General features: G+C 43.7%; 1 long non-coding RNA gene across 1 annotated transcript; it reads left to right on the top strand.

Moving 5' to 3' along the window:
- Positions 1-51,890: 51,890 nt before the first annotated feature.
- Positions 51,891-110,433, top strand: 1700024I08Rik (RIKEN cDNA 1700024I08 gene). The gene is made up of 5 exons (NR_126476.1): positions 51,891-51,987; positions 52,614-52,734; positions 58,582-58,733; positions 61,906-62,077; positions 110,217-110,433. It is a non-coding gene; the product is annotated as an RIKEN cDNA 1700024I08 gene (long non-coding RNA).
- Positions 110,434-137,066: the final 26,633 nt, after the last annotated feature.

Genomic DNA, 137,066 nt, shown 5'->3' with positions numbered 1-137,066 from the left:
TCTGAAAGACCCAACAAGCAGCTGAAAGAGTCAGATGCAGATATTTATACCCAATCAATGGACAGAAGCAGCTGACCCCTGTTGTTGAATTAGGGAAGGCAGAAAGAACCTGAGGAGAAGGGCGATCCTATAGGAGGACCAGCAGTCTCAATTAATCTGGACCCCTGAGATCTCTCAAACACTGAACCACAAAACAGACGGCATACACTAGCTGATATGAGGCCCCCAACACACAAACAGTAAAGAACTTTCAGGTCTATGTTCATTCAGAGATGATGTACCTAAACCTCAGGAGACTGGAGGCCCCAGGGTGTTTAGAGGTCAGGTGGGGTAGAGGATGGGGGCATCCATGTGGAGACTGAGTGAGGTGGGGAGGAGGTGTGGGATGTGGAGCAGTTGGAGGGTGGGAGGGGAGGGGCAGGGAATGAAATATGGAGTGTAAAAATGAATTATAAATAAAATTAAATTTTAAACAAAAAAGAAAAAAAAAAAGAAATGCTACTGTGACCAACCTAGAGATCATACCAAGGACTCATGAGTCTTTGTGAGCCTCATTTTTTTGATGAAAACACAGCTGAAAATGGCAAGGAAGGCAATGCTTAGCAACAAAAGAACAATGACCTCATAGCCAAAGACAGATGTTCTCTGGCCACAAGACTCTGAATGAGCCCTGAATGAATTCAATGAGTCTGAGCTTCCATCTCCTCAGCTATTGGTGTGTGTCACCTGCCTCTTCTACTCAAGATACAGTGGGATTTAATCTAAGTTGGAGTTTAGAGTTAATGCAGGTGTAAGGCAGGCATGTATGTCTCTGGTAAATGTGTATGTATATGCTTAGAAGTGCCTTTGACTGTCCCACTAGGGATGCGATCTCAGAAGGTCCAGCATGGGTAGATAGAGGGTTTGCATTCTGGTTTGTTAGCCCGCCTTTCAGTTCCAGGAAAGTTCAGGTTCTTTTCTAGCACCAAGAACATGAGGACAGGCCAGTAATCTTTGACATCACTCAGAAATCTGCCTCCTGATCTTCAGAAACGCTGGAATGACTTCAAATCAACTCTCAAATACATTTGTGTAAATGTGTATCCTTGTACAGAAAGAACAATCTGCAGCATGCACTTAGAAATGGGAACTTAAATTGTAGCAGATGTTTCTCTTTTTGAATGGGTTCTTGAATTCATTGGCAGACCCTTGGCAAACTGATGGATTAATTTGTTCAGGCCAGGCTTTATAAACCCTCTAATAATTCTTCCCTTTAAACATATTGACTTGATTGCTGAGATCTACAGCATATGGCTTAAGCGTTTTAACCTTTCCTACTTTAATCAGCTAACATTTACTTGAGAGTTGGATGATGACTGACCATTGAAAGATACAGTTAACTAAGAAACCAAGTACAATTTGTCAGCTAAATAAGCCTGGGTCTCTAAGAGCAGGGAGAAATCAGTCTGCCATGGAATTTTGTGCTACTTGACAGCTTTAGGATAACTCTGTCTTCTAGGCCTGTGATGAATACACAGTTATGGGAACCACTAAATCTTGGTGACAGCTTTAGCTGCCATGCTTAGATGTGGCTGAGTTAGTCCTCCTGTGACCTCTGTGACTCCAAGCTGCTCACACTCCTGTAAGCAACCCCTCACCCATGCTTCTTTAAGTAACCTTAGTAAATTCCTTGGTTCACCAAGTTGGACTTCAGTGGTATCCTTACTTTGGTCTGTTATCAGTGAATAGGCATTAGTTCATGTCTCCCCAGTAGTGTCAAACAACACCAAGAATCCAGATGATATAAGGATGCCAAAGCCATCTGCTGCTAAAAACCCTTTCCAGAGGAAGACATAAGCAAAGGTTACTCTCCTCATAAGGTTCCAAAAACAAACCAAGGCGCAGTTCTGAAAAAGTCCTGTCTGAGGAATGAATGAGTGCATTGGGCTTCCTTACAGAGCATAGGTGAGGGTCAATTACAGGGATGTGGGCGTTCCTCCCCCCAACAGGCTGTGCCCAGAAACCCTTTACCCAGCAGGAATGAACTGCATAGATGGAGTCCCCTTTTCCATTGTCTTCCCCTACTTACACACTCTAGCTCTTCCTCAAGGCCACAGCAATTAAGGCAGAGTTGTATACATAGGTTGTAGGGAGCCACCAGATATTCAGAAGAGCATCCCATGACACTCTCCAACCCTACATGAGAGGCTGTGAACAGTCAACAAGCACATCTGGGATGGACCTTTTGCAAGGGGCACAGCTGTACTCTACAATATAGTAGTTGCTTGACTTGAAGGAAGGACATTAACAACACCATTCAATGGAGAAAGGACAGTCTCTTCAACAAATATAGAAAAACCAAATATCCATATGCAAAAGAATGAAGCTGACCCTCTACTTAGTAACACGTACATAAAAACTAGTTCACAATGGATCAAGGACCTACATGGAAATCCTTAGAAGAAAATACAGGGGGACAGTATCATGATGTTGCATTTGGCAATGATTTCTTGGATACAGTACCCCAGAAGTCAGATTTTGATAAAAAGAAAAGCACATAAATTGCACTTCTTCAAGATTTAGAACTTCTGTACATAAAAAAATCAGAAATAATAGAGTGGGAGATTATATAAAAGGCAGAAAATATTTGTAGATCATGCTTGGTATCTAGATATATAAAGAACACCTATGACTCAACAATGAAAAAGAGGCAAAGGACTTTATAGATACTGCTTCAAAGAACACATACAAACATGCTGAAGCGCATGAAAAGATGCTTATGCCGGGCGTGGTGGCACACGCCTTTAATCCCAGCACTTGGGAGGCAGAGGCAGGCGAATTTCTGAGTTCAAGGCCAGCCTGGTCTACAGAGTGAGTTCCAGGACAGCCAGGACTACACAGAGAAACCCTGTCTCAAAAAATTAAAAAAAAAAAAAAAAGAAAGAAAGGAAGAAAGAAAGAAAGAAAGAAAGAAAGAAAGAAAGAAAGAAAAGAAAAAAAGATGCTTATAAGGTTTTCACTAGAAACTAGGCAAATACAGATCAAAACTATGACAAGAGCACTGGCTCTTTTTCCATATTTTCCTATGGAATGCTATCTTCAAAATATGGAAAATGGGGCTGGTGAGGTGCCTGTGGCTAAAAGCACTCACCACCAAGCCTGGTGGCCTGAGTTCCATCTGCATAATCAAAGGAGAGATCCTATTCCCTTGGGTTGTCCTCTGACCTTCCTCTGACCTTCATACCTTCATATGCATGTGTATGCATACACACACACACACACTAAATAAAATGACTATAAAAACACTTATGAAAACAATAAATGGCAGAGCTATAGATAAATAGGAACACAGTGTCTTGGTGATGGATATGTGAATGGTGTTATCACCATGGAAAGAGATGAGCAGCTTACCCATACATACAATTGAGCAGTTCCAAAGAATTGAAGGCAAGGACTCAAATCACACAGTACAACAGTGCTTACAGCAGAAACCCTAATGTCCATCAACAGACAGATAAAATGTACTATATATACATAGAGAAATTTTTTGAGCCTGGAAGAAGAAGGCAGTTCAGTACCGCATGGCACACAACAGGGCATATGTTTTAGGATCCCACTTACAGGAGATGCCATTCCAACGACACACTGATGAAGACAGGAAGGTAGGGTACCTAGGATCTCACGAATGGGGTATGATAAGCTGTTGCTTAATGAATATTGCCTTCCTTCCTTCCTTCCTTCCTTCCTTCCTTCCTTCCTTCCTTCCTTTCTTTTTTTCCTTCTCTCTTTTTTTTGTTTTGTTTGTTTTGTTTTGTTTTTTTGAGACAGGGTTTCTCTGTGTAGCCCTGGCTGTCCTGGAACTCACTCTGTAGACCAGGCTGGCCTCAAACTCAGAAATTCGCCTACCTCTGCCTCCTAAGTGCTGGGATTAAAGGTGTGCACCACCATACCCGGCCCCTTTCTTTCTTTTTTTTTAAGGTTAATTTATTACATATACAAATCTCTCCCTGAATGGCATAGTTGCAGGCCAGAAGAGGGCACCAAATCTCATTATGGATGGTTATGAGCCACAATATGGTTGCTGGGAATTGAACTCAGGACCTCTGGAAGAAGAGCCAGTGCTCTTAACCTCTGAACCATCTCTCCAGCCCAAATATTGGCTTTCTATTTGAGACAATTCTGATAGTCCTAGAAATGGATAGTGATGGTGTCTTAGTCAGTGTTCTATAGCTATAAAGAGATACCATAATCTCAGCCACTCTTATAAAGCAAAACACTTCATTGGAACTGGCTTACAGTTCAAAGGTTTAGTCCATTATCATGGTGTGAAGCATGGCAGCATGCAGGCAGACATGGTGCTGGAGAAGTAGGTGAGAGTTCTACATATTGGTCCACAGGCAGCAGGAAGAGATACTAGGCCTGGCCTGAGCATTTGAAACCCCAAAGCCCACTCCGCAGTAGCACACTTCCTTCAACAAGGCCACACTTCCCAATCCCCGTCAAGTAGCACCAGTCCCTAATGACCAAGCATTCAAATATAAACCTATGGGGCCATTCTTAGTCAAACCTCCACAGATGGTGTCTGGCATTGTAGGTAAATATATATAGTCACACCCACAAATGGTTCAAAGTAAATTGTATAATGTGTATACTTTGCCCCAACAATAAACACACACAGGTTGCTAGGCTCTGGTTCCAGTTTCTGACTCTATAGTCAGAACTGGAGCCTGAGAATTAATCTTTCTGACAACTAACCAGGCGATGCCTATGCTGCTGACTTGGAGCCTACATGAAGAACCCTGTCCTTTAGATGCTCAATTTCTTCCCACAAGAGAAGACTAAAGAGACCTTTGAACTAAAGATTCCAAATAGTGATCAGCTACAAGGGATGGGGGAGGTCTCTGACACTGTGTAGGGAAGGGTCCTGTAGTGCTGCCCAGGCTGAATGGAACTTCAGGGTAGGAACGATGGGTCTGAGGAACACCCGGTCACGGTGGAGCATGGGGCTCGATGAGGTTATTAGATGGAGTACATAGAAGGAGAGAAAAGGGAGGATCAGAATCAAGTGATGAAGGGGCAGGGAGAAAACTGGCTCATCTAATCGGGTTGGAGCAAAGAGTGGGAGATGGGAAAGTGTGTATAAAGTTGCCCTGAGAGTTTCTCAGTGCTCAATTGAAAGCAGACCCAAACAGCCAGTAGGCATGCCAAGGAAGGCAGTTCATTTCCAAGGCCCAGCCCAGCACTGGCTTAGAATCTCCCAGGGATGGCTTTTCTCAGGCCAACTGTCCTGGAAGCCTAAGTGGCATCTGGAATTCAAGAAGCCTCCACATTTCCAGTACAGCCCGGAGGACACATGTGGTCCACAGGCCGTGCTTTCCACCACCCACAACTTTGGGCCACACTTAGAGGAGACGGTGACAGATTCAATCTGCTGAGGCAGAGTAAAGTTCAACACTTTGAAAGTGTCATCCAAAGAGGCATTCATATGTGTCGCCATTTTAAACCCACAAGCTATTCCGTTAATAGTAAACCATTTAGACACAAAAGGCTCGCATGCCAGAAATTATGCTTTAAGTTATAAACAGAGGGTAAAGAAAACAGAAACGTGGAGTAGTGAGTCCAAAGTTCTATAGCTAGCTCAAGCCCAGATCTGAAAAGAGACATTCACCTTTCAGTTTGCTTAGTTTAATTATATTCCTCATGCGGAGAGCCAAGCATGGTAGAGCACACCTGTAATCCCAGCACTTGGGAGAAGGAGGCAGGAGGATTAGGAGTTCAAGCTACATAGAGAGTTCCAGGCCACCTTGGAATGCATGAGACTCTGTCTCAAAAAAAAAAAAAATATATATATATATATAACATTTCTCTGAGCAAGGTAGCACTTGGGTGAATGATATATATAAGACCAAGTCCTTGTCTTGAAAGTGCTCATCATCAAAGAAAAAGTAAGATAAACAAATCTATAAATGTAGCCTGAGCTGTTCAAGGTGTAATGAGAGCAAAACCAGCAAAACATGGACCAGGGTTAAACAGAACAAAGCAGGAGATGTGACTTGCTCATTTCTCCATATGCCAGTACTTTTGAGTATTCCTGGCATGTTCACAGTGTACACTTAATGGCTTTGTAAGAGAACTAATTGGCTAGACCTAACAGCCTGCCAGTGACCTACTCTACAATGTATTTACCTTTTAATTTGCATAATTAGACCAAATATCTGACTCTATGCCACAAAAATCATACATCAAGTACTGTACCCACATTTACAAAATGCCAGCTAGCTAGGGCTCCTTGGGCAGATGATAGCAATTTTGGTACACTCTGTAAATTGAAAAGAAACTTGAGGAATGGGAGAGTTCTTGCCTGTAGCATGCAAGAGAATCTGGATTCAACCCCACTGGGAAAGAGTCTTAAAGACAGGATTTAAATAGATGAGGCTATTAATGGAGACATAAATACAAAATGTAAAAGACAAAGATGAGTAGACACAGGGGACATGACTTATCTCTGAAACCCATGTTTACTTTTACCAGAGAAGTGAAGCAAACTCTCGTTAAGATGGCTACTAGAAGTCTAGAGAACTGTGTGAGGCAGCAAGCCAAGTTGCTCTTAAGCATTCAACTCACATCCCATATACTTGGCACACTAACCCAGTTGTTGTAGGAGTCCAAGATGGAATGTTCCTGAGAATTGAAATCCTTTCATTCCGCACACTGGAGGGTAATTCCTGCAGCTTGGGCTGCATGCACTTGGCAAGACAAAGGTATTTAAAAAAAAAAAAAAAAGACAGCAAAAAAGAAGATGAGCTGCCTTGAAATTTTTGGCAGTAGAAAAAATAGTTTTAAGAAGAAGCAACTTCCAGGCAGTGTTCTCAAAAGTTACGAGGTTCTAAATGTATTATAACAACCCTTTCCGAAAGGACAAATCCCAAGACCGATTAGTTCATTTCTGTTCTACTGAAGAATGCTATAAATACGGTTCTCATCTGAAGGTGCAAAGTCAATCTTGCTAATTACATAAGCAAACATGAGAACAGGTCTAGTGAAACTGTCATGGCAAAGAATAATGGATGGAGTAAAATCAGGCCTTTTGGCAGGACACTATGATACAATGTTGCAATATAGGATTTTATGATCTGCTTGGGCTTTTATAAGACCAGAATTCCTTTCACTGTGCTGGATAAGGCATCAGCATCTAATGCATTACCATGGACAAACTCTGAAAATCTAAATAATTCACATGCACACTGTGCCTGACACGATGTCACAGCTTATCATGTTACTAATGAAGTAATAATAAGCCATTCTTTCAGCTCCTGACCAAGTGTCCACATCTAAGAAAACTAGCCCATTTCTCTGGACTTTGGTTTCCATATTTCTTTTTATTGTCCCCAAAGTGGGCTCCAAAATAAAGATTTGAGGGTATGATGTTTACTTGAGAGGTTTGGGGAGTGGTGTGCTATAGGCAGCTTGCACTGGCTGAGAAGGCAAACTATAGGTCCTCTTCCCACTTCCATTACAGGGTTACCCCATTAGGAGATTAAAATAGGCAGTGGAGAAAGTACTTACACTATGGAAATCAGCATCTACTAATCTAGTCTGCTTTTGCTTTGTTGTTTTTCTTTGTTTGCCTGTTCACTAGCACAATATCTGTATAGAAAACCTAACAGGTATCAAAGAGAAAGATCATGTGTTGGTTTGAATGAGAAATGTCCCTCATAGGCTCCTCCTGTATTTGAACATTTAGTCCCCAGTTGATGGTGCTGTTTGAGAAAGTCATGGAACCTGTGGAGGTACAGCCTTACTAGAGGAAGTACATTGCTGGGGGTGGACTTTAAGCATTTATAGCTATGGTCGTCTGCATGGCAATGGCTCCCATGGGTTCATATGTCTGAATGCTTGGTTCCCAGCTGGTAGAACTGTTTGGTAGGGAGTGGGAGGTATGGTCTTGCCGGATAATGTCATTCCAGTTAGCTCTCTCATTGCCACATGCGTGTGGCTCAGATGCAAGTGCTCCTGCACTGTGCCTGCCTTCCACCTAGCTGCCCACCATGGTGGTCATGGACTATTCTTCTAAAACTGTAAGCAAGCCCCCAAATTAAATCCTCTCTTTTGTAAGTTGCCTTGACCATGGTGCCTCTTCACAGCAACAAAAAAAATGTATCTAAGACAATAGTCTTGTCCCACTTCCGGTCCATTATCTTTTTTAGTATTTGAAGTTGAATGTTTGATCTCTTAGCTTCTTGCTCCAGCTGGCCCCTGTCACACTTCCCCCCATATCGCCCTCATAATGGACTCTGAAACAGTAAGCCAAAATGAACTCTCTCTTTTATCAGTTGCTTTTGGCCATGGGCTCTATCACAGTAACAGAGAAATAGCTAATACAGACAGAGAAGGAATGGTGCACAGTTGGTAAGGGATGTTATTAAGCTTGCAGCCTGTAAAATTAAACTGGGCATTACTGCTGTGAAGGAAGTAAGAGGCTGTTAGAGGACATATTGCAGTTAGCAGTGTAAGTGTAGAGGCTGACAGTCTCAGCCAGTTATCTCAAAGAATGCTGGGTCAGGTGGGGGGAGTGATACTCCTGGCCCTTCTGCAGTACAGAAGTGGCGCTGCCTGTTCTTAGATGCAAGTCCTGACACCCATCCCATGTCAGGCTAGCACCAGAGTGATGAAGACCCAGGAATTTCCAGCAGCGTCTACTACAGTTTCTTTGCATATGTGTGTATTTGCAATTTCATCTGAGTGTTTTTATTTAATCTTTGACAATCTCATACATATAAACTATGTGTCTTAGTCATATGCACCTCCTCCCCCTTAATGTCCTTTTATTTATTTTGGCTTTGGGTTGGTTTTTATTATTGTTGTTTTCTTTTTTCTTTTTCTTCTTTTTCTTTTTCTTTTTTGCTAATAACGCACTGGGTCCAATTACTGCTGCTTGCTGGATGACCTTTGGGCTTGATTCTGCGCAGGTACCACAGCTGTCGTGAGTGCATGAACGCAATGCCATCCATGTCATCCTCAGAAGTTAGCATTCCCAACCACTCCTTTCTATCCTCTGCCTTTTAAAATGTTCCCTTCCTCTTTCTTGATGTTACATGAGTCTTGAGTCTCCAGTACCCACATAAAAAGCTGGGGACATGGTTGCACATCTATATCATACCGTAGCTGAGGAAGCAGAGACAACAGAATCCCTGGAGTTCATTGGCCAGTCTGGTAAAATGGATGAGCCCCAGATTCAGTGTGGCAAAATCCAAGATGGAAGCTCAGTGTGCTGATGCCCGCCTTTATTCCCAGCACTCAGGAGGCAGAGGCAGGTGGATCTATGTCAGTTTGAAGCCAACTTGTTTTACATCATGAGTTACAGGCCAGCCACAGCTTGGTCTCTCTTTGTAAAACAAAACAAAACAAAACAAAACAAAACAAAACAAAACAAAACAAACAAAAATAACAGTAAAAAATAAGTTAGAGAGTTACTGAGAAAGACATCTGAGATTAATCTCTGGCCTCTACACACACACACACACATTAATAAACTTGTACACACATGTACCACACATATGCAAATAATAATGACTGTCAATAACTTACCAATGTAGAAAGTAAGAAAGATAAACAACCAATTCCTGTGCAGCCATCACTATGATCTAGCTTTGTTTTTATTCCTGCATAAAACATCCTGATACTAAAGCAATTCAGGGGAGTAAATACTCATCTTATCTCATAATTCCAGGTTACAGTCCATCAGCTGCATACAGCTGATCATATACATCCATAATCAAGGACAGAGAGAAATGTATGCATGCTCAATTACCTGCCTGCTTATGCTCACCTCAGTTTCTCTACTCTTACACAGTTCAGGGTCCCCTACCTAGGGAATACTACCACCCATAGTGGGTTAGTCTTCCCACTGAATTAACTTAATTAAGATAATGCCCCATAGACATATCCACAGGCCAACCCAGTTTCATTGAGACTTTCTTTCCAGGTGATTCTAGATTATGTCAATTTAACAATTAAAGCTAACTACACACACTATAATAAATACTGAGTACAACTGTCTTATATATAGAGAAAGTATGTTTCTGCTTACTATAAATTGATAGGCCCTATCGCTTTAGGCCTTTGGCACAGTAAAAACCTATGAGGAACAAAACTACCGCACATGCAAAAAGCAGAAAGATGAAGCAACCTGGGGCTAGGGCACACTACCAGTAACCTGAAGATTTTGCCCCAGACTCCATCTTTTAAAAAAAAAAATATTTATTTATTAATTATATGTAAATACACTGTAGCTGTCTTCAGATGCTCCAGAAGAGGGAGTCAGATCTCATTACAGATGGTTGTGAGCCACCATGTGGTTGCTGGGATTTGAACTCTGGACCTTTGGAAGAGCAGTCGGGTGCTCTTACCCACTGAGCCATCTCACCAGCCCCAGACTCCATCTTTTAATTGTCCTACCATCCCTGGGTTCTAGACTCTCAGTCTGACAAAGATCTACTATGTGCACTTGTGGGAAAGATTCCAGATCAAACAATAGGATGGCACCAATATGCACCTGCAGCCTGTGAGGCTGAAGCTGACAGTGATACAGTATACATTTGGAGGGAGGAGCGAAATCCTTTACTTAAAATTGCCTTTCCTTTGCAACATCCTGATCCCTAAGATTTTCCTCCATTGAGTCCCTGCTGCATGTGGAGCATGAAAACTCTAGATGATGAGGTGTGTCACTCTGAAATATTGTCATCACAGGAGCTTCATGGGTGGGAGGCTCTGGAGGCTCACTGGTCACGCTGCATACACACTCAGGAAGGAGAGTATAGGTTACTGAGTAGAATGATGTACACCTTCTACATAAGTGCCAGAGCAAATCAACACTTTTCCCTTTAGAAGTTGATTATCTCAGGTGTTTGTTTTAGAAGATGGAGAGACGTTGAGGGAGGTGGTCTGGGTTAAGGATGCTGATGTGACTGACTGAGGGAGACTTTACTGTACTTCTGTAAAGTCTGCTGTGCTGTTTGCATCCATTCTGAAGAGTGGTACTTGACCTTTCATTATAGTAGAGCATTACCAGATCCATGTCCATAGCTGAGTTCACACAACGCAGGACACAAGGTTTTTATCTTCATGAGCACATGCGCTCACACACACACACACACACACACACACACACACACACACACACACACACACACACAATTAAAAGTTAAAAGTGAAGCCTAAAAGAGAGAGAAGGCTGAGTCGTTACAAGCACAAGCTGCTTTTCTAGAAGATCCTGTTCTAATTCCCAGGATCTGCATGGTGGCTCACTACCATCTAACTGCAGTTTCAAAGGATCTGCCACACTCTTCTGGCCTCTGCAGGCCCCAGGCACAAAATGGTGCACAGGTGTACATGCAGGCAAAACACTCGTACACATAAAATAAATTAAAATAATCTAATCATAAAAGAAAACTCTTCATAAATCCAGTAATTGTTTTAAACGCAAGGTAACAAATTTTAATTACTGAGATTGCTAAGAATTGCTAATAAAAAAAGCAGGCCAACTAAGGCTGTATGATTACAGTTCTTTAATTTTCTGTGCCCAACACATCCAAGCGCTGACCACTCTCATCCATCTGCCTTTGGAAGGTCAGTGCTAGCAAGGGAGGCAGAGAGTGAGGTGGTAGGAGCGAGGGAAGTTGCCATTAGGAATCTATGCTGAAGACTTGGGATCTTGTTTTCTTTTAATTTTAGGTGCAATGTAAACTCAGTAGAAGGCAGGAACCAGGGGAGTAATATGACCTGAAATTTTTAATAAAATCATTCTGGCAGATGTGGAAGCAGGAAGTCTAGAGACTGATGCAAGAGTCCAGGTGAGCTATGATTGAGGCTGGGTTCTTGGCAGAAGCACGCACAGAGGACATGAGCAGAGTTAAGATGATTTATCTTCTAAGTAAGATTGGCAAAAGGAAGCACAAATCTGGAGTTCAGTATAGAGGCTCACTTTGCAGCCATTGGCACAGAAGTTGAGGCAAATGGGTAAAGGTTCGATGGATTAAAAATTCAGATTATATTACTCCACCATATTTAGAAGCCCAGCAGAGAGTGGGGAACAGTAAAGAGAAAAGAGGCAGCAGAAGCTGGCCAGGTATGGGTGAAGCAAGCCCATACTTGTGAAGGATGCAACAAGTACCAGGTCAGCCTCTGAGGGGCTGAGGACAAGGACAGACTGGAGACCTGCTTTGTATTTTGGTAGTCAAAAATTTTTCAATGACCAAGGAGAGGTGCTGTCCCTGGTGTGACAGGACAGAATCATACCTGGAAAATAATAAAAGTAGAATGTGACAATAGAAAATTCCTGTGAGAGACTAGAGAGGTGGTTTAATGGTTTAGAGCACTTACTGTTTGGTTCCCAGCACCCACATCAGGTGGCTCACAACCACTCGTAACTTCAGCTTTAGAGGACCTGACACCTTCTGCTGGCCTTGCACATGTTCATACATACACACATACACATAAGTAAATAATAAAATAAATCTTCTTAAAAAAAAGAAAATTCCTTTGAGATATTTTGCTATGATAGGGGAAGCAAAGGAAGGGGACAGTTGGAAGGAACTGTATCTTATTTCCCTTTTCTCTAGAAATACCCTGAAGTGATTTCCAAAACTTCTCCTCCCTCTTGCTTAGAGCATAAATACCAGAAGGGCTAAGCCTCTAGCTTCATGGATGCAACAAATGGCAACCAACTGGAGCATCCTGGTTCATTATCATGTGATCAGCTAGGTGGTAAAAGAGAAAGGCCTGAGTGTGTATCAGTGACTAACATGTGAGGATCTATGTTCTATTCCCAGCACACACAAGGGCCAGCCTCACAGAAGCTATGAGGATTTAAGAAGAGGCCAAGGAAAGTAGATAACAGACAGAAAAGAACACAGTAAGCTGTGTTCTGTGCAGTCCATGCTTTCAAGGAAAGGTTTGCAAGACATTTTTGATTTGGAGCTCCTGGATACATCTCTGCATATCACAGAATGGAGTCCAGAGGAATTAGGTTGCTGGTAATATTTCATGACCCTGGGTGAGACGACTCATGAAATTTCATTGACTTTAGGACAATCTTCCAGAAGGTTCCTGGTATAGCTCTTGCTTACTTTCCTCATCTCTTTCTCTAAACTCCGACTGTGCTCTGAAGATGTGAAGACGTTCACAGACCTTATTGCTGCCCTGTGTCTCCAAGACTGAACACAGTGTTCAGAACACAAAAACACACCATAGGTGTCCATCATGTAAATAGCTAGATTCATGAAAACTTGAACATTCGATACAAACTGACTCCAAATGATTTTCTCTTATTTATACCATAAAGGAGAACATTACAGTGACGGAAAGGAATTCTAACAGCTAAAATATATCATGATTTCCTTGAATAATTTAGACATACCCATCTTTCTCAGTCTTCTTATGTAGAACACTCAACTTGGAGGTTGAGGAGAGAGGGACATCGGAGGGATTGGGTATCCAGAAGCATTTGTTCCCAATGGGAGCTGGGAGATTCACCTACACTCTGCTATAATATTTGAACAGCTGCCTAATAGATGGCAGTACATAAACTCACAAATCCTTTGCCAAGACTTGAATAACCCCTGGATTATATTCATAGTAGAGCTCACAGGGGCTTTATTCACACATTAAACGAGAGCCCAGTTCATTTGCTGCTTCACAGCACATGGCCTAATACAGCATGTTAGCTTGGTGTATCAGCTAGCTTTCTGTGACCACGACAAAAGGCCTGAGATAATCAACCTTAAAATGAGAAAGGGTTTTTGTCTGTGGTTCGTAGTTTCAGAGATTTCAGCTTATGGTCTTTTAGCCCTGCTGCTTTGGGCCTACGACAGCAGAGTCCATCATGGTTCAAGGGTCTGAAAGTGAAGTAAAAAGAAAACAGGAGGGACCAGGGTCCCAGTGGTCTCTTAAAGGACATGCCCCCAAATGATCTCACTCTCTTTCACTAGAGTCTGCGTCTTTAAAGATTCCAGCACCTCCAAAACGAACCACAGGTTGATGACCAAGCCTTTAAAACATGGAACTTTGGAGGACATTTCAACCAGCTAACCACTTTCTTTCATTCGAGCTTGGCTGGGCTCCCCTCCCCTGGAGGAGGATCTTTAATCAATTAAACTCACACACAGTCCTTTTCTCTAAGCACTGTTCCTAAGGAACCCAGTTTTGCACAAATTCTGACTGATAAAATTGGCATGGAATCTAGTAACAAGTTTCAAAGACCTTTTTAAAAATTATTTATTCTTTGAGAACATTAGGCATGCTTATAATGTATTTTGGTCACATCTACCTCTGCTTCTCCCTCCAACTTTCCCTAGACCTCCTTCCTTCGTGTCTCTCTTCCAATTTCATCTCTTCCTTCTACTCCTTTTCCTCTTCCTCCTCTTCTGTTGCCTCCTCCTCTTTCCTAACTGGTGGAGTACAGTTACTGATGCCTGCACGTGCATGAGTGTGGGGCTAGCCATCCACAGGAACATGGGCAACTCACCAGGGTTCACACCCCTATCAAAGAGCTTTTAACCAAGTTAACCTTGACCTGAATGACACTCCCATTCTTCATCGGAAGGTTATCCCTTTTGAGTCTAAAAACTGCATTATTTCACAGGTGTTCTTGGGATTTTGAGGGGAATGCTGCTATTTTTATAAGAAGCCGCCCAGCTCTGGCATGGCAATAAGCTTGACTGGTTGATCTCACATTACCCACTAAATGAAGCCAAAACAAGCATTATCAAATGTTTAGATTTACTGGAGCCTCTGGCTTCAAGTAGCCCGATGATTCATTCCCGAACAGCTCCAAAGCAGGCCTCTGACTATTACTACAGGCTGTGAGCTTTGTGGCAGTGGGAAGGGTTTCCCTGTTTTATTTTTAATCTAACGACACAAGCAACACTAGCCACAACCAATTAAAATGAGTAAAGAGTTAACTTTCAAAATGGCTACAGTCCAGATGGTGGCATGCAAGTCATCAGAGCCATTTCATCTTTCAGAAGATTTATCACTAGCTAACCCAAGCCTTTCATGTGGGTTTCTGCCACAATCCTTACTGCACACTCACAGAAGGAATCTGGAGTTTGTGGGAATGACATAGCACCATGAACATGGACTTGTACAATACAAAGGGTGGTTGAGGCAAAAGGGTTGGCTGCAGCATCTTGCTTTGCCACAGGGTCTGAGAAGACCGGCATGGTTGGCGGCAGGAGCTCTGCACGGTCATGACTGATTTGCACTCAGTGCTCAGTGTTTTCCTTCTTTCTTTTGGAGTCTTGGCTTTTATCTCTTTCTTAAGCATCACACCGTCTACTTTCTTCTGGTTTTGCCCCCAGTATTTCCCCAAGCTCTATCTAGATTCCTTAAGAACCACCCCCCCACACACACACACACACCCTGCTATGCATCCTCCCCTCCTGCTGAAACCTCAAGTTGGTGTCTTACCCTGTGTGCTGAAAGCCTGGGGACAGTCCTGCATAGTCAGCCTAGCCTACCCAGAGGGTAGCAGCCTCACTATTTGATGCTTTAGTTTCTTTTTAGATTCCCTGATAGCATGCAAACGAACACATTCTCTATGTTCATGAACTCTGTATGTATGTGTAGGGGTCAGAGGTCACCTTTGGGTGTCTTCCTCCATTGCTCTCCACTTTACTTTCTGAGACAGAATCCCTTACTGGACCTAGATCTCACTATTTCAGCTAAACTGGTCAGCCAAAAAGACCCTTATATCCATTTGTGAGCCGCCTTCCCAGTTCACCAGTGCTGGGATCACAGGTGTGTACTCCCACACCAGGATTTTTATGCTCCTGAACTTTTGAAACACTATGGAGAGCTGAATCTAGTTGCTGCAAGCATCTCATTTTTAGTGCAATGCATTTTTAGTTGAAGGAGGCTTCAGAAGAAAGACATATCTTTATTTAGGTTTACAGGGAGTCATGCTTGTCCAAAGCAATTGAATACTACACAATGCCCTCAAAGAAACATTCAAGAGCAATCTGGGCATGGTTTAGGTTCCTGAATAAATATCAACTTAACCTCTATAATAAATACATCCCAAAACATTACTTTTGAAAAAAAATGAAGTTTTTCAGTGCTCTGACTTAAAATTACTTCCACCAGCTATAGATTTAGAAATGCCATTAGCCATGTAACTCCAAATATCTTTACAGGCTACAGAGCATGGAATTATTGTATCAAACACAGTCTTTAATGATCTATACAAGCCGAAAAGACTGGCTTAGCTTTATAACTTTATATAAGACTATGCATTAGTTGTGTGACCCACAAAGCTTATTGAATTGATGGGATTTAAGAGACTACATGACATTTCTATAGGGAACAGGCTTGATAACAAGTGAGGGATTAATCTGTCATTCTTGCAGTTAATCCATCCCATGGCATACATTGCTTGTTCCTATTGGACATGCAGGCTTAGATCTGTTTATACCACCAAGGCAGATTGCTGACATTACTGTCTGCTGCTGCCTGGCCATGCCAAATGCAGTGGCATAAGGTTATACTCGTGGATTCAGTGGGTTGAAGATTTGGATGATCCCTGCTACGTGGCATCTGGGGACTTATCTGAGAAGACTGAATAACTGGGCTAGGAAGATTACATTCAAGATGGCTTCTTCACCCACATGGCTGGTGCTTGGTCTGGGCTGCTCAATCACATCTGAGACGTACAAATTATGTGGCCTTTCCTTGTGGCTCAGGCTTCTCAAGACTGGCAGGTTCCTAAAGGAAGCATCCTCAAAGAAAACATTCTAACAGTGAACCCTCCAAGAGAACCAGATGGAAGCTATGTGGTTTGCTCTGACACAGCCTCAAAAACAATATCGAACCCCTTCTATGAGACTGATGGGTCCAGTCAGTCATCAGCCCAGGGGAATTGAAGGGAGGAGCCACTGTCACACTTTGAAACTACCCTTATTATGTTTTTTTGTAAGACAGAAAAACATATGAACTTGATTTTGAATCCTGATTCCTCCATTTCTAAGTGTCGGACCTTAGGCAAGTTAACAACCTCTTCTGTTGCTATACAAATGCAAGTGATCACATTTGCCACAAATGGCACAAACCCATGTTTGAGCACATGGAGTTCATAAGCAGTTGGTTAATTCTAATCTCCTTCTTTTTCTTTTAAAAAATATGGCTTCAGAAAATATAATTGGTATAATAAAATACATGTGTGTAGGGCTGGAGAGATAGCTCCCCAGTTCAGAGCACTTACTACTCTTCAGACAACCAAAGATCAGTTCCCAGCACCCATATCAAGTGGCTCATAATTGCCTATAACTTGAGCTCCAGGGGATCTGATGCCCTCTTCTGGTCTCCATGAACTCCTTGTGCACATAGCACACACAGAGTGATGCTTGCATATGCATACACTCAGATGCATAATACACATAACTAAAAACAAAACAAACATAAAAGAGGGTGTGTGTGTGTGTGTGTGTGTGTGTGTGTGTGTGTGAGAGAGAGAGAGAGAGAGAGAGAGAGAGAGAGAGAGAGAGAGAGAGAGAGAGAAAGAGAGAGAGAGATGCTGAGTTTCAAACCCAGAGCCTTGTGCACACTAGGAAAGCACTCTACTGTATATATTTTATCTCCAGCCTAAAGTATATATGTGTTTAAATAGTACAGTTAGATAAAGTTGACATAAGTATATGCCTGTGAAAGTGGTACAAGCATCCCTCAATTGCCTTCAAGTTTCATTGTGTCCCTTCCTCAGTCCCTCCTCTTCGTTCCTCCAAACTTTCCTTATTCACAGAAAACCAGTAAATAGTATGCTTCCTCTCACTAAAAATTAGTTTTCCTCTTCTAAGGTGGTATAGGGATGAATAACCTGTCAAGTGCTCCCTCTGCCTGATTTTCTTCTCTCTATGTAACATGGTAAGTCCTCCATGTTGATTCTTTAAACTGTTTCTTACTCTTGTTAAGTGTTATTTTGGCATATCCATATACCAAGTCATTTTTACCTGTTCACTCTCTTTTCCCTCTTCCTCTTGGGGCCTAATCACCTTTATGAATGTGTAGTCTTCTTGGTTCTTCCCATCATGGCTGAGTCAGAAGCAGTGAAGTGTCCACTAAGGTCCCTACCTCTCTGAGGCCACCTACTGTATAAGGCTCTTGGGCCAGCCTTCCTTCCTGACTCACCTAGAATTCTCAATCTTCCATTTTGGGACACCTGTAGACAGTATCAACAGGAGTCTCTTGCTCTTTAGAGAGCACGTAATGGAATTATAGATCATGGAACTCACACATATCATGAGTTTTGTTCTTTCTATGGATTGTCTCCACATGGTATCAAATTAGTTGAAAGGACTCTTTCAGCCCTGGCTTTCCCCTCATCTATCTCAGCCATATCTACATCATCCATATCTACAATAGCCCAATAACAGTTCATTCATCACCCAACTAGTGCGGGGATGGTAAGGACCCAGTTGGGCCTAGGCATGACTAAAGGTGTTGCGTAAAACTTTCTTACAAATGTTGCTATTCTTCAACTACCTACAGTGGATTTCCCACTGGCCTTCTTACATTCCCCATATAAGAGTCAGAGAACTTTCCAGAAGCACATTGTGCTCTACTGTTTTTCTCCTTCGGACCTCCAATGGCCTCTATTGCATACAGAGTGAAATGTAAGGTCCCCATGGTAGCTTAGACTACATAATCTGCCTCAGTCTTCTCTGAGCTCTTCAGTGTTTTTGCTTCTCCTTAGAGCAAACCACACCTATGATGGCTCTTGCAATAGTCCAGAGACCTGAGCTTGGGGGACAAAGGCTTCTCTTTTTCCTCTTGCATTAAGTCTTTCAAATTATGTGATGAGTTTTAACTCTAGCTACCCAGCCCCCTGGTCTGCAAATGGCTGGTTACATAGCCATTTCTACTTTAGGACCCTTTGAGGTCCCTACTCTTTATCCCAGACCCCCCAAAAAACAAAACAAAACAAAAAAAAACCTGTTAGATGGTTGCATGGCCACTTCTCTCCTTTATTTGGAGCATGGGTCAAGGTCAAGTGTTCTCCTAGCAGTGAACTATTTTTGACCACCATGTGGATAGAATCAATGGCCTGCACTCCCCCAGCCCCCCAGTCATCAGCTGCTTGTCAATAGTTGAAGCATTCCTTTGTCAAAACACCTGTCTCTGCCTGGTTTTATGTTCTGCACATGCGCCCTAACCTCAGATGGGGCTATGTCCCAAAGCACTCATTTTAAGTTGAGAACATTGTGCCAAAAATGCAGTTAGTGCATCTAACTCAAGTCCGTCACAGCCTCACCTCCCAAAATGTGCTTGGAACACGTACATTCACCTACAGTTGGGCAAAAATCACCTCACACAACTCAGAAACTAGAATGCATTCAACATTAACATTGTGCCTCTATCCCCATCATCCTTAAGACTTACATCATGGCCTCGAAAACCCTAAACCTGAGGGAGGCACCACTATGGATGTTTCGTACTTTATTCTCTGTACTTTAAAAAAACACACACACATAAATACATATAAACACATCATAATATATCATATATAACATTTGTTGTTTAATACTTTAAAGGATATATTTAATATTTATTATTTATATTTTTGTTTTAAATATATGTAATTTGTTTATGGGTTTATCCTTTTTGTGTTTTCAAGGTTTGGGTAACTTTCAGCGGGTTACAAAGGTTTATGACACTGGCGATGATTTTTCTGTATTTGTTTAGAACTGGAAACTGAGCTTGTACCAGAACCAAAACCTTCTGCGTCAATTGGTACAGATTTACTGAATCTAGCCCTGACATGACCCAGCAACATAGAGAAAGCCTCCTTCTACTCCTCCCTCGCACAGGGAGCAGTGAGCACTCGGCCTCTTCCTGGACTGCCTTTTCCTCACACGCCCCACCTGTGCTCCCAGCAGAGCTTCTAGCCACCCACCTCGCAAGGCTGCTTGCTCCCGCACCTGTACAAACACAGGGCTTCCTGTCACCACGTGGCCAACAGTGCAAGGCTGCGGATGGGGAGCTTCGAGTTTTTAATTTCCTAATGAGGATTGTAGACCTGGAAAACAGCTGTTATCCCAAGGGCCACGACACAACGTAATTCAATTGCACTTTTATGATTTCTGTCTTGTCCTCTGCAATTTCCCACAAACCTGAAACATGTTGTGACTCTGCCCAACTTACCACCATAAGACTGAGCACACAGGCTTTGCACGGGAGGCTTCTGCTCCAAATCCCAGTAGAAGATACTAGACTATGGAGTTACTTACACAATGGTGGTATGGTTTGACTGGGATCTTGAGATGCAAAGATAACCCAGCCTACGTAGAGTCTCCTTCTACATTCTCTGCCTCTGCGGTTATTAACATTTTTTTTTTAAATGCCAAGGTGTCACAGTGAACATGGGCCTTAAAACAGGGAGTAAAATTTAGCTTAAACTTCACCTGTCATTCACCCATTGTATGACACTGAATCTCTCCATAGACAGTCAGGCAGCTTCTTCATAAAAAATGGTGAGAATTAACCAATGTAAAATGGAATGGCAGAGTTCACATAGTCTAACTGGAGTACAGCTGGGATAGCTGACAGTCTTGAGTTGGGCTGTCATGTCCTCACCCTGGCCTACTGCAGTCCCTAGATCCCTAACTACCTCTGTTTTTCTCTCCACTCTGATCCATTACCCACTAAGGCTGAGTCATCTTGTATCTGTATACAACATCATACCTCCTTCCCTCTCTAACGACACCCACATCCCTAAACACAACAGAAACCGTCTATGGTTTCCCAACATCTTCAAGCCGTTCAGATCCTTGAAGTTGGCATTGGAGCTTGGCTACAGTGTGGAACCATTTTGCCCCTCACAGTGGCCTTTCCCCACTCCTACACCCAGATTCTGTACTACAGAGCACCTTGTTACCTGAGTGTCCCCACTTCATGCTAGGTCTTCCCCTCTGTCCCCATGCTTGCATTGTTCCTCTTTGGATCCTGCTGACTCCCACCTCTGCATTGGTACACATTCCATCTTTGATTTAAGAGATTCACAGTCCCGCTCTCTACTCCCCCTTCCCTTTTCCACCTTGTTTTGTTACTGCTTGCTGTATATGTGGCAGCTGGTACCCAGGAGAGATCCTAGAGAATATATTCAGCAATATGTGGCAGCAACTACAGTTACTAAAGTATACATTTCAGAAACATTATTTCAGAACAATTACAGTTCAACTAAGATCACTTCTGTGCACACAATTTTGAAATATCAGTGTGGGGGGAGTCGGTTAGGGATCTGTAATCACTAGTTTTGTTTTCTTTAGCCCCTAAGTGGGACAGTTGCCTTAATTCCCTTTTCTTTGGCTCCCCTCAGCTGATAACTCCTCATCAAACCACTTTGTTTACTCAAGCATCCAAAAGAATAGCAGAATCTAGGGAAGGTGACTAACAGTTTTCTCCCATTAAGTTTCCCCCAGACTTTCTGCACAGTCTAATCATGTAACAAGATATAACAAGGGAAGTGCCCATAATTCCCTGTCAGTAGCAGGAGGGCACCCTGGCTGTTAGCAATGAATGATATTGGGATGGAGGCTCTGTTTAAACTCTAAGCATGCCTGTTTAGATTCCAGGCATTCCTGTTAAGAGTTATACCTAGCCCTGTCCTTGTTCAAAGACCAAAAGATTATGCATTAGAACCACACACAAAATATTTGGGGATTCTGCTGTTAAGCTGAAAGCTGGCCAGTATCCACGTGGAATGGTAGTACCTGAATAGTATTGAATTTGAAGCAATTAAATGGTACTACTTTGAGTTTATGTGCTTGAGGACAGTGTTAATTAGTAATCATTGTTCCTAGTCGGAAGAACTTGTTAAAGTCTGAACTTAGAAGGAAAAGAAACACCCAGCTTGGAAATTTTCAGTCTCGTGTCTGCCAGTGTTCTCAGAAGAAAGCGCCACCAATATGAACATTTACATATGGACTCTCTTGCACAGGAGTAAAAGACGCATGCGATGCCATAGAGCTAGAGAAGTTCCAGTAGCCATGGGGCAAACAAACCTGTGTAGCACTCTCAGGACACAAGGATGCTGTGGTGTCCACTTGAAGATGAATTAAGCAAGCACCCATCCCTGCTGGATGTGGTCAGAAAGAGCATGGAAGAATTCTTTGTGCAGATAATGCTGATTGCCTCCCAAATGTGCAGCAACATATGGCGAGGAGCTCACACAACGGGAAGAGGGTTTAAGATTGAATTATCTAGTCAAGGGGATGCTAAACAACTGGAAATAAACCCAGAGCTCAGCATCATTAAGAGAGGATGCACACCCTGGGACACCGGACAGATCCACTCCCTATGCCACTTCATTGTCTTTGTTATAGGGATGCCATTGTCTACCCCAAATTACAAGGTAACTATTATTTTGGAGGACGAGTAGCAGCTATGTGTCAGAGCAGCCATCTGAGTTGGAAGTCATCTTTATATCCACCAAGATGTGGATGCATTTCTGTTTTGTCATTTCAGGTCAGGGGAAGGGGACTGGGTGAGAGAAGCTTCTGTGTCTTCCAGACAAATATGCCCAGAGGTGGAAGAGCTATTGGCCAGATACACAATCTCCAAGCCACAGGGAGGCTAAAAAATGTGCATCTGGGTGTTGGTCATGTGCCATTAAGATACTGGAGTCCCACTACTAAAGATGAAAATGTATGCCAATATTTAACCAGCAGTTTGGAAAAAGAAACTTGGCAGAATTATTTGGTTCTTTCAACACAGTGCACATATAATATAAATTTAAAAATTAAATATATGACACAAGACTCTACAAGATCATGCAATCAAAACCTACATACAAGGGTCCTGAAACAGAATGTGGCCATCATCAGGAAAGACGCAGCAAATGGAATGCAGGCATAGCCAGTGCCTGTTGGTTCCACAGCATGTGTCCCATGATTTCAGGATTCTTACAGAGTGACTTTGCAGACAAGGACCTGTGACGACATGTTCTGCAAGGATGCATAGGCATCCCTGAAAGCTCAAATTTGTAAAGTAAGTGATTCCAGAAACGTATGTCACTGTACATGGCTGCAGCTGGCTCTTCCTGGATCTCTGGGATTTTAGCAGACCTAGGTTTTCATGATTCTCTTTTGGAGAAAATCAGTGAGAGAGATCTCAATGGGATAGTAGAGGAGAGAGATCTCAATGGGACAGTAGAGGAGAGAGATCTCAATGGGACAGTAGAGGAGAGAGATCTCAATGGGACAGTAGAGGAGAGAGATCTCAATGGGACAGTAGAGGAGAGAGATCTCAATGGGACAGTAGAGGAGAGAGATCTCAATGGGACAGTAGAGGAGAGAGATCTCAATGGGACAGTAGAGGAGAGAGAGATCTCAATGGGACAGTAGAGGAGAGAGATCTCAATGGGACAGTAGAGGAGAGAGAGATCTCAATGGGACAGTAGAGGAGAGAGAGATCTCAATGGGACAGTAGAGGAGAGAGAGATCTCAATGGGACAGTAGAGGAGAGAGATCTCAATGGGACAGTAGAGGAGAGAGATCTCAATGGGACAGTAGAGGAGAGAGATCTCAATGGGACAGTAGAGGAGAGAGATCTCAATGGGACAGTAGAGGAGAGAGATCTCAATGGGACAGTAGAGGAGAGAGATCTCAATGGGACAGTAGAGGAGAGAGATCTCAATGGGACAGTAGAGGAGAGAGATCTCAATGGGACAGTAGAGGAGAGAGAGATCTCAATGGGACAGTAGAGGAGAGAGATCTCAATGGGACAGTAGAGGAGAGAGAGATCTCAATGGGACAGTAGAGGAGAGAGAGATCTCAATGGGACAGTAGAGGAGAGAGAGATCTCAATGGGACAGTAGAGGAGAGAGATCTCAATGGGACAGTAGAGGAGAGAGATCTCAATGGGACAGTAGAGGAGAGTGATCTCAATGGGACAGTAGAGGAGAGAGATCTCAATGGGACAGTAGAGGAGAGAGATCTCAATGGGACAGTAGAGGAGAGAGATCTCAATGGGACAGTAGAGGAGAGAGATCTCAATGGGACAGTAGAGGAGCTGGGGGAAGCTAAAGATTGTGCTGAAACGGCATGCATGCTTTAGGCTTGCTACTTGGTAAATTTGTATTTTTATTTAAGGAGGCTTTGAAGTAGTTGCTGGAGACCTAGAAACTAGCAAAATGAATGAGAACTGATACTTGACTTTCATTGTTGTACAGTGATAACCTTGTACTGCAGTGGTTCTCAACCTGGGGATCACAAGTCCTTCCTGGGGTTGAATGACCCTTTCAACAGGGTTGCCTAAAACCATCAGAAAACATAGATATTTACAGAACAATTAATTCATAACAGTTGCAGAAATATAGTTATGAAGTAGCTATGAAAGTAGTTTTAGGGTTGGGGGGGTTTCCACAACATGAGGAAGGCTGAGAACTACTGTTTGCTGAGTCATTCCTTGTTGCCTATCATGGAAAGTATCTGTTCTAGCTATATCTCTGCAGTTGTGACAACACCATGGCTAAAAGCTTCCTGGGGAGAAAAGGGTTTGGAATAAACCTTTCATCTCTTAGACCATCTTCAATGGAAACCCAGGCAGGAGCCACAGAGGAACACTGCTCTCTGGCTTGCTATAAGGCTCACATTCACTAACTTTCTTATACAAATCAAACCCACCTACCTACGAATGGGCCCACTGCAGTATACCCATTACACAGACATGTCCATAGGCCCATCTAAAAGAGGCAATTATTTAATTGACGTTCTCTCTTCCTAGGTGTATTGATAGCTGGGATCAGCCATAACAGGATTTTAATAAGGAACCTGGGCTTCAGCAGGGACTAAAGTGGCATTTCCAGTGGCTCCATCTCCATCTCTAATATCCCAGGTTTATTGGACCCCATAGGTAGTACAATAGTCATTCTTCACCTGAGGAATAGATGGGTCTAATGGATGTGGTTGGCTAATGGGATCTCCACTGTCATTGCCTCCCTTAATCTGGCAAACTCAGCTGAACACCTCCCGAGTGATACCTGCTGCAAGGGAAGAATTCCTCCCTGGGGTCCCCACTCAATAAAGAGCAAGCTTATACCATATCTTTAAGCATTTCCAAGTTAAAATTTTGTTATGACTTCAAAATGAGCACCCAGGAAGACCACAGGATGGGGAGAGAAGGTCATCTGACTATTTTTGTGACTGACCGTGAAAAAGTATTTGTGAGAATGTGGAAAAATTTTGGCTGAGACTTTTTCATTTAAACACAGGTCCTGGTAGCAAGGTTATGAGGGAAAGAGGACACAGGCAGCCACCTATCCCTAACTGCTAGAATATGCCAATATTTGTCTAAAGACCCTGAAATTATCCCAGGAAGGTTCAGAAAGTAAACGAAGCCCCAACTTACTGCTATTTAAATTTTCCAACAATTAATGAAATATAATATTGCTTTAAAAATAATTATCAACACATTGATTGATTGCAATAATTACTAATAAAAATAAACTACCCTGAAATCAAAATCCAGCATGAGATATGATACTGATACAACATTAAACCATTCTGGTTATTCGGAACATCTTTCATTTTCATGGAGTCTATGACTGGAGCTAGCCTTTGATATTCTCAGTCTGTGGCTTAGATGAATGGTTTTGTAGATCCACAAGCTTAACTCCTAGGTATGAAGATCTAGAAGATTCTAGACAGAAAATCAAAAACAATGTCTTGCCATAGTTGATGGGATCAAAGGAGCAGCATCTTGACTAATATAGTTAGGCAAAAATCATGCTATCTAAATATGAAAAGACTATGGGAGATAAAGGAAAACTACTGGAACAGAGTGAGTTCCCAGAGAGCCAAGGCTACACAGGACTTAGTTTCTAAGTGGTTTAAGAGCATCTGGCCCCCTTCCTTGGGAAAACAATCTTGTTGCTGAAACAACAAAGAAGCATTACTGGCTTTACTCTAGACTTGCTCCCTCAACCCAGTTTGGCTTCTGAGCCACCACTGTGGGCCTGCTTTATGAATGTGCAGTCCCTTCCCCTTCTGCAATCCATGCCAGAGCAGTGCTCAGATGCAGACTGCCTCATAGCCATGGGGCTGAAGAGCAGCAGGTGAAGGATAGAAACCAGGGGTCTCTGTTTCTTCCACAATGTGCTGTTTCGAGGCAGAAACAAGCCTCCCAGCTTTCCAAAGACATAAGCATGGGGATGGATGTCAGGGGTATAGGAAGTAGGAGGGTCCAGGTCAAAAGACAATTAAATAAAAAAACAGAAATCATTCTGTTCTGAAAGGAAACTAAACATAGAGACACACCCCCAAAGGATAGAAAATTGGGGGGGGGCTCTTTATAACTCAGTGAAAGAATTAAAATTGAAAGATGAGTACAAATTATCTCTTAGTTTGCTGGTGTGTGTGTGTGTGTGTGTGTGTGTGTGTGTGTGTGTGTGTGTGTGTGTGTGTGTGTGTGTGTGTGTTGTGAAGACCAGAGGTCGATGTTAGGAATCTTCCTTTATCAAACTCTGCCTTACTGGGGTTTTGTTGTTTGTTTCTTTGTTTTAATATTTATTTTATTTTCATTGTATTATATGTGTGTGCATGTGAGTGTAGGTGCCTCACATTAGTGAAAGGAACTGAGCTTGGGTCCTCTGCAAGAACAGCAATCAATCTGAATCACTGAGCCACCTCTCCAGCCTCTCCACCTTACTTTGTTTTACAGACGAGCTCTCTGTGTAGCCCTGGCTGTCCTGGAACTCACGATGTAGACCAGGCTGGTCTTGAACTCACAGAGATCCTTCTGCTTCTGCTCTTAAATGCTGGGATTAAAGGTGTGGACCTCTTCTGCTTTACTTCTGGGGTCAAGGTTTCTCACTGATTTGGCTGCACTGACTGGCCATCAAGCTCCAGGAGGCTGCCTGTCTCTGCCTCCTGGCAGTGAGATGCAAGCACAGGCTACCACAGTGGGTTTTATGTGGGGATGGGACACAGGTCCTCATGCTTGTATGGGTTTACTGTGCTGAGCCATTTCCTTAGTCCCCAGTTTGTGGTTTTAAAAACGCTTATCCCCACATGAAGTCCAACAGTGTCAACTAACCAGGACTTCTGGGAGCTCCCAGAGACTGAGACACCAACCAAAGAATACACATGTGCTGTGGACCAGCCTCAGTCGGGCCCCCTCAATCCATGAGAGAAATCAGGGTCCCAGTCAGGTGGGCAGGAATTGGCAGCGAGAAATGACAAACAAATACGGACACAAGGGAGTGTGCTGTATCTGAATGTAATTTGTCAAATCAAGCATCAAACTTTTAATACAGAAGAAAATAAGGAAGTTAGGTGACACATCAACAAGGTACAATGAGGTTACCGGCTGCTTAATGACTCTTACACAAAACAGAGGAATGCAAACGTAAAGACTGGCAGGAACTGGGCAATAAAACAACTAAGACAAAGTCAGCTCTATCTAAAGTCAGCTATAGTCATAGAAGCCAGGTGTGAGGTCTTAGCGCAAGGGCTTTCACGCCCAAGCCATGGTTCTAATTAGGGAGTTCCGCTCTAGCTAAGCTTCTCATGAATGATGCAATATTCTAGTTCCCCCTCAAATCACAGCCTGATCTACTTCCTAAACCATTGTACATTCCTGTATGTGGGAGCGACTTGGCTTTTATTCTAAGTGATAGTGTGGGGGGACTTTTCTACTAATAAGTAATGTAGTCTGCCATACATAACTATAATAAGAATTCTAAACTTACTTTGTTAAGCTTGCCCTGAGATTTCTACCTCTATGTAGTAGATAGTAATGCCTGTTTTCTTTCACTATCTCTCTTACAATACTAGAGGCAATTCTGAATGTCACTGAATAGGTAACATTCTTACTGAATTCCAAGCCCAGGGTCGGCTCAAGAACTACCTAGGGCATTGGTGAAGGCCAAGAAGCAAAGTTCAATTTTGCTTAGGTATTTGGCAAGTCATTGCTTGGAAGCACCTATAATAAAACAATATTGGAAGAAAGCACACAGATCCATTTGCAAGGACAAGTTTGGAGCATTCGTTATATGGGATGCTGCTATTCCAGGAGACTAAGTTTCCGTGAACTTTTCGCCTAGGGACTGCATCCAAGTTTCTAGGCCTGTCACACGTGTCACTACTGGAGTGGGTGTAGCATTCATGGGCAGGTTCAAGGCCCTTGGTACATATAGCCTCAGTGAGAGAGGATGTACCTAATCCTCTAGGGACTTATGACCCAGGGTGGGGGCGATACCCAAGGGGAGACTGCCCTCTCAAAGGCAAAGGGAAGGGGGTATGGGGGTAAGAATTCTGTGTGGGGAGGGGGACCCAGGGGAGGCAACAATTGAGATGTAAATAAAATAATTAATTTAAACACAATTTGGGGAGGAAAAAAAGATGCTTATCTTGAGTGAGATCATGTGTAGGAGCAAAGACTACCTGAGCTGACAACCTTTCCTGAGCCAGGAGATTCAGAGTAAAATGTGGTCAAAAGGAAACATTCCCTTAGAAATCATTTTCCCTTCCCTGCTGTGATCTTGTGGAGCTGGAGTACTGAGAGAGACTGTTTATATTCGAGGATACATAGGGACAAAGGGTCATGGAAGGCACTCAGTCTTGAAGTCTCCAAATTCAGAACACACAACTTACAACACATCAACATAGCAATAACCACATCAACTGCCAGAGCTTTGGAAAAAGTACACGTCAGTTCAAGCAAGGTCTCTATTCAGGATGCAGCTTCCCTGCATCCTGTCCCAGGTAGATAAGGTCCAGTTGGAATACTACTAAGCTTATCACAAACCAAAACAAGCCAGGGGGTTAAAATATAAAACACGCTTCAAGTGCATTGCCATGGGGTAAGTCTTCAGCTGACACTGCCAGGAGTGAATTCAAGGTCAAATTCAAGGTCACAAACTTTCAGACGTGGCAGTTTCTACAAAGGATCTCTGGAATCATTAACCAAAGCTGTGTCCCGTCAAGTCATCCTCAGAAAACTCGGCAATACTTGGCACACCCTCCTGAGACAACGTCTACTAAACAGGATGCTCATAAAGGTCTCAGAATTCAGAAAGTGCACAGATCCAGAGCTCTTGACCTGGAGGGAGCCTGGTGGTCCTATCCAAAGCAACCTTCAAAGCCTCTTTTCTTCCTGCCACTAAACAGTAAAACTCATTATAAGTTACACATGAAGCCTGGCACATTTCTCACTGAGGAGTTATATTAATAGGCACAGGAACATAGCCTCCTCCCCTGCACTGAGATTATAAGCACATGTACTGTTCTAACTTTTTACATGGGTGCTATGAATTAAACTCAGGACTTCATGTTTGCATGTCAAATACACACACATACACACACACACACACACACACACACACTCATACATCCCCACATGCACACATAGATCCTTAAATTTTCACAAATGAGGAGTTCTTCTGTCTTGTCTTGAGGAATCTCCAGCCTCATTCTTCTTTAATAGTTGTATAGCATTCAACTCCTTTGCATGTATACATCTATTTCCACACATATGTGCAGTATACACCTCCAATATATGCAACACTACATTGCATTGCCTTTATTAATTTTTCATGTAAGTACTTTCCACGCCCCAATTTAAAAAGTGGGGCTGACTGAAGACCCTTCTACAGCTTGGCTGTTTTTTGTTTTGTTTTGTTTTTTTTTCCCCTGTCTTAGTTAGGGTTTTACTGCTGTGAACAGACACCATGACCAAGGCAAGTCTTATTTTAAAAAACAAACAAACAAACAAACAAACAAAAAAAAACCATTTACTTGGGGCTGGCTTACAGATTCAGAGGTTCAGTCCATTATCATCAAGGTGGGAGCATGGCAGTATCCAGACAGGCATGGTGCAGGCAGAGCTGAGAGTTCTATGTCTTCATCCAAAGGCTGCTAGTGGAAGACTGACTTCCAGGCAACTGGGGTGAGTGTCTTAAGCCCACACCCACAATGACACACCTATTCCAACCAGGCCACACCTCCAGATGGTGCCACTCCCTGGTCCAAGAATATATAAACCATCACATTCCACTCCCTGGCCCTCATAGACTTGTTCAAAAACATGAGTCTATGGGGGCCATACTTAAACATAGCATAATGCAAAATGCATTTAGTCCAACTTTCAAAGTCCTCATAGTCTATAGCAGTCTCAACAATGTTAAAAGTCCAAAGTTCAAGGTCTCTTCTGAGAACTTCATCCAACTAATTAACTGTAATCCCCAAAGCAAGACAGGAAACCAGCTGGGCAAACTCCAAACTCTGCATCTCCATGGCTGATGTCAGAGCAGTCTTCAGATCTCCACTCCTTTTTCATCTTTGTTGACTGCAACAAACTGCTTTCTCCTGGGCTGGTTCCACTCCCGGTTACAGCTTTCCTCAGCATGTATCCCATGGCTCTGGCATCTTTAACATCTTTGAGTCTCCAAGGCAATTTCAATGTTACAGCTTCTTCTTTCAGTGTCTGGGATTCCACTTGATCTTTTGGGCTCCTCCTAAGAGCTGGCATCACTTCTCCAGCTCTGCCCTCTGTAGCACTCTAAGCTCAGGTTGATCCATTCCACTACGGCTGCTGTTCTTGGTGATCATTCCATGGTACTGACATCTCCAATACACTGGGGTGTTCCACTCCAACTAGGCTTCACCAATAACCTCTCATAGGCTCTCTTCACAGTGCCAAGCCTCAAATTCTTTGCATGACCCCCTCAGTCCTGGGCCATCAACTACAACTGAGGCTACACCTTCTCCAGTGGCCTTCCATGACCTCTCACAAGCCTCAGCTGTTCTTCATGACACCTTCATGCCTTCAAACCAGTACTACCTGGGTGACTCTTACACATTACCAAGTCCAGCAACAGCACGAGGTACAACCTTGGCTGTCTCTGGAACACAGCTTCTTTGTGCTCCCAGAAAACAATTCCCAGAAGATTTCAACTCAGTGATGCTGGTCTCTTCTTAATAACCACTAATTTCTTAGCTCTAGCTAACCAGCATTGATTGTGCAAGTAGTCCCTTCTATTATTCACTCTAAAGCCAGAGCCACATGGCTGAAACTACAGAGTTCTGCTGCTTGCAGGAGCTGGAACATGGCCCCCTTATTCTATTATATTATCACCAGCTTTCTCTTCTCCAACTCCTTCACTACCTAAGATTTGCTGTTCTGTATCTTGCTCTGTAGATTGACCTTAAACACAGAGATCAGCATGCCTGTCTCCTGGGATTAAAGGTGTGTACCACCATGCCTGGATCTAAATTTAGCTGGGTATGATCTTGTCCCAAGGTCCCACTCCCTTAATCTGTTATCTCCTAGAACACAGGATTTTGCTCCATTTCACTTCCTGGTACCCCTTTAATACTCGAACCATATATGTTATATTTTTCCTTTCTAAGCTTGCTATGCTTGTTCAAACTTCTCTTCATAAGACTTAACCAGAGAATAAAGTCTCTGCTGAGCTTTTTTGAAACTTCCTTTGTCAATGCAATTAATCTGAGTCTCTTCACCTTAGCTTCAGGCAGACTTTTCAGACAAGGGCAAAAAGTAGCCACATTCTTCACCAAAATACCACAAAAACAGTCTTTATGCCACATTCTGAAATTCTTCTCCTTTGAAATCTCTTGGGCCAGGTCAACACAGTTCAAATTACTCCCAGCAACAAAGTCTTCCATATTCCTACTAGGATGACCCATTAAGCCCCATTTAAAGCATTTCACTGCTTTCCAAATCCAAAGTCCCAAAATCCACATTCTTTCGAATAAAAGCATGATCAGGCCTATCACAGCAATACCCCACTCCCAGTACCAATTTCTGTCTTAGTGTTTTACTGCTGTGAACAGACACCATGACCAAGGCAAGTCAAACAACATTTGCTTGGGGCTGGCTTACAGGTTCAGAGGTTCAGTCCATTATCACCAAGGTGGGAGCATGGCAGTATCCAGGCAGACATGGCACAGGCAGAGCTGAGAGTTCTATGTCTTCATCCAAAGGCTGCTAGTAGAAGACTGACTTCCAGGCAACTGGGGTGAGAGTCTTAAGCCCACACTCACAGTGACACACCTATTCCAACCAGGCCACACCTCCAGATGGGTGCCACTCTCTGGTCCAAGAATATACAAACCATCACAATATATTAGTCAAGAAATACTGAAAGGGAGGAATTCTATTAAAAACCACAATTTTTCCAATTTACTCTAATCTTTTATGTAGATAGGGTAAAAGGTTTCTGATTTGGCTGAAAAGGAAAGTCTCAGAAAACATGAATGACACCCAGTGTTCTGGCCCAGCTGCCTTGCTTCAGCCCAGATTCACGATTGAAACCTTCACCTGCAGGAGGTTCACAGCAATGTCCTTCTCAGGCCAGGATGAAACAAAACAAACTGCACAAGGGGTAGTACTGGCCACACAATGGGCCAGAAAGAGTTCCTTAAGAAATAGCTTTGAGACTGGGGATGGAGCTTGGTGGCTAAGAGTGTTTGCTGTGAAAGCAAGAGGGCCTGAGTTCAAATCCCCAGCACCCACAAACAGCCAAACTTAACCATGAGCACCTGTAACCGCAAAGTTAGGAGTTGGGATGGGGGTGGGGAAGCTGGACTCCAAGAACTCATTGGCCAGCCAGACTAACAACACAAAAAGAGCTTCAGATACAGTGAGATACCATGTCTCAAAAACTAAGGTGGAGAACAAGAGAGGAATACAGCTGGCATCCTCCACATGCACACACACATGCACACGCACACGCACACACACACGCACACATGCGCCACACCGAGAGGAAAAGGAAGAGCATTTAGAGATTGATGACTGTTCAGATCTATGTGATGAGGTCACTGTCAATGGTGCTATTAGCTTCTCTGAGCACCCAAATGCCAACACAAGGAAATTTCTAGCCTGTTTCCTTCTCAAGGAAGACTTATATGACATCAAGAAGAATCACTAAAGATTTCTCTGGACAAAAGTAACTCCCCCCTAAATATTATCAAAGTGGTTTCTAAACCATGTATAATTTTACTAGACCTCAGTGTTGTAAACTAGAAACCATTTTTTACAATATGCTTTCATGCAAAGTGTTCATTCTTTTGGGAAAAATTCAACTTCTTTTGTCAGAATTATCAGCCAGATTGGACCTCCTTCCCATCTGTACCACTTGACAGACTCAAATGATACCATAAGTCACATGGAATGGGGAGAAGTTGAGGAGGCCTTACAAAGAAGAGAATGACTGATGTGAGTTTGAATAGAGGTTAATGATTTTAGGGAAACTAACTCCCGGGCATTCTCCTGGAAGTTGTCCTGAATGCCAGCTGCACCACAAATTGTGGTGGAACTCACCTATAATCCCAGCACCCTAGAGACTAAGACAGAAAGATTGCTGTAAGTTTGATGTTGGTCTGGGCCACATGAGGTTTCAGAAGTGAACTGGCAAAAGGTCTAGACACACCTGGATGTTAAGTACTTTCAATATAGAAAAAGCTTAAATTGACTTGCAGGAAAAATCTGTCAAGCCCACTCATGGATGGCTTGCCACCATCCTTTCAATAGTGGATATGCTAGGCATGAGAATGCAGGCCTGTGACCTAGTAATCAGGAGGCTGAAGTAGAGAGATCTCAAGTTCAAGTCCAACCTATGATATATAGTGAGACCCCATGTTGAAAAGCCAGAGGTCAGTGCTGGAGCTCAGGGACCATGAGTAAGTCACTCTCACTTAAAACCACTCAACATGGTATTCCAAGCTTCTATGCTTTGCCACACATCACTACCTCATTTATTTATATTGCCAAATAACTTCCCACTGTATGGATGTGTTACATCATTCTTATGTGTCATTTGATGGACATTAGGGTTGTTTTCACCTTTTTGGCCATTTTAAGAGAATTTTTAAAATTATATGTCTTTGTGTGTGCCTGCTTCAGTTTGTGTGCACCACATATATGCAGGTACCCATGGAGTCCAGAAGAGGGCATCAGATTTCCTGGAGCTGAAGTTGCAGGTGCTTGTGAGCCTCTCAGTATGGGTGCTGGGAACTGAACCTGGGTCCTCTGCAAGAGCAGCAAGTCCCGTTAACTGCTGAATTTTTGAGAAAGGTTTTATGCAGAAATGTGTTCTGACTTCCTTTAGGTAAACAATGGGGGAATGTGCTAAATGAGATTAAAATTTTATAGTTGGGGCTCTTACATTTAGATTTTTTTTTTCCGTGTTTGGGATAGAGCTCAAGGCTTCATGTACATTAGGTAAATATTCCACTAATGCGCTACATCCATCTATTCTGAATTAACTTTTGATCTAGCGTGATGTGAACCACCATGCTTTTACCATATCTGTCAAGTTATCTGGAGAAAGGTGTCTTTCCTCACTAAGTGGCCCTGGCATTCTGGTTGAAGGGAGTTGGGCGTGGATGTATGGATTCATTTCTAGACTCTCAATTCTGGTCTATTCATCCTCAAGTCTGCCTTTGTGCTAGTTCTATACCACCATGGTTACTCTAGATCTGTGCTTCCTGAGATCAGTTGTCGGGGAGGAAGCATGCTCCAGCTTTGTTCTTCTCAGGATTGCTGCAGCTGTTCTAAGCCTCTTCTGTGTCTATATAACTTTAGGACCAGTCTGTTGGACCAAGGAGCCAACCACAACACCAATAGATACTTCCAAGTCATGCTGGGGAATAATTACCATTTTACCACAGTGTGATGTTTTCCTGCCCATGAGTATGTGCTGCCAACCAGTGACTTAAATATTTTAACGTTTTAAGAATTGCACTATGTCTATGAGTGTTTTGTCTGTGCATGTGTACCACAGGCATACAGTTCCCAAGGAAGCCAGAAGAGGGCGTCTGAACTAGAGTTTCAGACAGTTGTGACCTAACATGTGTCTGGGAATCAAATCTGGGTCCTGTATAAGCACAGCCAGTGCTTTAATCTGTGAAACATCTTCCTAGACCCAAGTTTGCTATAAGCATATTTTTCAGTTTTTAGAGTATAAATTTTAGTTTGTTAAATTCATCCCTAATGAGTAAATGGAACTTATAAAAGGGAACTACCCTCTTAATTTCCTTTTCTAATTTAGTGTTGGAAGAAGGCACCCTGTGTCCACCTCTGGCTTCCATCTGTACATTTGTACATGTACCTGTACACACATGTCCACACACATAGAAGCATGCTTACACACACACAAAAAAGAAAACACTATGCTAAATGAAATAAACCAAATACAAATACTGTGTGATTCTACCTCCTGAACATTCTAGAATCAGTCAATTTATATATAGAGAGAGTTTTAGGGCCTAGCAATGTCCAGGGTAGGATAGAATGAGCAATCACTGCTTAATAGACAGTGTACTTTGGGTGGAGAGAAAGGTTTGACAAAAGAAGTGGTAATGACTACATAATAGCTTAAATATAATTACTGCCAATTATACACATAGAATGGCTAGGGAGAAGATTTATGCTTATGTACTTTATTACAGCAAAGCTTAAAGAGTACCAGAAAAAAAATTAGCAGTGGTAGGTCAGACTGGTTGTCACTGCTGTGAAGAAATACCTGAGACAATCAATTTGATTTCAGCTTTGATCGGGAGAATTCAGTTCATAGTATCTTGGCTTCACTGTGTTTAGAATTGTGGGTACACAAGACATCATGGTGGGTACATCATGGTGGGAGACGGCACTTTTTGAAGGGGAACACATGGTGGAAAAAAAAGCTGATTACCTCCTGAAGGCCAGGAAACAAAGAGGAAGACCCACTGGGTGCAGACTGTAAGGCTTGGCAGCAGGCATTTTACTTTCAGGGCCATCTCACAGGCCCCAAGACATATGTTTAAATAAACAACTAGAACATTTTTTTTAAACTACACAGTTACTGGCCATGTGTGTTTTAATTTTTATCTTTTTTGCAACCCTCTTTTCACTGGGCCCTCTTTCCTTGGACGTGTTTGTTTTCATTGGCCCACCAGCAGCAAATTCTTGCAGTCTTATAAGCATGCGGAATTGCTGTCATTGAGTTAGCAAGCGCTGCTCCATCTGTGAGTAAGGAGACCCACGGTATTCTCTCATGAGTCACTACAATATGGTTGCCAAAACCAATCAAACCAGTGCCAAATTCAAGAAGTCACCAGAGGACTTTCAGCAATTCACAGGGTTTTTATGGGGGAAAGGAAAATGGGGTGGGGAGAAGGTACATTTGCATAATTTTCTTCTTCTTTTTCTCATCTGCTGGTGACTTTCAGAAATTATAATCATCATTGGCCTGAAGAGATGGCTCTGCAGGTGTACTGTTCTTGCAGAAGACCTAGCTCAGTCCCCAGCACTCATGTCATAATGGCTTATAATCCCAGATCCAGGAGACCCCATGCCCACTGCTGAATTCCCTCATCCTCCTTCCATCCCCCCTTTAGCTTCTCTTAGTAGGTAACTTGTTGTCTTTTCTTACAGCTTTTGACACTGTTTCTTTTTTCTCTTCTTTTCTTTTCTTTTCTTTTCTTTTCTTTTCTTTTCTTTTCTTTTCTTTTCTTTTCTTTTCTTTTCTTTTCTTTCCTTTCCTTTCCTTTCCTTTCCCTTCCCTTCCCTTCCCTTCCCTTCCCTTCCCTTCCCTTCCCTTCCCTTCCCTTCCCTTCCCTTCCCTTCCCTTCCCTTTCTCTTCTCTTCTCTTCTCTTCTCTTCTCTTCTCTTCTCTTCTCTTCTCTTCTTTTCTTTTCTTTTCTTTTCTTTTCTCTCTGGGCAGGAGGGACTTACTGGTTAACTTTGTGTCTTACAAAGGGAGAAAAGTGTTGGGACTCCCTGCACAGGTGGAGGTAGGTGTGTCAGATGAGGGGTTCCCAATAGAGCAGGACAGCCAGGAAGAGGATGAGGAGCCCTGGATTCTTGTTCGTGACTCGCAGTCCAAGGATGACTGCCTTACACCCCTAGTCAGGCCTTGGTGGATGCCCTCTGCCTGTCTCCATACTTCTAATGACTAATTCTGCAGAAGGACTCCAGACATTTGGGAAATCCCACAGCTAGAGAGGGGCTTTACTGGTAGATCAAGATCTTGCTGTCCTAGAAGGTTCCAGACATCAATGTCACCGTGTGTGATGACTGAGGAAGGAGTCAAGGACCCTGGGCCCTCTGGGAAGGCAGATCTGCCCCTCCTGACCCATCCTGCCTCACAGTCACTCCCAGTGGCCTCAGAGGCTTGCAGGCTAAGACAGGCACTGCCAACAAGGAACTGAAAGTCCTGCCTCCAGGATGCCAGGCCTGCCCACTGTCCCTCACCTCCAAGCATTTTAGAGCTCTGTCAGCCCTGTCAGGGTCTGAGAAGCAGCCAGCCCAGCCAGAGTGAGGTGAGGTTGGAGGGATAAAACTCCAGGTTCTTCTTCCCTTTTTTCAAGACACAGTGGAACCTGGCAGCCTTCTGCTTGTCTCACAGGATGGCCTCCATGGCGGCCAAACGCTGGGCCCGCAGGTTCCTGTTCATCTGGCTTTGGTACGCTTCTGTATGGTTCTGCCTTTAATCTCTCTTTGTCTTTTTAGTACTGTTTTTGACACTTTTTTTTCTTCTCTCCTACAATGCCTTTCAGAGAGTTTCTCTACTTGTGTCTATTTGAAGAGCTAAGTTCATCTTGTCTTTAGGTGTCTACTTTCACTAAATTTTTAAAATAAATAAATCTATTTTAAAAATAGTACTATATAATTTTTACCACACCAAAAAAAACAAAAACAAAACATTGTTATGAACTGGCTGGTGAGTTCAGCTGGCTCAGTGTTCAGGATTAGTTATTACACAAGGAGACCAGGTAACATCCTGGAGTCTTACATGGATGATGTCCATGTCCCCAAATTTGAACACAAACCTCCAAAGAGACATGCTACAAATAAACTATTTATCTGGGGGGAGATGCTTTTTAACTCTAAATGGCAAAGAAGCGTTGATGAGTCAGGACAGAAGAAAGTCTAAACTGACTGACTTCTTATTTTTATATTAAATTAATAAAGTTTATTTTAAAAATACAACTCAGTATTGATATTTTTAAGTCATCAAAATAATTTATAATAATTTAATACCTCTTAAATATACTTGATATCTTCTGAAGCTAAAAGTAATATGCCCTCAATCAGTGTTTAAAATCTATTAGGAACATTAAAAAAATCTCATATGAAGTCCTCTATGAAAGGAAATTGTGACAAGTTCCTGATTAGACAGAAAATGCTCCATCTCCTTGGAAGAATATACAGCCTAACTGTGGCTTCATAGACTGAATTGGGAAGTGTTCCTTCTGTTTCTATTTTGTGGACTAGTTTGAAGAGTATTGATATTAAGTATTCTTTGAAGGTCTGATAGAACTCTGCACTAAATCCATCTGGTCCTGTGCTTTTTTTGGTTGGGAGACTATTAATGACTGCTTATATTTCTTTAGGAGTCATGGGACTGTTTAGATGGTTTATCTGATCCTGATTTAACATTGGTATTTTGTATCTGTCTAGAAAACTGTCCATTTCATTCAGATTTTCCAGTTTTGTTGAATATAGGCTTTTGTAGTAGGATCTGATGATTTTTTAAAATTTCCTCAGTTTCTGTTGTTATATCTCCCTTTTCATTTCTGATTTTGTTAATTTGGATACTGTCTCTGTGCCCTCTGGTTAGTCTGGCTAAGGGTTTATCTATCTTGCTGATTTTCTCAAAGAACCAGCTCCTGCTTTTGTTGATTCTTTGTATAGCTCTTTTGTTTCTACTTGGTTGATTTCAGCCCTGAGTTTGATTATTTCCTGCTGTCTACTCCTCTTGGGTGTATTTGCTTCTTTTTGTCCTAGAGCTTTCAGGTATACTGTTAAGCTGCTAGTGTATGCTCTCTCCAGTTTCTATTTGGAGGCACTCAGAGCTCTGAGTTTTCCTCTTATCACTACTTTCATTGTGTCCCATAAGTTTGGGTATGGTGTACCTTCATTTTCATTAAATTCTAAAAAGTCTTAATTTCTTTATTTCTTTCTTGACCAAATTATCATTGAGTAGAGTGTTGTTCAGCTTCCATGTGTATGTGGGCTTTCTGTTGTTTTTGTTGCTATTGAAGACCAGCCTTAATCCATAGTGATCTGAGTATGGGATTATTTCAATCTTCTTATATCTTTTGAAATCTGTTTTGTGACCAATTATATGGTCAGTTTTGAAGAAGGTACCATGAGGTGCTGAGAAGAAGGTATATTCTTTTGATTTAAGATGAAATGTTCTATAAATATCTGTTAGATCCATTTGGTTCATAACTTGAGTTAGTTTCACTGTGTCTCTGTTTAGTTTGTGTTTCCATGATCTGCCCATTGATGAGAGTGGGGTGTTGAAGTCTCCCACTATTATCATGTGAGGTGCTATGTGTGCTTTGAGCTTTAGTAAAGTTTCTTTAATGAATGTGGATGCCCTTGCATTTGAAGCATAGATGTTCAGAATTGAGAGTTCTTCTTGATAGATTTTTTTTCCTTTGATGAGTATGAAGTGTCCTTCTTTATCCTTTTTTATAGCTTTTGGTTGAAAGTCGATTTTATCCAATATTAGAATGGCTACTCCAGCTTGTTTCTTGGGACTGTTTGTTTGCAAAATTGTTTTCCAGCCCTTTACTCTGAGGTAGTGTCTTTCTTTGACATTGAGGTGCATTTCCTATGTGCAGCAAGATCCTGTTTTCATATCCAGTCTGTTAGTCTATGTCTTTTTATTGGGGAGTTGACTCAATTGATGTTAAGAAATATTAGGGAATAGTGATTGTTGTTTCCTGTTATTTTTTATGTTATTTTTGTTTGTGAGGCTATCTTCTGTTGGGTTTGTTGAAAGATTACTTCCGTGCTTTTTCTAGGGTATAGTTTCCCTCCTTGTGTTGGTGTTTTCCAGCTATTATCCTTTGTAGGGCTGGATTTGTGGAAAGATATTGTGTAAATTTGGTTTTGTCATGGAGTATCTTGGTTTCTCCATCTATGGTAATTGAGAGTTTTGCTGGTTATAGTAGTCTGGGATGGCATTTGTCTTCTCTTAGGATCTGTATGAGATCTGCTCAGGATTTTCTAGCTTTCATAGTCTCTGGTGAAAAGTCAGGTATAATTCTGATAGATCTGCCTTTATGTGTTATTTGACATTTTCCCAACTGCTTTTAATATTCTTCCTTTGTTTTGTGCATTTGATGTTTTGACTATTATGTGAGAGGAGGAATTTCTTTTCTGGTCCAATCTATTTGGTGTTCTGTAGGCTTATTGTATGTTTATGGGCATCTCTTTCTTTAGGTTAGGGAAGTTTTCTTCTATAATTTTGTTGAAGATATTTACTGGCCCTTTAAGTTGAAAATCTTCACTGTCTTCTATACCTATTATTCTTAGGTTTGGTCTTCTTATTGTGTCCTGTATTTCCTGGATGTTTTGGGTTAGGAGCTTTCTGCATTTTGCATTTTCCTGTCTGCACTCATGAGGTGACCCCATGCCACAGCTCTCCATACCCAAATTCTTCCCAGAGAGAACTCCCAGGAGTAATACCACACAGGCTTTCAGGAGGGATGAGCCACACTGTTGTGTCAATGTTTTCTATGGTATCTTCTGCCCCTGAGCTTCTTTCTTCTATCTCTTGTATTCTGTTGGTGATTCTTGTATCTGTGACTCCTGATCTCCTTCCTAGGTTTTCTCTCGCCAGGCTTATCTCCCTTTGTGATTTCTTTATTGTTTCTATTTCCATTTTTAGATCCTGAATGGTTTTGTTCAATTCCTTCACCTGTTTGGTTGTATTTCCCTGTAATTCTTTAAGGGATTTTTGTGTTTCCCCTTTAAGAGCTTCTAGCTGTTTACCTGTGTTCTCCTGTATTTTTTTAAGAGAGTTATTTATGACCTTCTTAAAGTCCTCTATCATCATCCTGAGATATGATTTTAAATCACAGTCTTGCTTTTTCCCGTGTGTTGGGGTATCCAGGGCTCAATGTGGTGGGAGAAATGGGTTCTGATAATGCCAAGTAGCCTTGGTTTCTATTGCTTATGTTCTTGCCCTTGACTCTCACAATCTGGTTATCTTTGGTGTTAGCTGGTCTTGCTGTCTCTAACTGTGGTGTGTCCCTCCTGAAAGCCTGTGTGTTATTACTCCTGAGAGACCAGTTCTCTCTGGGAAGAATTTGGGTATGGAGAGCTGTGGCACAGGGTCAGCTCCTGGGTGCAGACAGAAACCAAAAGGATCCTGTCCCTGGCTGTTCCTTGGTTCCAGTGTCCTGATGGCTCTGGGAAGATCCCTCTTGGGCTAGGAATTTGAGCAGAAGTGGTGGTCTTACCTGTGTTTACAGGTGTGTCTGAACTCCTGGGAGACTAGCTCTCTCCCGACAGTATTTGGGTATGTCTGGGCACTCTGGCACAGATCAGCTCCCAGTACATATGGAAACTGGAAAGCTACGTTCACTAAATTTAAGAACTTTTCATGATTTCTTTTAAGAGATTCTATATCCCTTTATCTCAATTCCTTCTCTTATTCTGTAGATTCTTGATCATCTCCCAAAATTCTTAGACATTCTGGTAATGTTCATTATTCTTTTTTCCTTATTGATATTTGAATGTAGTGTTTTTAACAATGTCTTCTACCTGATATTATTTCCATTGTTGGGCTGAGTCTATTAATATGCTTGTAGTTTTTACTTGAATCATTGAGGTTTTTTGCATTGATTTATTTCCATTTCTTTTTTGTTTGTTTGTTTGTTTTTACTTTTTGTTGTTTTGGTTTGGTTTTTTGGTTGGTTTTTGAGACAGGGTCTCTCTATGTAGCTCTCTAGCTGGCCCGGAACTTGCTATGTAGATCAAGCTGGACTTGAACTTACAGTGTCTTAGTTAGGGGATTTATTGCAACAAAAACCACTATGACTAAAAAGCAATCTGGGAAGGAAAGAGTTTATTTGGCTTAATCTTCCATATTTCTGTTCATCATAGAAGGAAGTCAGGGCAGGAACTCGGAGGCAGGAGCTGATGCAGAGGCCATGGAGGGGTACTGATTACTGGCTTGTTCCATATGGCTTGCTTGCTCAGCCTGTTTTTGTTTGTTTGTTTGTTTGTTGTTTTTGTTTGTTTGTTTTTTGTTTTTATATAGAACTCAGGATCGTCTGCCCAGGGATGACTTCACCCAAAATGGGCTGAGCTCTCCCACATCAATCACTAATTTTGATCTTATGAATCATATTTTTAACTGATGCTCCCTCCTCTCAGATGACTCTAGCTTGTGTCAAGTGAACATAAAACTAGCCAGGACACACAGAGATCCTCCTGTCTCTGCTTCCAAAGTACAGGGATTGAAGGCATTCACTTCCATGATCAGCCATTTTTAAACCTCAAATTCCTTGCTGAATTTCTCTTCCATGTTGTTGACTTCCCTGTGTGCTCCTGACTTTCTTCTTTGGGTTCTGCCTTGATTTTCTTACTTCTATCTTTAGCTTGTTTGAATCTTCTTCTGTGCTAAGTGACATACACAAGCCAGATGGAGAAAGAGTGATCTCTCTCACATGTGAAATCAATATATATCTCTAACATTCTTTATAACAAGCTATTCTCTAATGTCATGGACAAGAGGAAGGGAAGCATCAGGAAGTGAAGTGATTGAATGTTCAGGGAGTGGTAGAAGTATTTGGGAGAATTCTGTTGAGTCTGACCAACAGACATTCCTTAGTAAAACTCACAGAGGCAGGAGGTGGAATGCAGGCTACACATAGCCAACGGGATGAGGCAATGGGAAGCATTGATCAAAGTTACAAAGTTTCAGCTATGAAATTGCCTCCTGTACCAATGAGGCCAAGAGTATTTCCCACTTTCTCTTCTATGAGATTTAGTGTATCCTGTTATATGTTGAGGTCCTTGATCTACTTGTTCTTGAGTTCTGTGCAGGGTGATAAATATGATCTGTTTTCATTCTTTTACATGTAGACATCCAGTTAGTCCAGTGCCATTTGTTGAAGATGCTTTCATTTTTCCATTGTACAGTTTTGGCTTTTTTTTTAATCAAAAATCATAGGTGTGTGGATTTATTTTGGGGTCTTCTATTTTATTCCATTGATCAACATACCTGCTTCTGTACCAATGCCATGCAGTTTTTAATCACTATTGCTCTGTAGTACAGATTGAAGTCAGGGATGTTGATTTCTTCTGAAGTTCTTTTATTATTAAGGGTTGTTTGGGCTATCCTGGGATTTTTTTGTTTTGCTTTTTCATATGAAGTTGAGAATTGCCCTTTCATGGTCTATAAAACATCGTGTTAGAATTTTGATGGGAATTGTATTGAATCTGTAGGCTATCCCAAAAGCTGTTTGCTGTATGCAGAATGTAAAGTGAATACGTTTTAAAAAATTAAATTTAAAAATAAAGGTTAAGTCAAAATGGTGATAATAAAGAACTACTGACACCCCATCCCAAAGTTTCAGCTATGAAATGTGAATAACTTTTGGAGCAGATGACTACACTTAATACAGTGCTGAATACTTGATCTAAGTATGCTAAGACACTAAGATCTTTATTCTCAACACACACATACACATGCACAATAAGAAAATAACAGTGTGACAGTAGGAACATGTATGTTGTTTAGTGGAGTGATTATTTGAAAATATGTTGCATATCTAATCACTAGATTATACTTAATATATAAATTTATAATTAATTTATAAAATAGGATTTTAATATGTAAGTTAGGGTTTTAAAACTCCTTATTTAAAACTAAACATGTGTACTTGCTCTGGTTCTGTAATATCCTTCCACAGGATGAGAGGAGGAGGTACAAGTAAAAGAAAGATGGAAATCTGTTGGTCCAGACTGCACACGGGAATATCACAGCCCTCAAAGCTGTAAGGCCGATTCAGTACATGTGTAATGGCCAGACCAGGCATTACCCCTAGTGCCAAGGACATGAGGGGCACTTCTTCCCACAAGCAGGGAGCACACAGATAGCCACTGACAAAAAAAAAAAAAAAAAAAAAAAAAGGATCTTTCTCCTCAAATGAGAGCATTTCACATGCTGACCTGAATTGGCTCTGCCCTTTGTTCTGCAGCAGACAGAAGCCGTTGATCCTGGCTGAACTGAGGCTCATTATGTAGTGACCTTGCATTGGGACCTTTTGTCCAGCAGAAGAGGGAAAGTGGGCACTCTGGCCAGAGCATTAACTGTCCACCTATCTCTCTATGGAAGCCTTTTGAGCATTTTTGGCTCCAGCTAACTCCTGGCAGCAGTTCAAGCCTGGCAGAACTGTATCCACTCACAAGGGTCTGGCTCCAGGGTCTTGTCCCAGACACCCCATGCTGCATTTATTTCACACACAGTGAATCCCACAGCTGACTTCAGTAGACCCGGTGCTCATTATCAACCACTTTTTGGGTTTTGTTTTTTGTTTTTTTTGTTTTTTGCTTTTTTTGTTTTGGTCTTGTTTTGTTTTGGTTTGGTTTTGGTTTTTGGTTTTTATTTGAGCCAGTTCTCCAAGAGTAATGTATTCAGTTCTCATGAGCATACCATGACCTAAGAACCTCACCCTTGTAAGTGGGAATTCTCCAGCATAACTCACTCCACAAAGATTTTAGATCTGGCTTCAATGTATATCTCAAAGTCCTTCATAGCAGAAAACACCAGGAAATAAAGAGATTGAACATTCAGAGAAAGTTAGGAGCATTTGGGAGAGTTCTGTTGTGTGACCATCCAAGACCATCCATAAGCGATGGTGCTCTTGTAGGCTTTCAGTTTCTCCAATCATTGTCCAGTTCAAGAAGATGCTTTACAGCAAACTGAGCCCTCATTATATGCCTACTGCATTTCTAGGTGCCAGCAACAGACTAAGCAATCTCCTAAGTGTACACCCCTCACAAGGCTGGAGAACTGTGAAATGTCAGTTATAGGTAATTCACTAGTCAATTATCATTTTAGAAGGACAGTTTGATTTCAGACTAAGAAAACATTTCTCTGAGGATGATTTTAATGTTAATGTCTATTTTTATCAAAAGAAAATATTTTCCATAAAAGTGAAAATAAGAAGCTATCTTTTAACTAATCATCTTTACGTTTCATGCCTTAAAATAAATAACATTTTGTAATGAATCTTACTTTAGCCATGTAGCAAGCCAACAGATTAGATACTATATTATCCTTGTTGAACAGTGAGGAATAATATTGAGGTACAGTAAACAGTGAATTTGTAGCTCCCGTGAGGGGAGACATAAAGCATATATATGAGCAGTGCTTGTTAAAGAGCCACTTTCAGGGTCTGTAAGGTGGCTCAGTGTGGAAAGGCACAACCCTCACAAGGTTTGCTCTTAGCGTCAACATGCATGCCCCTCATATATACAAAAACACATAAATGCTTGCTTGTTTGTTTGTTTGTTTGTTTGTTTGTTTTTTAAAGAAACAGTCCATAAGGATGAAGGAAAGGAACTTGAGGGTCTTCGCTTCAGGGGTCTTGGCAAGAAACTTAGCCATGTTGAAACTAGAAACTCTATTGGGGCAGAGTCTGTGGGTCAAGCTCTATTATTCTTTATATGTCTCTTGGTGTAATAAAATACCCTAGCAAAATCATCTTAAGGAAGGAAGGGAAATTTTGGTTCATATTTAATGTTTATCATGGTGAGGAAGTCAAGACAACAAGGAGTTTGAAGCAGCTGGTCATTTCCCTTAGGGGCGATCAATTACCTAATCAAGGTCATCCCCTACAAGCAAACCCAGAGATCTAGACTAAAGGAAATAATCTTACAGGTGTTCCCAGGGACTCGTCTGTTAGATGGTTCTAGATCCTGCGATATTAACTGTCATAGCAAGGTAGAGACCAAGATGGTGAGGGAAGAAGTCAGGCTATAGGAACTTGAGGAACTGGTCAGGTTGTATCTTTCTAGAAGCAGCTCATCACATTGTATTGCTCTTGAAGCAGAGAGAGATTGATGTTTTTTCTCAGCTAGCTTTAGACTGTCAAGTCAGTGCCTCCCACAGCCCAGGGAATGGTACCACCTACAGTGATTGTATTTTCCCACCTCTATGAACCCAAACTAGATAATCTTTTGTAGGCTTGCCCAGAGGCTAGTTAATTCTAGATCCTGTCCAGTTGATAATATTAACCCTCACAAGTCACTCTAGGATAAAAAAAATTGAAAGAGAGAGCCTATTTTTCAGTGACCACAGTGTTTCTGGAGTCCACCCTACCCTTGGATTTCTCATCTATAAGATAATAAATTTTTCCCTAACTTCACATAGTGTAAATTGAAGTTTTGTCTTTACTCAAAGTTCCAAAACCCGCAGAAAGTGGTTCTACTTTCAGGATTGTCGAGTGGAGTGTCCTAGCTAGACTTCAGTAGGAAGGCAAGGCCTAAAAGATTCTAGAGTCGCAGAGCTGAAAAAAGACCAAGTGGAGAGCTCCAGAGAGTCTTTTCCGAGTTGTGAGAAACTTAACAGGCAGGACAGCTTGAGAAATGTGGGGCCAGAAGACAGAATCCAGGAGTCCCAGATCCCAACCTGAGGTTCCCTCCTTAGTCACAATGCTGTGAATATTCCTACCATCACTTTTTGCAGATTCACAGGTTGCAGCATTCCATCCTGGAGGGAGGCTCCTTAAAGCTTGTGAAGTTCTACCATGAGCCAGATGCTGCCACCTCTGTTTGGGGACAAGTGTGGCACAGACCACTGAGTGATCCTTGTTAGCCTATGTGAGCCTCAGAAACCTTCTGAACACAGTCTACACTTAGCAGGGCTGGAAAATTAGTGGGAATCATGCAATGCTAGAGAAAAAGCACATGGAACTTGGAGCTATGCTTAAAGAAAACTTGGGTTTTCATGCTGGCTTCTTTTATCCAAACAACAGACAGACCTCTTATTCCTCCTTCCACCTTGTTCCCAAGCATCATAAAATGCACACACTCTTTCTCAAGATGCCTCAGCATCCCAGAACTGTCAGTCACACCACTGTTTTTGAGACCTCACAGCAACCAAAAGGGAAGCCAAAGGGAAGGCATTCCTCTACTTCCTGGTAGTTGAGCATCTGACAACCATTTGGTGGGATAAACGAAGGGATTAGATGAGGTAACACAACCTTTTGTTGACTTTTTGCTGATCCACTGGAAATTCAGCTGGGCCTGCAAAAGCTGGTGGGCCTTCATTGAATGTTAGAAATATCCATTCCATAAAAAGCCTTTCCCAGCCAGTTGTAGTGGCAGAGGCAGGTGGACCTCTGTGAGTATGAAGCCAGCCTAGTCTACAAATCAAGTCTAACACAGCCAGGGCTACCCAGAGAAACCCTGTCTTGAAAATAAAAAAAAAATAATAAAATAAAATAAAAACAAAAACAAAAACAAACAAAAAAACCATTTCCCATCTTGGGGGTCACAAAGAGGTATCACCACAAGATTCCTAAAAGGGGTTTTGTTTCTGTCTCATCTTCCTTTATTCCTGAGAAGACTAGAGAAATAGTTCCAGTCAACCATGTTATTATTGCTAAGGGCTTACACATCTCTGTGACATGGCCTGCGAAGACACCTTCCCTGAGGGAGCATCCCAGTATGGAAGGCTGATTCTGCCAGGCTTGACTGAGCCTATGATCTTACTCCGTGGCAGACAACAAACAAGAAACTCTTCCTCACACAAGCTGGGAAATGAGACCAACAAACACTCAAGGTTGACCTCTGATCTCCAAATGCATGCTTTGGCGCACACCCTCACACAGATATTTACAGCCATATACACACATATTAAAGTTTTAATCTACTTTTTTTTAAATATAAGTTAACCTATAAAGAGAAAAGGTTTATTTGGGCTCAGAGTCTGGAGGTTTCAGTTTGGGGCCCTGTTGCTTTGAGTCTGGAGCAAGGTAGCACATCATAGTTGGGATATACAGCAGATAAAAACTGCTTACCTCGCAGTTTGGGAACAAAAGAGAAGCACATATTGTCTGGGATTCACCACCTCCTCCAAGGGCACACTCCCAGTAGGATCTCACACTGGTCCCTGCTTCTTAGAGTTTCTGCTGTGTCCCAGACCACTGAGCACTAAAGCTCTAACCAAGTCCTAAGGGTCTTACGGGTCATCCTAGATCCAATTCTAACTTCCAGAAGTGAATTCTGCAAACTACACTACCCAGGAAGGGTGTCATCAGGAGTGCGGTCCTCAGACTTCCCATTACCTGGAAAGGGTGTTAGCAGGGGTTCTGATGTTACACTGCTGTCCAATTACTCAAACCTGGAGGGAGAGGTCCATCCCTTTGTGTGGTGTCCCATCTCCAATGATCCAAGGTTCCAACTGTGAGGACATTTAGTCATCAGCAATGTTTCCACATTATGGAGAATGGCAGAGGAGGGTGAGATAAGTAAGCTCAGCTCGGTGGCTCTATTGTCTGGGTATTAGATGGGCATCTCCTTATCTCCATTCTCATTGCCTTCTTCTCATGGTCACAGGGTGGCAGCCACAGCTCCAGACACCATAACTTTTCATACAGCCTCATGCTAATCCAGAAAGTAAACACGTTTTTTCCTGCATATGTCTCTTAATCCCCAGAAATCACAAAATACCCCCATGTGTGTTACCAACCCACAACCCTGAGTCACACATTCCTTCTGTATCACCTCTGAACTATGAAGATTCATGCCCTCTCAAACAAAGTCATATTTGTCACAGCAAACTTGAGATGGGGTACTATGTATCAGATGTCTGTTGTTTATACATTTTGTGTAAGAGGGGCTGAAGAGATAGCTCAGCTGCTAAGAGATTATACTGCTTGTAGTGGTTTGAATCTGGTTTGCCCAGGGAGTGGCACTATTAGGAGGTGTGACTTTGTTGGAGGAAGTGTGTCACTTTGGGGGTGGCCTTGGAGACCCTTCTCCTAACTGCCTGGAAGACAGTCTTCTCCTGATGGTCTTCAGGACAAGATGTAGAACTCTCAGCTCCTCCAGTGCCATGCCTCCCTGGATACTTACATGCTTCTGCACTGATGATTGGCTTAGTCAGGGTTTTACCACTGTGAACAGACACCATGACCGAGGCTCTTATAAGAACAACATTTAATTGGAGCTGGCTTACAGGCTTGGAGGTTCAATCTATTATCATCAAGGTAGGAGAATGGCAGCATCCAGGCAGGCACAGTGCAGGAGGAACTGAGAGTTCTACATCTTTATCTGAAGGCTGCTAGCAGAAGACTGACTTCCAGGCAGCTAGGAGGAGGATCTTAAAGCCCATGCCCACAATGATGCACCTACTCCAACAAGGCCATACCTCCTAATAGTGCCACTTCCTTGGCCAAGCATATTCAAACCACTACACTGATAATGGACTGAACCTTAGAACCTGTAAGCCAGCCCCAATTAACTGTTGCCCTTTATAAGAGTTGCCTTGGTCATGGTGTCTCTTCACAGCAAGGGAAATCCTTACTAAGACACTGTTCTTACAAAGGACTTGAGTTCAGTTCCCAGCACCAACAGCAGGCAGCTCACAACTGCTTGTAACTCCAGCTCTCAGGGGTTGGGTGCCCTCTTCTGGCCTTCAAGGACACTGCATTCACACACACACATACACACACACACACACACACACACAGAGGGGGGTGCAAATATACATACATATATTTTAAAAATAAAAATAAATCTTTAAAAGAAAAAAATAAAAATTCCCAACAAGTGGTCACTATTTAGTGAGGTGGATATGCTAATTACCTTAATTTAATCATTATATATTATATAATTGAATATGTTATATACATCAGATTGTCATAATGTACTAAAGAGAGAAAGAGAGAGAGAAAGAAATCTGAAAGGAGCCATTGTTTGGAAATGATGGAGTCAACCATGAAAGATTTGCTTCAGGGTTTCTGAAAGCTTATCTCGAGGACTGTGAGGGTCCCAAAGACACCTGCCAGAGAACCCCTCTGCCAATAAGCTCCTGTGAGACTTGGGTTCTATGAAACACACATTGGGGAACACAAACTGAGGACACTCAGTATTTCCCCCTCTTCATATGACATCACTTTCAGGCTAGACAGAAAGCTTCCCTTCAGCCCTAAGTAAATACGATTTTCATAAATTTCTGCCTTCCTGGTGTTTTTTTAAGTCTCTCCTTGTCCAAGTCAAACCTGGATTCAGAATGACAATTTTTTTTCCTACTCTGCCAAAAAGCTCACACTCATACATTTATCCTCAAATATTTTCAGCCTTCAAAGTTTTAAAAAGAAAATAAAAAGCAAGATAAAATCCTGAAATTCCATCAGTTGTTCTGAAAAGCTTTAGCAATTCCATCCACCCCTGCATTCCATAGTCACCCTTAGACTATGCCCCATGTGTTTCTGGTTTCTCTCTAATTAGATGTTTAAGCTTCTTTTCTCCCGGGAGCCTGAACATGGTGTACACTCAAAAATCGCTGCTGTGGCTTCTGTAGCTCAGACGTAGGGAAAACTTTGGCCAGGACCAAGTCTGCAAAATGCTCCCATCCCAGGCACAATCGCTACAAACTACTGCAAGCCACACGTACATATCTTGGCCCAGGAAATGTAGGACATATTCAGCCCAAGCCTTCCACGTTGATGGGAAACATGGCAGGTGTTCCCGCTACTCTTTATCCCCAACCTGATAAGTGAGACCACAGAATGTAGGAGCTTGAGCCAGGACTATGAATCCGATCCCCTGACATGGTCTCACTAAAGAACTACTATTTGCTGAAGAAGACTGGGGTAGGGAGGCATCTCAGGGGGTAACCTGGGTTCCCAGTTCCTTCAGGCCTTTCTCACCACATAATCTCTCAAGTTTATACAATATTTAATTAAATTAAACAATTTCTAATTGTTTTTAACATTTGATACAAATTACAGAAATGTAAACCAACCTCTTCCCTTGGATTCTCTCTCCCTCTCCCTCTCCCTCTCCCTCTCCCTCTCCCTCTCCCTCTCCCTCTCCCTCTCCCTCTCCCTCTCCCTCTCCCTCTCCCTCTCCCTCTCCCTCTCCCTCTCCCTCTCCCTCTCCCTCCTCTCTCTCCCTCTCCCTCTCCCTCTCCCTCTATGTGTGCATGCACATATGTGTGCACACATAAAGCTATGGAATTTTTATAAATTAAAGGGACTTGATTATAAACCACATTTATGTATCTATTTGTTTGGTTGTTTGTTTGTTTGGTTGTTTTGTTTTTTTGAGACAGGATTTCTCTGTATAGCCCTGGCTGTCCTGGAACTCAGTCTGTAAACCAGGCTGGCCTCGAACTCAGAAATCTGCCTGCCTCTGCCTCCCAAGTGCTGGGACTAAAGGTGTGCACCACCACTGCCCGGTATATAAACCACATTTTTTTTCTTTTTTACTTAAAAATCAGCTTAACTCACATTTAGAGCATTCTTTAAAGGAGAAAGCCTTTCTAAAAGGGGTAGTTTGGCTTATGTTGATAGAACAGGAGAAGTTGGGCATAGTGGCACATACCTTTAATCCCAGCACTTGGAAGGTAGAAGCAGGTGAATTGCCGGGAGTTTGAGGACAGCCTGTTCTACATAATGAGTTCCAGAACAGCCAGAGCTATATACAGGGAGACCCTCTCTCAAAAACAAAACAAAAAACAGGAGGGTACCACCCCCACTTATTAATAAAATAAGAATATATACATGCAACAACTTTGAGTATTTATTGTTCTGTGCCTTGTGTGTGTGTGTTTTAAGTTCTTGCAACCAGCATGGAAAGTGAGTGTTACAACTTAATAAAGTTGTAACTTAAACTCAAGAAACTAAAGTTTCAAGAGGTTGATTAGGGAGGTGAAATTTTTCAAGGTAGATTCTGTAGAAAATGCAAAGCTGAGAAGAACCATGATTGCAGGCAGGCAGAGGGGTCCTGACCTGGACTGACCTGGTCACAGCAAAGCAAAGGACTGGTGAGGCACAGAACATCATCCATCCTTTATTACCCGTTTCTTTTATGACCAGGCTGCGACGTAGAGAGTTCAGCAGCCCTTGGGATCTTGTTTGCCCTTCTGCAAAGACATGTGACTAGGGCTACTTGCTCCGCCAGCCATAAGAAGTTTGTCTGGTAAAGTAAAGAGAAACTAAGTTATTGTCATTCAAGCAGAGATCCATGGTAAATGTATCCTTTAACATGTTTTGATCTAGAGGAGTCTCCAGTCTCATCATCACAACATCTCATCTTTCACACACACACACACACACACACACACACACACACACACACAGAGAGAGAGAGAGAGAGAGAGAGAGAGAGAGAGAGAGAGAGAGAGAGAGAGAGAGATTCACAAAGGCAACTGGAAGTGATGACATGAGCTGGAATGTCCCTCAAGTCACTGAGTTTAGGCTGGGCTGCCCTAGGGAGTCTTCAGGATTTTCTTTCATTCTTTATTTTCCTGCTCCCCAAACTACTTCTTTGTCTGTGGATCCCTCTTTGCCCTTCCTGTCTTCTACAGTGTCACTCAATGCTTTGCCTGAGATGTAAATGAATCCAAGGACACAAAGGGACAATGAGACTCGGTTACCTGAGGCAGGACGCCACCTGCACTCATTGCCCAATGCTGTTCTCATGTGTCCTGCCAATTTCTACCATGGGCATTAACCACAATGACCATCCCCCAGCTCCCTTATTCTGTGGCCCCTCTGTGTTCTCAAACTGGTGGCTTCTGAGGAGGGCTAAGGGGAGAGGCACCTGCATTCTTGTTGCCATCCATAGTAACTCAGTCCTTTCACTACCAACAGATCAGGGAGAAACAGCAGGGAAACAGAGCCATCCCAAGTCCTGCTCCTCATCATGACATATTAAGTACATTGTGGGTACATTGTGGATACATAAGGATACATATGGATGCATAGAGCAGAGGTAAGCATTCTTACAATTCATTAGCAACTATCCTAATGATTATATCTAACCTAAAAGACAGGACATTATGAACCACACACTATTTGTTCCAAATAGGCAGTGTGAGTTAAGAGTTAGCAAAAACCCTCTGCCAAACATTTGGATTTGTTTTATTTCCTCTCTGGTGCTGGTTCAATACAGCTGAATATTAGACAGAGATTTCTGCACACTGGCCATGTATTACATGCTTCAGAGGTAAGACGAAGGGAAGGTGGCATATAGTGTTATCATATAGGGACACAGCTGTGGCATGAGTTCTCATGACTTCTGCCATTAATTATAGCAAGGTAAATATAGCCAGATGGCTACCTGTCCTATAACACATATTTTCTCCATGGTAACAGAATTTAATGAATATGTGGACATTTATTATGCAAACTACATTTCCCAGACTCTGTTGCAGCAAGTATAGTCATGGGACTAAGTTCTGATGAATAAGCTGCAAAAGCAGGTATCATGTAACTGTTTCCAGACTCTTTAAGAAGTAGCAAGCCTTGCTTTCTCTGTCATCCCGTCCTCCACTCTGCTTTCTAGAACACAGAAGCCATTGTCTTGGACCACAAGAACAGGGACCACAAGCCCAGGAAGGGTACTGTGGAGCCATGAATAGGAGGGAGTCAAGAGACCTCCCTCTCAGAGTTGATGCCTTTGGCTCCTTTGGGCCACCCTTTCTTTTTGTCAATAAAAGTGCATCACAGCTGTGGTTTAGTGATGGCTTCTCTGTGCCACTTCCACCCTTATTACTTTGCTGCATCAATTTAGCATTCACTGTAGTCTCCCTGCCTTGTGGGATGACCTCCATTGTCAACGCTAGCTAAGGTTCAGCAAGTCTACCCAATGGCAAATCTTTCCCACTTCCATTCCTCTCCCAATACTATGCCTTTCACATTCACATGGTCATCATGGGTCCCATTGGTATCCTTTTGACTGACAGCCTCGCTTTAAAGGTGGAGCTAGGCTGGAGGTGGTTTGTCTTTTTCTCTTAGGCTCTGAAATGCCAGAATTAGAGCTTTTGCTCTGCAGCAGCAGATGCCACCTTAGATGCCCCGATTTGTAACCTTATCATACTCATTAAGTATCATACCACCACCTTCAGGCCTTTTATCCTTAAGCACATCTAGGTGCCTGCCACCATGGTGGTATAACAACTCACAACATATTTAGAATGATACATCTGAACTAGAACCTAGTGCCTTCTTCATATCCATTGCTTCTGGAAATCTCCCTTTGGCTGTATCTAATTTGTTTGGGGGTAGAGTCTCAATATGTAACCCCAGCTGACCTCAGAGTCACAATCTTCTTGCTTTAGACCCACAAGGGTTGAGATTACAATGTGTACCACCACAAACTGAGTGTTCAAAGGCTGAGAACGAATACTGTGGGCTTACATGTTCCTGAAGTAAACAAAACAAATTTCACCTCGACAGGTCAAAGTTGAGTTTATATAAACATAGCTGGGACTGTTTCTCTTCTTCCAGGTCTTGAGGACTCCAACAACCCTAGGAAGTACCCAGAAAATACCAGCCCTGTCTAAACCGAATAACATGTCTCTGAAAAGCTCAGCTCCAGTTCAGAGTACAGGCCACCCACGGTGACTGTTTGTTTAGTGGCTCACATAGGGAAGCTGCTGAAATCCTCAGAGTTCTAATATGCTATTGGTCCAATATCATAGAGAAGCGAACACAAACGAACGAACTCATGTTGGGATGCATTTGGTTAGGAAGATGGCAGCCCACTGTGTGTGTATCCTTGGTACCAAAGTCTCACCATAACAATCACAAAACCCACATATTTCTAAGGGTTATTTTAGCTTTGAGCCATCAGGTGGCCAAAAATGAGGGTGGAGATGGGAATGTTTATGGTTTTTACCAAGTAGACAGGCACACCTTCTTCCCCTCTTGGTGTCTCACTGGTTCAGAGCTGCCTGGTTCCTGGACAGCAGCTTTCAAAGCAATCCCAGGATTGCAAATCTGGAGATTTCGTCATTTGTTTTATTTTATTTTTTATTTTTTTAAACCAAGGTGGGATTTTGTGTATCCCAGACTGGCTTTGAAGTTATTACTCTGTAGCTGAGAATGGCTTTGAACTGGTCCTGGAGCTGGGATTTCAGTCTCTTGAACCACCACATCTTGCTAAATCTGGAGACCCTGAAAGATATTACAGCCATCTCTTCTACAAAGGCAAGAGGAGATCTAAATTATTTCAAAAAAACTACCAGTTTGGAGTTAGAGATGTAGCTCAGTGACAGAGCATTTGCCTAATGTACCTAGGAACAGGTGCAAATGCACACGTGTGCTTGAACACACACACACACACACACACACACCTTGCTCAAATAGAACCTCTGTCTTTGACCCTGTTACATCCAGACCACAAGTGTAGGACATTAATGGGACAGATTCATGTAAGGAAACTAATAGGTGCATAAAGTAAAGGGATCCCAAAATGAGTGCAGCAGAAAAAAATGACCTGTACTATTTTTATCACTGTCTTCTTGACTATTCCCCAAAGGCTGTGCTGCCCCCGACATTCTCTCCTTTCTTTAATAATAAAATTCCCATTTTATAACTGGTTACATAGCAACTTACCACCAATACTACATTTCCCAGTCCTCATGTGTAAGCTATGGCAGGAATGTGTATCAATTCCAGGTCATGTTCTTTATGTGGATGCATGTGTTTACTATAAGAATGTGCATGCAGATACCTGCGCACATGTGTGCGCATGGGAACAAGCACAGAGGTCAAAGTTGGATGTTGTCTTCAATTGCTCTCTACGTTATCTCTTGAGTCTCCCACTGAACCCAGCACTCAACAGTTGACTAGACTATAGACTAGCCAGCCAGATAACTCCAGGAATCTGCCTGTTGCCACCCAACCCTGCACTGGGGTTTTGTGTTTTTAATATGGGTGCTGGGGATTGGATCTGGCTGGAAGGCCACAGTATCTTTCCTGTCAGGAAGAGAAGGACCAGAGGGACACAAAGGAGAAGAAACACCAAGGTGAAGAGCCAGACTCCCTGACACAAACTGTCACCCTAGACCAGATCACCTACCCAGTCCTGAAGGAGCCTCTGCTGTGTCTCAGCTCCCACATCTGAAATGTTTGCTACTTTGGTGTGTCCCACGCTCCATTTCATCTTTGACAATGTTTATTACAGAGTCCTAATGTAGATGGGATCTGGTCACGCTGCAGGCTCTTCATTTAAGACAACCAAAAGTTATTTAGAGGCTGTGGAACTCTGAATGCATTCTTTATGAAAATGAGCCCTGGTTACAAAAGAGATTAACAAAGGAAAAACAAACCTCTTACCAACAGCACTCTGGGAATGAAGTAAACAGAGCTGGCATGGAGAGTCAGCTTTAACAAAGCAGGTGTGAGGCCAGGGTAGAATTCTTAGAGACATCCCCTACCCCCAACTACCCATACCACCACCCCCACTGCCTAAAGAAAGAGAGAAAAGGACAAAAGGACAAAAGACAGGATAGATGGACCAGTCTTTATGTCTCTCTGGGTGGCAAGTGGGAAGACAAACAGAGGCTAGGAAGTAAAGTTGTTTGCATAGGTTTCTCTTACCTCCTCCTATAGGCCAACCGGAGTTATAGTGGGTCACAGGATGACCTTTGTTCTTCTGAAGTGTGTGTGTGTGTGTGTGTGTGTGTGTGTGTGTGTGTGTGTGTGTGTAGGTGGAGGGTAGGATCCGGTGGGGGGTTGGGGGCTATCTTTTGTCTTTGTAAGTTTTTGTCCAGCTATTAGGCACAGAAGTCCCCTGCACCAGTCCTTAGTTTGCCTTTGGATCAACAACCTTACTTAGGAGTGGCTCAAGCTATTTTCTCAGATGCACAGCAGATCTGATAAAAGCCTGTCAAATGCTGGGTGACCAATACTCTGTACAGAGGGTTCTTTGATGGGGATTGTCTCAGAGCAAGGCACACAGTTCTCTTTAAATCACACAAGAATCTTGAGGTGGATGTTCTTACTATGATTGCTTCTAAGATGAAGAAATGGGGTTCCCAGAAGCGTAGCAATATGCCCAAAGTTAGGAAGCAGAGTGGGAGCTCAAAGCTCTGTCGATCTGGCTACAGTGCTACTTGGCTCCTTAATCCTTGTGCTTAGTTACGACCAACCCCAGTGGTTTTATCTAAGACAAGCCGGTTGCTGTAGCATTTGCTAGTCATGCTTGTGGTGCTGAGAAATACCCCAAATGCAAGATCCTGAGGGGCTGATCATTCATTGACCTCTGTTTGCCATCTGAGAACAAGCATCCAGGTTTCCAGGAACACTCGAAACGTCTTAGAAATTACTTTTTAAGGGGCAGTAACTCACATCTGTGCAGCACTTTATGGTGAATAAAGTGACCTTATAAACATTAGTCCACTGGTCCGCAAACTATCCTGTAAAGTAGCAAGGCCTGGAATACTACTGTCCTTCCCAGTCCCTCGAGGAGTATGCTGAGAAGTGGCTGGCTAGAGCCCTGGACATCTCACAGTTTTTAAACTATGTGGATGTGGATGTACACATGTGTGCAGGAAGGAGCCTGAGGACAGAGGATGTCATGTCCTCTGCAGCTGGAGTCACTAGCTATAGTGAGCTTCTCCTAGATGGGTGCTCAGAGCTTCGAGATGCTGAGTCACCTCTCTCTCTCTTTCCTCTCTCTCTCTCTCTCCTTTAGCCAGAAGTTTTTCTTTCTGTACATACCCATTTACTTCCCAAGAGCAATCTATACAGGTTGTGCAATGTTTGATGGTATGGCGGGGGGGGGGGGGGAGGGACATGGTTGGCGTGGTGGTGGAAACAATCCTAGACTGTAAACTATTACTTTTCATTTAAAAAAACACTACATTTTAATTTATTTAGTGCAGTGTGTGGAGATCAGAGGACAACTTATAGAAATCACTTCCCTCCTTTTCTGTTGTGCTGGTTCTGGGATTGAACTCAGAGAGTGCCCTTATACCCATTAAGCCTTCCCATTGGCCTCCATTTTGAAGGTTTTTGTTTGTTTGTTTGCTTGGTTTTGTTTTTAAGTATCTAGTCATGTTAGCCAGGAAAGCAGGGGTCCAAAGATGTACCACTCCCTTCCCAAGTGGTTTGTATTCAGCTGAGACTTGAAAATGGCTAGACTGCCTACATGTTTCCTATTGACTTTGGAGATTGGTCAATATTCATATCTGAAAAAAAAAAAACACGAGGGTCTGAGAAAAGTTGCCTGTCTAACTATCAGAGAAAGACAGTGAGGGGACCAAGGTGACAGAGCCTAACAGCAGGCCCTGGCACCAGTGTTGTGCCACCAATGGGGCAGACAGTATATATACCACCATGGGGCCAAGTGTACATAAAACGGCCTGTCTGTTAATATTCTGTAGTCAAAGAGCTTGGACCCAGAGCCCACTCACATGGATACCAACCTTATAGACTGAAAGTGGACGGCTAGGAACAGGGAGGTTGTATCCTGGGTTCCCCAAACGCATCTGAGGATGTTAAAGGAGGCTCACTACACAGCATCAGAAATGCTTTATCTGAGGACACAAGAGCTCAGAAAGCAGTGCACTGAGTCTCCAATCCACACATGTAACATTAGGAGGGGCAAGAAAACCTGGCCTGCTGGGGCTGCTGGAGCCAGGGTTGTGCCCTAAAGTGCTGGTTCTCTATGGCCTCTCTATGATTTTAGTGGTCAGCTCAGGAATGGACCTCCATTGTCTGTAATAGATACTGGTCCAGATTCCTGCATTTGACCCATATGCACCCAACAAGACTTAATTCAGAATTGTTTGCTTGAATTATTGTCTCACAAAGTCTTTTCTTTCTCTAGGGTTTCTGAAAGGATGGGATCAAGGCTGATCCTCCCAGCATTTGTCTCTCAATCATAAGCCTAATAAAAGAGCTGGTAAAGGAAGCCAGATGGAGATTGATGTGGGTAAATTCTGATGCTGTTTGTGTGCCTGGATCCAACTGTGCCTAAAGGTAGGATTTCCAGTTACTAGTGATAATTAAGTTCCATTCTCTTACTTAGGCAAATCTGAATTTTTAAAGCATTCTAACCCAATAATACATAATACATAAAGCACATAGCTTACAAATAAACTTTTTTTTTTGACCCTGGTACAAAACAACAACAACAAAAAAAGACACAAATTTCCGTATTGTTGATGATTAGTTTAGCATTAGTCTCTGGAGGCTCTGAATCAAGCAATGCTGTGGAAGAGGAACATTTTGGTCAGTGGTCAATGGATTCATCACACTGCTTAATGACCAGCTAAGATTCCAGCTCACCTGTGTTTTCAGCTGTCAGGGGTGGGGGTGGGGGCACACATGAGCACAGAGGTGTGCTGGCCTGTGGGTTGTTTGGGAAGGCCAAAGACTGATATCCAGATAGGTTCCTCTATGGCTCTCCACCATATTTTTTCAAATAGAGTATCCTACTGGATTGGTTTACTGTTTGGGCTAGACTGACTGAGCTCCAGCAACCCGCCAGTCTCCATCCCACAGTGCTAGGATTACAGTTGTGTGCTGCCATGCCCTGGGTCAGACCTCATGCTTACACAGCCCGTGCTTCACCCACGGAGCCATCTCCCCAGCAGCTAAACATCAGGTGCTACGGAGCCACTTTGTAAGCCACTGTGGAGTTTCTTGTCTTCGTGCGTTGAGAACAGTGTCTCCCACACCTGTTACTCCCTCTGGACTCCTCAGATGTTGACACACAGGTGAGGAGGGTCCTTCAGCCTCAAATGGCTCTTCTTACTTCTTACGCAGTGGTTCTCAACCTTCCTAGTGTTGCAACCCTTTAATACAGTTCCTCACATTGGGCTGATTCCCAACCATAAAATTATTTATGTCATTACTTCATAACTGTAATTTTGTCACTGTTATAAATTGTAATGTAAATGTCTGTGTTTTCTGATGATATTAGGTGACCCCTGTGAAAATACCATTTCACCCCCAAGGGGGCCCCACAGGTTGAGAACCTCTCCTTTAGAGGTATATACAGAGGAGCATACAAAACATCTAGCCTTCCTGGTTGTTAAAAAAAAAAATCCAATGTTTTTCTTACCTGTGGCAGCAATAGCCACAGAACAGGACTGGATCTGCCTGAGTGACAGGCAGCCTGTGTCACAGGCAGCACTGGGAAAGGGGAAGGTCTGCGGCACAGGCCTGTGGCCCTAGCAACTGGCTTGGTGTGTGGTCTCTGAGCTCCAATTCCACAGCCCCTCCCCCAGATTCTGGAGTAGGGAGCATTTTGTCAACCTTCCAGGGGATTCCCGGAGACCCCCCTCAAGGCTGAGAATCAAATCTCTGAGTTGCCTTTCCAAGGATCACCCCCACCCCCAGACCCTGGTCACCCCAGGCCCCAGACTTAACTCACAAATACACTACCTACAAAAAGTAGTCCCCCTGATTTCCCAAAGTAGCAAGAAGTTCCTATTGGAAGATGGGAAAAGCCCAAACAGCTTCTCCAGGTCTCACAGTTTGCTGTCATTGTCACCCAGCACCTGAGTACCCGCGAGCTAGGAGCTTTATGATCTGTGGGATTATAGTTTGCTCTCTCTGAGCTCGATTCTTTAGTCCTGCATATATTCAGAAGAGAACTCCCCAGATGACCCCACAACTATGTGATTGTTTCCCTGCAGTAGCTTTGTCCCTTTATTAAAGTTGGGTTAATGTTGAACAACAATGACATGGCTGCTAACAATTGGAGATTGTTTTCCTTGTAACCCTGTGCTTTATACAACGAGTGTTTCACGTCATAGATGACTGGAATATTCAGTATAGTGTTTGCAGCCCAGTTCCTCCCTGTTCGATCTCGATATTTGTCTCTCTGTGTCTGTCTGTCTCTGTTTCTCTGTATCTCTCTCTCTCTCTCTCTCTCTCTCTCTCTCTCTCTCTGTGTGTGTGTGTGTGTGTGTGTGTGTGTGTGTGTGTGTGTGTGTGTGTGTTCTAGCCTCTGTGTGTGGCCTCTTCCTGGTAAAGGCAATGTTCCCACTGCTGCCTGTTCTGAATGCTTTCCAAGCCTTCTCCCCATGCCAAAAGCCAGGCAGGCCTGATGATCTATCCCTCTCCACCAGTCAGCAGCAAGGAGGACAGAGGAGCTGTTACCTAAACTTAGAGGCTTCCTAGTTGGAGACAGACAGCTGCAAAAGGTCTCTCTCATAATCCCGTATCCCACCCCCATGCCTCCTCATGAAAGATGTCCCTAAGGCTGTCTGGAGAGTCCCAGCCTTCCACACTGCTAGGAACTAAAGTAGAAAGTGGTTGCTGCAGAAGGCTAGGAGGACCAGGTTCAGCAGCCCCTGGATGTTTGGGGCCAGAAGGGCTCCAGGACAAGATAGCTGGGGTGGAGCTGACACTTGGCAGGAGCCTAAGGTCTAGGAGTAAATACCAGACCACAACTAGCTTGAGTAGGGTGGAGCTGAGGCCCACCTTCTCCAAGGCCTTTCACCTCACCTAACCCCTCTACCCCATGCTCTCGAAGGACTTCCCATTCTGGCCATGTGTCCTTTAATTGCTCTTTAAAAGATTCTGACTTTATGAAGGAGTGTGGTTGGCCAGGGTTAGGCCAGACCTGGTTCTCTGTGTTTGTGACCCAGTGCCCAGGTAACTGGCCATGAAAACTGCCATGACTCCTCCAGCCACCTGCCTGTCTCAGTTGGTCAGCCAGGTGACTTTTCTTTTTTGGAGGGTTCACTGGGAACGTTGTTTAGCTGTGACATTTCCATTATGCGATCTGCAATTCTCAGTAACTGCCTTAAGGGTCTTGAGGCACATGGATTGTGGCAAAACCAGAGACAGTTTATTAGGAAAGAGAGAAATAGGGTGAGAATGAGAGTGGGTCAGAGCCTTGAGAAGCTAGAGGCCCCATCCTTTACACATAATCCTGGTGGCAAGGGTTTCCAGGCATTCTGCCAACAGTTTCCTTCTATGTTCATTCTTTTGTACACTTAGGTATTCAGTGAGTATATACACACATGCATACCTCAGAGCTAATGTCATGGTCTGAAGGCACCTTTCAGGAGTCGGTCCTCTTCTTCTACAATGTAGGCTCCAGAAATCAACCTCAGGATGTCACCCTTGTGGGCAAGCACCTTTCTATATCAGTGGCCCTTCCGTCTTAATCTTGATGCATTCTTCTCTGCCTTAGATGCTTGCCACATCAAAATGCCAGTTAAAGAGGGGATCAATGGCACAATCTGGAAAGAAGTTCAATCAACTTGCCCTGGAAAGAGGACCTGGAAAAGGGCTCTGGTGTCCATAAGTTCATCTTCAGAGTACTGGAATCAGCTGTAGGCTTAAGCAGGGAAGAATCAGGCAAGGTGTGCACTGGCCAGTTCTGGTCAAGGTGTGGGCCTATCCTTCAGCTTTTCAGTTGCCCAGCAAGGTGGCCCCCACAAGTTCTTAATCACCGTCATCTTCTGAGGCAATCAATATGGTTGGTTCCTAAGGAAGATGTGCTGGGACATTGGGAGTGGGTGGTAAATTGGGGTCACATGTGAGGCCTCATTGTTCTTGAGATCCAAGACTGTATTTAGGACGATGACTTACCTTTCTCTGTGCCTTCATCTTGGAAGGATGAGGCGACAGTGGATAAATGCTGTGCGAGTGATTGACATGCATACGCAGAAGGGAACACGAGTCTGACCCAAGGAAAAGGAGACATGGAGGCAGAGATGCCTGGCCTTCATGCTGCTCGGCGGCACCTTGTAAGCTGAGAGAGGAGTGGACGTGCTCAAGCAAAAGCAGTTTCAAGAGCCTGTTCTACAGGCTTTGGCTGTCTGGGCTTGGGTCAGGTGTTCAGCATAAATCCCTCGCTGAACACATGGAGATCCATGCTCAAATTGGACAGAAAAGAATTGGTGCTCAGCCTGAACACAAAAATGGAATAAGAGATTTAAGATCAGGGAGCCCTCTCCTGAGAAACTATGGAATCTCCATGTAGAAGAAAGAGGAGGAGAATGAGAGTCTCAACGTATCTAATTATTAGCATACTAATGTTCACAAATGGTCTTTGTGAACCTCTTAATTAAGGTTGGTTCACTAGGCAAGTATTTCCCAGACACCTTGAATTCCAGGAACATCTAGGTCTGGCAGACAGGACAGACCACCTGTAAGATGAGAACACTGGCTGCACCCAAGAGCAACATCATCTTTTATAGAAACAGAAAATTACAATATGTGCAACATCTCAGGTGTGAATAAGACTTGGGAATTAGCAGAGCTATTTTAGACTCTTGAGTTTGCTACAGCAAAATGCTCCAAACTGCCAGGAAAGAAGGCTGAAATCCAGGACGAGGAAGCCGGTGATGCTTAGACACCTGTGCTCCCATGCGCAGACACACACATTCATAAGAGGTTAAGTAGCCAGAGAAGCCCTGAGCCTGGCCTGTGGTAAGTTCTCAGTACGCAAATGCTGGTCTCTGCTATGGGGAATACAGGGAAAGTGACCCCAGTGTCTCACAGTGTCATCCCTGGACTCTCTAGCTTTCCTCTACAGGACACTATATGTCTGCGATTCTGAGTAGCTCTCCTGTTTTGAGGGAACCTGGAGGGGTGTGTTGTATGTATCAGATGGGTTCCTGGAATAAAAGGAACCTGGATACAGAAACAATGGCTTTCCAAGACACAGATTGCTGGCTGATCAGTTGCTCTCTGGTGAGGACTGAGAAATACCACTCCCTGGTGTGATGTGCCAAGGAATTAGCCCAGTCTATCCCTTTGGTACCACCACTTGGTTATTTGAGAAGAAAGGCTAGGCAGTGAGCTGCAAACACCCCTCACCTGTGTGTCATACACTCTTTATTTTCAATCTGAGATGGCTCCACCTCCCAGCTAAGGGCTCCAGGTGAAATTTGGAAAAGAAGGAGAGAGAGAGAGAGAGAGAGAGAGAGAGAGAGAGAGAGAGAGAGAGAGAGAGAGAGAGAGAGAGAGAGAGAGGTTTGTGCCAAAACACCCTGTGGTAAAATTCCTTTCCAAACCCAAATTGGCAAAAACTTCAACACTATAAGAACCACTGTAGTTGGGTTTCTGATTTCATTTTCCAGCTCCACTCTGCTGTGGGTTGAAGATCAGAGGTGGTGAGCCTAAGTTACTTACAAACCTTGCAGAATCTGTGTGCTTTCTGTTCCAAATGAAAATGTAAGTGACATTTTAAGCCAAAAGAGAAGAGATCAGACTTGGCAGCTACCTGAGACAGAGGCATTTAAGCTTTAATTGGTGAGGAATTGTTCAAAAACTTCTTTGCAAGAGCTTCTAAATAAACACTTTGCAGTAAAGATACAGAGCTGTTTTTATATTGTCTCTCTCTCTCTCTCTCTCTTTTTATTGTCTCTTTTGGCTTTCAGAAGATCCCTTTGCTTGGCCAAATTGGAGAAAAAATTAATTAATATTTAATATAAATTTAAATTAGAAAAGAATACTGATTCATTTGGTATTTTAAGCCTGTATGCTTATAGGAGGCCAAGGTTTTCTTTTCTGATATTTGTTCTAACCTTTAAAGTCATAGACTAATATCAACTCTAATATTTATTTATAAGAAATTTGGAAGCAGAAAGGTTGGTATTGGCCATATATCACGTGGCTGGGTTATTACACCAGTCCTAGAGGAAACAAAAGTGCCATGAAAGACTCAACACAAGGAGGTCAGAGAAGCCATTAGCATCAGGTGGGTCTGAGTGAGAATCACATCCAGCCTGAAGAGTCACTGCGTAGCTGGTCCTCTCGGATATGTACATTCTAGCAACCAATCAGGGCATAGAGGATCAAGCACACCCTGCTCAATTACAGTCTTCACTTCCAGTTACAGACTGGCTGTTTCTGTTCCTTTACCCCAGCCTGGAGAGTCCAGAAGGCAGCCATCCTTTGCTTGAAGACGGGATGGTTTCTGTTAGAGCCGTTCCTCTTTCCAGAGCATCAGACCTGCTTCCTTCTGGCCAGAGTTCACTCTCCTTGAATCCTCTGTACCTCCCTCTCCACAGCAACCTCCTGACCTGCTGACCTCACAGACCAGGAGAAGCATCCGTCTCTGATTGGGTCTGACCTTTGTACCAGCCTCACCTGCTTTCCCCCCACTCCTCTGATTGACCCACAAAGAAAAGTCTCTCTTCTCCCTAAGGCTACGGCATAGTTTATTTCTGGGGCTTTGGGTACACAATCTGTCTTCTGAAAGCCACCTCAGAGGCCCTTTCCTGACACCTGGATCTCTGCCACACTTTTCTCAAGTGGAGACTCCTTCCATGCCTTGTGGATGTCTGGAACAAACCCTGATAACATTTACTCTTCCACACCCTGTTAGCCTTCTGCTGTGGCCTCAAATGGTTCTCCAGCCAGTCACAGACTCCCAGGGCCCAGCTGTGGGCCACACTTCATATAGTAGCTCCCCAGGTAGGGCGTAGGTACACAACTTACTAAGTTGTATGCAGACCCCAGCCAGGTCACAGAGAACCTAAGGTCCAGAACTGGGCCTGGGCACTCTGATCATGTTTTCTACGTTAGCAGCCACCAGTTCAGTAGTATCCACTACTTGACATCTTGAAGAATTCTGGTCATATCCAGTCTGGGACGATAAAGGCAGAACAGCTGGCTCTGCTTCACTACAGCTCTCAAATGAAAGAACCAGGTGTCACTTCTATTATTCAAATGCCTTGTCTCTACCCAGCACCCCTTTCCATTGTTCAAGATCCTCTTTGGCCTCTGAATTTCACAGTTGCCAACCCTAGTTAATATGGCTGCCTTAGTTTTTCCTTACTGAAACAGATGCATCAGAGGATCAAAACTTAGAGCAAAACGGGTTGTTTGGGCTTCCAGTCTGTGGTAGCTTCCTCTGTGCCTGTGGGAGCACCTCATGGCCAGGAGCACTGCTTATCCCACTGGAGAGACAAAGGCGTAGGTAGCCCCTTCAACCAGCACACTACAGTGACCTGATTTCATCCCACTAGACCCTACTTCTTAAGGTCTGCACCTCCCACAGATGGGGGAGGAGGGGAGAGGCATTTAACACATGGGCCTTTGGAGACCACAGCAAAGCTGACTGCTTTGCAGCCATGTTGACTTCTGGAAAGCACCTTGTGGAATGAATGTTCTTCCCAAGTCACGGTCTGCAGTTGCCTGACTGTCAGTATCAGTTTAGATGACATCTCACCATCCTTTCCATCTCTTGAGGGGGGATCTAAAATCTACACCAATGACTGGAGTTTCTACAAAGCTCGCTCCTGTTTAGCTCAGTGCTGAGTACAGTCAATCCCCTTTAGTTCCAAACTGAGATCAGAGATTCCCAAGACATATGGCATGAAATCCTTTAGGGAGCTTTGACTTTTCCTTTCTCCTTCAGAGTTATAAAGACAGGGCTGATGCCCGGGAAGGCTAACACTCTCCAAGCAGCCCATAGTATCCACAGTAGGGTGGAGATCATAGTCCCAGCCCTTCAGCAGACAGGGCTGGCCACAAGCAGCCATCTGGACATCCTGTAACCCGAAACACATACTTTCAAGAGGGGTGCAAATGACAGTCCAGCAACACAAATAATTTGCCCCCAAATGTTTATCAGCTCCCTGCCACGGCCACTTCCATTTATAGCTTATAAATGGTTATTAACTGGCTCCTTCACATCTGATAAGCAGCCCCAGAACAGGTGGCCAGAAGGGTGGGTGATTAGAGGCCTCCTGGGAGGCGTTGTGCGCTTGCCTGTGGGTGGTCTTCCTGCCTGAGGCCAATGCCCACATGAGAAGCCATCGAAAGCCTCCAATTTGCAAGATAGCAGTCTGTTGTCTGCTTGTGTATAGCTCTGTCCAAGTTACAGCTGGCTTTGCTTTCTGACCAGCAAATACTGCCAAGAAGGGTTGAAAGTTCAGCATTCAACCCCCCCCCCTCCAAAACGCATTCCCTTCCCCTTTTAGTCACAGTCAAACAGTCCGCCCAGCTCTTGCTTCAAGGGTTCTTTAGAAGGGCTTAAGTAGATCTCTATGCAAACCCAAGCCAGGGTACAGCAGACAGAGATGGCTCCCAGCCAGAAGCAGAGAGGTACCATCAAGGATTTGGTTCTCTGCTGAAATAAGCCTTGCAGGTCCCCACAAACCTGACTTTCTCAAACAGAGACATCAGCTCCCAGGAAGGAGAGATGTTAGGCCAGGATTTCTGAGCCTCAGAGTTGTGGACATTGCAGGAGCCATGCCTTGAATCTGAGGATGTTGAATACAGCCCTGCCCTTTGTCCTAGACACCAGTGGCAGCCAATCTTTATTAACCATGAAAGTTGCCTCCTGATACTATTGGGGGCAAAACTATTCAGTTAAGAACACTCTGTTAAAAGGTGTCTAAGAAGTATAAATGAACTTAAAAGGTTATGTCCTGAGTTCCCTTAGCAGGCTGTAGAGAGTTCTTGATGCTGGGGCACTGTGTAAAAACAGTGTAGAGCAGACCTCAGGAAGTGTCTATTAACGACCAGGAACATTCTGACAAAGTTATTGCTCTTGAAAATAGGAAGTTACCCAGTGTGTTGGGTCATGTCTGATTCCAGCATTTGGAGCCTGAGGGAGGAAAAACACCATCCACTAGAGGCCAGATAACGGCTAAATAGTGATTTCCAGGGTAGCCTATGCTACAGACCAGAGAGAATAGGCAGGTAAAACAAAAACAAAAACAAAAACAAAAACCTAGCTCCCTATTCCTTATGATAAAATTTGGAGGAGAGCAGGGTTCATCGATGTAGCTCAGTGGGTCAAAGGAGCTTGCCACAAGCCTAGCCTAGTGGTATACTTCTTTAATGCCAGCACTTGGGAGACAGAAGCAGATGGATCTCTGTAGAGTTCCAGGTCAGCCTGGTCTACATAGCAAGTTCTAGTCCAGCCAGAGTCACACAGTGAGACTGGAGGGAGGGGGTGGGGTGGGGGGGAGTGGCCAGTGCTGGTGGGGGGTAATTGCCTCCAATCATGATAATCTGTGTTCAAGCCCAGGGACCCACATGGTGGAAGAAGAGAACAAGTTCTCACAAGTTGTCTTCTGAGCGCCACACAGGTGTCATGCCTTCATGTACATAGAGAACACACAAGTACATGCAATATAATCAACACTGTTTAAGAGTGTCCATTGGGAATGGCCAGGGATGATCTCAGTCAACTGGCTGCACTCTCAGGTCAGAGTTGCTTAGGGAAATGCCTCAGAGAGTCATGAATTAGTTTTATTTCTCTTCTCTCCCTCTCTCCCTCTTTTTCTCTCCCTGTCCCCTTTCTTCCTCTATTCCCACCACCTCTGTTCTCACTATGCCGCACACACTGGCCTTGAACTGGTGATAACACTCCACTCAGCCTCCTGAGTACTGGGGTTTCAAGTGGGAGCTCCACACTCAGCTCTAGAGTAATAGTTTTAAAACCTTGGAAGTATGAACAATGGCCTTGAATTTAACACAAGTGCAAACAACAAATATAATTCTTACATTTTACGTGAAATCTTCAACATTTATTTATTACTTCAATGTTTTTACACTTATTCATTTATTTACTCTCTCTGTGTGTGTGTGTGTGTGTGTGTATAGTGGGAAGGGTCAGGGGAAGGCTGAAGAAGTGGGGGTTTGAAGAAGTGGGTTTTCTCCTTCCACCATCTGGGTACTGGGGAACTCAGGTCACTAGGGTTGGCAGCAAGCACCTTTACCTGCTGGGCCATCTCACTGGCCTCCTCATTTTAAATTTTCATACTTATTATTTATTTATTTATTACAGTATTAGAGACTCCACCGGGTCAGCATTTTCTGCAAGTGCCATACTACAGAGCCACATCCTAGACCTAAATTTTTATTTTTAATTTACAAGAAATAATCGTGTATGTTTGAGGTACAACATGGCCTTTTAGTACATGAATATATCTCAGAATGATCAAATCAAGTTAATTAAGCCGTCCCCCACTCACAGTTTTCATTCCTTTATGATGAGTGCCTTTAACACCCACTCTTTCAGCAATTTTGGGCATGTCCTTCAGCTTCTCAGAGTCTCACCAGTGTGCTTTCCAAGTGGGTGATAACACTCAGTCTGCCCACTTGAAAGGGTTGGTTGAGAACCAAGTAAAATAATGTAAGTGAAAGAATGTGGAGCTAAAAAAAAAATCACATAAATAATTTTTTCTGTGAAAATAGAAGGTTGTTTTTTTTTTTTTTTTAAGTAGGCTCCCTGTGGTTCCCTGCGTTCTAGTTATTGCTGATGGCAGGATGGGTGGGCTGTGGGTAGAGGCTGCAAGTGGCAACATGCTCCCAAGCTTGGCAGCTGCTGGGACTACTAGGGATCATGGGGTTCCTCAAACAAGGAGATATGATACAGGTGTGGCGCTGGATGTGGTCCATTCCAGACAGAATAGGGTGGGTTGCTTGAGAGGTGCCTTAGAGCCTGCAGGAGGTCTACGTGTTAGCAATGCCAACAATCAAGGTCTCCTGCTGGGGAGAATAGATTTGCTGGCTGAAGGGCTAAATGTTTCTGTGATTGCTGTTTTGGCCTTGATAGCATATGGGAGATTCAATTCAGCACGGAGTTAGCATTTTTTCATAACGTCTTCATTGTTTGAGAATTTTATATATGTGTATAATGGTTTGAGCAAGCTCACCCTCATCCCCTTTCCAATCCCCCTTAGCCCAACTCTCCCACTAGTACTCTGCCCTCCAAATTCATTCCCTCTCATTTCAAAAAGAAAACTAATGTTTAAACTTACTGAGTTTACTTACTGCTGCCAATAGGGCCATCTACTGGAGCAGAAGGTAGCCCTTCTCAGAGGCCTCCTCTTTAAAGGAAACTGACTCACCCTCCCTGCAATCAATGGCCAATGGCTCCTCTGCTAGGGGTGGGACTTGTGCTTACAGCCCCTACCCTCTCTGCTGTGATTTCTGCCTGGCTTAAGCTTGTGCAGGTCTTTGCATACAGTCACAAGTCTATGCGTTCCTGTATGAAAACATCCTGGCTGTGTCCAGAAAACAGTTTCCTTATACTCACCCACTGCCTCTGGCTCCTACAATCTTTCCACAGGTCTCTTAAAAGATGACCTCCAAGCCTTGGAGGGTGGTGTTGCAATACAGATGGCCTGTTCAGGGCTGAGCATCTCACAGTCTCTTATTCTCTGCCTTAACCAGTTCTCTTTCTCTCTTGGTTCTCCACCTTGTTGCCTTAAAACGGTGTCTTCCAAACTCACCATTCAGTTTGGCTGGGGAGTGAGCACTTGGGACCCATTGCCTCCCCTCTCCATGTTGGGGTTACAGATATACGTAGTCCTGGGATTTGAACTCAGATCCTCATGCTTGCACAAGAGCACAGGCGTCTTACCCACTGAACCATTTCCCTATGCCCTCCAGCTTGTGCAAGACTGAAGCTGGGGCTTTGTGCTTTCTAGACAAGCTCTCCGACTAAGTCAAATCCTCAGTGTAAAGGGGTATTTTAAAGTACTTACATCTTAGTATTTGCTTACTTTTGTGGTGCTAGAGATTGAAGTCAGGGCCTCATGAGTGCTAGGCAAACATACTGTCACAACCTCGCCCACCAGACTTTTTTTTTTCAAGACAGGGGTTTTCTGTGTAGCCCTGGCTGTCCTGGAACTTACTCTAGACCAGGCTGGCCTCGAACTCAGAAATCCGCCTGCCTCTGCCTCCCAAGTGCTGGGATTAAAGGCCTAAGCCACCACTGCCCAGCTAGATTTTATTTTTCAAATGACATGTGATGATTGTAAGTATATAGAGAGCAGTGTGGTGACTTAATGCATTTATTGATTGATTAGGCCATTTTCTTCTCTTCATTGTTTCTCTGCGTTTGGAACTGTCAGTGCCTTGGTTACAGTTATCCACAAAGTGTGTAATAGTTAAACTCCAGACAGCTTGTAGTGCTATAGGACTTGCGATCTTATTCTTCTTGTCTAATGGCATGTTGAGATCTGTTGTCTAGCCTCCCTGTATCTTGGAGGGAGGTCTTTGGAGTATTGGGGGTTCAACTGTTGCCTACTCTTTCTTGAATTACAAGTAGGGAGCATTCTACCCACAGGAGTGTTTGGGGTCAATCCTTGTCAAGGTCTCCCAGCCTCCCTTTCTCAGTCCCAGTGTCCCAGGCAGTGTGAGAAGGGCTCTGCTCGTGGAGCCCCTCAGCCCACCACAGCCCTGAAGTGTACTCAGGTTGCTTGAGCAAAAGCAGTTCTTCAGGAGCAGATTTGCATTACCCAGCCACAGCTGGCCATGAGGATTCTAGGAAGCTGTGTCTCAGTAGAGAGGACCCAAGGAGATGAGAGGCGAGGCTACAGTAGCCTTTCCTCATCAGGAGATGCAGGAGACAAAGAGGGAGGAGAGACAGATGCTGGAGAGTTAACTCCTGAGGACAAAGGCCTGAAAACCTTGGAGGAACCTGGCCCCTTCCTGGAGTCCCTTCAGTGACCGCAGCAAGCTCCAGCTCTCAGCAGCTGTGCTGAGTGGGATGACTGGTTTTCAGCCTCACCTTCCACCACCACCCCAAACAAAACAAAACAAAACAAAACAAAACAACCAACCAACCAAACAACCAACCAAACAAACAAACAAAAAACCCCATCCTCCAGTGACCAACCTCTAGAAAACCATCCTGTCTTCCTGGAGCCAATGGCAAGTATGAGGCTAGCCATGGGCCAGTGCTTTCTTTCCTTCACCGTAACAAGTGCCTTAAAAGGGTCATCATCTCGAGGAAGGCAGAACGCGCCTGTGTAGCCCAGGCTGCACTCAAGCTTGCCATCTGAATTCTGTTATGATCTATCTTTTTGCTGAAGACTGTCTCTTTCATACACATATTTAAAGAGCTCTTTTGTACGCTAGTGAAAATAAATATCCTTCATAGCCATTGCACCATTTCTTCAAAAACTTTTTGTTTCTAGAAACTTCTGTGGTGCTTTCTGACATTCAGAACTGTATATTTTTATGAAGTGATAGCCAAGGTCTTTACTTTTATGTGACTAGATGGGTTCCCACCTATGTTTTTTCTAATTCCTTTAAGTTTTATTTTAAACCATTCAAACCATCTGGAATAGATTTGGATGTAAGGCAGGAAGTGTAATATTTTCCCCCAAACAGTTAACCAGTAGTGTTAGCCATCAATTACTAATAATCCTTCCTTACCAATTTGTTAACAAGGTGGAGTGTTTAGTCCCATACTGTTGTGTGACTTTCTGCTCTTGTTGAGTAAGAAGATATCTCTCAGGACTGGGGAGATGGCTCCGTCTCAGTAAGTACAGTGTTTACTGCATGGATATGAGGACCTGAGTTCCCATCACCAAAACTGAAGTAAAAGCTGGGTTTGACTGCAAAAGAAACTGAGGTTGAGACAGAGACCAACAAATCCTGGAATCCCAAGAACTCCCTGGCCAGGCAGCCTAGCTGAAATAGCAAGCTCGAGGTTCAGAGACAGATCCTGTCTCAGAATATAATGTGGAGAGAGATAGAGGAAGGGACCCAGTGTTGGCCTCTTTTTGTTTTTTGAGACAGAATCTCTTTGTATAGTCTTGGAACTCACTTTGTATATCAGGCTGGCCTGGAACTCAGACATCCACCTACTTCTGCCTCCTGAGTGCTGGGATTAAAGGCATCCATCAGGTGCTATCAGCCTCTTGCTTCTATATTTGTGTGTGCATGCCTTATACACATATGTCCGTTTATACATATACTACACACACACACACACAGAGAGAGAGAGAGAGAGAGAGAGAGAGAGAGAGAGAGAGAGAGAGAGAGCCCTCTGCCTAGGGTGCTCTCATTGTTTTGTCTGTAGGATCTAGGGTTGAACAGAAGATATGGGATTCGATGCTCTGGCATCTCAGAGAGGACAAATGGAACCAGGCCATCTAGCAGATATGATTCAGAGAAAGGAGTGGAGCTTTTGGCGAATATGGCTGGAGGAGCCATGAGCAAGCTGTGTGGGTAAGAAAAGGAGATGGACATCTGATTGCAGCTTGAAGGCTTAGACTTCAGGATGAAGGAATATTTCTAAAAATATATATATTTCGGGAGTTTCCTTTTAAAATTTTTTCTTTACAGTCACTTATTTTTATTTTATCGGTGTGAATGTTTATTTGTATGTGTGTGCATCACATGCATGCAGTACCCAGAATGGCCAGGAGGAGGCTGAACTGGAGTTACAGAAGGTTATGAGCCACCATGTGGGTGCTGGGAATCAAACCTGGGTCTTCTTCAAGAGCAGCAGGTGCTTTTTACCGCTGAACTGTCTCCCTAGGCCCTACCTGGAGAATTTCTAAAGCTTAATTCCTTTAAAGAAATCCACAGTAGACTCTTGCTCTTTGAAGCCACTTGAATGGATAGTTACATGTCATGTGTTCTAGTTTGCTTCTGTGTTGCTGTAATAAAACACACATTGGGAAAGAAAGGGTTTATTTCACCCCACAGTTTATACTTTAGCATGAAGGGAGGGAGTTGAGGCAGGAACTCAAGGCAGGAACTGAAGCAGAAGCCATAGAGGGATAGTGCATAACGGTTTATTCGTTATAGCTTGCCAGGCTTGCTTATTATACAGCCTAGGACCACCTGCTTATGGTTGATCCCTCTTCCATCAATCATTAATCCAGAAAATGTCCCAGAGCTATGAACACAAGCCATTCTAAGGCAGGAAATTCCACAGCCGAAGTTCCCTCCTCCCAGGTGATGCTAGTTTGTGTCGAGATGATTAAAAACCTGCCAGCATGCAACATTTAAGCTGATAAGACCACTTAGACCATGGAAGTCCCTTAAGGTGATTGACAGGGCTGGAGAACTCCCACCCCAGGCACACCACAGTGCCTGTAAAGCCACCACAGGGCAGTGCATTATTCCAGTGTCTCTGCTGGTGCTAGGGGCACCAAGCCCACACTCTCAGTGGGACACAAGTTTAGTATATAACACATGGACAAGACATAATTCTTAATAATGACAATAAGCAACCATATTATATTTTTTGTATTTCCTTTCGATCAGTATCTTAGAGTGTTCTTATAAAATATTTAGTATAAACAGTATGTCCTGCTGTGGTGGTTGGCAGTAGCCTATTATAGCTTTTCTCTCTCTCTCTTCCTCTCTCTCGGTCTTATGAATTCCAAGCTTTCCTTGAATTCATTGCCTCCACCTCTCAAGTGTTTCAAATGTAGATGTGGTACACCCCAGCTAGTTTATGCAGTGCTGGGGTTAGAACCCATGGCTTCGTGCATGCTGTACCAACTGGACTATATAGACTATATCAAGTGGTCTCAAGTGATTGAATAACATGCACTATCTTGTCTGTATCAGCTAGGCAAGTAAGTGCAGTCTAGGGTGCTTGCACAGTGAAGAAATTGTCTAATAAGTCACTTCTTAGAATATCTCCATATGTTTTCTTTGCATATCTATGCAAAAGCCAGACCACATGGGACATGTATAGGTTACCCTTGTCAAAGTGCACTATCTAATCATTTACTCTGAATGTGTTATTAACTATTATTATTATTATTATTATTATTATTATTATTTTGGTTTCTAGAAACAGAGTTTCTCTGTATAGCCTTGGCAGTCTTGGAACTCATTCTATAGAACAGGCTGGCCTCAAACTCAAAGGTCCTCTTTCCTCTGCCTCCCAAATGCTGGGATGAAAGGTGTGCCACTACTGCCCAGCTATTATTATTATTGTCATATGTTTATAGGCATTTTGCCTGCATGCATGTCTGTGTATCACATGCATACAAGGCCCACTGAAGTCAGAAAAAGGCATTGGGTTCCTTGGAATTTTAGAATATTATAATATGTGTTGGATTCTCATTATTATAACAAAACGTGTATGACAAATTGACTTAGTAAAGGGAAAGGTTCGTTCTAGCTCCCAGTTCAGAGGCTTCAGTTCATGGCCACTTGACCCTGCTACCTCAGGCCTTTGGCTGCTCAGTACATCACAGCAGGAATGAGTGCCAGAGGAGGGTTCCAGTAAAAGAGAAGGACAGCTCCAGGGTCCCAATGTTCCCTCCAAGGGTCCATCTCCCACCTCAATGATCAAATTCCCTTCCACTGAACTCTGCATCCTAAACTGTCTATCGATCCTCACCAGGGCTGCAGGTTTGGGCTCTACCACAGGGCCTTTGGGAGACACCCCCAAACCACAGCACTAGAGTCTAACCCCCAAAAAATGCTTAAACATGTGGAAATGTGTGTGATTAGTGGGCAAGAACAGACTGTCTGTGTCTTAAGTAGAGTGCCATAGACACTGTGGGGAGCAGATGAAGTCCTGCGTGAACGTGTACTATTCATATGAGCATGGCCATGACAAGAACCCCAATGCCTCAGATCCATGGGAGCAGTGAAGCCTCACACTGATCCAAGTAGGCATCTTGGTAAATGGCTGACCTCTAACACAGTGTGTGCAGAAACTATCAACAACAGCTTCCTTGTCTTGAATGAGCGCAGCCTGAGACCACTCCCTTGCTCAGACCTCCTACCCATATTAGTTACCTGCCTCCTCCTCACTCATGCTGTAAGAAGCACTCTGAGTTTCCAGGTTGCTGCTGGTGTGTCTCCACCAGAGCACTGACCTGCCAAATCTCAGTTCTCCTATATGTGTGTCTGTTGTTTCTTGACTATCCGAATGAGGTCAGTACTAAAGTTGTGCAGGTCACAGAAGACACTGCCACTAACATCACTTCTGTTGGTTGGCCTCACAATCGGCATTTCTGACTTGGGTGGAGTGAAGGTCTGCATGTGAGCAGCAGAGGGCGGGGGCACCAGGGCAGCAAGGCAGCACTGTACGAGCGAGACCATCGAAGATCTCAAGCATAGTCTGGGACTGAAATTTCAAGATGAAAAAGGAACATGGGGTTGAGGAGGTGGTTCAGAAGGGACAATTCTTGGTGTGAAAGTGTGGGGACCTGAGATGGAGCCTCAAGAAGCCACATAAACCATAAGAGAGCAAGTCTCCTACAGCCCGATGGGAGGCAGAAACAGGAGAATTCCTGGAAGCTCCAGGAGCGGCTAGCCTGGAGTACACAGCAGAGAAAGCCAAACTGACTTATCCTTGGTGCAAGGTTAGGACCAGATCTAAGGTGACTTCTGCATGTGCCTGCACTAAGACACACATGCACACACACACACTGCAGATACAACACAGGTGCACATGCACAGAGACACACACATGCACACAGGAGTGGGGAGTCTGCTTTAAAAAGAAAAGGAAAGCGTTATATTTTTCCTGTTACCACTTTGTCTCAACAGCTCAAGGAATGACCATTAGTATATTATAGGCTTTGAAGAATTTGTGATTCTTGTTGTGGTTTCCTGCTATTTTATTTTAGAGCCTTACATTTGCAGAGGACTTTCATTAGCTAACCATTAAATATATTCAGTGCCATCATTTTGAATCTGAGTCTAAAAGAAAGAACCCCAGTATTAAATATAGAAAGTAATGGTAGAAATATAGAAAAAGACATTTTAGGGCTGGAGAGATGGCTCAGCAGTTAAGAGTGCTTGCTGATGTTCCAGAGGACCTCAGGTCAGTTCCCAGCACCCACCCTGGGTGGCTCACAACTGCCTATAACCACAGCTCCAAGAGAACTGACAGCTTTGGCCTCTGGAGGCACCTGTACTCATGTACACAGACAGGCAGGCAAACAGACACAACTTAATAAAATTAAGTATTTTTAAAGACATTTCAATAAAGCTCTAATAACCACCCGTTCATGCTCAGAGGCATGCTCTTCCCTGCTGTAATGGCTGTCCTTAGTTGTCAGCTTGACGAGCAAACACCCCAAGCACCTGGGTACACCTGTGAGGGCATTTTCTCGCTTGAATTATTTGCCGTTACAAAGTAACAAAAAATAATTTTATAGTTGAGGTTCACTATATATAGTTGAGGAACTATATTAAACCGTTGTACCACTAGAACGTTGAGCAACTGCTCTAGAGAACCCTAATACGCTGGTCATACAGTATTCTAGTGTACAGATACTGACATGTTCTCTGATCATGGATAAGTTGCTTTCCCCCATTTGAAAACAATGCAATCAAACTATATTAAACATTTTTGTTGACAAATTAATTTATAATAATCAACTACTTAAACAAATGTTGGTTCCCTGTTGCCCTCAGAGTTATCCATTCTCTTGTATCTGGCCCATGAAACACACTTTAGCCCTACACTGCTTAATGTAGAGGCTCCTTTCAGCAAACTACATACCTGTTAACCCATCAAGAATCATCTCAAATGTCTCCTCTATAAGATCTGTTTCACTATCATGTGATGTGTCTTTTCTGCAAGAACTTAGTGTGACACCCCCACATCTATAAAAACAAGCATCTGTCAGAATTATCTGAGAAAATGGTTGACTTTTCAACTGCAAGTTAGGGTTTTAGCCTGAGAGCATGTATTTCATTTCCTGTTATATACACAGCCTTGAACTTAGCACCTTGTACAATGTCTGACCCAGGAAAAATAGTTGCTCAATAAATGCCTTTTGAGAGCTTGAATCATTAAATAATGACACTAAATAATGGGTGGAATTGTGTTGCACATTGATCTTTTAACTTAAAGTTAAGTTCTCTCTTGGGCTTACAATAGTGGGATTTCCCAGCTGCCTTTGATAACTAAGTAGAATATTACCCAAGAATGAACAGAGTGGGCAGGGTCATGGTAGTCCTCGGGGAGTTCCCTGGCTGACTGTTATCCAAACAGCTATGCCATAGCAGCTTTCAGGGCATTGCAAGATAATTTCAACATGTGCAGCCTTGACTTACCCAGTTTGGGGCTACAGAGATAAGAGAGTATGCCACAAGGGACAACAAGACCAAAGAGATATGTCTGAGGCCAGAAAAGCCTCTTGTTTGTTGTAAAGCTAGCTGCTCATCTCTGGACTGGCCAGGAGCTATGTAGGTGTATCACTCGGTATTCTCATTACTGTGCTCAAATCTCTGATAAGTCAGAACCTAGGGTAGGAAGGATTTATTTTGGCTTATAGTTCAGAAGGCAGTCCGTAATAGCAGGCGAGACGAGGCTACAGGTGCAGTTTGGGGGTGTGGTGGTAGTGTTTAAGGCTGTTTGGTCACATTTGGTGGGACCAGGAACAGCGGCAGAAGTATGGCAGGGTTGTAAACTTCAGTTCTCATAATCTCCCCTAAACAGTGCCACCAGCTGAAGGCCAGCCAGCGAAACGGTTTGCATCCAACTCCCAACACCAGACAATGTCCTTCTGCAGCTGGGATCTTGGGAGCTGTGAGCAGCCTTGTGAAAGACAGAATTGAGACTGGCAGTGATTCTGAGAAATCGGAAAGAGGGAGACAGAAGGACTTGAAGCCCGACAGAACCCCTGGGACCTCTCCATGAAGGCCAAGCCAGTGGGCAGAGGAAGACTTCCCCTCTCTGTAACCCTAGCTTCAGGGGCTTCACGTTCTCACTGGGATCCACATGAAGAAATCCAGTTTACACCACAAGCCAAGCACAAATCAGCACAAACAAACAGTTCTCATGCTTATTTTAGTTGTGCAAGAGAGCCTTACATTTCAAGTCTCCTCTCTCTAAATGCCAGTCACAACCCCTGCGTTGAATTTCAGAGCTGGTGGTGTGAAGAAGGATCAGTCTTGGTGGGGAGATCAGGCGTGCTTAGCTGCTGATATGAAGTTGGTCCCCACTGTCGTATTAAGCAGATGAAGAAGGCTTGGGGTTCTTGGTTATTAGGAAAGCATCTACCATAACCTGTTAAGTATTTGTACTGGCTAGTTTCATATCAACTTGACACAGCTGGAGGTATCACAGAGAAAGGAGCTTCAATTGAGGAAATGCCTCCATGAGATCCAACTCTAAGGCATTTTCTCAATTAGTGATCAAGGGGGAAAGGCCCCTTGTGGGTGGGACCATCTCTGGGCTGGTAGTCTTGGGTTCTATAAGAGAGCAGGCTACGCAAGCCAGGGGAAGCAAGCCAGTAAAGAACATCCCTCCATGGCCTCTGCATCGGCTCCTGCTTCCTGACCTGTTTGAGTTCCAGTCCTGAGTTTCTTGGTGATAAACAGCAGTATGGAAGTGTAAGCCGAATAAACCCTTTCCTCCCCAACTTGCTTCTTGGTCATGAAGTTCGTGCAGGAATAGAAACTCTGACTAAGACAGTATTGTTTGTGTCAGGGGGCAGAAAAGTGAAAGGGTGAGGGGTTGGGGAGACGGATCAATAAGTAATAATGGTAGCTGTGCAAGTGTGAGGTCCTGAGTTCAAATCCCCAGCTCTCATAAAGTGCTGGTCATTGACATGTACACCTTTAACTCTAGTGCTGGGAGTGAGAGTACAGGGACAGGATTGCTGGCTTCCAACACAGCTCCAGGCTCAGTGAGAGACGATGTCTTATGTAAATAAAACAGAGAGTATCAGAACACGTCACTCAGTGCCCTCCTCTGACCTCCACATACACACAGGACACACACAAGTGTGCACATACACTGTGCACATACACAAAAGAGAGAACAAGTGAGGTATGTGTGAGAGAAAGAGAGGGGGGGAAGGGAGATGAAAGAGATGTGTGTGTGTGTGTGTGTGTGTGTGTGTGTGTGTGTGTGTGTGAGAGAGAGAGAGAGAGAGAGAGAGAGAGAGGCACGTGAGCTCAGGAAGAGGAAAGGCCCTTTGAAGACTATGCCTTTGCCCTAGGGCTCTCCTCAGTGAAGCAGCAGCCGAGGGATGGTAGGGAAAGAAAAGAGAAGTCCTTCCCATGCAGCCTTCTAGAAACCACGAAAAATCAGAACTTGCTGGCCTCACCGAGTCAGTCTGCAGACTCTCTGTTGGTCCAGAGAACTGGTGGGATGATAGGTGAGTGCTAAGTGGACCACATGAATGTTTCAATAACACAAGTTCACAAATATTTTTTCTCCCACTCTTGGGAAAGTAGAAGGAAATAAATTAGAGGCACATGCCGGGACCTTCAACCTTCCTGCCTCCCACCAACTTCTAGAACAACCAAACATCAAGCGTCCCTTAGCGGTTTCCTCTTTGTGTGAACATGCATGAGCGATGGGAAAGAGATATACTGAGGCCAGTGCATTTTTAACTCCCTGGGAGGTATTTTTTATCTAAACATGCCTTCATTTGGGCCTTCAAAGATGAAATAATGAAGCAGCTATACCCAAGTGCCAAGTCTCATTCTATCATCAACTTTTTATAGCCCCGAGTACTATGTCAATTAACACCTTTTAACTCGGGACAAGAATCCTCCTTTGGGACTATTCTATCCTGAAGGAAACACAGATATGAAAAGGGCCAAAGCTGTACCACTGCCCTGAATTCAAGCGCTATCGCCTACACAAAATAACAGCAATCATATGGTGTGGCTGTGGAGTAGGCTACTCCCAAAGGTGTGCAAAGCAACAGCAGCATACACACACACACCTTATTTTTTTTTAGCATGGAACTTAATTTCTGTTCAAAGCACCTTCCCCTCCAAATGTTAGAAGCTCTGCTTTCATTAATTAAAGGAGTTGATGCCAGTGTCTTGCCACCCCTCCTCCCATCTCATTTCTCCTCTTACTGCATCTTCACTCTGAAAGCCTTCTGCCCCCTCTCCTGATGAACAGCGAGTGGTCCTGCCATCCTCTGGAGTACAGACACTCTCTGACTCTGGCGGGTCCACACTACCTGCCCGGTAATGTTCCTTTCATCAGAACAAGGAGTACCTTGGTAGTCCTCTCACTAGACTTCCCTGTCTTCTTGGTACTGTCGGAACCTCCCACAGTTCTGACTGTGAGTGGAAACTCTCAGGGGCTCCAGGGAAACACATTGGAAGCCCTGAACACTGTAGTCTAACAGCTTAGGCTCCTCGTTACTTTAAAATACATTAGCGGATGAGAGACAGCTCAACCAGCAAGAATGCTTGCTGCACAAGCATGAGGCCTGCGTTCAAATCTCTAGCATTCATGTAAAACGCCAAGTATGGCTGCAGGTGCCTGTGTCCCCAGAGCTGTGGAGGGCAGAGGCAGGAGGATTGCTGTGTTTGCTAGTCGCTAGTCTACCTCTAGATTCAGTGAAATACCCATATCATATGCATTAAAACCTACAAAATAGAAATAAAGAAAAATACTGCACTCTGATTTGATCACTACACTGTATACATGTATTGAAATGTCGTACTGTGATGTACAAACATGTGTGTTATTTCAGGTAGTTAATCTTGAATAACTTAGCTCTTTGCAAAAGTAGGACATTGAGGAGGCAGATTGGGGGTCTAGCACCTTCAGTCGCCCCTCCCAAGTCTCTGTTCATATCCACCATACTTAGGAGCCCAGCCTCTTCAAGGGTTTCCCTGGGTACCCGGCCTCTGGCTCCAGTTCCTGAGAGACATCAGGGCTTTGGCAGGAGATCAGAGGGCAGGGCGAGGGGGTGGAGATGCAGATCTTCCTGGCTCCTTCCTTCTGAGTCACAGGTGGGCAAAGGCTGTGATCCTTTATAGGGAGCTAAAGCTCTTGGGGGGCTGCCTCCTACACACACCTCTCAGTGATAGCTGTCACTCACTCTGTGCTTCAGGGTCCACGCTCTGCTCCATCCCGTAGGCTCAGACACGGTTAGGTTACCAATACACTTGGCCCACAGTGTGTCACCAGTCCTAAGGGCTTCTCTGCATCCCCACTGTGCTATGAAAATGTTTCCTCTGCTTAGCTCTCTCTGGTCCTTTGCTTTTACTGGCTGCCTGCTGTCTACTGGAACCTGAGAGACTCAGCTATGGCATACATCAGCCACCGGGACTGGACAGTCTTCCCACCACATCACCCAGGGCCCATCTTGGGTCTAGAGTGGGTCAGGTTGTGAGGGGAATGAGTCACATGGCTCCTGGTCATTGAAGCACCTTCAAATGGAGACAGTCTCACCCCCAGCCCCTGCTGAAGAGGCAGCCTGGGTATCAATTTTTTTCCCCATATGCCTCAACGCTCCCCGACCCTTCCATCTCAAACTGTCTTCCTGGTGCGATGTGGGTGCTTGTAAGGAGTTCACAGGCTGACAACCATGCACACTGTCTCCACTGAAGATAGAACAGGCCACACACAACCTTCCTTCACGAACATTCTCAGAAAGAGAGCAAAGACTAAGGACAGTAGTAGCTGAAGTGGGAAGCAACCAGAACAGGAGCATAGGGCAGAATCAAGTCTACATGTTTAAAAAAAAAAAAAAAAAAAAAAAAGGATCCAGGATCAGCAGAAGCTGTGAGGGAGGCAGAAGATGAGAACAGGCTGAGGGGCAGGGTGGGTGTGGGGGCTGCGCAGGGAGTGCTAAGCAACAGAGTGTCATAAACAAAGAGAAAAGCTCAGTGAACGGGAGAATCCAGGTATGTCAGCCAGGGTGACCCTCTTCACTGACTGCCCCCAAGCTTATGCTTGCATACCAAGGCCATTGCAGTTACATATCCTATCTGCTTAGAATGCCCTGGACGGATGCATGCTATGGTTGGCCCTGGGTGTGGTCCCTGAGAACCCCACATTCTTCCTGCTCCCCAGCCCCGGGCCCCTGTCTGAACAGTGATCCCCATTCCTGGATTCCTGGGAGGTTGCCAAACAGGGTCGTTAGGAGCCAGTCTGTCTGGATTTCCCTTCCTAAGTTTCCTGCTATTTAGCTATGTGGCCTCTGGGCAGACTCCTAACCCTGAAGCCTTAGTTTTCTCATCTGTAAAATGGGGCCGATAATTATATCATCCTCACAGAGTCACTGTGGAAATTAAATGAGTTGATACACAGTAGTGGTTGACATGTTGTACTTCCTAAAAGTCATACAACTAGTACTCATAACTGGCCCCATTCCCCTTGGTATTTCAGCATCCATCCGGGAGAGAATGAACAGACATTAGCATCAGTGTCCAACTACTGAGTATCAACCATTAGCTTTTCACAAGGGGTGTGGCTTTGGGGCCAACTCATTTTCAGTTTCCCCATCTGCAAAATGGGTACAGCAGAGCGCATCTTTAAAAATCTTCAAGAGTCTTCTGAGTAAAAAGCACTGGAAAGATGGCATGCATAAGGCATCTGTGGAGGCGGGGAGACCATAGAGGATTTGCTTTGAGAGTTTGCTCCCCATTTAAATACCCTGCTACAGTTACAGTTCAAAGATCCCTACAGCAGTACACCGAGAGTGGGGAATCCCGAGTCCTCTTCTCAGGCTTAGCCCCCGGACCACTCAGCTGAAGATTCTCCAATGTTCCCTGAAGACATTCTTCAGAGCACCTGGGCAAGCTGAGGTCTGGGCAGCTCTGGGAAGAGGGAAGAAAGCTCCTGACAGTGGGGAAGCCCTCAGAAGGAAGTGGGCAGGAACCAATAGAAGAAGCAAGGGAAGGGGCACACTAGAAACCATCCCAGGCAAACCTTAGCAGTCTTCCAGAATCTTCCATGGACGGATGCCAGAAAGTCCAGAAGGGGGAAATCTTAGAGGCCTGCCTGGGTACAGAGCAAAACTGCATCTCTATACCAGATGCTGCCCCGTGGGACATGACCACCATCCTTTCTTCCTCTGTTTCTTCCTATTTCTTTTCTGTGTATGTGTGTGTGTGTGTCTGTGTGTGTCTGTGTGTGTCTGTGTGTTTATGTGTCTGTGTCTGAGTGAGAGTGTATGTGTGTGAGAGTGTGTGAGTGTTTGAGGGTGTATATGTATTGTGTGAATGTGTGAGAGAATGTATGTCTGTGAGTGTGTATATATATGCGTGTGTGTAAGATTATGTCTCTATGCATATGTGAGTGTATGTGTGTAAGAGTGTGTGTGTGAGAGTGTATGTGTGTATGTATATGTGTTTAAGAGTATGTCTGTATATGTATATATATGAGTGTATGTGTGCATGTATGTATGTAAGAGTCTCTGTGTGAATGTGTGTGAGTGTATGTGTATTTATGTGTGTATATGTGTAAGAGTGTGTGTATGTGTGTGAGTGTGTGTATATGTGTATATATGTGAATGTGTATGTATGTATTATGTGTGCTTATGTGTGTTTAAGTGTATGTAGGTGTACACATTCTGGTATAGATGAATGTGTGTATATATTTGTGTGTATGTAAATGTGTATATATGTGTGTGTGTGAATGTGTGCATATATTGTGTGAATGAATGTGTATGTTTATGTGGATGTAAGAGAACAATGTCAAGTGTCAATGCTTAAGTTCCATCCACCTCCTAATTTTTTGAGCAGAATCTCTCTCTGTCCTGGGAGTGACCAAGTAGATGAGGCTGGAAAAGTCCTAGGGATCTGTCTGTTTTCACTTTGCAAGTGCTGAGATTACAATCATGTGACTCCTGGGGATCAAACTCTGGTCCCCATGATCTGTCCCTTTCATGATGAGAAAAAGAAGAGTCACTTCCTTGGGTTGCAGGGGACATTTCTTGCCAGATGTCAGCTCTCACTGAGTTACTTCCCTAGTTGCCGTTTCGTTTTTATTCTTTGACTACATCACAGGAAACATCATGTGAAATCACACACCATAATTCACTGGTAAAGAGATGACCACACTGTGATGTATGTTTATAAAGTCAGACACAGGGTGCTGGGTTTGCCATGGCAACCTCACTCCAAAACCCCAGAGCCCCACCCCAGGCCTTGTCTGTGTGTGCATCTACTTTCCCGGCTTTGAGCCTGAGACCCACTAGTATTTCAGCCTCAAATCCCAAGCTGCAAACAGCAAAACAGGCCCTCCTGATTTAGCTCCACGTCTCACCAAAGGCTGCACATGGGCACCACACACACATCTGCGTCCCCTTATCACAGCTGCATCAACAGAAAAGCACAGTTGAGGGACAGCCTAGGATCGCCCAGTGAGCCCTGTCCCAGCCAAGAATAAGATCTGGGCCTCAGACTCTTGCTCTGCTTCCTTAATGCTCTCTTCCCTTATAAGGTGATTAAATGGTTCTTTTTCTTCTTAAAAAGGGGTGGGGGTGGGAAGTGGGGAGAAGGAGAGTGGAAGGGGCAAAATTAGTTTGAATGCAACTGTTTTGCCCGAGACTTGGAGCACTGTAGTTCTTTTATTCGTTTGGAATGAGTGGGTATACAGAACAGCTTTGTTTTTCAATTCATTAACTTCCCCAGAAAAAGACCATCTTTTCTGTTTATACTAAGGAGCTGGATGTGGAGCCATTACCATGTGTGTGGTGTAAATAAGAAAGGCCACCAATGGAGATCTGTCCCTTTCATGATGAGAAAAAGAAGAGTCACTTCCTTGGGTTGCAGGGGACATTTCTTACCAGATGTCAGCTCTTATTTTTCATTATGAAGAAATAGGTAAATAGCTGCGGTTTTAAATTAGTGCCTTTAATTTGCAGAGCCCAGGCGGGCCCTAAAAGCTGTTCTCAGGACATAAATGCTTTCACGGAGAAAACCTGCATCCAGAAAACCCAAGGAGAGGGGAGCCATTCCCAGAACAAAGTGGGCCGGGGTTATCATGGCACCAGCACACCCATGAAGCCCTGAGCTCAGGGCTGGGTGTCAGCAGTTTGCTGACCACAATAACCACAGCCCCAGAGGGCACCATTACTGCCACTGTGATATTTCAACAGCAAAGGAATGTGGTGTTTGGATCCATCTGTTGCACACAGGCTCGGCAGTGACAGGGACATGAGTAACAGCCCTGGGTTTTCAGATGCCCCTTGACATGTAAGGGCCTTTCAGTGCTGAGTAGCTCTTCTTCCTCCCCTAACTGTAATTTCTGGCAAGTTTTGCAATAAGACGAAAATCCCTGCTCATTGCATCCCTCTAGAATATTCTAAACACAACTCTTAACCACAATGTGTTTGTTATCCATCTCCAGTTACATTTGCATAATTAAAATAGATAGCAGAGAAAACATCTCTGTAACATCAGTGGTATCCTTTGAACTTGTGCTCTGCCCCATCTGCGTTGTTTGATTTGCAAGGAAGTGACAGTTTGTTTCTATCCCAAGCCTGTAGTTTTCACCCAGATCCATCAGTGACCTTAAAGGCACAGACGGGCCAAGTTCTAAGGATGAGGACTGGATAGCAGGTCAGAGAATCGGGCACTTCGTCCAAGGGAAAACCCAAGAAGCTTCCATGAGTCCAATTTTCTTCTTTTTAAAAAAAGACTTATTTGGAGGCCTGGAGAGATGACTCAGTGGTTGGTTCAGAGCACTGTCTGCTGCTTTCAGAGGTCCTGAGTTCAATTCCCAGCAACCACACAGTGGTTGACAACCATCTGTAAAAGGATCTGATGCCCTCTTCTGGCATGTAGGTACATATGCAGATAGAACATGCATGTTCAATAAATAAACAAATAAATAAATAAATAAATAAATAAGAAAAATGTTTAGTAAAAATAAGACTTGTTTTAACATTTGTGTGTGTGCGTGTGCATGTGTCCACTGATACATATGAGTACAGGTGCCTGCAGAGGCCAGAAGAGGGAATCAAATGCCCTGGAGTTGGACTTACAGGGGTTGTGAGCCACCTGAACTGGATGCTTGAGAACTGAACTCTGGTAGTCTGGAAAAGCAGCACTTGCTCTAACCCCTGAGCCATCTCTCCAGCCCCATTTTAAACTTCTTTCTGAAAAATTTCGAGGGTCCAAGCTGAGCTATGGCCCTTTTTGTACTCTGGAACTTTGAAGTTTGACCCATGTGGGCTCTGCTGTCCTTGGCTTCCTGCCCTCCTGCCTGGTATGCCACTACTGGCCTCCATAAGAGGTGCTGCTGCAGCCCAGCAGGCAGGAATGTTCTCTACCCACCTGTCCCCAGGCCAGCCTCACCCCTTCCCTGGAATCAGTCCATGTTGGTGCCAGTGTGGAAACAGATGGAAAGGCAAATGATGGGACAACGTCTCTGGCCTCTTAGCCTGGTCACACAGTGCTGAGGATCCAGTGCAGTACTGACCCTGGAGACACACTCTCTCTCTTTCTTGTTCTTACTTCTTTCCTGTGCTAGGATGTGCTTCGTGAGAACCTCGATGCTCCCAAGAGCATACTATTTGTCCCATGTGTTCTGAGAAGTTGCCACTAGGTCTGAGAGAAGGGCACTTAAGCAGTGCCTACGGCTGGGCAGAGGCAGGAAGAGTACCCTCCCAGCCTGCCTCTCCTCCTAACTCCACTCCTTGGGCCTCATCACTATTAGATCTATTTTCCTCCCAAACACATTGTGATGGCTATTCTTGGTTGTCAACTTGACTGCATCTGGAATTAACTAAAACCCCCAAAAATGGGGCACAGAGTGAGGGAATTTTGCTTAATATAAAATGGAAAGATCCACTTCTAATTTGGACCTTTGAGGTGGGAGGACTTAGCTCTAATCTGGGACACATCTTCTGCTGGAAGCATGTATAAGGACATGGGAGAGGAAAGCTTTTGTTCTTTGCTTGCTTGCTCTTGCCTTGCTAGACAGTCCATTTCTTCACTGGCATTAGAGCCTGCTTTTTCAGGATCACAGCACATACTGAAGACCAGTGGAGACAGCCAGCCTCGTGGACTGAGTAATTATTGCATCCTTGGACCTTCTATTCATAGGCAGCCATTGTTGGATTATTTCCTATCTCTCTAAGAGAGAGAGAGAGAGAGAGAGAGAGAGAGAGAGAGAGAGAGAGAGAGAGAGAGAGAGAGAGAAAGTACAAGTTCTGTTACTCTAGAGAACTCTGACTAATAAATAAACAGGTCCATCCACCATTCACACACAGTCCAAATGAACAAGGAAGTGGAGTTTTCCTCTCCATTCACACCTGGATAAGAACCTTATTATCCTGAAAGTGACACCCTGACTTTATCAGGGGCCCTAGGAAAAACACAGATGTCAGGGCTTTGGATCATTGGTATTTAAGGATACTGGGTTTATTACTGAACATATATGATAACAATAATAAAAATGATCACAATATTTATTAAATATTGACCACGTCAAGTTTTCAAGGCATGCTGGCTCTTGTCCAGAAAAATAGCATGGTGTAGGAGACCATACATAATGGGCACAGACATTAAACAGTTTTCCTGGGTCATCCTCTGCCTGACAACCTGTTACCAGAGATGATACTGATGTCCTAGTGGGGCCCACACAGCATTTCCTGTTGGAAAATCCTGATGTAGATTCCCCTCACAATTCTCTATTGGAAGTTTTCAAAATCTTTAACCCAGCAGCTCTCCCCTTTGGAGCTTTCCCAAGCCAAATAGTTGGAAGTGCGGTGAATGGATGCATACACAGTTCTCACACGGCTTGGTTTCTGTGCGGGTTGAAGGCCAAGGACTCAGAATGACCAGAACACCCAACAACAGGGCACTAATCTAGTGTCTGATGTGGACTTGTCTTAGTCAGGGTTACTATTGCTGTGATGGACCACCATGACCAATGAAACGTGGGGGGAAAGGGTTTATTCAGTCTATACTCCTGCATCACTCATCATCATCAAAGGAAGTCAGGACAGGAACTCAAATAGGCCAAGAACCTGGAGGCAGACGCAGACGGAGGTCATGGAGGGGTGCTGCTTACTGGCTTGTTCATAGTAGCTTGCTCAGTCTGCTTTCTTATAGCACCAAAGACACCAACCCAAGGGTGGCCCCACCCACAATGGGCTAGGCTCTCCCCCATTAATCACTAATTAAGAAATGCCCCACAGGCTTGCCTACAGCCTGATCTTATGGAGGCATTTTCTTAATTGATGTTTCTTCCTCTCAGATGACTTTGGCTTGTGTCCAGTTGACCTAAAACTATCTAACACAGGACTATTGCATAGCTATTAACTCCTCTGGTATAGGACATGCTAAGTGAGATAACATTTAGGGTGCGTTGCTAGACCAATGCACCCAATTCTGAAGCAAATTTTCAGAATCTCACAGGGCCCCGCCCATAGATGAGAAGCTGCTAAAGAAAAGTCTTCTCCGGACTGAGCTCCCTGATTGGAGGTCATCCAATCCCAAGGAGTCGGTCCTAAATACAGGTACACATGTGCAACTGTAAAAGGACTCCGCAAGTTATTTACACACTTATTTATTTATACATTTATATATACACAAGGGAGTAATAATAACAGAAAGACGACATCATGAATTTGAGAGGGAATAGGGGGCACAGGAAGAGCCAGAATGCAGAGGAAAGGAAGGGAATGATGTAAATATAGTATTTGTGTAATGAAATTCTTACAATTAAATTTAAGCTTTAAAAAATGTGAGGTCCAACTGATAGGAAAAAAAAGGAGAAATTTGAGAAGAATTGAGCAAAGGGAGCAAAGGAGTAGGGAGAAGAGGGAGGAGGGGGGGAGGAGAAGAGGGAGGAGGGGGGAGGAGGGGGAGGAGAAGAGGGAGGAGGGGGGAGGAGAAGAGGGAGGAGGGAGAGGAGAAGAGGGAGGAGGGGGGAGGAGAAGAGGGAGGGGGGGAGGAGAAAAGGGAGGGGGAAGAAGAAGAGGGAGGGGGGGGAGGAGAAGAGGGAGGGGGGAGATGAGAAGGGAAAATAGAGGAGCCAATCTGGGCTGCTGCAAGAGAGCTGGACTTTGGCAATTCTCTATCTTGAGATCTTAAACTCTTTAAAGAGAGCTGATCCTCTAGCACTTTACCCTCGAATCCCTGACACAACGGTGTTGACAGCACCTGGGAGATGTAGACAGACTCTCAGGCCTATTCCAATCCACTGGGTCATAGTCAGCACAGATACCTCTGACACTCTCTCTCTCTCTCTCTCTCTCTCTTTATCTCTCTCTCTCTCTCTTTATCTCTCTCTCTCTCTTTATCTCTCTCTCTCTCTCTTTATCTCTCTCTCTCTCTTTCTCTCTCTCTCTCTCTCTCTCTCTCTCTCTCTCTCTGTGTGTGTGTGTGTGTGTGTGTGTGTGTGTGTGTGGTGTTTTATAAGCTCTGCCTGGCATGTTGTCCAAAGACGTGGCCAACACTTCTAGGATTATGCAATATATTCTGAACCTGTCTCCTGTCTCTCTCTAGTGACCCCTAGTGGGAAAGCAAAACAGCACCAAACTCCATAGAGGGACAACAAAGTCTGATCCCCACACTAAACCAACCAACAACTCCCCATCCTTTGGTCAGTTGAATCCATACAGGTCCCAAGTGCTTGGGAGATTAGACTCGTAGTACTCATCTTTCTCTGGAGATGCTGTTAGGATTCAAAGACAACATTCCCGAATGGAGCTATTCCACACACAGCTTACTTGGCATCTCTCAGAGACACATCCAAGATGACCTATTAGTCATACTGTCAAGTTGCCCTTCATAGTCCACCTCTTGGATGATCCCTTGGTATGAAGACTGTTGTTTTAAGTTGTTTCTTTAGAGGAAAATCAGTGTTCCAATTTATACTGTGGTTTGAGTTTTGTGAGGAAATAGAAAAGCTCAGATGGTACTCTACAAGGGAAAGAATTCTATAAGCATTGCCCTTGTTGTAGGACTTCTTGGAGTTTGTGAAATTAAGGTGCTTTGTGGATCTCTCAAGTTGGTCTCATGGTGCATCTGCACACACACTTACACAGAGGCACACACCCTCACACACACATGTAGATCCTCAGCTCTGGGAAGCATTTCACTTCAGCCATTGTCCTCAGAGAAGTGTCCACATCCTCTGGTTCTTCGTTCTCAGGCTGTTGCTTTAGAGATGCGATAGTGTTTTGGTTTTGGTTTTCTGTTGTTTGCTTGGTTGGTTGGGTTTTGTTCTTCTTGTTGTTGTTGCTGCTGAGGTGGTAGTGATAATGGTGAGATAAGATGTTGCTATATAGCCCAGTTAGCCTCATACTCTTCATCCTCCTGTCTCAACCTCCAAATGTCGTTTCTTGGCACTCTGTTGCTCTTTGAAAGTATCTGCTGAAGCTGGAGTTGCCTCTCACTCTTACCAACCTTGATCATAGCCAGTGATTCAGCTGCCATTCTGTACTCTATAAATTAATGCAAAAGAGTAATACAAAATCTAATAAAAACTAATAAAAATTAATAAAGTATAATAAAAATTAATACAAAATCAATTAATATAATAATTAAGTGTTATGGATTAATACAATAAGGGGTGGAGATAAGGAATAAAAGAAGAGGAAAATTAAGAGAAAAGAGAGAGAATGAGATGAGAATTTTGCATGGTTTGGAAGCTGGGGCTTGAAAATAGAGAGCCAAACAGAGGGCTGGAAATCTAACTCCCTTGGAAAGGTGCTTGTCTAGCATGCATAAGGTCCTAAATTCAATTCCCAGTGCTACACAAACTGGGCATGGTGGCGCATATCTAGGATCCCAGCACCTAAGAGGTAGAGACAGAATGATTGGAAGTTTAGGGTACCCTTAGCTACTGAGTAGAGACCCCCATCTTCCCTGACACTCCATCTCAAATGTGAGCTTATGTGAACTGGACAGAACACAGCAGTCCTCTCACAGAAACAGACAAACAAAACAAACGCCCCTACCCCACCCCAACCCCACCCCCACCCCCAGGCACAAAGCACCTGCCTTTCAGATCATGGAAGGCTACAGTCATGCCAATACCCAGCTCTTACAGCTAATTCTAACATGGACACACTTAGGAGAGTAGGGCAAATGTCATTGATAGTAGACTACTCCACCCCTATACCAGGGCACTGTGAACTCGCAAAGGTGGTAGTTTCAGAGAGCCAAGAACCCACAAACTAATACCAACTTTTCTACCTTCCCAAGGCAAGAGCACCAGGGTACCCAGGCAACATTCCCTGCAAACTCTGCCTCACTCAACTGCACCAGGAATGCCGGTGACTTATCTACATGTTCCATTTTCATTTTTAGGCTCTTGCTTCTCTGGCACCACTCACAACCATGTATCAGAGTCTGGTAATATTTCAAATCCACTGAGTCTGCCGCTTGGCCTATGGTGGCACAGTTCATCGTGCAGTAGAAGGTTCTCTCACTTCTTGTTGGCCAGGAAGTAAAGGAGAGAGAAAAAAGGGCTAGGGTCCCTACATCTCCTTCAGGGGCACATCCCCAGGGAGTTGATTTCCTCCCACTAGGCTCTGCCTTCTGAATGTTGTGCTGCCTCCAAACAGTGCTCCAGAGTTGTGACCAAACACTTAACATGTGATCCAAACACACCAGGGACCACCTGGCTTTCTTCCCATCTTTCCCTTTGGCTTTGAACCTCTTGCAGATATTGTCATTAGATTCTGCTTTCTTCCATAGTTCCAGATTTACTTCATTTTATACCCTTACTTTTACATTTGTGTGTGTGTGTGTGTGTGTGTGTGTGTGTGTGTGTGTGTGTGTGTGCAAGTACCTGCAAAGGCCAGAAAAAAATCCCCTGGAGCTAAAGTTGCAGGCAGTTGAGAACCTACCAGTGTGTGTGTGTGTGTGTGTGTGTTGGGGGGGTGAGGCTGAGACTGGAAAGCCAGCCCTATGAAAGGGCAGCAAGCACTTTTAACAGCAGAGCCACCTCTCTAGCCCTTGGTCTTGTAAGAAAGTCACTAGCAAGAAAGCAAGCCAGTAGCTGACAGTACACTCATGCTATTCTATTCTAGAACTTACAGGCCATGTGAGGAAGGCTTTACTTTCTGTGACTGGAACTTACAGTCAGAGGGCTTGTGGTGGAAATAAAGATAATAAAAGGTGGTTCAAAGAGTAGTGATGTCTCTAATTGGGGCTGTGGGAATGCCTAATTACAGGCTGCAGTTTGCCTTGTTCCGGGTTCCGCCCTCCAGCTCTGAGCAGGGCTCTTCAGTCCTGATAGAATGCTGGGCCCTAAACATCATTCTGGGATGATCACATGGTGGCAGAGTTCTGAAGTTCTCTAGAAAGAATGCAGGGTGCATACTATTTATAAAGTGGCGTTAGGCTGGCGAGGTGGCTTAGTGGGTGAAGTATTCACAGCCAGGCCTGATGATCTGTGTGATGGAAAGAAAGGACTCCTGTAAGCTAATTTCTGACCTCATCATGTGAACAGGGGCACCGCAGGAGGAGCACATGTACACTCATGCTGCCGCCTCCACACACACACAAGGGAAGGAGGAATGATGGGAGCTTTTATCTAGGCAGTGCTGTGGAATGGGCAAAACCCAATAGCAAGGTAAATTCTTGTTTGAGAAATATTGATTTCACACACACACACACACACACACACACACACACACACACACTGTTTGCCTTTCTTTAAATGACTACAAGTTGTCTCAAAGACCACAGTGTACTGGGGAAAATGGGATGTACTTGCATCTCATAATAAGTTAACACCAATATTCCTTTGTTTGGGTGACTAAATGGCTTCTGCTCTACAATTCCTCTTTTGAGTGAGTCCTAACCTCTTCCTCTCTCATCCATTAACAAATTATGTATAGCTTTGGCAGGAGCATAATCATGTGTTTGTGTGGAAGTCATTAATAACTTGTTTTGACAGGGGCTCATTATGTAGCCCTGGTACATGGTAGAACTTGCTACATAGGACAGGCTGGCCCATTTCACAGAGATCTGCCTGCCTCTGCCTCACAAGTGCTGGTATTAAAGATGTATGCCACTTTATAAGTTTGAAAGTGTGTTATATTCACGGTCAAAGTGAGCATCATCCCACCGCTGCTCTGTAATAATGTCTAAGGCTAGCTTCCTGACTTCTCATTCTACACACACTAAGCATGGTCTCTCAGCAACTATCCTGAAGTGACACACAGCTGGACAGGCTGATGACCTGTCTGTCTTGCCCTGTACTCCTTACACAAATGAAAAAATAGAGAGAGACCTGGGGCTGGAACCCCTGAGCAGAGCTCTGGTCTTCCCTTCAGAAGGAATGCTAAGGGAGGAAATTCCCAACAACCCAGCACAGTGAAGGACAGTGAGTTAAGAAATGTAGCAGCAGAAAACAGATGCAGGAAGCCAACCAACCAGGCACACAACTACGCAACATGCTTTAGCTGTGGGGTCCGCCTGTGCTTTCTTTTTAGCTAAGTGCTCAGAACAAGCAATTCTCCATTCCTTCCCACAAGTCCCGTGAGACTGGGGAACATGTCCCATAATGCCTTGCACTGTATTTCTCTATATCCTCTGCTTATTTTTCCTTCTGTACCCTGGCTGCCTTTAGCAACCTTGAAGGTGACATGTTCTTCCTCCATCTTCTGGAAGATTCTATGCAAGTGTTCACATGTCAGTCTCCATGATTTCTGCCATACTCTAGGCCAGGCAGCATTTTTCAAGGACACTTCTGTGGCTCCCAGGCCAGAACACTCTTCTGCTAGACACTCACACATCCTGGGCTTTTTCCTCTGGAGCCCATGTATGTCATTATTTCTCTCTCCCTCTCTCTCTCCCATTGTCAATAAAATCTGTGACCATTGTCTCCCTACTGCAAACCCAGCCTGGCACTGTGCCTGGCACATAGAAGGTGTTCCTGAATGAATCACTATGGACTCAATGCCCATTTGTTGCATGGATGAATAGATGGTTGTTTGGTCTGTTCTAGGCCCCCAAAGCAAAAGAAGCTGTTAAAATCGTGTGACTCTGGCTTACCATTAATATCGGAATCAAAGAAACCATTCAAACGTTAGACAACGTTCTGTGCTGGGGAGTCGTGGGGAGCCATTTGCATGCATTCCTAGGGAGACTGGTAAGCCACATGGGAGGACAGTTTGACAAAAACTTCAAAGATTACAGATTAATAAACCTTTCCACCCAATAATTTCATTCTATATACATTTGTGCACCTCAGAAGCAAGCTGTGTTCAGGGGTATCAGCTGTTGCATCAAATGTAACCATTGAAGCAACCAAAATGTCCAGTGATAGGAGAATGAGGGTATAATGTCAAGAAAATCTCAAATGCTGCAGGATAAAAAGAATGAACTGGGCTTATGTGTGCTAAGACACGAGAGGCAGAAAGATCATTGCACCACTCAGGGAACGAGAACTGCGCGCGCATCACATTATGCTTCTGAAAGTGTCTAAAGGAAACTGACCATAGTTGCTTTGAGGAAAGGGAGTGTTGTGCAGCCAATCCTTCCTCTGACAGATGACAGACTAGGAAGGAGGTCTACATGTCATTTGTTTGCACTGTAACCATGGACTCTCTGTTCTGGAACTTAACCACTGTGAGTCTAACAAATGTAAGAATTAATAAAACTATGAGTGTGAGTGTGTATATGTGTGTCTATGTATGTGTATATGTGTGTATATGTGCATGTATATGTGTGTGTATGTGTCTATGTGTGTCTGTCTGTGTGTGCGCGTGTGTTTGTATGTATATGTATGTATGTTTATGTGTGTATGTATATGTGTGTGTATGTGTATATGTGTGTATGTATATGTATGTGTGTGCAAGTGTACATGTGTCTGCTTGTATGGTAATTCTCTCTGTCTTGCATTTTGTTAATAGTTGACCTTTAAAATTTCTTATTTCATTTTAATTTATTTGTCATGTATATGGGGGTGTGCATATGTGTGCAAAGTGCATGCACATATGGAGGTTAGAGAACAGCTTGTTGAAGTTGGTTCTCTTTTTCCATCATATGGGAACCAGGATTGAATATAGGTCACCAGGCTTGGTGGCAGGAGACCTACCCACTGAGCAATCCCGTCAGCCCACTTTGACCTTTTCAGGATCAAATATTCACATATGTTCTGTCATTGTTACTAAGCATGACCAAAGCCTTACCAAGTATGGATCCAGGGAATCCTAAATATAGATGTCCTAAACCCAAACTGCATCTAGATGAAGTTGAAGCGTGTGACAAGCATCTCACCACCCTTGTGTAAACTGCCCAGTCCCTCCTGGCCTATCTTGTTGACTTTGGCAATATTCAATGGCCTTGTCACGCCAATAACATTATTGAGACCAAATTGACTGAACATGTGGCCACGTACTCCAAATATTTTTCGATACAGTTAGATGGAAGACCGTAGATTACATTTATTTATTTTGTGATAAACCTACTGTTTATATTGCTGGTGATCCAGCAGTGGCCGTCTACAACACCCGCATACCCAAACGACGACAGGTTCAATTACTCTTTCACTTACTGTAGGAGACTTTTCTACCACGTGTCTCCCAGCCATCATTTTGACACAGCTTAAGAAATGATAAATTACACCCAACAAAAACAAAAAAGAAACTCTGGGTTTTGTTGCAGATAATTGCAAGGAAAATAGCTATCTGCATCACTGTCTCTTACATTTAAACAAAACAAAACAAAAATTCAGTGTTCCTAAAACAAAAGAGACTCAAAAATTATCAAAACAACTCATTTTCCTCTCATAATGGAAAACACTTGGAGGAAGAGCTTTGCTTGAGTTGCGTGTTCAGGGCCCAGCTTTGCGTCAGCAGCAGCCCCTCCACCCTTGTTCCTCCCCTTAGGTATTTGGTGTTATTTCAGCTCTCACATATGACCAGTGCTGTGAAACTGAAACCAGAGAGTACCACAGCATCCTTGATATTTGCGCATCAATGCAGCTCTTTGTGTTTCAGGGTGACATTCACCATGTTAGCCTTGTGTGCAAGCTTATATGAAAGCGGGAGATGAGGTAGACTTTCCATATCCCATTCAGTAAAAACCACTGTGAAGCCAGTTGACATGAGAGTAACATGAACTGTTGGTGTTCATGAAAAAAAGTCACAAAGCTCAAGGCTGGCTATGAATACACGCTAGCAACATTCTGCGAGTGATGTTCCCAGAAAGGCTCACCTGCACTGAAGAGTCTACAAAAGTGGTTAATTCATTGGAGCTTCAGTGACTGTGAGAAAGTTGTGGTGCTGTGGGCCCAGAGCTAATTATGTCACCTTTGGCTTTCTTTAGCCCCTTAATAGCCATTCCTCGATTATCTCTGTGTCTGGTTTAACATCCCTGTGACAATCAGGAGAATTCTTTTGGACTGTATTAGCTTAGCGAACCTCTAGCTTTTACCAGTCTAGAAGCTGGAAGCATGAATAGACAGCACCGCCGTCCACAGCAGGGGCCCCCATTTGGCTGTAGCCTGCTTCTCTGAAGTTGACAGTGATGTATCTGAAAACTGTCTTAACGTACGACTTTCTTTGCTCTGTCACTTTTTTAAATCATTTCACAATAACCAGGTCTTATCTCTTTTTCATCAGCTGATGACTTAATTGTTTAAAACAGCATCCAAACATATGTTACCTGGCCCATAACACAGATACTTGTGTCACTAAGAACCAATACTAGAAGCATGGTGGTTTGGGCCTGTAATTTTAGCACTTGAGAAACTGAGGCAGGAGGATTGTTGTAGGTTTATAGACAGCCTAGACTACACATTGAGTTTCAGGACAGCCTGATCTATAGGGTGCACACCTTTAATCCCAGCACTTGGGAGGTAGAGGCCAGCCTGGTCTACAGAGTGAGTTCCAGGACAGCCAGGGCTACACAGAGAAACCCTGCCTTAAAAAAAAAAAAGTCCTCTTTTAAAACACATAATTTAAAATTAGAATCCGGGTACAGAGGTTGGCCATTCAGATATGAGGTTTTTGGGGTTGGTGTTTTGTGTTTTTGTTGTTGTTAATTTATTTGTGTGTTTTTGTTTTTGGTTTTTTGTTTGTTTGTTTGTTTTTGATTGTCTGTTTAAGATAGGGTCTTTCTACATAGCTCTAGACCAGGCTGACCTGAGACTCCAGAGATCTACCTGCCTCTGCCTCCTCAGTACTGAGCTTATAGGTGTGTGCCACCATGCCCAGCTAGAGACCCAAGTTTAATTCCCAACATCCATGGTTTTTTGGGTTTTTTTTTTTTTTGTTTGTTTGTTTGATTGTTTTGATTTTGGTTTTTTAAAACTGAGCTGGAGAGTTGGATCAGAGGTTAAGAGCACAGGGAACTCAGGATCAGTTTCCAGCATGGGACCTGTAGAGATGCTGGCACAATTTTGGGATTGCTACTAGGGGACAGGTGGCCTTATTTGGGTGTGGTGGTTTGAATATGCTTGGACCACAGGAAGTGGCACTATTAGGAGGCATGGCCTTGTTGAAGGAAGTGTGTTGCTGTGTAGGCAGGCTTTTGAGGTCTCCTCAGACACTCAGGCTTTGTCCAGTAGGGAAGAGACCCTCCTCCTGACTGCTTGGGATCAAGATATAGAACTCTCAGCTCCTCCAGGACCATGTGTGCCTACATGTTGCCATGCTTCCTACCACGACCATAATGGACTGAACCTCTGAAACTATAAGCCAGCCCCAATTAAATTTTATACTTTATATGAGTTGCCATGGTCATGGTGTCTCTTCACAGCAATACAACCTCAAGGCACTGGGTTTGAGTCTCATCTTGATTGTCAGCAAGGGCAACCATACATTCTCAGGATTCTCCAGCTTGGGTGGAAGGAACCCCATATTATTTCTCTGACTTCGTTACACAGGAACAACTTCAGACTCATCAGCCTAGGAACTCACTGGAGGCTCTCTAGAAGTGGTCTTTTTCAATAGAGAGCTAGTTCGATAGTTCAGTCAGTAAAGTAGTCCTTCCAAGCATGAGGACATAATTTTGATCTCTAGTACCCGTGTAAACTGCTAATCCCAGCTCTGGGGAGGTGGGATGAAGATTTCTGGGGCTCACTGTCCAGCCAGCCTAGCCCATTTGGCAAGTTTTTTGCAATTAAGAGACCCTGGCTCAATAAGACAATGTGGACAATGCTGAGGAGCCCCTGGTCTCCATGTTCATGTATTTCCCAACATGTATTAATTAACTAATTAATTAATTTTAACAAACCCATTTTGTCCCTGAGACATCCTGGCTTCTGTGAGCCATCAAATCTCTGAGGTAGACCCAGGTCATCATGTGGTTAAGGACATAACATTTACTGAATTGAGACAGAAGAAAGCTTGAGTGGTAGGCAGGCAGGGAAAGCTAGGGAAGTGACCAGTGGTGGCACAAACTCTTTACTTGGGACACAAACACCTCACCTGGGAGCAATGTCTCTCTTTGGGCACAGTCCTTACACTTCACGACAGTATAAAAGACCTCATAATAGTATTTTTTCACCCAAGAACAGTGAGGGGGCTGCTTTGCATATTTTTCATCCTTTGTGGGGCCCTAAATCACTTGGTAATGGGAAACACGTCTGCAGAGAGCCTTTGTAGTGTTTGTTCTTATGGTTTCATGCAAACACTGAGCAAGAGGAATTTGTTATAAACAGCTTGCAATTGTTTAGTGAAGGAAAAAAAAAAACCCATAAAGTTGGGTGGGCACCAGTCAGATCTGAGGGGCAAATTCAAGCTCCTTTCGGAAGATGGTCAAGGGGGACACCGCACAGTGAGATCTGGTTGCAGACCTGGGTGTAGCCTGACTTAATTTTCAGGGTGTCCACTTACAAGGCCTCTAATGTTTGATTGAATGGCTTGAAACCATGGGCAAGTGAAACCTTCTTAGAGCCCACCCACAGGGCCACACTCACTCAGATGTAAGGTCAGCTTTAGGATATTTTGGAAGAGAGATTCTCAGCTTTAGGAGGCCAGAGGTGAGGAAATAAAATTTAAAAGAAAAAGGAAAAGAAAAGGAAAGTAAAGGAAAGGGAAGGGAAGGGAAGGAAAGGAAAGGAAAGGAAAGGAAAGGAAAGGAAAGGAAAGGAAAGGAAAGGAAAGGAAAGGAAAGGAAAGAAAAGAAGAGAAAAGAAAAGAAAAGAAAAAAAAGAAGTCATGTGTTTGTTTATTTTTTTCATCTAATTTCTTTTCTTTGTAATTTCTGGTTCAGATTTTCATGTTTAGAAGTCACAAATCCAATGTGGTTTAACCAGCTATGTATGCTGTCTGCCTCTGACCTCATCCCCAAGAATCTGCTGTTAGAAAGGGCCAGGCAGCGTGTGGTATGGGCGTGCGTGCTCATCTGTGCGTGTGAGGGCACATGTGTGGGTGTGTGCTGTATGTGAGGCAGAACATGCTCTTGGGATTCCATTACTGTGACATTTCTGGACAGTAAGCAGGGGAAATCTTGACTTGTGTGTTTTGTAAGCTCTGCCTGCAGTGTTCACTATCACTAAGGCCAGTGGGAGTAACCTGATGCAGTCAAACTTTACCACCCATACGACCAAGTTTTTAAAATATTTTTAAACTTTTATATTATAGTGTGTGTGTGTGTGTGTGTGTGTGTGTGATTGTATGTATGTGTGCTATATGCATGCCTGGTGCCCACAGAAACAAGAAGAGAGTGTTGAATCCCATGGAACTAGAGTTACAAATAGGTGTAAGTCCCCATGGGAGTGATGAAAATCAAACCGAGGTCCTCTGCAGGAGTATCCAGTGCTCTTAACTGCTGAGCCATCTCTCTAGTCCCTATCCATTTTAATAAATACAATCTTATTTTGTCTACTGTGACATCATCACTAAAATTTACATGTGGCATTTCCATGGGCCTTGCTATTTTATAAGTAATTGTACACACTATGAACAAGCTCTATTTCCATTTTTTTTTTTTAAAAAAAGGGTTTCTTTAAGTGTGTGTCTCTGTGTCTCTGTATGCCATATGCTTGCAGTTCCCATGGAAACTAGAAGAGGATGTCGTATTCCCAGGAACTGGAGTTAGAGACGGCTGAAAGCAGCTTGACTTGGGTGCTGGGAACTGAACTGGGTCCTCTGCAAGAGCAGCAAATGCTCTTAATGGCCAAGCCATTTCCCCAGCCTGCTATTTCCATTCTTGCCATGTGATTTTCCTGGTCACTGCTGGGAATGTCCCTGGGTACCAATGCTGCTTCCATGTGGATTCAGATGTACTATGTCATGGGTGTATTCACTTGCTTTTCTGTCCACAAATGGAACCTGGGAGAAGCCGTTTCTCTATATGCTTTCTCAAATGAAGCCACCTAACGAAGGCAGTCTAAATGACATAACTGTGCGTCTGCTGTGTATATTTTAACTAATCCTGAGAACACTGCTCTAGTATTCCTTCGATCAATGGCGTCTCCCCCAAGACTGTGCTATCACCTCTGTGCTTTGTCACAGGCCTTTGTGGTTGAGTGAGAAAAGCCAGGCAGCTATGCCGAAGGAACATGTACCTTTCTGTTTGAGGATGGGAGTGGGGGGTTGGGGGTGGGGGGAGGGAAGGTCTGCCCTGCTGAAATGACTGTGGGATAGAAGTCTGAGTTTATATTTAACTCACTTAGATTGTAGCATTGGAAACTGTGTCTCCAAAAACTCCATCTTTCATGCCCTTACCGTCCACATGAGGACTTTCGCCAAGACAAACACCAGGGTCCAGCTCTGCTTCCTAACCTTGCATGGAAAGCCTTTGTTTGAATGAGGATGTCTGTGTCTCTAAGAGCAGGAGAAGCAAAGTGTGTCGTCAACCTTATTAGCAGTTGACAATGAGTCTCTGCTGTCACAGAGAAACATACACAGGTGGAGGATATCAGAGCCCAGAACTGGGAAGTTTTCTTAACATCCCACATACCACTCATATCCAGACTGAGTCGCCTTCTCTGGTCCCTGAATTCTGTATTGAGGCTACAGTCATAGGGTTCATGTTTTAAGAAGGCTGCCTCGGCCTCTTAGCTGTGAGCTCATAATCTTAAGGAATTTTATTTTAGTGTTTGGGACAATCTACAGGGCATCAAATAGATGTCTACTGATGGAGTCTCGATTCAGGTACCCTGCCCCTTTGGATCTCCTCAGACTATGAGGCTCTTTAGGCCAGCCACACACTGAGCTCAGAAGGACTTCAGCAAGTCATCGGCTAACTGAATTTTCCACTGTTTAACCTGTTGACATAATAGTATGTTTAAATCATTGAGTCAGTTATTTAAAGGGACAAAGCAACTCTACAAAAGCTTCAGTCCTTGAGTTTTAGCTCCAAGATTAACAAAAGAAAAAATGAGTTTTCTTAGAAGTAAATATTTTATATAATCTATATCATCTGTCTGAGTAAATTGTCAGCTTAGCCATTTGGTTTCATTTTTTTTCCCATTTTACTTATTTATGTGTATGGGTGTTTGTCTGCATGTATGTCCATGCACCACTTTTGTGCCTGGTAGCCATGGAAGCCAGAAGAGGGCATTAGCTATCCTGGGCCTAGAGTTACAGAAGGCTGTGAGCTGGGAAGTGAACTTGGGTCCTCTAAAAGAGCAGTCCATGCTCTTAACTGCTGAGTCATCTCTCCAGCCCTGATTTTCAGGTATAAAATCTTCTTTTCAAGACTAAGCTATTTTGACTAAATAAAATGATTACAGGGGACTGTGGACCTGGCAGGCTCCTTGTACAGTCCTGAAACTATTGAGAACGCCATGAACAAATGAAGCTACTCTGAGACATAGAATCCAAAAACTTCCAGGTCTAGAGAGTGCCAGGTGATTGATGGTAATGGCCACAGATATGACAATGATGGAGGAAGAAGGTTGGTTGTGGTTATTGTGGTCATAATAGTGATGATGGAGGTGGTGGTGGCAGCAGTGAGTATGGTGCTCGTTCTAGGGGTCATGATAGTGATGGTAGAGGATAGTGATTGTGGAGATAGTGGTGATGGTGAAGGTGGTGGTAGGGATAGTAGTCATGGTGATAATGGTAGTCATGGAGAATGATGGTATAATGACAATAATGACAGCAGTATTGGTGGTGGTGATGGTGATGGTAGTGTTGGTGGTGCTAGTGGTGGTGGTGGTAGGGATGGTATTGATAATGATGATGGTGACAGTGGTCATGGTGATGGTAGTCGTGGTAATGGTAGTCATGGTGATGATGGTGATGGGGAATGATGATATAATGATAGCAGTAATGGTGATGATGGTGACAATAATGATGATTGCTATAGTTTAGGTCTAGGCTGCTCTCCAAAGGCTAAGGTGTTAAAGGACTAAGTCAAGTCTATCATATGATTGGAAGGCAGTAGAACTTTAGCAATTAGATCCCAGTGGGAGATCCTCACATCAGGAATGGGACTCTGATCTCTTCCTTCCATTTTCTATCACCTAGCCAGGAAATGAGCAGAGCCTCTCTACTTTGTGCCTCCACCATGCCAGCCCCAACACAGACCCAAATGCCAATACATAAGCTAAAATAAAATCTCCCTCGTGGTGACAGGAGAAGATCCAGTTTGTAAGAGCACTTGTGCAAGTATGAGGGCCTGAGCTTGGTCCCCAGCACCCCCACAAAAACCAGGGATAGCCACGTGTCCCTGTAACAATAGCTGAGGCGACACAGACACAGGAGCAGCTTGGAGCTTCAATGGCCAGCTAGGCTTAGCAAAAAAAAGTAAGGTGGAGAGCAACAAAGATCTCTCTCTCTCTCTTTCTCTCTCTCTCTCTCTCTCTTGTGTGTGTGTGTGTGTGTGTGTGTGTTTTACATATGTTATGTGTGTGAGTGTCATTTGAGTGTATGGAGAGGCCAGTAGAGAACATGGGCTATCGTTGTATCTATTACCTTGTTCCCTTGTGACAAGACCATTTTCTCTGAACCTGAAGGCTAGGCTCTCTAAACTGGGTAGGCTAGGTCAGCTAACCAGCCAGTGAGCTTCCAGGATCTGCCTGTCTCTGCAGCTCCATTTCTGGAATTGCATGCATGCAAGCCAACGCCCCGGCTTTTATATAGATGCTAGAGAGTCAAACTCAGGCTCTCATAACTCACACAGAAAGTGATGTCACCCTCTGAGCTGTCCCCCAGACCCTAACACTCTCTTTTCCAGTCTCTTATCTAGGTTCCCCACAGCTACCATGAAAAAGAGCAGCCACACTTTGAGAAACTGGAGTTTAACCAGAAAGTGATCCTCAGAGATTGGAACTGAGATTGATGTTATCACACTACTGTGATAACACACAATCTATCATTGGGTAGACAGTTTTTATTTCTGTTTCTAACTGGTTTACCCCACAAATACTCATAGTTATTTAATAAAGATACCACATTAGTAGGTGAACACAGATAGTGTGTCAATGAGCAGATAGCTCTCAATAACAGGAGTCCTGAGCTGAGTCCTCTGTTGGTGAATACTTCTTTTACTCTCCACCACCTTGAAGCTGAATACTTCTTTTACTCTCCACCACCTTGAAGCTGCCAGCAAGAATTCATGGACTTGGGGATGGAAGCAGCCAGAGGACCACACCCTTTAAATTGGACATAAGCCAAGTCTTATTGCTGACTAGCCAAGTGGTGCCTTCTGGGCAAGTTGCTTAATCTCTCTCCCTTATCTGGAGCAGATAAGATAACGCTGAGTGAAACCTCAGTGCTGATCACCTGGGCAGTCTGGTGTCCCGTCCCCCCCCCCCCCCCCCCGGGAAGCCTCTGCTGGCCACTGCTCCCTGAAGTAGAGGAAGGATGCTGGGAAGAACAGCGCCTGCCTCCTCTGCACAGTAAGACACTTCCAGACACATCAGTGTGCTTAAGGCTGAGCTGCCAGGCCTTTACTTGCTCTGAGAGTGTGTTGGGGCTGGGTAGGTGTGGTGGCTCACACCTGGGATTCCAAAACTCTTGGGAGGCTGAGGCAAAGTTTCAGACCACCCTGGGCTATACAGGAAACTGTCTTAAACAAACCACCAAAGCCTGCTCACCTCTCAGTCTCACTCTGATTTAAGCATTAAAAGCTTTATTTTTCCTTTATGTATATATGTGTGTGTGTGTGTGTGTGTGTGTGTGTTCCCAATGCATATATATGGGTGTATAGAAAACAGGTTAATGTAGCAATGTCTTAAGCAATACTCTCCACCTTTTTTTCCTCCTTGGATATGGGGTCTGTATTAGAGTTCTCTAGAGTTACAAAACTTCTAGAGTTAATCTCTATATATATATATATGCATCAATAATCAATAGATAGAGGATAAATAGATAGATGGTAGGTAGATAGATAGTGTATTGGCTAGTTTTGTGTCAACTTGACACAGGCTGGAGTTATCACAGAGAAAGGAGCTTCAGTTGGAGAAATGCCTCCATGAGATCCAGCTGTAAGGCTTTTTCTCAATTAGTGATCAAGGGGGAGGTCCCCTTGTGGGTGGTGCCATCTCTGGGCTGGTAGTCTTGAGTTCTATAAGAAAGCAAGCTGAGCAAGCCAGGGGAAGCAAGCCAGTAAGTAACATCCCTCCATGGCCTCTGCATCAGCTCCTGCTTCCTGACCTACTTGAGTTCCAGTCCTGACTTCCTTCAGTGATGAACGGCAATGTGGAAGTGTAAGCTGAATAAACCCTTTCCTCCCCAACTTGCTTCTTGGTCATGATGTTTGTGCAGGAATAGAAACCCTGACTAAGACAGATAGATAGATAGACAGATTAGATGGATAGACAGATTAGATGGATGAATAGATATATAGAGAGATGATAGGTAGAGAGATGATAGATAGATGATAGATGATAGATAGATAGATAGATAGATAGATAGATAGATAGATAGATAGAGACTTATTAGACTGGCTTACAGACTGTGGTCTAACTAATCAAACAATAGCTGCCTATGAGCTGAAGGTCCAAGAATCCAGTAGCTTTTCTGTCCATAGAGCTTGGCATCTCAGCTGGCATTCAGTATGCACCAGAATCCCAAAGATCTAGGCTCTACTGCCAGTGAAGGAATGGACTCACCAGTGAGAGAATAAGCAGGCAGAGTTCCCTTCTTCTGTGTCCTTTCTATAGGCTGCAGCAGAGGTGTGGGCCAGATTAAAAGTAGATTTTCCTACCTTAAAGATTTTTTTAAAAAAATTCCTTCATAGAGTCAAATGATTTAGTTAAAACAAATTCCTGACAGGCGTGCCTATTCATTTGTTAATTTTTAGTTAATTCCAGAAATAGTTAAGTTGACAACCAAGAATAGCCATCACAGAGCCATTCCCTGAACACGGAGCACAATATTGATTAAGCCACACGGGGAAGCTGCTGAGTCCCTGTGATCTGCTTGTCTCCACCTCCGCAGCACTGGGGTTACAGGTGCACAGCATCACTCCCAGTCTTGACATGGGTGTGAAGTCATCTAAACGGAGTCCTCAGGCTTGGCCAGTGAGTGCTGTGCCCACTGGGACAACTCCCTCAAAACATTCACTTCATTAATCCATTTCCCCTCGCTGTCTTTTCACAGATCTCCTTTTTCTGCAACATCGGCTTGATTGTTCACTGCATTGCTCAGAGATTTTATTTTCTGAATCAGTTACCACCTAGATAACCGAGATTTTTCTCAGCTGTGTGTATTTCCTGACTTTCTTGCTTAAATTTGGAATTGGGACATCAGTGTGGCACTGGGATTGTAAACTTTCTTGCATTCCTTCCACCTGACAGCATGCAAAGGATTCACCAACCTGTGAAAAGTAGTTAAACATAGGCATGAGACTTAACAAACAAACAAACAAACAAACAGACAAAAAACTGGAAACCGCTGGGCAGTGATGTCACACACCTTTAATCCCAGCACTTGGGAGCCAGAGGTAGGCATGTCTCTGTGAGTTCAAGGCCAGCTTCCACAACAGTTATGGCTACACACAGAGAAACCCTGTCTCAAACAAACAAACAAACAAACAGAAGAATATAAAATGCAAGAGAATGCTATGGCTTGTTCTATGGCAGAAGCTGTGTGTACATCCACATTACAGTGATTACTTTCCTGTTGCTCAAGGGTCTGCTTTGGCTCACAGTTTGAGATGATGAAGTTCATCAAGGTAAGGAAAGCATGAGGTGCAAGAGCATGAGGTAGCGGGTCAAACCGCATCTACAGTCAGGAAACAACGTGACGAATTCCAGTGTTCGGCTCACTGTCCACTTCTTCATTTGAAGTTATGTGTTTATGTGCAGGATATGTGTGTGACTGCAGGTGCCCGAAGAAGATGTCAGATCCCCTTTGGAGCTGTAGTGACAGGTGGTTGTTCCCAATATGGGTGCTAGGAACTGAAGTTGAGTCCTTTAGAAGAACAGCAAGCACTCCTAGTCACTGAGCTATGTATCCTGGACACACTGTCTGGAAACACATACAGACACATCCACAGGTAATTCTAATCCAGTCAAAGAGACAGTAAAGATTAGTTGCTACTTACACACTGAGAACCCTACTACCATCTCAACTACACAGAGACAGTTCAGAAAGCAAGACCAAGGGTAGTCCTTCCTCCCCATACCTCCATCCTCATCTGGGGATCTACTTGATGCAGTGTTTACTAAACACCCAATGACCAGCCCTGTGGACATCTTTCCTCCCGTTCCCAGAACAGAAGCTAAGGTATATTCTGTTCCTGATTTACAGATTAGAAAATAGAGGTACAGAGAAGATAGCCACATCTCAGACAAGACAGACTGCCCAACGTGAGAATGGAGATGAGAAACAACAGCCAGTCAACTTGACTCTAAACGGAAACTCTCTCTACCACCCACACTTGGAAAATAATACAATGTTTTCACGGTGTTAAAACCAAGAGTTAAGCACTGATTTTTTTTTTCTAACTATGTGTGGGGGAAGATTTCAGGGGTAAAGTACTTGCTTTTCAGCTCAGTACTGCTATTAGAAGCCAGGCATGGTGTTATGCACCTATCACCCAGCGCTGGTGGATAGAAACAGGATGACCCTAGGGATTTGCTGGGAAGCCAGTCCAGCCAATCAGTAAGCTAGTTCTGTGTTGTGGGGCAGTCCCAGCAGCAGGCATTTGAAGCAATGGGCTGTATCACCTCCACAGTCCACAGTAGAGAGAAGAGAGAAGCAAATGCAGACTTACAGTTCTCCCACGGGAGACACTCACGCCCAAGCTCGCTGCCAGCTTGAGTTGCAGCCTTGGCCCCCATCCACCCCTGAATCACAGCTTCTGTGTGCTGACCCCGAGGAAAGTCTGCCCAGAAGACTTCCCCTCGATGATGCTGGGTTATTAATCTCAGCTGATTCCTCAACCCCTGCTGGCCAGCAGTGAATGTCCTAAGCTTCACTTCTATAGATTCTTAATTCAATTTGTATTACGCCAATGGCCCTAATGGAGCCTTTGCTTCCCTCTGAAACTTCACCAGCCAGGCTTCCATCTTCTCCATCTCTCTCAACATTTTTATCTTCCCTTAACAGCTCATTAAGCTCCAAGCACGCCAAGAGTTCCAAAAACTTCCACAATCCTCCCAGAAAACAACACTGTCAGATCTGTCACAGAAATAGCCTACTCTCTAGTACCAATTTCTGTCCCAGCTTGCTTTCTTCCTCTATAAAAACCACTGTGACCAAAACCAAAGTGAGAAAGAAATTATTTATCTGGCTTATCTGTTGCATGGCCCACCATCCATCATTGAGGGAAGTCACGGAAGGAACCATGGAGGAGTTGTACTTACTGGCTCATGTTCAGCTTCTTCTCTTATATCTTACAGACCCACTGGCCCACAGGCCTGCCGACAGGCTAATCTGATGGAGGCAGTTCCTCAATTGAGTTTTCCCCTCTACAAAGTGACTCTAGTTTGTGTCAAGCTAGGGACAACTAGCTAGCACATTGTTTTGTTTGTTTTGAAACAGGGTCTCTTGTAGCCCAAGCTGGACTCAAACTCCTATATGTAGTTGATTACCTTGAACTTCTGATCCTTCTGCATCCCTCCAGTGCTGGGCTTGTTGGTATGCTCCACCATAGATAGATAGATAGATAGATAGATAGATAGATAGATAGATAGATACCTAAGAACACACTCTGCTGCAATCACCATAGCCCCGTCTGGCTTTGGTCAAGATGAAGGGAAAGAGAAAAGTGTGGTCTTTGAAGCTCTTTCCAGAGTTTGATCTAACCCACCAGGGCTGTATTCATTCACAAATGTTTCCTAGACTCCATAGCAACTGTTACTCTTCCCATGCTTGCTTTCTGGGCATGCTTGAACTCAGCTCTTGGAAACTAGGTGTGGCCATGTGACTTGTTTCAGCCTATCATTTGAGACCTGGAGTCTGATTCCTGGTTCCCATTGCCCTGCATCAATCTTCATTTCCTCCCCATTACCATTCCTCACCCCAATTCAGTAGCCTGTGGCAAGATGACATTACTGCCCCTCAGTAAATTCTGTGGGGGGTGGGGGGGCGGGGGGGCCTCTACATTTGCTGTCTTTGCTCTCAGTGTTTGTAATCCCAGCAAGCTCCTCAGTGTAACAATGGCATCTGTAATGTCACAGCAGTGTGGCAGGTTCTGAGGGGACAACTGCCTGAAGAAAAGAGCCAGCCACAAGGAATGGTAAGCGCAAGCTTCTGAGACGTCAGAACTGGAGAAAAATAAGGAGAGACACATTTCCTTGAGAGCCGGGAGTGCACAGTATGGGCGTGTCGGGAGAGATCACAGCCTCAGCTGCTACAAATCATAATGCCGTCCATCTTGTTTTTTGAGGTAGAGTCTCTCATTGGCTGGGAACTTGTGAAGCAGGCTGGGCTGGCTGGTCAGGGAGTCCCAGGCATCCTTCTGTCTCTGCCTCCCTAGCTCCGGGATTATTACACACCCGCTAGACCCGGCTTTTTAACATGGGTCCTGGGAGTTGAACTCAGTCTTTTTGCTCACCCAGCAAACTCTCCACAAAATGCTCTCTCCCCCCAGTTCAGGCATGCCTGTCTAAATCTGAAGAGGGAAAAATCTAGAAGATGCTTTCTTACAAAAAACTGCTAAAATGATCTCTACCCAGTAGGAAGCTTGATCTTCCACAAAGTAAGTGCATGATCTAGAAGCTCCGGAATGGTATACTGGAATTTGACTTTGAATGAGTTCCAATAGGCAGTCATGGCTGCTGACATCTTAGAGACAAAGAGGTTTTACAGTTGTTAGTTTGTTTGTCTGTTTGTCCAAGCATGGCAGAGGGGTAGCATGGTTGATGGATAGCATCTACTTTGCATTGAAGCAGCATAGCAACACTATGCCCTTGTCAACACATGCCCGTCTGAATCAGAGCTACTTGACAGTTTATCACGAGTCCCCACCTTGTAAAGCACATGACAAGCGATGGCATGAAATGTCTGCCCTGTCTCTGCAACTTGAGCAAGTAATGCATGAGAAGGGAATGTGCATCTTCCAGTTGCGGTGCCTTAACTTTTAAGTATCTAGGATGTCCCAATAAGCTACTATGACAAGCAGGCCTCAGAGTGTCTATGAATGGCTCCATTATTCTTGACCTGTGGCTTAGATGGATACTAAGGGATCTTCTCTAGTCAGTTTTGTGTTCATGACTGAGGTGGCTTCAGGGGGAAGAAAGGGGCTTTACTCTAATGAACAGAAACTCTTCTGCCCCCACGACAAGGACTGTAACAGCATTTAGAACAAGATGTGGTAATTGAGATGTCTATCTAGACAGCCTTTCATCAGCTCAATCTCAGGGTTTTCTATAACTAAAAAGAGATGTTCTAGAAATTGTAGTCTCTACTACAGCTATTACAGGAGAAGGGAGAGATCAGTGCCTCTCTGAAGTGGTCAGAGAGCCACTTCATGAATGAAGAGTCGAAACAACCAAGAACCAGATGTAACTGGTTTGTTTCTACCCAGTCACTTTGTTCCCTGAAATAACAAATCTGAGACTTAATATTTCATGAATGCAATGCCTAAGCCAAAATGCTAAGTTAGCATTAACTGACTAGCTCATATCTCAGTAATCCAGTTTATTCTAGACTAAGTTCTCCCATGTGGTTAGTTACCTCTCCACCGGTTTACATATCTGTCTCCATTAGCATTCCAGGTGAATCTCTCATGCCTGATAATTTCCCAGAATTCCTCTCTCTATATCCCAGAACTCCCACCTCCTATTTCCTGTCTCAGCTTATTGACCATAGACTTTTTTATTGACAGGGGAATGGCTTTACACAGTGCACATGAGATTCTCCCTACACCAGAAATGGATGCCGAGATGGGAAGAGGATTAACAGGATTCTCTGACATTTTTCTCAGTTAGATCATCTGCAATTAACTTAGCAACACCAGGTGACTACAGTAGGATGGGCCAAGAAGCACACACCCGGAGTCTAACAACCAGAAAATACAAATAAACTTAAGGACATCTCACAAAACAGTGGGTCACTACTTTTCAAAACTGTAATTAAAACTTGAGGAACTGGACAGATGGGAGGGGAGAGAGGGACAGTTAAGCATAGTGTGGACGGATGAATGGACCTTAAACAAGATAAACAGCAGCTAGAACTCTAGAGCCTTCCACAGATTCAGTGATTCTCCTGTGGATGTGTCCGGTGTGCAGGAGAAGCTAGGATGCAGTAAGACCTCCTCATAAGTCTAAAGTTATTTCACAGTGTGAAACTTTTAAATGTCCATGCCCCTGTGATAACACATCAGTGTGTTTCCTGTGGAAAGTAATGAAGGCTGTGGAGAAAGAGACCCAAGTTCCCTGAAGGAGGCTCGTCTCTTCTTCTTTCTAGACTATTCCAACGGAAACTGGAAATGCCGCTGTGCCTTTCCTTCTCTGTAACTGGAATGGCCCGTTCCCAGTACAGATCTATTATTCTATTATACCACATAGAAGTTGGCGGCAGCTCTTCAATCCCTAGAACACCAACTCCACATTCTCTCCAGTGATCTCCATGCACCTTCCAACACATCTGCTCCCCTCTCCCCGTTCTCATGTGACTATATTAGTTTGTTTTTCCTTACTATAACAAAATTCCTAAGGCAGGCTACTTTATAAAATAAGAGAGGTTTACTTTTGTTCATGACTCTGGAGGTTCAAAGTTGAGGGTCACATCTGGAGATGGCCTTCGTGCTATAGAAGTCTGAGCTCCTGCAGGGCACTACATGACCAATGACAGGTGTTTGAGTGTCATTTTATGGTCTCTTCTTATAAAGCCACCAATGCTCAATCGTTGGGAGCTCTACCCCGATGACCTTGTCTAACCCTAAAACACCTCCCCCTAGGCCCCACCTCTGAATGTCATAATAGGATTAAAACTCTACCCTCTTAATACCTCTCAATGGGGATTAAATGCCAACAGGCCCTGGGGATATACTGCATTAAGTCCAAACCAGAGCGGTGGCTGATCCTAATACCAGTACATTACTTTCCTATGTCTTGTCTTATGAAGCTACTTGCCGCAGTCAAGTTTAGACTTACTACCTTGGCCTCCACACTACTGTAATTCTAACCACACACACCAGCCCGTGCTCCTCCAGAGCTGCCCCTTGCTGTGTAGTCGGCCACAGGCTCTGTAAAGATTCCTGTTTGAGGTGGGAGTGTGATGCTTAAGGGCATCTTTCCAAGAGTGAGTTGAGAACATAATTGTCTTGCTCTGAGGTGGAGAAGATGAAGAATTACAATCGCAGCTAAATAGTGGATAAATAAAAAATCCCCGTCCTTTTAAAATTTGGGTTGGTAGGGGCTAGGGTATAGTTCACTTGGTAGGTGCTTACCTAATACACACTAAGGCTTGGGTTTGGTCCCCAGTATCTAACAGATCAGGTGCAATAGTAGCTCATGCCAGCAATGCCAGTACTTGGTAGGTAGTATTAACTTTAGAAAGTAGTTCCAGAGCATCTTTGGCTACATAATGAGTTGAGGCCACCTTGGAGCCACGTGGTACAATAAGGATTAAAACTAAGGCCTGCATGCTGCTAAACAAGTGCTTTAGCTCCCAACCCCAATCCCCCCTTTAAACAACAGACAAAAATAATTTCCAGTAGATGAAAGAGGCTATGTCCTACTGGGCCTAGATTCTTTTTAAGCTAAACCAAATATTTAACAATTATTCCTTCCAAGGCATGTAAGTAGTCTGGCTGTTTTAAAAACATTATTTTGCATCCCTGCTTTGTCAAAAATATACGAGTTCCTATCGAGATCATCTCTCTTGTCCATCATCTATGAAACCAGTTCACTGATCTCTCTAATGAGGGCTTGCTCTAAACACTATACCAGCCACATTGCATACTAATGAACCTGGGGTCTGAGAAGGGTAGGAATCTAAGTGGGTTAGCTCCATCCTTCTTGCCCAGTACCAAGTATATCACCTGTGGTTCCCAACACAATGTCTTCTGTAGATCAACGGAGGGCATTTGAGCAAGGAGAGAAGGATGGCCTTGCCTGGGGCTTAGGAAGAGCTAGCTGATCAAATACCACTGAGAGCTTATAGCATTGGCCATGGATGATGAAACCTAAGATTGGCCAAAAATCTCTTCCTTCTTAGAAGCACACCCAATTTCTAAATATTGAGGCTACAAATTAAATGAAGGGCTATGAGCTCTTTTTCGTTTTCATGCAAATTAGAAATCAGGTATTCTATAAGATGATATTATCTGAGAATAACCTTTAGCTCCTTTTGACATGGGTATAGTAGACTAATCATAGCAGGTCATGGAAACCCAGAGCTGATTTTCTTAAATTATCAGTTAATACACTATACTCTCAGGAAGAAATTATTTAACAAAATCCCAGTATAGCAGAGAAGGTCCCTTGGGCTTTGATGATCTAAAACCGTCTGTAACTCTAGTTCCTACACCTTCTTCTGGTTTCTGCAGGCATCATACGCACTGGTGATGCAGACACACAGCCAACAAACCCCTCCCCATGTGCTTCTTCCACATGTTCACAGTGTTCTGCCTAAGCAATGGGTCCTCCGACTGTGGTGGACTAAGCCCTGTCAAACTGTGAACCAAATGGTACTCCTTTTGGCTTGTCCTATCAGGAATTATGTCGCAGAAACAAGAGTAACTAACACCTTCCAGTATCAGAGAGATCTGCAAAATTCCTCAAAGCCTTGTAATTAAGATGTGGAAGTTGAGAGACATGGGGAAGGGTGCAGCTATAAGAAACAAGTCTGCTATTGGGTCGGAAGAATACATATTTTGATGTTTTTCGTGGAAACCATGTCAGTAAATCTGCCATTTGGTTGGTCATTAAATTAGCCCTTCCTGCTTCATAAAATGTTGGGAAAAGAGCAGTTATGTGGCCACCATTGTCTCTAGCCCACAGCAGAGTCAAGCATTCTATACAGAAGCCCTTGAGGCAGCCTGTCTCCTTCAGGGAGGTCTCCCAGTCTCCGAACTTTCTGGCCACAGACAGTCCATCTGTTTGTTGATCTTTTTCTAGACTGCTCATTATTTGAGCCTGTGATTTTTTCCGTGGTGAATCCAGGCTGACGCTGCCTCTCAGAACATGGATGGCCTGTTCTGAATGAGGAAATGCCACAATGGCTGAGGTCAAGGTAAAACTCTCACTAAGAAAACACATCTAAAGGCTTAGGCTTGCCTTCACAGGCAGTGACTCAGCCTGCAGAAGTGCAGTACATTCCCTTGGGTTATTTAGGGGAACAAGGATAAATTTCCCTCTCAGATTTTTCTGGAAAGCTATCTTTGCATATATGAGGCAAGTCCGGGCCTTGCCTGGAATCTGGAACAGGATTGGCCAGCAGATTCCATTTGTTCCCTCTTCCAGCAGGCTGGGGGTCTGCTTAGGAAACACTGGAACTACATATCAGATCAGTCAAGAAGGCTGTGTGTGAAGAACAGGTACTTTAAAATACTTTTCCTGGCAGGGCAGTGTGGTGCATGCCTTTAATGCCAGCACTCAGTAAGCAGAGGCAGGAAGATTTCCGTGAGTTCCAGGCCAGCCAGGGCTACAAAGTGAGACCTGGAGTTATCAATGCTTCTGAGCTACTGTGTGGGTGTGGGGAACAGAACCCAGGTCCTCTGTAAGAGCATCCAGAGCTCCCAACAGGAACACAGCCCCAAACACACATCAATACACACATACTCATACATGGACACACACGTACACACACACATCCACACACATCACATGCACATACATACTCACACATACATATATACACTTACACATACACACATCACACACGCATGCACACTCATATACACACATATAGACACGCACACAAACACATGCACATATGAACACACATGTCAGCACACATACACAAACATATCACATGCATACACACATCAATACACTCACACACAATCGCACTTGGGGGCAAGGAGTGCATGCATGACAGCAGGTCTTCATTAAGTTCATCATTCTAGCCCTAGACAGAAAAAAATCAGCTCTGGTTAATAAGCACAGAGTGTCTGTCTGTCATGTGTAAGATCATGAGCTGGGCAAAGCATCCCACCAAGACAGCCTGTGAGCAACAGAGACACTAGAGCGTCCAATACGTTATTTTGGCTAAATGATATTGACTAGTTTGAAAATCAAATTTACTGAATCAACACATTCTTTTGGAATCTGGTAAACAGAATCATATCAGTGTCGTTGGCATGTCACGCAACTTAATCTCCAGGCAAAATTGAATTTAATCTCAATGCTAAAAATGCCTTGCAGGCATTTCTTTTATTCCAACTCATGGATATCAGACACCTTGGAAAAGAGAGCTACATACGTGTCTCCACCTTCCCCCTCCCGTCACATCCGCCTTTGGTATATTTTCTACTTTCAACTCTTACTCCTCAATTTGCACATGAAACTCTCTGCGACGTTTACGGTAAGATTTTGGAATTTGATCTTTGGGTCCAATGACCAGACTTTTAAAGAGGAAGTTCCATATAAACACTCTAGTGTTTGTAAAGGACCAACAGGGGTGACTTAGAAACATCCAGTGCTGAAACCGCTTTAGAGACGCTGTGTGAGGTCCAGTAGGAAATGTCCATTCTCATAACCTTGTTATCGCATTGCCAGTCCTGGCTTCACTGCCAGAGAGGCCTGAGGGTCGGTTTGTTATTCAGTTAAGTAGAATCCCCAGGAGTATGCCAGCTCCAAGATTTTGAAGCACCAGACCAAACTGATGAGGACATGAGACCAAGGAGATACCTTTTGCCTCTTGCCAAAAAAAAAAAAAAACCAGGCAGAGGCTACCACTTGTCTCTTAGATTAATTCCTGATTTCAGGAGAGAAATTTCAAACCTGTTCTCGGGAGGAAACGTTTTCAACGGGGCCCGGCTCAATCTGGTCTCACTGTGTCCGTGTGTTTCTGTGGTTTGCATATGTATGTGTGTTGGTGCACTGGTGTGTGCAGGTGCACGTTTGGAGGAGTGCACACAGGAATCAGTCATTCTTCACCTGAACCCAGACTTGCCACTTCAGCTAGTCTGATACTCAGGTGGCTCCGGCACACTAGAATTACAGGTGGGCTACTGCTCTTGCCTGATGTTTGTCTGGGTGCTGAGGTTCCAAACTCTGGTCCTCCCACCTGAATGGCAAGTGCTGTGCCCGATGAGATGAGCCACCTCCCCAGCCTCAGCCTGTATTAACCACAGAGTACACAGGCCTTGGTAACTCTGAAGCCATCGCATCTGTCCACACATAGTGGCTTTTCAAAAAAAAAGAAATAATTATGGAAATAGAAAATATTTCAAACATACCAATAATACAAATTCAACAGATACAAATTTGTAGGATGTAGTTTAAACGATCCTCAGAAATGTCCTCTGCTATATGACTGTGTTCAAAAGGAAAGGAATTAATATCGAGTGCTTAAGTTTCTATCTTAAGAAATTAGAATAAGGGGATGGTGGGTACTCAGGGGTCGGGAGTACTTCCTGCTCTTTCAGGGAGGAGTCTGGTTCCCAGAACCTACTTTGGGCAGCTTCCACCTACCTGTAACTCCAGCCAGGGTTGGATGCCCTCTTCTGGCTTCTGCTGGTACCCAAACACACGTAGTAAGCACACAGAGACACATACACATGGATAAAAGTTGTTTAAGTAGCTAGAATAAAAAGAGCAAGTTAAACCTTCAGTTGAGGAAAAGAAATAATAATCTAGATTTTCTTTGTAATACAAAGATATCAAAGATAACGAAGCCAGAGGTTGTTTCTTCAGGAAGCTTGCTATGAAAAAGATCAAGACATCAGGGAAGCTGTAAACACATAGTGCTTGGGACACTCTACTAGGGAAAAAAAAGACATCAATCACTTCAGATGGTTAGAAAACAATACTTATTTCATTAAAAGGAAAGAAAGGAATGCATTTATGTATGCTAAGGACACAGCTGGCCTGTGTGTGCCTGTCAAGTAGAGGGGATACTGAGGAAGCCCTAAGCCACAGTTGGAACTTCAACACATACTGTGCACATGGCTTTTAGGAAAGTTTCTGAAACATCGCTTTTTATAAAGCACACATCCCCAAGCTGCTTCTTAGAAATAGAAGGTTATTCGTTTGTATTCCCCCCACCCCCCACATCCAGCAACTGAGCTACCTTTGAAATTGAGAGCAGCCACAACTTACACTCTCTCCACATTGGAAACGTTGTGGCACCCTGTTCTATGGGGCAAAGTAGGGCCTGATGGAACAGCTCCTTAGCCCCTACTTAGGACATATTTATGCTAAATAGTCTAACGAAAAAGGCATGTGTTTTAAAATCTAGAGTGTGCAAGCTCCTCAGGCTTCAACCTGAGTTAATAATACCTGGGAACACAGGACCTTGCTCCTTGCCACACAGAGGCTTCCAAAATCCAGCATAATTGTGGGCTGGTGGCAATCCCTCAGCTCGGTGGGAGGCCATTGCCATCACAGTAGCTGGCTGGCTGCCCCAGCAGGCAGAATCCCTGGGATCAAGGGCAGAAAGATGGGTGTGAGAGGAAGACAGGACTAGAAGAATTCCTTCCTGGATGAGGCTTTCTGGAGAGTTAGACCTCCCTGCAGGCAGCCTCCTCTGCTAAAGGCACCCTGCTGATGGGACAGGCTGTGCAGGGGCAGCAGAAACAAAAACACCCAGTGCCCCAGAGTGACTTGGGGTTAGGTTACAAGGCCAAAGTCAGCCCGAAAGGGACTCTAGCTAGACTTGCTATGGCAGTAACTTCTAGGTTCAGTCCAGTAACCCCAAATTCGGGTCAGAAACCCATTAGCTGGAAGGTTTTGTCACATGGCCAGTTTTTATGAGCTGGGAGAAATGCTAGGTTTATCTAAAGCTAAAGCACAGCTTCCCTTTCACATTTATTTCTTCAATCAACAAATACTTAGCCACAGTCTGTTGCTACAGCTCCTGCTCCGGGCACGGAGATTGCTAGGGAATCTGGGAAGCTCGCACTGTCCCCGTGGAAGCAGACAGCAGCAAGGAGACTTTTAAGACACAGAGTAGCTCAGCCTGTGCCAGGAGAAAGGGGGCAGCAGACAGTGTAGATAAAGGGTTTAAGTCAGGGTCTGAGGCAGGACTGGTTTCCTGGAATTATGGCCAGTGAAAGCCATATACTCCAAAGGGGCAAGATCTTGGAGACTCATGCTGAGATTGAAACTGTTGACAATTTATGTTTTCATTACATTGTGTGTGTGTGTTTGTGTGTGTGTGTGTGTGTGTGTGTGTAGATGACAATTTGCAGGAGTCAACTATTATGGACAGCAGAGCTTCCTCATCTATTAGAGTAGAATGATCGAGTAAGAGAGGAGTTCAGCCTTTGGGGCCAACATGATAGAAGGAGAAAACCAATTCCACTAAATCGTGTGGGTAATAACTTGGGGCATCCCGAGGGCCTCTCAGACGTCCCTCACGAGTCCTGCCAAGTGCCCACACTATGCGTCTCCTTCTCCTGAATTAGGACTGAAATTGCTGACTTACTTTAAAAACACAAAGCTGAGAGTTCCCAAACATTCCCAGGGTAGTGGGGGACGAGAGGCAGGGCAGATGAGGCCCTTCTATAATGACCACCAAGCTATGCCTTCAAATGCAAGTACTTGGTAGCAACCGAGCAAAGACGTTCACACAGAGATAACCAGGTAAGTCATATCTGGATCTCCCTTCACAGAAACTGAATGTCGTGAAACACCTGCTGTGCTGGAGCACATCACCCAGGGATAATATGTTCCCCTGAACTAGCTAACGTGCAGTTAACTCCATTCCGCTATACCTGTGCTGGGGTGTGACTTGAACCCCTGCATTGTGTGGACACTGGGCAGGCGTTCCAGCAGGTCCTAGTGAAAACAAAAACGGAGAGAATAAACATCTTGCTGTGAAGCTTTTTACAGCACCTTCTCCCTTTTTAAAAACATTTGGAAATTTGTAACCATTATTAGCATCCCTTCCCTAAAAAGACACTCTTAAAAAAAAAAAAAGGGGGGGGGGGGAACTGGGGACTTTTAATTCCTTTTCAGAGAACCTACCGAAGCATGTGTCCACAATATGCAACCTCTACTCGATGCAACTAGTTCTTTCTCAACCGGGATCCACTTTGAGAGCAAGTTAATGCATGCATATATATATATCTCTAACAGTGTTCCTCCCTTCCTCATCTCTTCCTCACACCTTCCTTCCCTCCCACCCTCCTGCCCAGCCTCCATTCTTTCCTTCCTTTCCTTCCCTCCTTCTGCCTTCCCATTCTCCCTTTCTCCCTCCCTCCTTCTCCTTTCCCTGTCAGAGCTGAAACAGAATCTCAGTGTTAAAAAGCATCTTTAAGCACTGCATTGATAAAGCGTCTTTCCAGCACAGGCAACCTTGAAAACTCCCATTCAGACAAACCTTGAAGACAGGAATTGCATGCCAGATCAGATGTTTAACAACACCAACTAGACTCCACTCTCTCTGAGTTCCCACAGACAGGCTCCTGCCCTTTATTTATAAATCTTGGAGATCTTCCTGGGTTTTGCTCCAGTGGGCCTGCGAGGGCCTAACAACTTCACATGTTTCACACACTTCCATACTTCAAGCAGCAAGGCCCCAAATGGAGTTAGTACTTATTCTGGCCTTGAGCATTTGCCCAAGTTTGATTCATGGAGCCTTTAAATTCTATGACCACACGGTCTTTCCCTCTTTCCTATCTTCTTTCTCTGAATTCCTATTCAGCACATGCTGCTGTTCCCTCCTTCTAACCTTCCACCCAACAGGACCTCCACACCCAATCCATTCACAAGGATTGACTTACCTCTATCCATCACTCTCCACCTTAATTCCCAGCCTCTACTTATAGCTGAGGTAATCTGCTTGTCAAATTCTCAACCCTGCCTTCCTCCTCTTCTTGCTCCTCCTCCTTTTCTTTCTCTCCCTCTTCCTCCTCCTCTTCCTTTTCCTCCTCTTCTTCCTTGCTGCTGTTTTTTGAGACTCTTCCTGGGCATCTCAAGGTGGCCTTGAACTGAATATCCTCCTGGGAGTTGAGATGGTTCCGTCAGGCAAATACTAGTCACACAAGCACAAGGACCTCTGTATAATCCCAGAACCCACACAAAAAGACGGGTGAGCCAGAGATGGAGGGTCCCTGGAGCTTGCTGGCCAGCCAGTCTAGCCAATCAGCAAGCTCTAGATCCAGTGATAGGCACTGCCTCAAAAAATGAGATGGAGAGTAATAGAAAGACACTGGACTTGCCTTTGACACCCATGTGCGATCCTATATACACAGAAACATATACACACACACATACCACAGAAAACAAAACTTGGGATTTTTCTAGTCTCAAAAGCCATCTCATAGTCAGTTTGGTTGCCCAGAAAGTCTGATCCCCAGTTCTATTCCTTCTGGATGTGGATTACTCCAAAGAAGTCTGGGTTGGCTTGAGTAGGTTGGATAGCCTCAACTAGGCAAGTCCTCAGAGGACAGAGATTACCATAACCCTGATTGTGATTAATTAATTACATTTCAGGTGAGTGTCTATGTGGTTTGTGCCTGGGCTGACATTTTTGTGTATCCTTGGCCAACAGAATATATTGAGTACGTAGTTAAGGCAAGGGCACTCAGATCTGTGAACTAAGATCACATGGGAATAAAAGCTTTCCCACCCACACCCAGAATTCCTGGAAGATTTGTCTATATTATAGTTCTAAGGCCCTCCTGGAAACTAGTCTTAAAATCTCACATTAGTTTCTAATAAGTGATCAATGTTCCCATGTTGTCTTAACTACAGCAGCAATTTCTTACTAAAGAGGCTGTGTGTCCTGGGGCCAAGTGTGATAATAATTAGTTCCTGGAAGCAAGAGGCATGTGGCTCATGCATTGAAGTTCTAAGTAACTGACACTGGAATTCTAAATATTGACACAAAAGACACACAGAGAACACGTGGCTTCCAGGCTTCCTCCTTCAGAACTTTAATCTGCTTTGGCATGTTTTAAGACAATAAATTAGAAAAGTCAATTCTTGCATATCAAAACCTAGGCTAAGGGCCAGCAAGATGGCTCAGCAGGTAAAGACTCTAGCTGCCAAGCCTGAGGACTTAGTGCAAACCCTGAAACATACAGGGCAGAAGGTGAGAAGCCACTCTCAAAAGGTGCCCTCTGAGGCTTCCCACATGGTGGTGTACGGGGACACACGAGCGTCCACGCTCATACACATACATAAAATGCAGGCTCAAAGAATTTCTACCCAGGAGGAGGCGATTATGCTTTTCTGGGTATCCACATGCTTCCAGAAGCAGCATGTTATTTATAACTGGGTTTTCTGTCTTGCAATACAAACACCCTTTGAATGGATGACCTTTTCAAGATTAGAGAAACATCCTTTTCTTAGTGACGGCCAGTCTATGCTCAAAGAAAAAGGAGCTTTCTCGAGGGTATCCATTCTTGCTATAAGAGTCTTTCATGTTGTTTGTACATTTTGGACGTATAATAAGATAAGATAGTGTAAGATAGTCTCAAATTTTGCGTGAAGAGACCTGGAAATGATGTGGAAGACCTTCTCTGGGGACAATAATATAGTAAGTCCTATGCCCACTATCTTTGAAATATCAAAAAGGCACAGAGAAAGCACAGTGAACCAAATCAGTCACCCAATCAGCAGAGGTATTGCAGGCCAGGTCCTCTTTAGAGGACGGTATATGGCCATCTATTGTTCTTGACTTTGACCTATTTCGAATAGTATAAACCTTGAGTGAATGAGTGTGTGTGTGTGTGTGTGTGTGTGTGTGTGTGTGTGTGAAGGCCAGGGAGGGATATCACATGCCCCCCCCCCTTTATACCCTTGAGACAGGGTCTCTCACTGAACCTGGTACCAGGCTGTTGGTAAGCAATCCCATCGATCCCCCTGTCTCCATGCCTTTCAATGCTGGGTTAAAGGCACACATGTGGCCGTGCCCAACTCTTTTCATGGATGCTAGGGAATTGAACTCAGGTAATCATACTTAAGTATCAAGTCCTCTAGCTGAATCACCTCCCCAGCCTGAATCCTTCACTGCAACCCAGCTCTACCACTACCTGGGACAAGTCCCTCCCAGCCTCCCTTTCATCTAAGTTAGCCTATAAGTAAATCCTGGACAAGGCAATATAAAATGAAATGTGTTGATGTGATTCAGGAAGGTCCCTTAAACTACAACAGGGACTTTGGTATTCATAGAAATAGAGAGAAAAATCATTTAACAAAATCTAACCATATTTCAGAAGTTTAAAAAAAAACCCTATTGACTAGAAATAAGAGATAATATTCTCAACTCCATGAAAAACAACTATAAAATATGACAGTGAAAATCACACTTAGGATGAGAACATCAGAACATTTCCATTAAAATTAAACACATGGGAAAGAGGTCCTGCTCACCCACAGTTCCTCAGTGTTGGGATAGAAATCCTAGCTAATGGAATGAAGGAAAATGAGAAACAAAACATCTACAGATTGGGAAGCAAACAAACAAAAAGCTATTTTTTGCTTGCTTATAACATGATTGTCTGAAAAAATCTAAAAGGGGCTCAAGAGAAGGCTGAGAGGTTAAAGCACTTGCCTGGGAAGCATGAGGGCTGGGACCTGAACTCCCAGAACCCATATAAATATGATGAATACCAGGTGAGTGTGGTGGCCTGCCTGGAAGATAGAAAGAGGGGATCCCTATAACAAACTGACTGGCTAGCCTTCACTGGTGAACTGTGTTTCCATTCAAAGACCTTGTCTCGGTGAATAAGGTGCAGAGTGGTCAATGTAGACTCTGGTGTCAGGCTTGGCCTCCACATACATATGGGCCCACATGCACAAACACACACACACACACACACACTCATGCACACATAACATGTATACATATTAGCTCTCAAAGAGTTACTCAACTATAAACCAAATATATATGTACATGATCTCAAAAGACCTACATGAGAAAAATTCCAAACTAGAGGAAAGAAAAAAAAAATGCAAACAAATAGATAGAAGAGTATTACATGTACATAGAGAGGACTCAATACTGTCAGCGGTTTCTGGGGGTAGGGGACAGTATTCGGGGTTGAACCTGGTCATTATGCATGGAAAGAAAACTTTCTACCACTAGCCAACAGTGCCAGCAAGGACTCAATATTTTCAAGATGTCAGTTCTTCCCAAGTTGACATGTGGATTAATATAAATCTCTATTGGAATCCCAGCAGGTTGGATTGTAGATAGAGACAGTAGCAGACCATGTGCTTAGCACGCACAACACCAAGGCTCAATACCTTGTAAGTCATTTCATAAATATTGAGTAATTAATTCTAAAGGTTATAATGAGAGACCAAAGATCACAAATAGACAACAGAATATTGAAGCAGAAAAGTAAAACAGGAGTGTTGACACTATCCAACTTCAGGACTTACTGTATGGCTACAATAATAAAACCTGGATAAGGCTGGGTATGGTGGTACACGCACTTACACCCAGAACTTGGGAGGCAGAGGCAAGTGGGATCACATAACCTAGCTGCAAGAGTGGCTGGGGTATAAATAAAACAGTCACATAATATATACAGCCAACTGGTCTTTGAGAGGCCAACTGAAAGTATAACCAAATCTCTTTTCTTCAACGGGTTGCTTAGCATAACCTCACTCAAATTTTTATATTCAGTTTTTGTGTTTACTCTCAGGAAATGGAGTTACAGTTGGCTGTGAGACACTCAGCCTTAGAGCAAGGAAGCCTTCTTAGGTCCTATGCGAGAGCAACAAGTGTTTTTAACCACGGAGCCATCTTTCCAGCACCAAGGAAATCAGAGCTGGAACTTTTCTGGCTGGCTCTTCATCATTGCTTTGGCTTGGATCTGCCTTGTCTTCCAAACACCCATGTGTTAGAGACTTGGTCCCCAGCTTGGCACTGTGGTGGATAGTGGAAGCTTTTACGACATGAGGTGTCATGGGAGGCCTTGAAGTTATACCTTCAAAGCAGATGCGGGCCCCTGATCTTGTAACTCTTTCTTGGTTTTGTTTCCTGGCCATGAGTAGTAAGTTTGCTCTATTGCAAGCCACCACGATATACTACCCCACCTAAGAGTCAGCAGTGACCTTGGGCTGAAACCTCCAAACTGTGAGTCACCCAACCTTTTCTCTACATATGTGGATTAGCTTGAGCTTTTGTTACAGTAACTCAAAGGTGGAGAAGGTTTCCCTAGCTTTCAGTCTCTGTTTAGCTCTATCACATCATAAACTTGCTCCTGCCTGTAATCCTTCTGCAGGTTCTCCCTGTCTCTGCACACACATTTTTATCTGTGTCCATGTGGTTCTGTCCTCATTGACCATCAAGATTCTGGACAAGCCTTATTTCATCCTCAGAGCAGTTTTCTCTACCTCTTGTCTACCCTTCTCTGAGCCCCACTCACCTGTCATAACATATACCACACAAAATAAAGAAACAGTCTTGTCTCCCTTAGAGTGGGAGGAAGCTTTACGGTGCCCCTGGAATCAGATCCAGGGCTGGGTCCAAGGTGAAAACATTCAAACTGTCTGATGGGTAAGAGAGAGAACCTCCTCACCCACATTGAGTTGTTTTGATCTCCATATGCATTAAATCTCTAGAGAAGGAATCCCAGGATCTTCCTGCCTGTGGGTTTTTATTTAGTGTCTGTGTGGGCTCTGATGTCAGCGGAGGCTATCAGAACAAGGAAACTAAACTGATTAGACTCAGTATTACTCTGGCACTTTTTTTCTAGACAGATCTGGGGCTGCACCATGTTACATCTGTCTAACCTGCTTATGACATGAGGGGCATGACGGTCTTCCCAGCTCTGTGACCATCAGTGACTTCAAATTTGCCAATGTGTGCATGCTTCACCACCATTAGAAAATGAATGGTGACTTTTAAGGAAGGCTAGTAAGAACCTAATGCTTATCTTCTTTCAGCACTGTTGATGTATTCACTCAAGTTGCTCATTCAGGACATTCATATATTCTGGCAGCCTGGAAAAATGGCAACCCTGTGGGTTGAAGGTGTTTTAATTATGATTCAATTTGGATGTACTGTAGCTCAAAGAACTGAGCTGAATTCATTAGAGGAATCACCTCTCTGGGGCTGGTGAGATGGCTCAGCGGGTAAGGGCACTGACTGCTCTTCCAAAGGTCCTGAGTTCAAATCCCAGAAACCACATGGTGGCTCACAACCACCCATAATGAGATCTGATGCCCTCTTTCTGGGGTGTCTGAAGACAGCTACAATGAATTTATGTATAATAATAAATAAATCTTTAAAAAAAATCACCTCTCATTGAACCGTGAAGGGTAGGTTCTATTCAACATGAAGTTTTCTGTTAACTTGCTGTATCATTTAAACCAGGACTTTAGAAGCAGTGTCCAGTCACTAATCAATACATCGGTGTCCTCCAGCAAAGGTGGTGGGGACCACCATACCCAGCACTTCAGTTATCATCCATTTAAATTTGTCTAAAATGGTCCCTGAGTGAGAGGTGTTGCCTCCTTTCCCTCTCGCCAGACCACTCTGAGCTTCTTGTGTGTTGCTGTAATGAGAGACACTGAGAGACGAGACCACAAACCAAAAGTCACACCCTTTGGATCTCAAGTTTTAGACAGACATTGGCGCTTCTGGAAGACAGGATTTGCTGCCATGAGAGGGTGGGAATGGATGCTTGCACGCAAAGGCACGTTTTGAAACCACATCTGCAGACCACAACACAAAGTAAAACTCTGAAAGTCATCTGTAACAACACGTAGTAGATACGGGACTTCACCTGCAGTAAGGAGCCAGGGGCATTCAGAACAAAGCTAGAAGGTTGCCTGCCTCCACGGACAACATCATGAAGCAAGAAAACAAATCTCCGAGAGCCGTTTTCCCTGGACGTCATACCCTGGTAGCATTTCCACCCCATAAGAGGAAATCACTATGTCTCTGTAAGAAAAAAAAAGTTAATTTCATTCCAGTTTTTAAATGAGTCCAAACTAAAACAAAGATTTTATGACTCTCTTGGTCTGCCATGTGGATCTCCACCTCTGATGAATGCCAAGAATCCCTGTGGCCGCTTTAGATGTTTCAACCCTTTTATTAAGAAGAATGGAAGAGTGCTGTGTCAGTAACCAGCCCCTGGAAAAGGTGGCTGCAGCCACTGGTTGGGACAGTCGCCAGAAAAAGACTTCTTGGCCTTCAAGCAGGCAGACTCAGGAACTTTAGTTTTTGTTTTTTTTTTTTTCAACTCTTGTACATAGTTTCAAAAAAATCATTTTCAATGTCAACGTGAAGTGGAGCTACAAATGCAGATGACTGTACTGTGTAGCTCCACTGATCGAGGGCTTGTGTAGCAGGCAGAAAGCCCTGGGAGCCTAGAAAATGAGCTGACACCTGGTATCTCAGTGCTCCGGAAGTGGGGGCAGGAGGATGTCGAGTAGTTAAGGCCATTCTCTACCTCACAATGAATTTGGAGCCAGCCTTGGCTATATGAAACCTGGTTTAAAAAAAAAAAAAAAAAGTAACAAATTGTGTTGTGCTGAAAATGAAAGCGCAAAACTAATAAAATCCCATTGTCACTGACCACTGTCATCAAATAGAGCTCAGACATCTTAGCTTAAGAATTATGAGGCCACCGGGCAAGAAGAAGGAAAGAGATGCATAGACTGGCATAAATGTTGAAGATTACAAACACCCATTTCCCATTTCACTAGAGTCACTTTGGCAGGAGGAAAGGTGTGTGCTCTATGTCGGGTGCATGATCTTTAGATTAATTGGGGGGGGGTGTGGGTGTCGAGATGATTTCCTCTGGACATGGGGGAACCAAGGACTAAGACTGCTGGGATGTATCTGGGGCAATATGGAGAAGAAAGGAGTGAGATTGTGACTAGTTAGATGTCAGGTGGCAGAAATACCAAGGATGGAACCCTTCTCTTTCTAGAGATATACTTGTTGGGTCTGGTACAACTCCCAAAGCATACATTTATAGAAAATGGAAGCCTTGTTTGGTTAAAAGTAAGGAATCTTGGGGTGGGGGGAGGGGGAGTATGTGTAACAATCTGACTAACACCGAATAAGGTCTGTGTCTCAGTCAACTGATTGGGTATTTCCCTGGAATGTGAGGCCCTGAGTAAAAACCTAACTCCACGTGCACAAAATGAAACAAAGCCGTTCTGTCGGTTCTCAGGGACAATGACATGGTATGCTCACGTGAGACGCTGTGGGGAAAGCATGAGACCCACTGCATTGCCTTTTGAAATGCCTAATTGGCCTTAAATTGTCTCAAACTGAAAAGGTTATAATACTTTTGCTGCTGTTCTTGCAAAAGGCTCAGGTACAGTTCCCAGCACCCACGTGATAGTTCATAACTGTCTGTAATCTAGTTCCAGGGAATTTGGCACTCTCTTCTGGCCTTTATAGGCACCAGGTACACACATGGTGTACATAATACATACATGCAGGCCAAACACTCATACATGTAAAATAAAAATAAATAAATAAACCCTTCTAAAACCTTTAAAAATTATAATGAAGAAAAAGATCAAGATGTACATGTGGCTTGCTGAGCCTATTGAGAAGGTCAGTTGTGCCCACTTGGCCCAAAAGAGGAAGACAGTCAGTCAGTGACCATCAGCCAGCACAGTCCTGTCACATGAGTGTCACAAAGCCTATGCCCTTCCAGGGCTTGCGGCTCTCCCAGGGAAGAGCTTCCTTCTTCCATCGCCTCATGAGGTAACTGTGTCGAATACTTGAAAACTGCTCTAGGAAAACCATCACTGACCTATAGAACCGGCTAGAAGGCCCCAGTTGGGAATGAGCTGATCTCGCAAAATGTACAAAAGGCAATTTAAATGGCTGTGTTGGGTTCTGTGCCAAGAACTGAGGTGATGTAGCTATAAGTTCATCTAGAAACACTATCACATAAATGCTACTTTTACTGGCTGGGGGTATATATAGCTCAGTGGTAGTGTACATTCTTAGCATGCTCAGGAGCCTGAGCCAAAACAAAATTAATAGCATGACTTTTAAGGAGAACAGGGCAAGGTAACCTGTCCTGTGGAGATAAGGAGCCCATACCTTAATCTCTGTTACAGGGTCTTTTGCTCCCTCAGAAACCGTCTTCTCTCCCCTGGTATGCAGAGCAAGAAAGCTATCAGAGGCCAAGAAACCTAGTGGTAGGAAAAGGCAAGGAATTCCAATTCTCTCCTCAGTTCCAGCCTCAGAGGAAATGCTGGCTTTGTCTTAAGCTGACTTAAATCCTGTTGTAAAAGCACTGATGCTCCACTGAGGGAAGGAGCTTGTGGCTGCTTCCTGAGATGCACACCAGGCTGTGAGCATGGAGTCGAGCATAGATGGTCTTCTGTTTAGCTAGCTGGAGTCACAGGATAGAGTGAACCTGAGGGGCACTGACCATGGAAGACTAAACTGCTACTGTGGCTCTGCATCCCTGACAGAGTGAACAGGCCCGAGCACCATCTCGGTCAGAGCACCATCTCAACCACACACCAGGACAACAAGCTTGGGCAGGGTCAGCCAGGGCTAGGGTTTACAGATCAAACTCATCCACTGTGTAAGGCCAGAGAATCTTCCAAATGTGACAAAGGATGAGGGTGGGGCAAGGGCTTCATAGGAACCAAAACTTAGTTACTTAATTATTCACTTGACTCCTAAAAACAAGCCATGACCTTGTCGTGCCTCCAAGATCTAGAGGGAGTTGCTTGGAAAACAAACAATGGAAGATCTGCATCTGATAGAAGCCTGTCTGCTCAGAATGATTGATGGAAACTTGAATCTTCCTTCTCAAAGATGTTTAGGCTCAACAGTGAGATAAACAAGATAGTCCAAGAGCATTCCAATAGAGAAAGCAAAAAAAATGAAAGATGGTGAATTCTGGACTCTAAATCTAAAGACACCTGAGGCCAATGGTAGAACCAGCTCCTCACCGGAACTTGGGGCATGATGGCCAGGAAAAGTTAAAACTAAAGGTAAATGCATAAGTGTCATGTCATTTCAACATCCAGAAAAGGATGTTGAAGCCTTAGTTCTGGAAGCCTCAGACAAATAACAAGAGTGGATTACTTAGGCTGGTGAGCATAAGGTAAAGGCACTTACTCATAGTAAGACCTGAGTTCCATGCCCCAAATACAAGGTCAAAGGAAAAAATAGATTCCACAAAATTGTCATCTGACTGACAGACATCACACACACACACAGTCAAATAAATACATACTTTTTTAAAGACTAAATGATTTAAAGTCTGAGCAATGGCTGCAGACTCCGGTAGGCTCACAGAGACACAGGCCCTGCAGAAAACTTCTGTCCTTTTCTGGAACGCCTGTTTGATGAGCAGCCCAGGGAAATGTGGTTGGTGCCAGACAAACATTGGAAGGAAGAGGACATAAAACGCAGACAAGGTAGGGAAAGCAGACTTGATACGCAAACCACGGAGTTGACTCAGATGGTTCATGACGTGTCTCAGGCTCAGACCCGGGCACTGGCCAGTCCCCATTTCTTTGCTGATGCCAATGAAAACAAACCACATAGCTCCTGAATTTGCTTAACTTGGGCAAAATATCAGAATCGAAAACCATTTCAAGTTGAATCCAAGGACTAAGTAACAACATGGAGATGAAAAGCTTACTAATTCCCCAGGACACTTGGGTTTTTTTTATTGTGATTTTCAGTGTTGATTGTTTTTCTCCTAATCACAGCCAGACACAAGACTACTATTAAAATTACTTCAAATTATTCAGGCAGGGAGATACTATCCTCTGTGCAGCCCTATATAACTTGAGGATACGTTCGTTAAAAAAAAAAAAAAAGACATACATGTTTCAAAAAAGATATACATTGTTTCAATATGCAGAATTTTGAATCTCTGGAGACTTGCTGCAACCATGTTAATGATTGCCATTGCCTGAGCCTTTGTTGGACTTCAGGCAAGCCATTTTCTTCCTGGGCTAGAAAGTTCCTCCTCTTCCCCGTGCCTGGTGAGTTACTGTATTATAGTGGGAGCACCTGATGCCACTTCTTCAGAAAGACCTCCCCAGCCAGCCCACAGGACCCTGAATTATACATCTATGTGTGCTCTTCTCAGTCACGTGAGCACTCCTTCAACCTGTCAGTATCTCCACTTCCCACTAGGTTGTAAACTCCAAGAAGACAGACACCCTTCTTGTCTGGTTCACGACTTTAGTCCTTAGCACACACAGAACGGGATGTACGGAGAGAAATTGCTGAAGATGCTTGACTTTGTGGGTAAGGCCTAATGTTGACCTATCTTTAATGAATCTGAATGTTACTCATGTTTAAGGAACTCTTAGCAACTTGTTTAAAAATTGTGTTAATAATATTCTTGGGCTAGCGAGGTAGCTCAGCCAGAACGGGTGCTTGCTGCCAAACTTAATGATGTGCCTTCAGTTCTCTGGGACCCACATGATGGAGAAAGGGAACCAAGGGCTGCAAGTTGTCCTCTGACTACCACTCCCACTCATAGACATAGGCATGCACACACACACACACACACACAAACATACATGCACTAAATAAATAAATAAATAAATAAATAAATAAATAAATACATAATATGAAAAAGATTATTATAAATAATATCCATACATGGTCTTCTCTCCCATCTCTTTGCCTTCAGGAAACTCACAGACAGAAATTACAGCCCATTTTCAGAGCAGCACAGAAAGTGAACAGGCTTCTGGATGTCGTTTTGTTCTGGTTGTAGGTAATAAGTCTATCCGCCTCTCTCTGACTTTATCATTCATCATCGTTGAGCTGTCAAAGTGCTTTTACGAGCTTCTCAGCTGCATGTTCTATAACAAATGGCATGTAAGAACTTTAAAGACCCATTCTTAATGACAGGGCTGGCCTACAGTTTCCCATGCTGTTCTAATGGGGGAGTAGCTACATTTTCATTTTTTCTATTTTTCTTTTGCATATAGCCCTGTACCCTGCACGTTAGCTGTCAACACAGAATCAAAGCCTCATTATTTACAACAGCAGTCACTCTGAAAGCTGGCAAATGCTTCAGTGGTCTTATTGTCTAATTCCCTCACATCATGCAATAGGCTACAGGTTAGAGAAGAAAGGACTCTCCTAGGTCCTGTCGGATCTGGACTTCCAGCTCAGGTGGGCTTGAGACCAAACCACTGTTTTTATTTTGGCTTTGTTTGGTTGTTTTTATTTTGTTTGCAGCCCTGGACAACATCATACAGATATCTGCTTGGCTTTGCCTCAGAGCACTGCCAGATGAGGCTGGGTCTGTTTTTACAGACTTACCATCTTTTGTTACGTTATATAGTAAGACAAATAAAGGATTCCCAAATTACACAGCATCACTCTACCACCTACAAATGTTCCTTTACTTGGCAAATATGGCTGAGTCAAATGCCTTGAAAGAGTTATTCTACAGGTGAACAGGTGACCTATAAGAGGCAGGCAAATGCTAGGGATGCAGTTCGGTTAAGAATGCTTATCTGGTTTGCAGTAAGGATTGGGTTTTATCTCCAGAACAATGTGAACCCAGCTGCTGATCCCAACTTGGGGAGGTGAGGTATAAGCCACAGGAGTTCAAGGTCATCCTTGGCTACATAGTGAGTTTGAGGCTAGCCTGGGATATTTGAGACCCTTTTTAAAAAGAAAAAAAGCAAAAACTTAAAGGAATGTGGAGAGAAATTTAATTACAGAAGAGAATAGGATGATCAAAGCAGAGACTTTGTTATGTGACCACAAACCAAGGAGTATCTGAAGCCTTAGAATCCTGAAATAGCAAGAAACAGATTCCTCTCGTACTTGCAGAGGTAGTGATGACTGTAGACCACTTAGATTTCACCTAAAGAAAATGATTGCAGATTCCAGTCCTCCCAGGCTCTGTGGTAACAACACCATACTTTTGTAAAACTCTCCGTGACAGAAAACTAATCAACTAGGGGTAGAAAACTGGCCCCTGACTAAAACTGGCCTATTGCCTGTTTTCGTAAATAAAGATTTATTGGAACACAGCCATGCCCACTCCTATATGCAATACCCAATGCTGCCTTCACGCAACACTGGCAGGTTGAGTAACGGCATTGAGTCATTGCCACGGACACCATATGCCAGCAAAGCTGAAACTATTTACAACCCTGGCCCTTTACAGAGAGAATATGCTGAGCCTGCTCTAAGATGAGAATTAATTCCACCCTTTCCCACATTTGTTCATGACATTTCAGACTAAAAATAATCCGTGATTATTAAAATTAAAACACTTTGGAATTCTACCACCTACAAAGAAGATATCCCTATAACCATCATTAAAATCTTGGTGTGTATGCCCCAATTTTTTTCTCTACACATATGATAACATTTACTATTGCTGTTTTTGCTAATATATGCTTGTTAAGAATGTTGATATTCATGAATTACACAGGACTGGTGGATGGCCTAGTAGGCAAAGCGCACAAGCGTGAAGACCTGAGTTCAGATCCCGAGGACCCGTACAATAAGCCAGGTATGATGCTGTACATCATGATCCCAAACTTGGAGATGTGGAAACAAGTGGATCTTGGGCGTTACTGATCAGCCAGTCTAACCAAAACGGAGAGTTCCAATAAGAGAGCCTGTCTCAAAGACACCAAAGTAACCTTTGACCTCCACACATGCAACACACCCACTCACACAGGTGTACACAGTTAAACACACACACCAAGAGTGTAGGCATTGATGAATTACAAAGGACTAAATACTTCAGCAGGAAATATAGTTGGGGCTGATTTCAAGGGCAAAGAAGACAATAGGAAACTGACAGATGCCACAGTGCTAAGAATCCTGAGTCCAGCAGGATCAGGGACCATAAAGGCTAAGTGGCTTCACCCTAAGCATTGGTGTGTCCATTGGACCAGATGCCCTCTCCTGAGCATCCTTTAGCTTCTGAGGGTAACATTTCCCAGAGCTATGTACAATCAGAGTAAATAGAAATGGTGGCTGGCACTCATAAACAGCAGTATAACAATGCCTTAGCGTAAAACACAAGGGTAATAGTCTTTCAGAGTTAATACATTTTTAAATAAAAATAAAATACTTAAAAATAAAGAGTAAGGTATGGTTGTTGCAGATAATTTGAATATTAATGAAATCATAAACTAAAAGTTTAAATTATATCTTAATCTGATCTCCTGGATTGCTGTGCTGCTGGGTTTACTAATTTGGCACGCTCCCTTCCAGGTGTTTTGGTTTGTTTGTTTGTTTGCTTATTCGTGCCTGTGTCTTTGCCATTTATACCAATGTGTATTTTCCTGGCCTAGAGAGATGGGTCAGGGGTTAGGAGCACGTGCTGCTCTTGCAAGACCTGGGTTCCATTCCCAGCACCCACACGGTGCTCATGGTCATCTGTAACCCCAGTTCCTGGGGATCCAACACCCTTTTCTGGTCTCTATGAGCACTGCCCACATGTGGCATACCCACAGACATAAATAAAAGAGAATTATACATCTTTAAAAAAAAAAAGATGGAAGGTAAGAAGTGAAACCATGAAGTTGTCCTCCACACAAGTGCCTTGGCATGTGCCTCACACTCATAATGACAATAAATAAATATATTTTTAAAGCTGTTTTTCCTGCAATCAAGGAGTTTATCATTTTGAAAATAGATGATGAGAATATTTGTAGCTTATGCTACAAGGTGAGTTGAAATAAGCACAATCTAAGAAGAAAAAAAAACCTTACCGTGTGCTGGGAATGAGCAGGGTTCAGGGCTCCTCCTTTCTTTGAATTTCCTTGCCAACGTGTGCCAAGATTCCTCTCCTTTCCAGGGTAAGAGTTGGCAAAGAGATGCTCTTTACAGAAAAAGGGGAGCCCTCCCCTACTAGGGGACATGCAGAAAAGGTGGAGAAATGAAAGATTGCCTTATCTTGTCTCACCTGGGATAATCAATGCTGTATTGGCATTGGGAATTGGAAACAAATTCTAGAAAAATCTCTCCCAAGTTTCCACAAGGTGATCCAATTAAGATATGACTGGCAGCCATGAAAAACTTTGGTGCTGCCAAACCACAGAGAAATTCTAGACACAGAAACACAAGAAATATCTTGCTGGATAACCAAATATTTTTTAAAAGGGCCATATAGTATAGGCTAAAACTTTCAAGACAAGGTTGACTATTTTTCTTGCCCTGAAGCCAAAGATAACCTAAAACAAGGGAAACACTCGCTATCCCACGAAAGCCAGACAAGCAAACAGAAATTTGCAATGAATCTTTCTTAGCCTCCACAAAAGCCAAGATGAAAATCCATCTTCAGCACATTGAAATGAAATCTCTTAGGTCAACTAACAAGGCCCGCCCTGCAGGGGTGCTGACTGCAGACCAGACAAGCTTGCAGCTCCTACAACCTGGGCCTCCATCTGCCTTTGTAAAGCACTTTGTGAAAGCGACCGCAGATGTTCAGTATCTCTAAAAGCTTCCAGCTTCTAGAAGAATCAGCTCCTCTAGGAGCAGCTATCGGCCTGTCCATGGAGGCAGCGAGGGATCCTTCAAGTGGACGATTCTACGTGGCAAGCACAGCACCATGGAAGTCAGAGAAGAGAGAGTAGTGAAGTTCTAGCCACAAGCTTCTTTTTCATTTTTATTTGTCTGTCTGTCTGTCTGTCTGTCAGTCAGTCAGTCAGTCAGTCAGTCAGTCTGTTTTTGAGGTAGGATATCATGTAGCTCAGACTGTCCTTGAACTCTTTATGTAGCCAAGGATGATCTTGAATATCCTGGTAGTCCTTCTGCTAGAATTACAGGCATATATTACCATGAACAGGTTATACACTGCTGGGAATCAAACCTAAGTCCTTGTGCTTGCTAGGCAAGCACTTCACTAACTGATCTACATCCTCCTCCCCTCCCCCCCAAAGAACACCCACCTTAAATGAAGCCCTTAAAAAGTCAGTCTTCAGGTCTAGAAAGATGGCTCAATGGTTAAAACCACTGGCTGCCATTTCAGAGGATCTATGTTCAGTTGGAAGCACCTACATTATTCATTGATTTATAAAAGTTCTTTATGTAAGAACTGTATCAGAAATAAATGTTGCTGTATTTTCTCTCAGTGTATAGCTTGTTTTTTTATTTTTCTTGATTTTTTTTAAGGCCCAAGACTGAAACTTTCATGGTTTCTAGCTTACACACACCATTTAATGATTTTTTTTTTTTTCCTGTACCCTCTCCAACACATTCCTGCCTTCCCAAAGCTCAGGGACATGTTCCCCAGGTGTCCTTCTGATAGGTTTTTATTATTATGCATATCACACTGATTTGAATTGTTTCGTGTACAGTATGAAGTAGAGTTGAAACTTTATCCTCACACATGGATTGTGAATGTGTGACTGGCCCACCGGCCCTGCACCTCCACAGAAGAGATTTTCCTTTTCCTGTTACATTGCTTTGACTCTCTTATATGCATTTACCTCATGATACATATGTGGCTTCAGATCTGGACAGTCCATCCTGGACTATGGACACATATGACCTCATACCAATGCTACATCAACCTTGACAGTCCTGAGCCAGGTGACTTTGCTTTTTGTATTGTTTTGGTTTCAGCATTATTTAGAATTCTTCTTTTTTCCCAAATAAGCGTAAACCTGTTTCTGTGTGAATTCCTTTCACACTAGGCAACGGGCAAGTTTTACCATGAGAAACAGGAGAGAAACTTTAAGTTCATGGTGTCCTGAGAGTAGTGGCTTTAAGGAAGAGACACCACCGCCAGGCATGGTGACACATACCTAAAATCCCAGCACTTGAGATGTGGCAACAAAAAAGATCAGGAGTTCAAGGCCATCTTCAACTACATAGCAAGTCTGAGGGAAGCGGGGCTGCTAGAGACCCCGTCACTAAAATAAAGTACAACTAAAAATTTAAAAAGGGAGAGTTATATCAGAAAAGTTGTGTCTCTGTCTCCCCTGTCTCCCTCCACTCCCCCACACCAAGCAGACAGCCATAAGCAAGCCAAGGTACGAGCCCTCACCCAGGAGCAGAATCAACTACTTGACCTTGAACTTGCCAGCCGCCTTAGAACCATGAAGAATAGCTGCTGTTGTTTAAGCCCCATGCCTGGTCCATCTGTGCTGTGTGCTTGTGGCAGAACCCAGGCATGAAAAGGAAATTATCATGGACCTTAAAGATGACAATTTAATTTGATTCAGGGGCCGTTAGAACTCACCGATGGCAGATTAATCACAAACATCTATCTCCATTGCTTCTTAAAATCCTACAAAACAGCAGCAAAGGAAAAGGATTAAAGTCATAAACCCTCAGAAGTTGGAAGTGGGGATTCATCCATCACTTTCTGGAAGGTAGAAGCCAGGTGGACACGATGGCCACCCTATACCTAGCAGAGACAGGCAATACAGGCAGAACCTTCCTGAGCCTAGAAATATAAAAAACACAAGCAACAGCTCCCATACAAATGTGAGGCTGATGGGACCCATGGGACACTGGATGGCCTTTCCAGCTATCACAGGGGAACAGCCTCATCAAATAGAAACAGAGGGTGAGCCATGACCCAATACAGTGTCCTTGAGGGACTGGTGCAGGATTCCCCAATAATACCCCCATAATCATCGACACGTCCCTCATATAAAATACTTTGTGTCCTGAAGGCCTCATGTCATCGTTAGTCACCTGACAATACTTACATACTGTTACTACTGTAATACTGAGACTGATCAAGCCATCAATATGGAACCTATGCGTATGCAGAGCTGACTAAAGAGTCAATATATTATCAGTTTAACGAGTAGGCAGTATTTTAAGATTATTATTAATATCTCTTACCTTATATATCCTTTCAAGGACCTTAGGAAGAACAAAAGTTACTGATGGTCCCCAAATGGAACCTTCAGAAATCGACAGCTCTAAAGAAGCCTTGGAAGATATTCTACCCATAATGCAATTCCAGACATTCTGATGAGCAAGAAGGTGTTTTAGAAATGAAAGTTATCAAAGCTATGTATAAGGCTCATGGGAGGGCCAGATAATAAACGTGAAGTAATCGTTGGGCAGGAGAAGGGATTCAAAAGGTAACCAGGAAAGAAAGTTAGAGGGCTAGAGTCAAAGACATCCAGACAAAGACCAGAAAAGACACTGGCCTGAAGTTCACAAGGAAATGCATGAGAGAAAGTTCTCATTCCCATCTTCACAGCACTTTAAAAAGATGTATGTATAGATACAGGCTTTGTATCGATGTAGGCTTTGATAACAACTGTACACTGGAGCTAGGGCTCAGCTATAAAGAGCTTGCCTAGCCATGCACAAAACCCTGGGGTTAATCCCCAGTGTGCTGAAAAAGGGAACAGAAAGAAGCACGTATTGGATTTTTGTCTAGACGTAAAGGCAGAGATATTGAGGTTATCAGCCATCTGGATAACTAAGGACTGGGGTGTTGACTTTATATAAACCAGGCTGACCTTGAACTCACAAAGGCCAACCTTCCTCTGCCTTCCAGCTTCCAAGTGCTGAGATCAAAGGTGTACACCACCACACCTGGCTATCATTCCTTCTTATCAGTCCTACACCCTCACTCACACTAGGCAAGTACTCCACCACTATATGTTCCCAGCCCAGTTATCAATGAACACAGTTTCTGTCTCTAGAACCTGGTAAACAGAAATGACTGGAAGCAGCAAAACTGTCAAGA

This window comes from Mus musculus, chromosome 13 (assembly GCF_000001635.26).
Source record: "Mus musculus strain C57BL/6J chromosome 13, GRCm38.p6 C57BL/6J".
NCBI lineage: Eukaryota > Metazoa > Chordata > Mammalia > Rodentia > Muridae > Mus > Mus musculus.
Note: the sequence above shows the minus strand (reverse complement) of the source record. Positions and strands in the feature narration are given on the sequence as shown.